Here is a 117,184-nt window from a genome sequence, read left to right as displayed (position 1 = left end):
TGAGGACGGAGACAAACGCTTCCATGGTTACATTCAGGATCTCCAGTGTGATTACTGCGCTTTGTGTGGGTTTTCTCTCTCCCACTGAAATACAACAACAATTCAGGGGGAACTGCCACACATGGTGAGCTGGAGACCCTCTCATAAAGGCTCCGTTGACTAATCTATAGGCTTACTCGGGCCATAAGTAATCTTGGCACACTTTGAGTTGCGCACATGTGCTGATACTGTTAAATAAACGAGTGGTGCCTGTAGCCTCATTGTGCTGCTGCTGCTGCTGCTGCTTCTTTGCGTATTTTACGCATATGTCCAGGCTCCATAATTTACACCAGTTGATGGGGTGGGGTTTTTCTGTCCTTGAATAATTAAATACGTCCACCTTATCTCTAATTGATTTGACATGATGTCATCTTGGTGCGTCCCTTGCAAATCTCTTTTGTTGCCTCCTCTGTGGTGCCTCAGCAGAGGAAAATCCTTTTTCTCACTGGGGAGGAAGGGAGGGAGCTGCTTCTGTATCCATTCAGCACTTACACCTGCTCCTCCTCAGCGCCAGCCTTCACTCTTCACTGTTTCTGAAATGTATCTTTGTATGAATGGATAAATTATTCAATCAGTTGAAGAATTACAGTCATCCCTCTTTGTTTGCAAAGAAGCAGCAAAACTTGCCATGAAACGCTCACAATTTTCTTTCCTCAATCCTTCAATCTCTGTTTCCATCATCACAAACCCACATGTCACGGTCAGTCCGTTTTTGTAGATTTGGACCCTCTAAGATCCTCACTTGCTCAGAGCCCAGGCCCTTTGTTTGTCAGTGTTTATGTCATCGCCTGGCAGGGGTCAGCCCCCAGTCGCCTGTGTGTGAGGGTCTGAATGTGATTCACTGGGCGGAAACTGTTTTACTGCCTGCCTCTCTCCCCTTCTGTCTCACCCCCCCTAATGGCTACACAGTACAAAAGGGGACAGTGCCATAAACAGAGCTTGTTCACTGATGAAAGGTGCTGAAGTGTTGCACATTGCAGACGGGATGAGATTGATGTTTCCCCGGGATGAGAGGACTTGCATTCTGCGTGTGTGGGGATAGAGGGAAATAGTAGACGAGGACATAGCCCTCTACACACTTCACCGCCCTGCAACAGGCTGTGCCCACCTCTGTGCGCGGAGCGTCACTGTTGGGGGCAAGAGTTGTAACTTATGTCTTTATCTGTGGAATGAAGGACATTTGTAAAGTTGAAATAGACCTTTGCATGGCTTGATAGCTATTCTCTCTACATAAAGATATCCTCTTTGTGATCCACAGTAGTTCCATATTTGCCTCTTAGACATATCTGCACTAGTTACATTGAAACACAAGCCTTTTGCTCGTTTTATTGCATGTGGTCTGCATCTTACCACGTTCATGTTTTTTTATAGAGCACATTTTATTACGAGGAAACTAAACACAAAAGGTTGTAGTTGTCTTCTCCTCAGTGAGTGTTCTGCATTTGCGTTTTTCATGATGTAGGAAGAGAAAAACAGCACAACTGCCTAATACGTCTCTTATTAGTTATGGTCTGGTTTTCATTTCCACACCTTGAGAGGATAAAATGTTGCGCCTACTTCCCCACTTCTCTTTCAAATTACCATTTGCCTCACAAGTAGCACACAGTAGAGCAATTCATAATCCTTTGGTGCAAGACAGCCCAGATGCAGACCACAAACTTGCCTCTTTGGCACAATATTTGGAATTGACTGGACTCACTGAAAGCTTATTTGAGTTTATGAACCATAGGTGTTAATATTTTTTGAACATCAATCCGAATTCAAATTCCAAAGACATTTTTTAGAGCAATAGATTCTTAGCCGTGCATTTGTGCAAACACAGCTGAGGAGCAGAGGGGTTTCCCCATACTTTTTAAATTCACTACAATATTATTGGGGAAAAAATAAGCATGAGGCAAACTTGAACACAGACCAAAAATGTTTGCACATGTAGTCATGAGTTTTTGGTCCTTTTTGGTTTTAAGCTGTTTTCCATGGCTGTACATTGAAACTGTTTTCTATTAGATTAATTTTCTGAGATTTAGAGATTTGAAGAGTTTGAAGCCTTCTCTTTCAGTGTTGTGTGTGTCATTTCAGTGTATTGCTTCTCGATTATGTGATATTTGGCCAATGTGGGGAAAAAAGGCATTGCTGTGGGCAGACAGTATAATTAAGGCTCTCAACTTCACGAGGAGACATTGACGAGACTGGGAGCGTGCCATAGGGTCAAAGAAGAAAATACAAATACAGGAAAATGACTAACAGCAACACGAGATAAAATAAAGTGATGTACCACTAATAGAATTTAAAATGATGATGTTTTTAGTTTTGCTAATTTCTAATGACTATTCACTATCTTTCCAGTGCCAAATAATCTAATGATACAGGACCTATGGTCGTGTATGCACATCATTCTGTTGTTGAATGGGATGATCATGTCTGATGCCGCCATGTCTGCAACCCTGGTGAAGTTGATTTTAGATTTAGTGAATGGACAAATTCAAGTCATAAAGAACTCTCTCATAATGTTCTCTGGGATTTGAATACTTTGTTTTCAGAAATCATTTGACAGTTCATGCTTACGCACAGGAGACAGTATCATGTTTTAGTAGTTGTTGTCCTTGGAGCAGAGGGACAGGAAAGTGGTGGGCCGACAGCAGTGGCCAACAATCCTGAGGTCTCTTTAGTGGGCCTGACCAACCGCATATTGTTCCCGGTGAGAGGATTCTTGTACGGTTGCTGCAGTGAACCCTCGGCCATGACCTCGCTGTCAACTCTCATAATCACACACTCATACATACACACACACACACACACACACACACACACACACGTACACATACGCACACTTATTGTTATATCTCACGCTCTGCAGAGGCAATGAGGAGCCCTCCTACATCTGCACAGCATCTCCAATGGAGTAATAAACTTGAACTCTGACCTCTTGTGATGCCAGAAAAGCCAGTGGCCTCAGATAGGTCAGCCGTAGAGCCTCTCCAACCAACTGTACTCTACTGGTTCATCTACTACATCCAACAATAATAAAGTATTTTCAATTAAAACACTGCATAAAAAATAGTAAAGTTAATATGTAATATTTCTGTAATATGCTCATTATATTCTATGGCGATAGCATTTAAATCCGGTTAAACTAAATCAGCTATGTTTCATATCAAACTGCAAACTGCATGAAAAATCTGTGCAGGAGGCACACAGAGCAACATCCTTTTCTCAGATATCAAAACATAAAGAAAAGTAAAAGAACTTTCAGGAATACTGTTTCCTCTGGTTCACATTAGCTTGGCTAGACTCTGTACAAATTAAATTAAGTTTCAAGGACTGTTTAAAGCATGAATTTTTTTTTTTTTTTAGTTGAATGGCTTATTATCCCCATAAACCCCCATAAACCTGCTCCACAGCCTAATTTGATAAATGAACACACTCTCTGGTTGTTTTTCACCGACCCCGTTGCTTAAATGCACAGACCCCTACATGGGTCCCTCTGTCTGGACATAAATCCTTGAGTTTTACCCCGTGCCTGGATGTTTTTGAGGGAGCCACGTGGAACACATCCCATAGTGCCCCCTGCTTCTTGTCTTAATTTAGACAGGTTGAGTGGGTCATGCTGGAAGGACATCATGGCTATCCATCCCTATACCCTTCCTTCTTTGTTAGTACTCCCTTTGCCTCTCACTAGGTTCTTTGTGTGTATATGTGTGTGAGAGAGATAGAATGAGAAAGAGTGGGAGAGAAAAAAAAAGTGTCAGGGTGCCTATTTAAAACATAAACCTGGTGATGTAGGTCACCAACCCCCTCTACCCTGTCCTTTAAACCAGCCCGGCTTTCTTTCTTTTCATGTCTTTCTCTGTTTATCGCTCACTTCCCTCATTGTACTGTAGTTGGTCATGGCAGAAGAATTCCTCAAGGAGGTGGGGGTGGTTGATCCGAGCATGGCTGAGATGTGGCAGGGTGTGTTTATTGTTGTAAAAAGATGTATTCATCCACTTTCTCTTGATGCCTACGTAGACTCATCTATATCTTTTTGAGCAAAACATCTCAAGAGATTAGGATCACTTGGTAGGAAATAGGAAACACATCCTGCAACTTTGTGTGAAACCCCGCAGAAGAGAAATGTTTTACATTGGATCGAAATGTCAATTAATGTAAGATACCTTTGAGTTTGATCAGTGTCTTTTTGTAAAGCATGCAACAGGAGCCACACATGTACGCTAACAATGTGTACACACCTATAACTGCTCAATCGAACATTCACTGTTCCGTAACAAACAGTTGTGTGAATGGCTGGTTCTGAATCGGTCAGACAACAAACTAGATGACCAGCTTGATGTTAGCAATGAGCAGCTTTTTAAATAGTTCTTGTTATATTTTTCTCTATGATAATCAGGATCTGGTGACCACTCTTGTTCAGGGATTTGCTTCCTCCTCAATCCCGCCATCTGGCCCTTAGTTTTCCAGTGCTGTAAAGGCCTGAAAGAAGGGCTCTCCCACACCTACTGTACCAAGGATGTGTGTGCCATGCGTGTCCTTGTTTAGGAGTGATAGAGTAGAGCTGAGAGAAAAGGAGAGAGTCTGAATAGGATGGTTTGGATTCTGTTGGAGAGGAGGCTGGCATGCCAAAAAGTGGGAGAAACAAAAGAATAGAGAACTGTGGCAATGTTAGAAATGCACACAAAACATAAAAAGGAGCATGAGTGAACAAAAGCCTGCTCCTTAAAATTGTGTGCTGGTCAGTGAATCGTAAAGTCCCACTTCGTCTCCAATGAAAATACTCCCCCGTTCTGGGTTGTCTCTCTGTTTTGGGAACTCTTTTGAAATGCAATTAGCATTTCATCCAGGCCCAACCAGTTACATGCAATGAAGTAATACCCTTTCTCATTTGGCCCTTTGGTCTACAAGGCTGTGGAGAGCACAACCTTGTTTAATCCCCTGAAAGTGCTTTTCTGTCTGCCTCCATCACTGTGTGTCATACAAACTAATCAGTCAGCCAATGCTCAAACTGGAAGACGCTCTAAATTGCTCATGCACTGGTTCCTACTCAATTGGAACCACTTTCCTTTTTCTATATTCCTTCTTTCCCACTAGTTCGAAGAAAAAAACTCTTGTTTTTAGTTAGGGATGCGAGATGCCATTGGCTCAACTTAAGAGCAGCCGACCACGGCTGTGTGGACAATACCTCTCTCTCTGTTTCTTTTTTCACAGTAAAATGCACACTTGATTGGCAGCCTCTTGCCCCTGAAGGAGAAATGCCTGGTCTGAAAAGTATCGTCTGACAATAGCTGGAAGGCTGACCTCATGCTTTTTTTTTTCTTTAGAGAGGTATTCATTCAAGTGTTTTCTAGTTCCCCTTATGTGGAATGGCATAATTTGGCTGCAACTCAGTTCACTGCCATCCTCATTTCCCAAAAATCTTTCTCCAACTTCTTGTTGGACTAATGGTAGGTTTTCTGTTTTTCCCCTCAGAATAAACAGAATTCTGTTTTTCGGCTAGAGCTCTCCAAAATAAGCCCAGTGAGTAACACAGAGTTTTTGTCAGATTTAATGATGTATGTTTTAGCTCTACTCGCTTATTAAGTTTCTTAATTTCTTCTCCTCAACTTCTCTGTATGGCGAGAACATTCACTGATCTAAAAATACCAGAGGCAGAAACTACATGTGAAGTGCAATTATGGGCTTATGTGAGTTGACCGGGTATGGCAGCCGCGGCTACGTCGGGCTGAGAATGGACGGTGGGTGGTTTCTGAGGTAGGGCTCGACTCACATTCGGCTGGTGGCATTGCTTAGCGTGGAGTGCAGCTCAAACAGAAAACAATCCAATAAACAGAGCAAAGGAGGCACTGTGGTTTTGGGCCAAACACATAGCCTGAGATAAATATAAACTGAGCTAATACAGCAGCCATTCTGTGAAGTGAAAAACATTTTTGTTTATATGTATTTAATGACACAATAGTATTATTATTAGATTTCATTTTATTGGATTTTTTTTTTTAAATTATCAAGGGCTTTTAGAAATTCCTTGCAATATATTTTGAGCGAACTCTGCCCCTGCCTGCTCAGATTGGACATTTTTCATATTTTGTCTGACCTCTGAATAATAACCCGGCCATCCAACCACAGGGCACTTCCATTTTCCAGTGTGTTTGCAACCCTATAGGATTGGCTTAGCAGTGATCCCTTACATTCTACATAAATACAGACTGATGTACTTGAAGGCTCATTATCACCCCTTTCTGTATGCCTTTCTGCCTACCACACCATCTGTCTGTGCGTGTGTTGCTGTGTACTTATCTGTTTCTCTGTCAGTTTGCGTGGTCGCTTTTTAGTGTGAATCTGTACTGAGGAGACACACAAACATTCCAGGAACACTGTTATATTAGTTGATGTTAATGACAGAGCAGTTTCTGTCTGTGGCCAGACTGACTCCAGATCACCGACCAGAGCTGTAAGATTGATGAATGAGATCCCACTGCGGGCCTCCCAGTGTCAGACAACTGGAGATCACGTTCTGTACTGCCAGATATAACCACATGCTCTTTACCAAGGGCGTCTCAGGACCAGGGAAGCCTCAGGGCAGGGATGCCGCATGGGAAAGCCCTTGATTAAAACTCTATAGACTGTTATCCCACTCACCCTCTAAAGAAAGAAAGAGTATTGCTTTCCACTTTTAAAGCTTCCAGTACTGAGTATTCTCATTGAAACGACTCTCCCAGTGGCAAAACAGGATGACAGATATTGTATTTAATAAGACAAAGAATTGAGATACAGTATATTTCCTAGTTAAAGAGAAAATTTGACCCACTCAATGTCAAACCTGACACATTTGTGATAACGTTAACTGACGTCGACTACCCAATCACCTGACTCACCGCTAGCCGGCACATGGCACGTTCAATTCCGTGAATCCTGCAGTGTCACGCTTACTACCATCCTCCGACTGTGAAGTCTCAGGCCTGCAGTGAATAATTGATGCTAAAGATTACGGCACAGAGGCCACTGTCAGGAGAAACCCTAGAGGCATCAGCAGCATGCACTGACCCCAGGAGCAGCCCTGCAACCAGACACCTCCTCAGCACCTCTGACAGGGATATCCAATAGATCAGTGAGTGAGTGAGCGAGTGCGTATGTATGTGTGAGCGTGTGTGTGGCGTGTCTGCACGGGATCCAATGTAACAGTTTGTGTGAACCAGGCTGCGAACACCAGTAGACTGCTTTAAGAAAGACTGACAGGTGATGAGGTCAAACCACCACAACCAGCCATGATATTATCACTGTGACTGCCCGTGGTGCTTATCACGTTTGAACCTGCTGAGAACGCGGTCTGGTGGTGAGCTATCTATCACAGAGATACAGGAAAACCAGTTTGTCTCCCAAAAAGTGATAAGGTTCGCGGCAGCACAGCAGCAGATATAAAAGGAGTGAGTAATTGCAAGTGGATACTGCTGGGATACTCTACATGTACCATACGTGCGTTTGCATGTGTGTATGTGTGTGTGTTGCCTATGCATTGTTGCCTTTACCTTTGATCTGAGCTTAGCTGGCGAAATGAATGGACTTAAAGACACAGTTTTAGCTCAATGCCCAGCGCTTAGAAATTTTCCTGGCACGCACAAAGTCTGCTTGTGCAAGAGAACCATAATTCTAAATGACTCTGCATACTGAAAAGAAGAGAGAAGTTGGCTGGAAGTATTATGTACCGGACAAAAACAGTTCTGGTGAAAGCAGGTTCAAGGTCAAGACTTAACTAGATAATAATCCGATTTAAACTATAGCCTTAGGAATTTGCACCTTATTGTTTGTGAAGAATGATTCAGGATTGTTCCAGACCAAAGGTTAATTTTCCTTTGAGCTTGATGACTGATTAAAGAGAAGATTTGACAATGCATTATTGTTTTGTTGTGGATGACTGTAATGATGTGCATCACATTAGCCAATACAGTGGGTAATACGTATTTATTGGCTTCTTTGTAAAATAAAGTAAGGCAATATAAAAGAAGAGTCAGCTGACTGAGGTTGGAATCACAGAATAAGTCAATAAAAGCAGTTTTGGATGTTCAGAATGTGAGGACTCTTCAGTTGTGGTGTTGTCTGTGGCTTGTTAGGGCGCCAGGTCCCAGAGTACTGGCCCCAGCCATCATTTTCTGTTCCCTTGGCCCAGGATATTTGTGATGGACAGTGTGTTTTCATGCATTTCAGAGCTCTCCAGTGTCCTGGCCTGTCACCCAGCTGTCTAGCTGAGCATTGAGACCTTGCACTTTGGATGTATATGCTGAATGTGTATGTGTGTGTGTGTGTGTGTATGTGTGTGAGTGTGTACGCACGCGCACAAATGCGACTGTGTCTTTGCACCTCTCGACATGGACTCTGACTCCCAGCCTTATCAATGTCAGAGGTCTGCGCCAGGCACTCCATGCCGCCTTTTGCTGTGACAGACAGATCCTTGGTCTCCCTGTAACCCCTGGGGTCAGGGTTGGCACAATGCATGATGCCAGCACAAAAACTTGCCTTGCCTCTTATAAAACAGACCTGTGCCATCCACACAGCATCTGCTTTGTATGAAACCCTTTGAAGGAAGTGCAGCATCTGGGTCAATGGATGCGAAAGGGACCACCCCTCTGTTATGGAGTAGGGGGTTAGGAGGTTAGAGGGTTGGATACTTGCTACCATCCATCTAAAAGATTGTGGTTTAGGTCTAAGTGAAGTTAGGGAATCATTTGAAAGTTAGGGAGTGAGGTTTTGGAGCACAAAGATTTTCTGAAGAAATAGCCTGAGAGAAGTGAGAGTTTTTGTTCTGAAAACTTGAAGCAGGGATGACAATGAGAGACTGAGATTAAATGACAAAAATGTTCTATTCTACATGATAAAATTGTGATGATTTTTAAGAAAGTTTGCATGCTGTGGTGAATAAAGTATTGCCATGAACATAATCGTCCAATATAACTCAATTATGCAGGCAAGTGAATATACATGCAGGTGTTCAGACCACATGTACCCTCAGGTGCACTATTACCCATTAGTGTCGACTAGACACTAGTGTAGTCTAATACTGTGTACGGCAGTGACAGTGAGATGGTGCGAGAAAGAGGCTTTATAGCTTTTCACTCAAGCTCTCAGTCAGTGATTCAGGAAGTTCCCAACCCCAGGAGAGGGAGCAGGGCGAATAACAGGATTTATTCAACCTTGGCCCCACATTGTCCAGCGACACACTCACCTCTCTTCTCCCTTAGTCTCACCCTCTGTTCCGCACTGTCCAGCCCTGCTACCCACCAGCTCTAAATCCTTTTTTGATGGATTTCCCAGCAATCTCTCTGGCATTTGTGTGACACATGCACACACACACGCACACACACACACACACACACACACACACACACACACACACACACACACACACACACATACATACACACGAGCCCCTTGACATAACACAAACTCTCACACAAACGCATATGATGTCTGTCTGTCACACACATCCATCAGATCTGCATCAACTGACTCTGACTATATCTGTCAACCAATGACTTCTAATGCTGATACAGTGTCTTATTCTCCTCTCTAAGATGTCAAACTGATTGATGGATGGTTGCTATTTAAACACTCGCCAATACTGAGAATAACTCAGATTGATATAACAGTAATGGAACATATGAAAAATGGGATATTTTCAATGTCCAACTTTCCTAAATGATTTCTGCGAATGAAAACAGAACCAAACAGCATGACTTCATCCACCGTAGCTGCTGATGTTCTTTTTCAACCTTGTAATTAAGAGCAAATATTTTTTTAAAAGACCTTACGTGTTCATAGTCTTGGCAAGGCTCTGTGGTGCAGCTCATGAATGGGATGGGTAAAAGGCAGCTGGGAGGGAAAGGAAGGACAGAGTGGCCACAATTTAACTTTAAGCTGGCTCCACCCCGCTTGTCATGCTGTGTTGTTTTGTTGTGCTAACCATGACAACTGTCTCAGCCGCTCCATCCAGTTTTAGGATTATTCTGGGTGAGAGAGCTGAGCAGGATGGAGGAGAGGAGAGGTGAAGACAGCAGAAGAGACAAGTAGAGAGGATAAGAGAAGTGGAGGACAGAGAGGTCTAGAGGAGACAAATTGTGAGAAAAAGTGAGGATGATTGGAGGAAGCAGGAGAGCAGAAAAGGTCATCAGAGAGAGAAGAAGAGAGAGAGAGACAGTGTTGGCAGTGCAGAATTGCACAGAAGACGGTCTGAAGCTGAATGCTGAAATACTGAAAGTACTTTGATTGATCACATTTATTCTGGTATAACACTAAATTCATGTGGTAAAGAAGAATAAACTCAACAACAACTGCTTTAGCAGTTATGACAACATGAGGACAACAGCCGTTGGAATTACGGAATAATGTTATGAATCACTTAGACCACAATGACCCGTGAGCCTGCCAGCCAGCGTGGCTGCACATTTTCAAAAGTCAGGCCTTCTGAACATCTGGCTACTAAATGTTGTCTGTGGATTATATTAGTTTTAATCTATAACTAACTGTATGTATTTTTATTTAAATATCAGCATCCAGTAATGTAAAGAATATGGGACATGAAATGAAATTGGAAGGAGCATACCCACCATGTCTACTCATAGACCAACTTTATGATTGTTTTGATGTGTTGTAATCTTTAGTCTTGATACTGTATCACAAAGGTCTCTTTTATGTGAGTTCTTCTGTGTAGACTGAATTATTTTTTCTGCAAAGTCAATTGATTTTCCTGGAGGTGAGGAGCAGTAGTTATAGAGTATTTGAACAGATCTCTAAAACTCTAAATCTGGAGTGCATTTATGTGTGCACCGAATTAACTAGAAATCAACTTTCTGTAGCTTTGTTAGGAAGGAAGTGCAGCATCTGGGTCAATGGATGCGAAAGGGACCACCCCTCTGTTATGGAGTAGGGGGTTAGGGAGTTAGAAGGTTGGATACTTGCTACTATCCATCTAAAAGATTGTGGTGTAAGTGAAGCAGAAAGATTTACTGAAGAAATAGCCTGAGAGAAGTGAGAGCTTTTGTTCTGAAAACTTGAAACAGGGATCTCTAAAACTCTGAATCTGGAGTGCATTTATGTGTGCACCCAATTAACTAGAAATTAACTTTCTGTAGCTTTGTTAGGATCAAAGTGAATTTGTAAAACTCCTCAAGTCATAATCATATTGACCACTGCTTTATTTTAATATGTGTATTTTGTCTATCTTTCCTTCATCATTTTTTAATATTTCCTCCATATGCTCCCGCCTTTTCGTAGGAATGCTCCCTGTCCTCCTGCTAGCTGGGTTGATTCTGGCTCTGTCCATCCCTGGCACTACGTCTGAGTCAGCCACACTGCGGTTCCTGGGGCAGACTCACTTTGTTGTCAACGAGAGCAGCACAGCTGTGGTCCGGCTGGTTGTGGAGAGAGTGGGAGACCCGGTCAATGTGACGGCTTTGGTTCTGGTAGGTCATCATTGATAATATATTGTCTTGTCATCAGTTCTCATCAACCTTTCAATTCACCCACAATATTATGTCTGTATCCAAAAGGAGCCACCCAGCACCATGATACATCACATACTACATCATGTAATGTTCAGTGGAGGGGAGAATCATGGATCTTTTTTCTGTGGCAAACAGTGGCAGAGACATCGAACACCTAGTGTATCCAAATAAACTGTCTTGGAAATCAGATTGTGGCTTTATGTCCTCCACATAGGGGCCAGTGTCAGCTGCTCACAGTTGGTGTCTGGAAAGGCGAGCTGGCCATGCGGTAGAAGTGTGGTTTGGGGGGTTTCCTATGCTTCTTGATATCTTTACCATACTTTTTCTTACAACAGCTATTATACCTGGGCCGCCTCGTGAGTTAATGAAATACTGTAATATCAGTGTTCCTCACAGGAAATGAATGGGCATAGACAGAAGTGCATGGAAAATCAAGATCAAGCAGATAAAGGCACCCGTTGAAAAGGAAAGAAAGAGACAGGAGCACAATAAATTTTCTGGTGGAAAGAGCTGAAACAGGCAAAAACATCAAGCCAGAGTTATCCCATTGACTTTGTTGTCTAAGAAACAAATCATGTGCCTGCAACACCCTGGATTCAAACTCATCTTCGGTGCATTGTGCCAAGTTGTCTCCATCTCTTTTGTGCCTTTCCAGTTTCACTCCATTTTACACGTTCAAATAAATGCAGACAGTATCTCAAACAAGCAGGAAATATACAAAGAAGCAGGCATCTTACTTTAGTGAAATGTTTAGTTTCATACAATTTTATGTTCGCTTATTTCTCCCAGCTAGAAGGAGTCGACACAGGGGACTTTGAAGCCATTAATGCTGCAGCCTTTCTGCTGTCCACTGAGTCCAGTAAGACTATCTTCATTGCTGTGAAAGATGATGACTTGCCTGAAGCCGATGAGACATTCACCTTCAACCTTAAACTACAGGTAAAGACCCATTGTTTCTGTGTTTATATGTGTGCATGTATGTGTGCCAAATATCTGTTTGTGGATTCATGATGACTCCCTCTTCCTCCCTCTTTCCTCTCTGGAGCTGCAAATTTTTTCCACAAAGTCCCACTGTTCTACTTCTGCCCCTGACCATCTTAAACCCTAACCCCAGCAACTAAGGAATAGGGAGTGGGGGCGTCACATAGTGAGCCCTGGGAGGCTCTGAGCTGCAGGGCCTTTGATGTGTGTGCTCCGTAGGACTTTTCCACAACTGGCGTGGGTGGGGCCAAATGTTGTGAGGTTCCCCATTAAAAGACACCTTTGTGAAAAGAAACTAACTCTGACAGCCACTGGCTCACCACACATTAGATTAAAGTAATTCTCTCATTCACTGTTCCCATTGACTTCAATGGGCATGTCCGTTCTGTGGATTTCAATTCTCTATATGTTGTGTGGTTCGCCATTGCAACTGACACGCTATAATAGATGAAAGCTCAGTCTGTTACAATGAAGGGATGTATTGGAAAGTGCAGTAACATCTTTTCATGCATTTTGAAACTTTTTTGCTGACAACCAAACGCATCAAATCATCAGTGAAACTTGCAAAAATGGATAGATGATTTGCAATGATTGCTTTGTTAGCATGTTATGTTTTTACTATAGTGCATAGTCTCGCATTGGACATAAATATTTTTAAGTTTGAAAATGATCTTTAATTGGTACACACTGTAAATCCTTGTCAAAAGAATTACCATCACAGCCCAGGATGCTTTACACCTAGAGACTATCTCCATGGTTTCATATAACCTTTAGCTGTCAAGTGTGATTGATGAGCTAGGGGGGTCTGGTCTTGCTGTCTGCCTGTATTATCCCGCACTAAAAGACCTAAGACAAAGGTCATTGTGAATCACTGATTGTATATATTTACAAAACAGAAACAAGTCTGAAAAGCTGTCAGCAAGACTTACTTTCTTCACAATACTTTCAATCAGATTCTGCATTTTTGTGACATCTGGTTAAAATCCAGTTGCACAATCCCGTATTTAGCGTGCTACGAGAGTGAAAGACCACATGAGGCCCACTTAGCCCTTCTGTTTACACTACAGCCGAGACAAAGCTTTTGGCCAAATGCTACCCTATCAGTTTACTGCAGGAGTGTCTGGAGGATAAATGTACACTACAAAGGGTGGCATCCAGGGGTGTCATAGATCAAGCACAAGTAAAAATAAAGGGTTGATCAGGGTACATCTATCATTTATGACAGCTGAATCTGTAAAATCTGTTTCAATAGAATATATTGTACCAGCTTTGTAAGAAGTGAGTATGACAAGACTTGTTATATAGCACTAGTGTAGAATTGTGGTGGACCAGAGCAGGTGCAGGAACACTGTGCAGGAACAGAAAGCAGATACGGACAGTTTATTGTAGCATATTATGTAGTGCTACGTGTGTGTAACAAAGCTGTTTTTAATTAGCTAATTTGTGTGTGTGAATCACTGTATTGCTGAGTATGTTTATGTAGTTCAGCAGACATGTGCATGTGTGTTTTCAGACTCCTGGCCTGGCCAGTGGCTTGGCTTTGTGAAAGCGTGTGGATTCTGTGTCTGTGAGCTGACCGCTACAAGAGCTCAGTAGCGGAAAGAAAGCTCTGTTACAGCTGCGAAAAAGCCCTGTTTGAATAGAGGGATGAATGCAAGAGGCCTAAGCACTTTCTTGTTTCTCCTTTGCTTGCTCTCATTTTAACCTGCACACACACACACACACACACACACACACACACACACACACACACACACACACACATATACAGTGGCTTTGCTATAGACTTTACCGTGCTCTGTCAGGATTCACATAGTCGATTAGATAGAACACTGTTGTATGTTACAAAGGGATTTTGGCAGTTTTGGTGGAAGCCTGTGCACTTGAGCTCAGACATGGTGGTTGTCAGCAGAGTTGGTCCATTAGATGCTTGTGAAAACATTGGTACGCTCACTAATGGAAACCTTGGAAAGTTACACCAAATAACAAGGCTGTGGTCTTTCTCTTTAACAGGGTTCAGAAAAAGGAAAACCCTCCTCACACAGATCACAGGTTGTTAAAAACTCAGTGTAAGCCCTGTGGAGTTGCTGTGTGATTTTAATCACACTGAGACGTTAAGTTTGTTAGGTCTTAGTGCCGATTCACCGAGCAAAGCACAAGTCCCGAAGAGGTATCCCACTGTGAGCTAACCTGACATATCAACTGGGCTGAGACCAGTACTTCCTGTCTTTGTGCGTTCTCACCAGGGCCTCTCAGTGGGAGCACAAGAATGAAGTGAAGACAGTGAATAAGGCAGGCGTTCTGCTTTTTCACATGAGCACGAGTGTCGGGGGAGGTTAAGATGTGTTGAGATACATACTGTATATTTAGTGTGGTTTTATCTAACTATTTTAGTTCTTTCCACTTTCCAGAGTTCCTCTAATGGCGTGACACTGGGGACACCAAACAAGGCAACCATCACCATCCTGTCCAATGACAATGCCTTTGGAATCATTGCCTTCAACTCAGTAAGAAACCCCTCCTTGTCTTCATTCGTTCAGTCATTTTGATTAATCCATTTCAGCCTATCACTTCAAATTTCTCGCTATGATTAATTCAGTATACATCACTTTATTAAAGTTAGTCAAGTTAGTATCATTATGTAAGTACCACGATTATCACCACAGCTCACAGTTTTATTTGCAGGCACAATAAGAAAGAAAGGACAATCAGTCAGGCCAAACTAGATGGAAACTGAAGCTATGAGGATTTGTTCTTTAATTTATGCAGATTATTTTGAGTATAAGAGGCCGACAGAATCAATCAAAGTAATTGTAACTTTTTAGAAAACCTGCCAGGACTCTTCTCTTGACCCTTTATTAAAGAGTATAAGTTGTGCTGAATTTATTTATAAAAGTTAGGTGGCCATACCAAACTGCACTTGCAATATGAACATCCATTTGCTTTTGTGACCATACTTATGAAAATGGAGCCCAGTGATGTTAATAAATTGTAGGACAAAGGAAGGATTTTCAGGTGGAGTAATTTGGACCCACTATTGCAGAGAGGAGCTCAGTCATGCCGGTATCGTGGTTGTGGGAGAAGTGACCATCTAGTGGTCGTGGGTTTCCAGGGGCAATCAAAACTACAACACTCCCTGGATTAACTTATCAGTGGGAGTTTATAGTGTTTCCATGGTAGCTGTGGTATGTTGGGAACTGTTTGTCCTACCACCCCCAGATGGTCTCATATGCAGGATAATGATTTGGCCTACTTAGAATCAATAAAGGGCTCCTGGCCTCAGGGAAGGTGTTTATGTTAGTTGTGTTTTTATGTACTAAATTAATAACTGTAGCATTTTTTTGCTTTCCTTCCTTCCTTCAGATCACTTGTACTGCCCGTTTCAAAAGTGACATTTTGCTTTGTTTCTTAATTTTGTTGATTCTAATTAGAAGAGACTGTATTAAAGCTGATTAAACTGAACTGACTGGGGTTCTGTTTGTGTGTTCTGTCTCTCTCACCCTCTTCATCTCAGACTGAAGAGATCGTAGTTGATGAACCCCGAAGAAGGAACCATTATGTGCCTTTCACCCTAATTAGAGAGAAGGGAACATATGGGACTGTGACTGTGAATTTTGAGGTGAGAGGGCAATGTACATAAAACCAACATAACACTGACACTGTACTTAGTGTACTGTTGAATGTTTATCACACCGGCTAAAAATAGAGGTTGCAGAATTTAGATCTAAATTGGAACATGTAATTATATGATTATGTGCAGTTTCATGGTAGATAATTCCGTTATTTTATTGCAGTATCTAAATGATTAATGAAAGTCCACATACAGTACAGTACATGTGTGTGCCTTCACTGTAACTCCTCCTGTTCAGATCTCTGAAGGTCCCAACCCTGCCATTGAGGATCTCAGTCCAGACAGAGGGAACATAACCATCCCTGTGGGACAGGCTGTAGTGCACTTCAGTATCCTCATCAAGGATGACCAGGTATTGAACAGTACATCACTGTACATTTAAACCACCCATATGTCACATACTGACCACACTCCACAGACTTTGCTAGTTTGATTATTTGGCTGACAAAAGTTGGAAGGATGATATATTTGGGAAATGCGTAAAAAGATGATTAAAATTAAAGATCATAAATCGAGAGTATATGTATGTGAGTGTGCTTCTCTTTCCCTGTTGACCAGATCCCAGAGGATGATGAGGTGTTTTCAGTCAGGCTAACGGGTGTGGCAGGAGGAGCCCTCCTCAGGCCCAACGCCAGCAGTGTCCAGCTGAGAATCCGGCGTAATGACAGCCCACTGCGGTTCTCTCACTCTATCATGGCAGTACCAGAATCTGCTGGAGTCATTGCCCTCAATGTGACCCGAGGTCGACTGACTGAAGATGGGCCACTCTTCAGCTCTGTTGACACCGAGGTTCTTTTCTAAGAATTGGGCAAAATTACTTTAATTATATACATACAGTACAGCAAGCATAAGACAAATTTATATAAAACACTGGGCAATACTGTCTTTAGGTTTCTGTAGATTACATGGTGGTGAGTGGTGAAGGACTGGGCAGCGCCACACCAGCTGTGGATTTCCTCGACCTGCAGCCGGTCAGAACAGTTACATTCCCTCCATTTGTCTACAAGATGAGCCTGCTGTTCAACATCATTGACGACATCGAGCCAGAAATTGCAGAATCCTTCCATCTGGTCCTGCTGGAAGAGACCATCCAAGGAGATGCTGTGCTAGTATCCCCTAATGCTGTGCTGGTGACCATCGAACCCAATGATAAGCCTTACGGTGTCCTGTCAATCAGCAGCAGTGCAGTCATTCAGCCAATCAGCATCAATGAAGATCTGACACAGAGGTGGATAATTTATGAATAATTATGAAACTGTGATGACATGTGATACAGTATATACAAGTGAATGGGAACAATAACTTCTTTAACAGCTATTATGATCAGCATAAACTATCCAAATGTAACTGCAAAAGTGTCCATGATTATCACTCCCACAGATTTGATGGCATCATTATTGTGAGAAATGGAGGCAGCTATGGTGCCGTGTCCGCCAACTGGTCCATCAGTAGAAACTCCAGTGATGGCTCCCAGGTGTCAGATGACTTGGGGCCTGAGGCGGGTACAGTGAGATTTGCTGCCAGTCAGGTGACCGCTGTGATTCCAATAAACATTGTGGCAGATGATCAACCTGAAGAGGCAGAGGCCTTCGTCCTCAAACTGCTGCCAAATACTGTAACTGGAAATGCAGAGGTCGACGAACCTATGGAGGTTAGTTTATAAGAGATCTTTTGTAAACCAGTATTCATTTATTTATTTACTCATTCATTTATTTATTTAGTTATAGTTGCTCTCTGTTGCTATAATGGTTTTTGACAGAGAGAAAAAAGGCTGCACTTGTCAGGGAACATATCCTCCAGATGTTGTGCGTCTGTTATGCATGTGTGTGTGTTTGTGTGTGTCCTACTGTAGGCTACAGTGGCAAACTTGGCACATTCTGCAAAAGTCAACCTCTCAGTGTGTCACTTTGCTCTGTGGGTGTTCCCTTAATGTGGTTGAATCAAAACAAAGCGGAAACAGCAGGCACACTCTGTGTGTGGTGTCTGTGTGTTTTTTTTTTAGAAAGCATGGGGGATAGCGTGGTTATAGCTTCCATCTTTGTCCAAGCCTCTTGGCTATGTGTGAAAGAAGTGGGCAGACCTAAGTCTTGTTTATGTTCAAGGCATGAGATGAGACGCAAACAAACTCTGCTTTGGTCACATACAAACACACACGCCAGAACAACATCTCAGGTTGGGTCTGTTTGCCATCTGTGCAGAGTGAGCGAGCTGACTGAGCAGAAATTCTAAGCAAGAAAGAAATTAAGAAATTAATAAACACCTTTACCAGTAGGAAAAAGGTAATCAATGTTAATTAGCATTAATTTTTCAAAAGCAATATGACACACACAAAAAAAGCATACACTTTACACTGAGCTGTAAATCAGCTGTTGCGAACGTGCCAGGCAAAGCATCAGACAAGTGTAGGTTTCAGGGAAATGAATGGCTCTCAGTTAAAATGCTCATGAAAACTACTCTAGCAGTCTTAGCAGAGTTAATTAAAGAGGATGCCTCTCTAAAGTTAGCTCAGGGCTCTGTTTTACTACTTTCAGTCTCACTTGTTTTCTTTCCTCTCTCTGTTCCTCACCTCTCCTTTCTTCTTCTTATGACCCAAGATACACTCTTAGTAAAGCAAAAACAGGATACACATCAAAGCCGTCCAAAGTAATTGATGGTAAATCTGGGCTTCATTGCAATTACCCGCTCACATCTTGAAGATCAGTCAGCTCCCTTCTCAAAGCACAGGAGACTGTGCACGGCCCAGAGGCGCTCCCTCATTGACAGTGTAGTTATGGCTCAGGTGTCAAACTTGTGAAATCATCATTCTCTTCCAAAGCAAAGTGTATATTACTAATTGTACTCAAATTAATGATTGGCCTATTATAATGTTAATCATCATTAACTTCAATCCAAACATTTTATTGGTGAAGCAGAATTATAGAAAACTCTACCTGTGAGGTACTATTTGCGTTAATAAAGTACAGTAAGAGGCTATAGTTAGTCAACATAAATATAACCTTTCCTAGTCCTAGTTTTGTGTTTCCTATAAGATACCAAAAATGTGTTTTTGGAAACATACTCTCCCTCCGCTCTTTCCCCAGATGGTGTTCTACATCCAGGACAGTGATGACGTCTATGGGCTTTTTCGGTTTGACCCTGCAAAAGAGCAAAGCATCCAGAGCCAACCCGAGGGCCGTTTCCTCTCACTAAATCTCCTGCGAGATGGTGGTACACTAGGTGATGTGTCTGTGACCCTCACCGCCCTCTACATTCCTGCAGGTCCAGTAGACCCCGGACGGGCCCATGACCAGGTTCTGAATGTTAGCAGATCCGTTAACGTGGTGTTTACCCGAGAGCGGATGGTCCACGTCATACTGCCAATCAGGAATGATGCCTTTCTGCAGAATGGCGCTCATTTCTTAATACAGGTAAAAAGACTGGAAACATGAATTTTTTTTCCCCACTTTTCATGACTTTTCATTATGATTTTTTACATTGTAATTCAGACAACATTTTGCTTGCATGTCTAAAAAAATGTGTTCTTTCTGTTTGTGTTTGCACTTCTGGCCAAATCAGTGCCATCCAAAGTTTAAGTGCCTCATTTGCATGTGTGAATGGTTTGACAGTGGCACTCAAATCTGGCATGTTGCTATGGGATTTGCCCAGCTCTCCAAACTAACATCTCCTTGCCATTAAAGCAAGCAGAAAAGTACAAGAAAGCCTTCTTCAGAAATAAGCAGATGGCAAAGGAAGAGATTACATGCTTTATTTGTCATTGCTTCCTCTCATAAATATCTATCACCTAGTTCACCTGTGTGAGCCTTCTGTTAACTGAGTTGTGTCTTCTACTTCCCCCAGTTGAATACATTGGAACTGGTTGATATCAACCCCCCAATTCCTTCAAACAGCCCACGGTTTGGGGGACCTCTAAACCTGACCTTAACTATCACCCCTGACATTGCTAACGGGGAAATCGGCTTTACAAGTAACGCCACAGTGGTGGTTTATGAACCAGAGGATAGCAATACCAGCACGGTAAGATATGACCCCTGTTTTTAGCAGTAGTACATACAAATAGTGTCAGATCTGTGTTGCTTGTCTCTGTCGACATGCAGAGTTCAGTATTATGTCAAACAACATATAACCTTAGTGAGAAAAGGGATTTCATGGAAATTATAAAACAACTCTGTTAAGGCCTTGAGTATTCTGACGGCTTTTAATGTACCGTGATTTGTGTTAACATCATACTGTCATCATTCAGCTGTCATAAACCCAGTAAAGTTCTAGATTAAACACTACTGTTAAGGAAAAGGAGAGGTTTCCTATTTTTGCCACTGTAACTGATACATGTTTCTAATCACTGACTTTCAAGCCACTATGCTGCTAGTCAGCAAACTCCCCTTGTCCTTGATGAATCTAATTTGTCTTTAGAAAGTGAGTATTCACTGTATGCATATGTATAAGAGTTTAATCCTAATGACGTTTGGTGCAGGTGAGCCTCCCTCTGCGGCGTGACGGGACAGACGGTCAGGCCGAAGTGTTCTGGAGTCTTCGGCCAATCGGAGCCAGTCGTGAGGATGTAACAGCTAATGACCTGAAGCCTCAAAATGGCTCTGTTGTCTTCCTCTCTGGGCAGAGTGACGCCTCCATCAACCTCACTGTCATGGCTGACAATATCCCAGAAGTAAACGAGACCTTACTGCTCACTCTGGATAGGTAGGGTGATCAAACTCCAGCAAAAGTCACAGTTTACCAACATAATAAGTGCTGATTTTGTTAATTATAAGCAAGACATATTTGTCCACCATTATGTTCTGCCCATGATATAGTGTAATACAATAACTTTTCAGGGTTCACAGTGTGAAACTGATATTATGCAATGTTTTAGAGCCAACTTGTACTTCAGGCAAGTCCAGTGAGATTTGAAAGGCTGAGTGGGTACGATCTCATCCCATCTCTACTTTGGTTTTCTGGAGATATGTGGGGGGTGGGTTCATCTGTTAGTCTTATGTTCTGATGAGAACGGCATCTCCCTCTCCCTCCCACTCCTTCCCTGCAGGGTGGAGACTGCACGCTTTATAGTGTACTTCGGGTAAGTGGAGAGTGGGGTGAACCTGAACCTTTTGTATGGTGTGAATCAGGACTTTGTTTTTCAGAGAAGGGCCTACTTCAGGATTTCTCGGGTCTTTGGTTGATGTGGAGATGAGGGGGATTGGGATGGGGTGGGGGATTCTCTGATGGTGTGAAAAAAGAGAATCAAAAGAGGGTGGGTGTTGGGAGTAAATAGAGAATCTTTCTGTGTTTTGCTCTAATTTAACCAGGCTTAATTGTGTAGACTTTTAAAGATGTCAGTGTTTGTATGCATGCAGTGTCTTGGCTGTGACTGTTTGTACGGAGTGCTTCATTCTGTCATGTCTTTGTCTCTAATTTACCCGTCATGTGATGTGTGCTTGGCTCCAGTTTTCTCAGCTTACACACACATACACACACCCCTGCGGAGCAATAAAGATGCAGGCACGCTGTTGATTGACATAGTTATTAAAAGTGGTCTAAACAGCAGGAGTGCAAGATATGGAGTCAATTTTGAGTGAGCATCACACAATGCAAGGAATGCATTAAGAAATTTAATTAAATGTTGATCTGTTTTGCTTTATATTATACAAAAGCAAAAGTCTAAGAAACGTCCATCATCAGTTGTCATCTACTGCACATCTACTGAAGGTGACATTTATCTGTCTTGGGTGCTTACACCAAAAGCATCTCAACAATCCCTCTTTAAGGAGGGGCTGATGGTACATATTTTGCAAAACAAAATCTCATACACTATTTTAGTTTTAGTTTTATGCTATGTTTCAGTCATGGTCACTCGCTGTCATGATCTAATACCGTGTATGTGTTTATTTGTGCGTGTGTGTATATGTCTCAGGAGTAATGTTGAGAATCAGATCCTGAAAGCTGGCTTCACCAGCAGAGAGATTGTCATTATGGAGAACGATGATCCTGGGGGAGTCTTTGAGTTCTCCCCATTGTCCAGAGGTCCATGGGTCATTAATGTAAGTCAGAGTTTGAAACTGAAAATTAGTTTATGTAGTTTAAGTATTTAACCAGCTACAATGCAACGGAATAATCATATACATATAACCCCAAATATTGTTATTTTCTCTGCTGTCTCTCTGCTAACATGACATTTAAACATTTTAAACTTAGGAGGGTGAGGCTGTGGAGCTACATGTGGTCAGAGCCCAGGGACAGCTGTTGAAACAGCTGGTACGATATGCTGTGATGCCTTCAGGCAACACTGAATTCTATGGCGCTACGGGCATCCTGGAATTTAAGCCAGGGGAGAGAGAGGTGGTGGTGGCACTAGTGGCAAGGCCTGATGGCGTGCCTGAGGTAAGAACATTGTCAATGCAATGCTGACCTTTTGTGGTTAAATAATATCAATTTACCTTACTACAAAATAAAATGCTTCTGGTTTTTTAGTATAATATAATGATATTATAATGAAGCAAGTTATCTATCATTTGATTCAGGAATTTTACAAGTGTATTTTGTTATATAGCAGACCATCAAGATCATTCTTTAAACCAGTTTTTGCTACATGAAAACTGTGTGTGTGTGTGTGTGTGTGTGTGTGTGTGTGTGTGTGTGTGTGTGTGTGTGTGTGTGTGTGTGTGTGTGTGTGTGTGTGTGTGTGCTCTTGCGCATATGTGTGTGCATACAGCTGGATGAGACTTTTTCTGTGGTACTTAGTAGCCACAGCACTCCACCCAGCCGCCTAGGCAACCACAGGGAGGTCAACATCACAGTGCGGAAGAATGATGACCCCTTTGGGGTCATTGAGTTCATCCAATCAGGACTGACCATGGCCATCAATGAGAGCAAAGGGAACGAGATGCACAATGGTACTTTGAAGTAGGAGTCTGATACTTTTCCATGTCATGTGGTATCACATGGAACTAATTGGAATTAATTACAGAACATTAGTATGCATGTATGATGAGCTGCTTTTTGATAAAAGTTTGTATTGTATTTGATAGTTAATTAAAACATGAACAGGGAGTTTTCTGTATCATGTTTGTGTAATGCATAAGTATTTATATGTGAGCTATACAACTAAAAATAAAGTTTAGCTGAAAGAGCCTAGAAAATGGATTGTGATTGTGTTCAATGCCAAAATGGTAGTTTCTACTTGAGGCAAAGTGCATACACAAGAGAAAGGTTCATACCATAGAGTCAATGACTTTAAGGAAGGTGCAGTATCTAAATAGATCATCTCTTATCTATCTGATTCTCTTTCAGCTGTGTACCCTGTAGTGAGGAACAGGGGTCACTTCGGAGAGGTGTCTGTTTCATGGGTCCTGGAGCCGGCTTTGTCCGGAGATGTCAGCCCCCTTCAGGGAAACATCACCTTCGAGGAGGGGGGGTACTTGAAAAACCTCACTCTGTTCTCTGTACCTGATGAGGTAAACATAACAACTCAATTCTGACTTTGTATCACATTGTTATTTTAACTGCATGCATCCAAATCTTTTTTCTTGTTTGAATTTTAATTTATTTTTTATTTAAGATCCCAGAGGACATGGAGAATTTTACCATCACACTATTAAATGCTACAGGTGGAGCAAGACTGGGAAACCTACTCAATGCCAGTTTACATATTAATAAGAATGATGACCCCATTTACTTCTCTGGTAAGGATTTCTCTATATATGAAGGATCGTCTGAAAGACTGCAATAATATATTATAATATAATATATTATAATATATTATATAATATTACTATATTATAGCTACAGCCATTCACTTGTCTTCCCTTTCTCTTCCCATCTCACCCCTCAACTCAGAACCTGTTGTCGTGCGGCTTCAGGAAGGGGGTGTGGCCAACTTCACCGTTCTGAGGGCAGGGCGGGCAGACTTTGTTGCCACAGTGATGTACCGAGTGGAATACGGTGACGCATCACCAGGTGACCTCACCGTGCTGAGTAATGACACGTTGCTTGTGTATGACGTGGGTGAATGGATGAAGAACATCTTTGTGGCCGTGGAGGATGACAACACACCAGAGACTGATGAACCCTTCCACATTGTTCTCTACAACGCTACCGGTGAGTATGGGCTTCTTTTTAAACAAGTGGTTAGCACAGGAGTGTACTGTATTATAAGGATATCTTCTGTGAATCAGAGTTTATATCAGGTCCTGTAGTGGATGTGTTTCAACTAAAACAGCTGAAAGTCAGTTGCTTTTCTCATTTTCGCAACAGAGGATCCAAGCGAACACACCTCATCTCAAAATAACATCAACCCCTTCTCCCCTGTTTAACCTCTCTCGTCTTAATGCCAGTTGTATATGCACAGAGAGGAGTAGCTGGGTTATTTAGTATTATCTGTGGTAACACTGAATGCTCTCCTAATCCCAGCATTGTGTGTCAAGGATGGGAATGAAAGGCCTCTGGGCCCCAACAGGACCTTAATTACCAGACTCCAGACTTTCTAAGACACAAAGACCGGCCACTCCACCGGCCTCTCTCTGTTAACTGATTGACGTGGAGTAGAGTCGAGTAAGGGTTAGCCTCTGGTTTATGCCAGGGGATTGTCCTTTATATAGTGATTGTGTTAAAAGTCAATAACCCTCATGTTAGGAGTCAGTCAAGCGAATACTAGGATCCTGACACTATTTACCTTGCCTGTGTAATTATGAGCACACTTGCATGGTTATTACAGTGTACTTGAAGTCTGGCAGCTTAATGTATGTGCTTGTAAGAGGTTATTGTAGTTGTAGGGATGCTATTTCAGCCAAACAGTCCCTTGTAGTTGTTATTTACTCCATATTTTCTATAAGTTTTAAAATATAATGGTTGTTGTTTACTGGGGCTCTGTCCTCATCTTTGTCTGCTTTAACTCCTTTGCTGAGAGAAGCTTTATCATGAATAAGAAACCCTTTCCTTCTGGGCTTGGTTGCCATAGTTATGGTGTGCTATGTCAACGAGACAGCCTCATTTAGCATTACAATAACAATATGGTCAGTGCAATCCATGTCAGTCCTATCCGTCTGTCTATCTATCTATCTATCTGTCTATCTGTCTATCTATATATCTATCTATCTATCTATCTATCTATCTATCTATCTATCTATGTAACTTCATAACATGCTTGCCTTCACAGGTGATGCTGTTGTGTATGGGGCCCACACAGCTACTGTGGTGATCGAGGCCAATGATGATGCCAATGGGATTTTTTCCCTGGAACCCATAGAGAAACCTGTTGAAGAGGGCAAGACCAACAATTTTTAGTAAGGAACGGGCCCTCAAGTCATGTTTCTTTTGTGCAAAAATTCTAAAATAGTTATATATTGGTGCTCTTTGTGCTGATTTACAGTTTATTTGAAGAATTTTTCAAATTTAAAGTTTTTTTCAAGATCTATGCATGGACCATGCATACCCTAATTTTATTTTTCTAAAATGTCAAAACTTGACATTTTAGAGATATAAAGTTTTCACCTGTATTCTTTTAGTGAAATTATTACTCTTTTCTTTCCCCAGTGTCCTGCGTGCCAGGGGCCATTTTGGTAATGTTACAGTCTTCTGGCAGCTGTTTGCCAATGACTCAGTGACTCCTCTGGAGGAAAACCAGGAGTTTACCAACACATCTGGCTCCATCACCTTCACTACAGGGGATGAGACCAAGCCTATTGTCCTGGAGGCCATCTCGGATAAGCTTCCAGAGTTCAATGAGTTCTTCATCCTCAGGCTGGTTAATATCTCAGGTGAGTTCAAGATAAAAGTGATAAATTTGTCAGGCACTGAGATTAAATTTACCATGAAATATAATTTGATCAGTTTAGACTCGCAATATGTACATTCCAGATCCCAGATTCCAGAGACGGATGAATGTCATTTATGATTTTGTTTTGAAAACTCTTCAGCTCTTGCCTGTAATTTCTTTAAGGTGGTTACCCGGGGGAAGGTGGACGACTGGCAGAGACTTCGCTGAATGCCTCGGTTTTCATCCCTTTCAATGACGACCCATTTGGCGTCTTTGCCATCGCTGACAGCAACCTGGACCAAGAAGTAGCCGAAGATGTACTCTCAGTCGATGATATGGCTGATGTCACTTCCTTCACCATCCTCCGACAGCAGGGTACTTTTGGTGACGTGCGGGTTGCCTGGGAGATTGTTTCTGGCCGCTTCCCAGAGGGCCTTCCTCTGATGGATGACCTGCTTCTTCTAGCTTCCTTCCCAGATGAGGTTGAGCTCAGGCCTCATGCCAGGAGACACCACTCAGCCACAGACACGTGGTTTTTCTCTGGGCTCCAAGAAGCTTATGGGACCATCTTGCCTGAAGATGGGCCTGCTGCTGTCAGCAACTTCACCTTTTCTGCTTGGCTAGTGCCCAGACCAGACACAGATGGCTTCATCGTCTCCAAAGGAAACAGGAACGGAACTTTGTATTATGGAGTGAAGGTCCACACCAATGAGTCTCATGTCACAGTGATGCTGTACTATACAGTAATAGGATCAAACAATACTCAGGTGGCCCGGGCCAGTGCTGAGAAGTTTGTAGAGGATAATACATGGTTACATGTCATCATTACTGTTGATGATGGGATTATTGAGTTCTTCTTGGACGGGACCCCTATTCCTGGTGGGCTGAAGAGCATCAAAGGAGAGGGCATCAGTGATGGTAAGTTTCTCACTTAGACCTTTATTAAACATAGCATAGTGAAAAAAGGGAGGTTGTTGATCATATAAAGTGTCCATCATAGTGTCTGTGTGTTAGCAAAGGCCAAAGCCTACTCAGGGCAAATTGTGACTTCATAATAAGTTCAGACTTTTAGTTTTTCTGCTGTCACAGCACCATGATCAGTGTCAAAGAGGCACAAACACCATGCTCAAGTCCGTTTAATGATGATGTCAGTGACAGCGCATGTGTGAGTTTGTGCATCTGCTTGTGTGCGTGTTTATGTGTGAATGTGTAACTGTCTGAGAAGGGGGCTTCAAAGCTCCTTTCTTGTTTACATATGGAAGGACAACTGGACTAAACTTCTTGCACACATATGAATGCATGCACATCCTCACACACACACACACACACACACACACACACACACACACACACACACATACACATACTAATGCACATTCACACAGACACACATGCCCCTGCCTCAGTCGCCTCCTCATTGTTCAGAACTAGTGGGACTCTGCAATGCTTGAGTGACCACTTAGCCTCGGCACTGCTGGATATTGCTACTGCTAAAGGGAATCAGTCGGCATCCTCTTTTCTTCTTTTTCTCTCTGATTAGTGGAGACAATAGTGGGTGCCTGTATTGGACCAAATGCTCCCAGAGAGGAAATATCCTGATGGCTCTTTGGCTAACTTCAATCACAGTAGACATGTAGACATATACATAATCATCAATCATGTCATGTGTTATTATCTGTTACTAGTAACTCCACCCAACAATGGCTTGCTTTGTGTCAGGGCTTTATGCGTGCTCATTGGGGCAAATTTCCTGCATTTGTCCAATTTAGTTTAAGACGAAGGTGAAGCATTACACAAGAGAGGTGTAAGCTTATTTACATTTACGTTTACATTTACACATTTGGCAGATGCTTTTATCCAAAGTGACTTACAAGTGAAGGACATCAGTAAGCTTCAGTGTAGTAAGAAACCTTAGCGTATAAATTAGTAATGAGAAAGGACTGGACCTACGCACTTGGTGGCCTTAATCAAGACTCTGTTTGTGATCGCAGTACACTCCACCCATAGCAACCAAATTAGTTCCAGCATTAACAATAATATGATCATACAACCCTCTTCTCACCAAATCTCAAGCCAACTTCAAGACTCATGGACAAATGTGAAATTAATTAATTAATAATTCATTAAATCACATTTTATTTGTGTAATTTTAAGGGAAAAAAAGCAATACATGGGATGCCAGGATGTCAGGAACCATCTCTTTCTCATTTTCTGTGAACTCTCTACTGCTCACCTGCTAATAAAGGCACAAAATGCAAAAAAAAATGTTAAATATTAAATACTGTATATCTGTGTGTGTGTGTTTGCTTGTGTTTTATTGTGAGTCCTCCAGGAAAATCAACCAAATGCAAAAACAAAAATAACTAAAAAATGACGTTATTGTAATCAGCTTGTTGTCCACTCTGCCATATCATATCATGCACATTCTTCTTCAGACAATAATTGTTTTCTTTGTATACTTGATTTCTGCCCCAGGACCTGCATCACTGTTTATTGGGTCCGATCCTGAGGGTGAACAGCGCTACACAGGCCTTCTCCAGGATGTTCGCTTATACCATGCTAAGCTGAACCGCGGCCACATCCACGAGCTTCACACCCAGCCTGCTAAGACAGACCTGCGTAACATCTCAGGTTACCTACGGTACCGGCAAGAAGAGAGGCAGAAGTCGTTTGTGGTGGAGGTCAGGGATGATAATGAGGAAGAGGGTGAGGAGGTGTTCTATCTACAGTTGGTGGCAGTGCACGGTGGAGCCCGCCTCCCCCTTCCCAGACCCACAGCCATTTTGCGAGTCATGAAGAGTGACAATGCCAATGGGCTTTTTGGATTCACCGGCGCCTGCATACCTGATGTAAGTTTAGCCAGTGGCATATATTGGACCATATTTGCTGCTAAGTATTTCTATAAGCACCTCACAAACACTGCAGTTATAACAGTAACATAAATATAAACCAGACTGTCAATCAACAATAAATTATGTATCCTCTGAATAAGTCTGACTCTACATAACAACTATTGTCATCATTCAGTTGTTTCATAGAAACACATGTAACGTAAACCCATTGGTTTGTCAGTCCCTGTCCTGCTGCATATTTCATCAGTCTTCATGCCTGGCTGCAGGGAGAGCATGCTCTCTGTTTTTAGTTGGATTGGATGTGTGGGCTCGCATGTTGGCCCCTCTCAGGTAGAGCGACAGCTGGCAAGGCTGCAGCAGGTCTGCCAGTCAGGGCATTCCTGTAGAAGTGGATCAGGAGTTCCAGCACTGGAAATGGGAGATCTTGTTCCTTGCATCTCTCAGCGCAACAGGTGGCAGGGCTGGGGATGACATTCCATCAGAACTAGAGAATCTTCTTTATATCCTAGACCCCCATGGGGATAACAGGACATAGAGGCATGAGGGGTATAAGGTGCTCTCTCTCTAAATCACATTATTACTGTGCTGGAATTAGACTGGGCCATTAACATAGTTGAGAAGAGTAGCTCATTTACGCATAACAAACTGCAGTAAGTCACTAAAGTTCGATTGCCCTCAGTGTTGATCAGTTCCTCCAGTTGTTCTGAATTACAGTAACTGACATTTTTATTCCCTTGTCCCTTGTCCTCATAGACTGCAGAAGAGGGCTCCACTATCTCTTGTGTGATTGAGCGTATGCGGGGATCTCTGGACCACGTTTATGTCAACTACACCGTTAACCAACTGGAAAGCTTGAACAGTGAGACACCAGCCCATCAGGATTTTGTTAATGCCACTGGAGCTGTGCTTTTCATGCCCGGACAGCGCTCTGAGGTGTGTGCACTGTGTATATGTGTGAGAGTGACTCAGTGGTTGGACCTGTATTAAGGTGCCCTTTGTGAGCTGGGAAAAGCCCCTCTGAGTTTATCCAGGCTGGAATAGAGCGCAGTCACTCAGTGAGTAAAAACAAGTGTGATGTCACTCTTGAAATAGAGATTTTACCTGGTTAAATAAAGGGTATCATAATAATTATAATTATGTACATAGTGTCCACTGTATTTACACATTGACATATTGATTTCAAATGCAAACAGTATGATCAGTTTAACAGAAGTGTTTTACAGTCACCCAATTGCAATGTTTCTTGATAACCAGCCCCACCTAGTGGTTGGTTGTCTGTGAATTTACTGATGACTCAACAAGTGTCAGCTGATGATTGAGATTAGACTTTCTGCCTGTAGCACACAACATAGACAGAGTCTGAAATATAGACTATTGTTTTGATGGTACAGTCTGGCGTAAAAAATAAAACTAATGCACATCTGTATGCACATCTTTCTGTTAGGTACTGAACCTGTTGGTGTTGGATGATAACCTCCCAGAGCTGGCAGAGTCCTTTCAGATCACGCTGGTGTCTGCAGAGTCCGGTGACGGGAAGCCAGGCTCAACCCCAACCAGTGGTGCCAGCATTGACCCAAATAACTCTGTTAATACTGTCACCATCACAGCCAGTGACCATCCCTATGGTATTCACTCACATGCCCATAAACCAGTGCTGTTGTTCTTTCAGTGTTGCTATTTAAGTGATCCGTATTATGTAAGATTACGTAAGATTATGTTGTTTTTAGTGGCTTATTGCGTCAGCTAAAATTAAGTACAATTCTCTCTCTCCTTCTCCCTCTTATGTGCGTTATTCTTCCGCCACTCCTCGTCCTCTTACTTCAATCATACCCGTCCTCTCCTTGTCATTACATTCTCCCTTATTTCCTTTCTTCTAACCGTCACTATAACACAAAAACACACACACACCCTTCCCTGATGCAGGCCTGCTGCAGTTTCAGCCCAGCCCTCCAGGGGAGGGGTTGATTTCTCCAGCGTTAGAACCTGCCCACATCACCGTTAACGAGGAAGATGGACAAATCCGCCTGCCGGTGGCCAGGGCCCAAGGCCTTTTGGGAAGGGTCATGGTAGGATACAGGACAACCCCCTTCACAGCATCAAGCCCTGAAGACTACGAGGTTAGTTTTCACTGAAGTCTGCATACACACTGATAATGTACCAATAAACTAATAAACAGATTAAAAGAATACATTTTGCCTCCTTTCCTCTTTTCTCTATATTCATCGGCAGGACTCAGATGGCATGCTGGACTTTCTTCCAGGGGAGAGGTTAAAGTTCATCACTGTGACCATCATAGACAATCCTGTCCCTGAGCTGGACAAGATGTTTAGAGTGGAGCTCTTCAATGCTGATGGAGGAGGTGAGAAATTTGAGCCCAGTCAAACTGAGATTCTGAAGATTCTTTTTTCATCAGTTTTTTTAATTCAGTATATTTATATTAGAAACCTGTCTTTACCTATCTTAATTAGAGCGGAACTGACCCTGTATTCTGCCCTACTGTTTTTTTTGTGTTCCTGTGTGCTGTGTTCCTGTGTGCTTACCCATACATACCTACCTAACTGCGTAACTACCTGCCTGCCCTCCTTCCCATTTGTCCTTCAATCTCTACTCCTCTGGTGTGATTCTATCCCGGTGTGACTCTTGTTTGATCCTCATGTGTGATCCATCAGTGGATCAGTTTCTGCGTAGTGAAGGAAGTGGTAGTGGGGAGAGTGACTCTGACTTCCTCCTTCCATCCTATCACCATCATGGTAAGTATCCCCCTCCTTTACTCCCCAAACTGCTTCTTATCTCCAATCCTTCAACCCCTCACCGACATAATTTCTCACTCCCTAAAATTGCATATCTCAAAGTCAAGTTCTATTAAGGATCAAGTGACATGTTGCGGGCAATAGTTCGATCGGATTTTTGATATCTTCTCTTCATTTTATATCCCCAAAAATTGCAAGTATAATTTTTGGGCTAGTTGGATAGAACTGTCAAAATGATTTGACCCATATAAAGCTGGGAAGCTCTCCTATAAAACCTATATTACTGAACTTCTTCTTCTTCAGATATGAATTTCTTAGACATAGTACACAAAAAAATCATCCTTAACACTTGATCAGTTAGTAACTCGGTCTTTAGTGCAAATAACCAAGCACACATCTGGAGGTGTGTGGGTGTGCATGCATGTAGTGTTTAATTGTGTGTGGTATTTACATTGTACTATGACCCCTGTGAGAAGCACCCAAGGAGAGGGATGTGGGAAAAGCAAATAGCTTTTCACAAGCAGTGGGGTTGACATCAAGTGTCACAGACCCCAGTGTTTTGTTTGGGCTGCTGTCACTTATTATGAAATAACCTCCACACCCTGTTTGAAGCTGCCATTTCAGTCTTGGCCTTAACATCACTTTATTTAGGTGTAAGAAGGTGTGTATTATTATTGGGCTAATCCTATCAAAGTGAATGATTTAACAATGATTGCCACATTTCCATTCCCTCCTCTCTCAGTTTGGGTATTTCTGATTTTCGTCAAAGTGAAACTCTTAAAAATGCAACTAAATACAACTCACTAAAAAGTAACATATGTGGTATCTTGTGTGCAGCCAGCTTGGGAGTTGCATCCCGCATCACGGTGACCATCGCTGCTTCAGATGATGCCCACGGAGTTTTTCACTTTAGTCCTGAATCACTGTCTGTTAATGGGACAGAACCTGAGGATGGACGCAGCTCTGTGGTCCTGCAGGTCAGTGTGAAACACAGTTTAAAAATGAAGTCACGCCCATTGGAGGTGCAAAGAGATAGATATTTATTTGTGTTTGCATTAGCAAGTCAAGATTATCATATTGCTCTTAGAAAAGTGTATGACCAAGTATTGTTCATCATCATGCTATTTTGTTTTGGTCTCTCCCAGGTGGATCGGTCCTTCGGTGACCTCTCAAATGTAACAGTGTACTGGGAGGCCGATCCCAGCTCTGAGGAGGAGCTCCTCAGCAGTTTTGGGAACATCACGTTTGGTGTCGGTCAGACTTCAAAGAACATAATTATCAGTGTGGCTCAGGATGAGATCCCTGAGTTGGACAAGAGTTTCACAGTGTCCTTGGTTAATGTTTCACACGGTCGTCTTGGTGTGCAGACATCTGCTACTCTGACTGTGCTCGCCAGCGACGATCCTTATGGTGTTTTTGTATTCGCTAATGTGACAAGGTTTGTCCGACTTCCTGAAAGTGACTCAACTGTCTCCCTCACCATCCTGCGACAGAGAGGCCTGATGGGTCAGGTGTGTCCCACTGTAGAGGAGTTAGAAACTTAGTTATAATGATATAAATAACCCATAATGACAGAGGCCCACATGTAGTAGCTGTGACAAATTAAATGATATTTTCCTATTTTCATTTCTCCAGGTGCGAGTCACATATGAGACACTAAATGAAGTAGATCCAGAGCCGTACAGGACACCTGGGGTTGGCCGCGCCACTGAAGGGCGGGATTTCGTCTCCCTCCGAGATTCTGTTGTTTTCTTGGCCAATCAGAGTGAAGCAAACATCACCCTCCATGTACTGGATGATGAGGATCCAGAGAGAGATGAAGCAGTGTTTGTGAAGTTGATCAGTGTTCAACTCATCAAAGGAGAGCAGGAGAGGCTCAGTAAGACACTGACAGTGGGAGATTTTACCTGCAACGTAATTTAAGATATAATGATACTTCAACCATACTACAATAAACTGATGACATATCCCTTGACTGTTCCTTCCAGTTTCCAATTCCCCCTCTCTGGGCCCCAAGGCTGACACTGTAGCCCAGGTGATCGTGGAGGCCAGCGACGATGCCTTTGGAATCCTTCAGCTGTCGGCTTCTGCTGTCAGTGTAGCTGAGCACTACGTTGGACCCATTATAAATGTGACACGTGTAGGGGGGATCTTTGCTGATGTATCCGTCAAGTTCAGAGCAGTGCCTTTGACCGCCAGAGTCAGTAAGTGTTGGCCATGGAGTACAGATTTGAATATTTATTTTGAACAGATTTGTGTGTGAGCATGCAGGCCATGTCCATATGCATGTGTATAATCCTATAGGTGAAGACTACAGTGTAGCTTCCAGTGATGTGGTCCTCTTAGAGGGGGAGTCCAGTAAATCCGTACCCGTCTATGTCATCAATGATGTGGTCCCTGAGCTGGAGGAGACTTTTCTCATCGAGCTGATCAACCAGACCACTGGAGGAGCTCTCCTTGGGGAGCTCACACGTGCCATCATCACCATACTGCCTTCTGATGACCCTTTTGGTGCCTTTGGTTAGTAGGCGTTATCCAGGATATATTTCAGTCGTTTCTTCTTATTTTTTCCTATTTCTCATTGGTAAGCAAGTTCTTCTCTTGATTTTATTTCTACCTAGTCTTCCAGGCCGTTCCAGTTACCATAGAGGAACCAGGATCTAACTCCATTGAGGTCACGTTGCCAATAGTGCGTAATGCTGGTTCTATTGGCACAGTGGTTGTCCAATGGCTGGCCACTGTCAACGGTAAACTAGCAGTGGGGGACATCAGACCCACATCAGGAGAGACGAGATTTGCTCCTGGAGAGACCATGAAGATGCTCCGAGTTGAGATTTTAGCTGACGATGTACCTGAAGTCACTGAGGTAAAAAGCTGACAGTGAAAATGCCAACGTGAATTATGTAAAAGTATACTCGTTTGAAATATGTTACATAATATTATTACACTCTGTCTTTTAAAGATTATTAAGGTGGAGCTTACTGCTGCCAGTAATGGAGGAAACCTCGGAGCCGATACATCTGTTGACATAATAGTTCCTGCCAATGACAACCCATATGGGACAGTCTACTTTGAACATTCTGTTTATCGGATTCAGGAGCCACTGGAGGGAGTTTATAGAGCCAACATTAGTGTTCGCAGGAGGTACTTTTAATTACTGTTTTTATCTGGAATAATGGTTTTATTTAATTTTTTTTGTGTGTTCCTACTCACATTAAGCGCCCTTTTCCTGTCCACTGTCTTTTCTATCGTCCCCATTTCCTTTTTTCCAGAGGCGGTCACTTTGGCGGCTTGGAGATCGTGTACAGCACCTCTGAGATTGACGTTGTTGGCATGGCTCAGGCCGATGGCCAGGACCTGCTGATGTACTATGACCTCCCAAAACCAGGCGTTCCATCCGCTACCCCCATTAGGACAGTTAACATCACGGGTCAGAGAGATCCCCTGGCCGCGTGTGCTGCTGCGTGTCTGAGAGAGCAGGCCTGCCAGGCCTTCTCTCTGTCATCAGGGGTGGCCCCACCATCCTGCACTTGGGTGACTTCGGGGGCTGACCAGCTGACCTCTAAATCTCAGGTTTTGACTTACTTGAAAAACGTCACTTCAGCTGCTGTCCTGTTCAGTGCGCAGGCTGTGGCAGGGAGTGATTACACCCCTGTGACAGCTCGAAGTGCCTTCATGGAAGATGGGTTAGGTGTCGCCAACCTCACAGTCCCAATCTTGACTGATAAATTCCCTGAAATGGATGAGAGCTTCTCCATACAGATCTTAAAGGTAAAACCCAATCGTATGTATTTTGTGCTGTGTTTATTTATGGGTTTACATGCATCAGAGTTCATGGCAAACTGATAAATACAAATAATATGTTTTACCATGTGTTGTTTGAAGGTAGAGCTGATTAATCAGACTGTGGCACAGAAGGACCTGCCCTCCATTGGCCAGCCAGACAAAGCTATGGTGACGATAGGGATGAATGGAGATGCGTTTGGCGTGTTTTTGATATACAGCCTCAGTCCCAATGCCACTAATGAGGGGCTCCATCTAGAGGTTCGTGAAGAGCCCATGGTAGTGGTGCCCCTGGTTATAGAGAGGAGAGGGGGAAATCTGGGCACTGTCTCTGTGGAGTGGAGGTTTGTTGGAGGAAAGGCCACACCAGATGCTGACTTCACTGGGACTGGAGGGAATCTGGTCTTTGATGGTATGTGGATCACTCACTGATAATAGCATGTATCTGTATAATTCTCTATCAAGAATAATGTAAAAACCAACATTTCCTCCAAATGAAATATTTGGACAACATGCTATCTAACAGCCATCATTAGTCCATGGTATCTTGGGGTTCTTGCCATGACATTTTAAGGTGTTTGCTTTCATATGTCTAAGAGTGGGGAGAATTAAAAGATCACTTGCACATCACTAATACTGCATCTACTTTATCCTTTCTGCCTACAGGGGATCTGAAGAAGACAATAGAGATAGTAATCAGAGATGATATTGAGCCAGAGGACAACGAGAGCCTCATGATTGGTCTAGTTAACACAGAGGGAGGAAGTCGAATCCTGCCCAGCTCTGACACTGTAACCATAGTGATACTGGCTAACGATAATGTGGCTGGGATAGTAGGATTCCATCCAGCCTCACGTTCTGTCATCGCCAGAGAGGGTGGGTAACTATTTTTGGAAATTCCGTGTATATTATGTATCATCCAGGATATGTTTCAGTCTTTTCAGTCTGGTTTTAAGCACATCATTACTTTACACTCCAAACCCTTTCCACTTGCTAGAAACGTGTCCTAATTATGTATGGGTGAAAGACGTAAGGGATTGCACTCATGGTAATAGCAGCATGCAGCAGCAACAGGTGGGCCCTGTGGTTGTCTGTCATTATCTTGAAATTCTGTATGCATGAGCAGATGAAGTCTCCCTGAGTAGAATCCATACAATTAGAGACCTTGACTTCCCTCTACTGGCAAATACAGTATGAGTGAGGCAGTTCACACTAGAAGTCCATAAATGTATCCATCTTTACAAAGTTATATTTGAACTCAGATAATGGTTATCTGCAGATTCAGATTGGTTAAATGTAAATTTCAGACTGATTTAAATCTTAGTTAGGGCCTATGCACCATAACATCATCATCTGATTCCATCACTGCATTGAATCTACTCAGTATTTCATGTTACAGGTGAGAGGCTGTCCTTATTAGTGTTGAGAACGGCTCCAGGTCTTGGTAATGTCACAGTGGACTGGACTGTACAAGGGCCTCTTGTACACCGGACCTTCACCCAAACCTCAGGGACACTTTTCTTTACTGAGGTAAATACTAACTAGAGATCACTGAACAGTTAATTGTGGGATCATAATTAAACACATTCTTTGCACAGTATGGCGATGGAGACTTCTATCTATGTGGGTGGTTGAAGGTGTCAGCCAGAAGGACTTATAAAATGAACTAAAAAAGATTCAATTTAAATGTTACAGCTGTAATTTGGTATCTCCACCAGTAATTATATATTTTGGGTGTGTCTCCTACAGAGAGAACTAAATGACACCATAGTCCTGGAACTTCTTGATGATGCCACACCAGAGGACAAAGATGAATACAAAGTTTCCTTGTCCAGTATACAAACATTTGGTAATGCATCTCTCTCTCTCTTAGTATCTTTGTCGCTGAGCATGAAATACTTCAAAATAACTGTGGTCAGAGTTCTTACACAGGTTAACATTCCCTTGACTTCCACACAGGTGTTGAGGCAACGGGCCACGCTGCCCTGGATGTTCAGGGCAGGGAGGCAGTGCTTACTGTGGACACCAGCGATGAGCCCTATGGGCTGCTGACCATTGCCCCATCATCCCTTAGGGTGACCACAGAGGAGCGGGACCGAACCATAAACATCTATGTCAACAGAGAGTTTGGAGCCTCAGGTCAGTGGGCCAAGTATTAACACAAAAACATGTACTACATTAACCTGTTCCCTGTTGATTTATTCATTCCTTTTGTTAAGAGCTAAACACTATTTTGATTCATTTGTTAAGCATATATACATTGTAATTGTTCTTTACATTGTAACTGATAAATGTTTTTGTACAGGAGCAGTGAATATCACCTATGAGGTTATAAGAGGTTCTCTACAAGACCTGTCCCAGGTAGAGGGTGCTCTCGCTGATCCGGGTCAAGACTTCATCTCTGGTACTGGATCTGTAATCCTTCAAGATGGACAGACTTCGGTTGGCATCCCTGTCACCATACTAGAGGTAAAGACCATGACCATCAAACTTGATACCTAAGAAGATTGGTTTTTAACACACCATAGTGGCATGATCCATCCTTTCACTGTGCTTCATTCTTTTAGTTTTTTTACTTCTTTCTGGTTGCGATAAGTATCCGCATCACATGTGGAGCTGCGATGTATTGTATTGTTGCTTGGATGTGGAATTTATAGCTTTTCTTCTTCTTCTTCTTTCTCCCTTTGTTTTATCAGGACGATATTCCAGAGTTGCAGGAGTTCTTCCTGGTCAACATAACATCGGCAGTACTCATCACAACCCTTGCCACAGTTCCCCAGCTAGGTACGGACCAATTTAGCAGCTTAGAGCCTATCTGCACTACAGTCGTTACTGAATATCTATTATCATCTTTGGCTGGCATTGACAGTTGTGCCATTACAGTGTCTAATTACACGTAAAATTCTTAGCTGCTTTCTGCCATTGTGTCTCTCTGTTTGTTTTGCTATTTCTGATATATTTTTTTGCATTTCTTATAGTTTGTTACTGATATTATACTGAAATGATGAAATCACTTTCTTTCTTTTCTTTCTGCAATTTCTCACCTTTTGCTTTGTTTGATGAGTAGAGGTTGTGTATTGCACGTTGCCAGGTAAAATACCATCCATATGTTTACATCTTTATATATCTTTGCCTGAATTAACCTGTATGCTACATCAAACTACAACATTGTAGTTGACTGTCAAAATGCACCATGGAAGAGCTTGTTAGTTACTGCTTCTGCTTTTACATAACCCAAACCACTGGGCAATTTATGAATGAGTAACTTTAGAAAGTGATGAGTGGACAGAATACTACAGGCAGAGCAGCACTTGGAGGATCCCAGAATACTATCGGCCTTCTGCCTGGAGACACACAGTAAACACACGGCTGCTCTTTTGGCAGCACTCATTATGTGGCTTGGATGGTGAGATTGATGCTTTCCATGATTGAGGAAGCCTGGGGATTTGATGGGAGCAGAGTAGCACTGTGTGGTGAAGAGAGAGAAAGCCAAACTAAACCCAAAGCTGGACTCCCAGTGTCTTGGCCATAGAGTCAATGGAAGAGGACTATTCAGGGGGTAATAAATCAGTCCAACCAAAAGACTTGGCTGCTTAGCCTCCCAAGCCACTTACAGTAGACGCTTCTTAGCTGTAATCCCTCGCTCAAATGTACCATGACGGAAGTTAGATCCTCTACTGTTTCCTCTTGCACAGCTTGCTGTTGGTGCTCGCGCTGTAGTCACAGCCCTGAAGTCAGTGCTGATGCTGATACTAAGCTTTTTACAACAGTATTTGTGAACAGCTGACAGTCTAAAGCTCATCATATGTTTCCTCTCTGTATGTTGTCCTTTACCCAGACACCCAGGGTTTGGTGGCAGAGGTTGGCATTGCTGCTAATGATGGAATTAGAGGAGTCATTGAATGGACAAACACCATGTAAGAAAAACATCCACAAATAATACATTTCGTATGCTGATTTGCACATGCTCTACTTTAAAAGCCTTTCTTACCCAAATATGTTCCCCTTTCCAGGTTTGAAGTGAACGAAACAATCGGGACGCTGAGTCTAGTGGCCTACAGGAACAAGGGGTCGTACGGAAATGTCTCTCTCTTCTTCTATGCTCAGAATCTGGAAGCTCAACAGGGACTGGACTACAATATGAGTGAAACGGTAAGCTATTACACAAAATTCATTGACCCACACATACATACTTAAATAGCATATCATATGATATTTGTAGCAGCATGAATATTCATAAGGGCTAAATCAAGAGCAGCTGGACTTGCTTTAGATTCTTGAAGACATTTCACCTGTCTTCTAAAAGGTTGAGCCAAAATGTTTTCAAGAATCTAAAGCAAATCCAGCTGCCCTCAACATAGCCCCCCTGCATATACTATGAGTTGAAAAACTTCTTAGACATGTAGCAGCATCAAGTTTTAAAACTGAAAACCCCTCCGTCTACCCAGATACTCCATTTTGTTGACGGCGAAAGGCACAAGTTCGTAGAAGTGCAGATCGTCGATGACGCCATTCCAGAGGGAGCTGAGAGATTTCAGCTCATCCTGTCCGAGCCTTCCCCTGGCCTGGAGCTGGGCACCAATACCACAGGTAGACACAAGGGCAGAATAGAATACATTAGAGTTTCTGAAATTTCTGATTCAAACAGCACAACACAGTGGAACATAAGCTCCCAATGTATATTCAGTTAAAATCTACAATACAAAAGATGCAATTCATGGTCGAGACTTGGTAGATATTTGAGTTAAGAGGGTTAGGAGTTTGATAAATTAACAATATATGAGATAAAAAGAGGTCTTATGCCATGGTCATAGACCATACTTGTTTCTGATTGGCTAGCAGGTTGCATAGGACTTGTAGGAGAAGCCTATATCGGGATATATGCTCCAACCATTAATTAAACTGACCACAAACAAGACTTTAACACAACCAACTTTATTTTATATAAGATATGACCCCAAGAATTAGGTAATTTACATTAAATGACATTGTTAACATTAAAATCAGTACAAAGGTAATTCAACAGTACACAACAGGATGACCTTGTATATGAAAACAACAGACACAGCAGAAGCCTCCACACACAAAGAAATGAGGCATCATACACAAAGACAGTCAATTGTTTATTACACTTATCTCTTTATTTTGGGTCATGTCAATTAAAGAAACCGAAGCACCATACTACACTGAAGACAATGTAATATGTTGGTAGAGGCCACAAGAATTTTAGTGCTGTGACCTGACAATCCACAGCACCATTCATTTTATGAAATTATTGTTATGTTCATAAGAATTAATAGGTGATTTATTCTCATCCACTCATACTGTACATAACTCTGATTTTATCCTCCTAAACTACATCTTTCTGTTTTCTTGTAGCAACTGTGAATATCCTGGCCAGTGATGATGGACATGGAGTAATTTCCTTTAACACGAGTGAGCATTTCTTGTTGAGAGAGCCCACATCTGTGTCAGGGTTGAGTGAGAGTGTGGCCACCCTGTATGTGGTGCGGAACCCAGAGGAAGGCACATTTGGCACCGTAACTGTTCAGTTTACCATCACTGACTCCAACGGCAGCCTAGCAGAGGGCGATTTGATGCCAGCACATGGGTTTGTGGTACTGGAGGATGGAGTCAGATTTAAGGTGAGGAAAAACGAAACTAAAAAGCATTTAAACACAATCATTAAATTGTTGCACATTTGTAGTCAGTATTTATTTATTTTGAATATTAATTTTAAAAGGTTTTTGTGTTTGAAACAGCATATACGTTGTGATTTATCAGCAGTCGTTTAGTTTCATCAGTTTTGTTTCAGCTGCTGGAGATCTGGGCAGTACTGGATGCTGAGCCTGAAGTGAATGAAACCTTCACGGTGACCCTGTCCAACCCAACAGGAGGTGCACGGCTGGGTGACCAGCTCCAAACTCCCATCACTGTCCTAGAGAACTTGGCTCCTTCTGGCTTGTTCCGCATCGGACCTACACTCAACAGGTCTCATTACAAAAAGATCTGACACTTCGAATGTCATAAACACTTGCATTTAATGCCATTTATATGTGTTGGTGTGAAAATATGTACGAATCCACAAACATACATACAAAAACATGTTTATGTCGTCTTATATCTTGTGTATTTTCTGTACAGAACTAACACAGAAGTGGTTGCTGATGAAGGTGGCAGAACAGTCTTCCTCGCTGTGTCTCGCAGTAATGGTCTAGAGTCAGCTGTCAGTGTGGAATGGGAGACGCAGCCGGACACAGCTGTTGCCTCTGGTGAGACCAATAAATGTTTTAATTAAAAGTCATTCCCACCCCCTGAATGCTCATAAACTCCCCTCTTTTCTTCTGTTGTTCATTTAATCCCTCTTTCCTTCCAATGAGCAATGCAATTACGATTTTTTTTTTTCCGTAATTCTTCTAGAGGGTCACCTCTCAGCGATGGGTGTTTACCAGAGCTTTGAGGACAACCCCACCTCAGCTTGGTGCTCCCTTCCCGAAGAGCTTTCCTTCCTGGCTATGAGGCTGGATAGGAGGCCCATTGTTGGATCCTCCCACACCTTGGCCACGCTGTATCGCTGGCAGGGTGTATTCGTGTCACTAGAGGTAGGGCAACAACAGCATTGTCCCTCAACCAGCACATGATATCCCAGTAAATTGCACTGTTAGCATTAAAAGTTAACATTAAAATCTCCATGTCTTTTGGTCATTACAGTCTGTTAGGATTGAGGACCCAAGCTCTTGTGTTGGGTTTGCAGTGAATGGTTCTACCTACATTGGCATTACACATAGTGGCCCACCCTTCTCACCTGCTGCCAACCTCAGCATCTTCAAACTGCAGAAGGACCTCAATGTCACATTGGTATGTATAAAAACAATCTTGGTACAACATTATTATCACATTTTTGTTCATTTCTTTAACACTGTGGCATTGTCTTATATTATTTTCACCTGACTTGAGGAAATCTGATTTCTTTAGGAACAAACCTTAGGTGTTGAAGCTCTGGATGTGAAACACTTCTCCACTGAAGGCAGAGATTATTTAATAGTATCAAGCCAGGTGAGGCTGACCCTTACACTGCGCAGATCTTTAATTGATTTCAGTTATGTCAAGATAAAAATAAACAGGAATCCTCATTTGAGGAATTTTGAAAAATACTTTTTTGACTGAACTCAAGTTTTGTTACTCTGTTTGTTCCATGCTACAGATTTTCGTCTGGAGTGGAGGCTCCTTCACCCTCCTCCAAACTCTTGACTTCGAACAGAACATCCTCAGTGTGACCCCATTCACTCGTGCAGCTGTTTCCTACCTGGTCGTGTGCATAGACAGACAGACAGTCAGTTGTCTCCTGCTTCAATGGACCAGTGGAAGGTTTCAGAATCCACAGCCTCTCCCTCTCGCCGGCAGGGCCAGTCAGGTTGAGACAATCAACACAAGAGCAGAGGACACTCTCCTGTTGGTTGCTATTGAAGGTGACCAGTCTTGACATCACAGTAACATTAATGAATGCTATTATGTTTATTTTACACATTTGAATAACTACTGTCAATCTCTCTGGAAATAATTGAGCTGATGTGTCAAGCTAAATTTTTAAATTAAAAAGTTTTAGCTTATTTTTCTGTGGTACAAAGATTACTTATTTAGAAATGGCCTTGAATGAGAGTCAGGTGCACTTCAAACTAGTCCATGGTCTGCTAGTCTACAGTATGCTAAGAGGATGGTTGTGTTTTAACAATGAGATTGTATTCTCAGTGTACTCTCTAGAGAATTGTGCAGTGGTTAGATGTTAGTTAGGATAATGTAAATAAATCAATGATAATTTAGAAGGCACATAGAAACTACGTGTCTGTTACAGACAAAACAGCCTTGTTCTGTTGTCTAACCAAAGAGGACAAAATTCACCATGTAGACCGGATCATATATTTATACCATGCTCTGTGTATTTTGATGAGACATAATCCCTCTGAGTCTGCAAAAGTGGTGAGTTTTCTTGGTTCAGACCTGTTGTGGGTTTATGGGAAAGGCTTCAGTGTGGAGCGGAGCAGAGCCACAGAGGGACTCAGAGGTTGTAATTTGTCAGTCTTGGGTGTGTCTGTCAGACCAGTCCTTACTTTACATAAACATGCTATTCTAGCGTGAAAGAAGTTAAGTCTGTGTGTGTTTTTGTGTGCGTATCCTTCTTCAGGTCTCTCTCCATCGTGCGAGGTGTTACAGTGGAGGTCAGGGCAGCCTTCACCACAGCTGTATCAGTCCATCCCTCACCCAGGCCTAACCTCTATTCACCCATTCACCGCTCCATCTGGAATCAGTAAGCACAAATGTCAACAGCTTTGTTTGTAAAGATTGTTAGTTGTATCCAGTTGTGTTTTTCAGCTGTACTATTAAAATCAGCTGAGCAGACACAGTGTTAAAATCAATGAAATCTCTTTTCTTCCTCTTAGCTTATGCTCTGCTAGCTGGAAGAAATGGCTCATCACTCTACTCCTGGAGGTCTGATGTTAACCTATTTGCCATGACCCTGAGGGCCCCTCCAGCCATTAGCTTCCTGTCTCTGATCGTACCATCGCTCAACACCACCAAGACCCTTTTGGCTTCCACTGAGGAGAATAGCTCCACTGTTTATGAATTTGCTTCTGTCTCCAATCAGTCTGATTTCATACCAAGGTACCAAAATTATTTCAGTCATGGCAGGCTGGTTGTTGTTCTGAGAGCAAATCCTACTCAAGAAGAAATACGACACAATGAAAATTAAATCATTCAGGTTGTGTTTGTCATCATTTCCTCACATTCAGTTTTGGGGAGTTGCAGTTTGCACCAGGTGACAGCGAGCTGGAGATAGCAGTAAACATTATCGATGACGACATCCCCGAGGTGCAGGAGTATTTCCATGTCAGCCTGAAGAATCCGAAGGGCGGGGCCGAGATTGGATTTGGTGGTCAGGTGACTGTAATTGTCCCAACCAATGATGATGCCCATGGAGTCATCGGCTTTGCTCAAGTAAGCAGACAAACATTTTGATATTAGACAGCACATTTACGTTGCACATTTGTCATCATGTTAAGAGGTCATCATGTTACAGCCACTGTGTCAAGCCTCAGGTTACTTAAACCATATTTTGAATAATTTCAGGGATTTTTAAGTATCACTAAAAGCTATTTTAATATAGAAATATTTTGTCATTAACTCTTTGCAGAATTCTTTATCTATGGAGGTGGAGGAGTTGGAGCAAAATAATCAAATTTCTCTCATTGTGGAGAGGAGAAGAGGGACTTTTGGCAGACTGACAGTTCACTGGGCTGCCAGTGGTAGTCTGGCAGACATTTACCCCACTTCAGGAGTGGTGAGTAAACCTTGGCCTCATCTCACACATAAGACATATGCATTAATAACGCTTTTGAAAACGAAACGCTTACCAAAATAAGCAATGGCAGAATTATTATGTATCATCACAAATTTGAAATCAATTTGAAATGTTATTTTCCCTCATAGGTAACGTTCTCAGAGGAGCAGTCGGTGGCCATCATCTCATTGGCTGTAATAGCGGATGGTGTCCCAGAGCTGAGAGAGAACGTCACTGTCACCCTCATGGATGTCACCACTGTGGGGCTGCAGGACCAACAACAGGCTGCAGTCATTGATAAGCAGCGAGCACAAGCTCTACTCATCATCCTGCCAAATGGCTCTCCCTATGGGGTGATTGGATGGCATTTGGACTCCCAGTTTACACTAACACAAGAACCACAGAGTAAGAATTTCTCTGGAATTAAATGAATTAGTATGAGTTAATTACCTTTTTTTTTTTTTTGGATGAGGGTTCTTAAGGAGCTATTACAGTAATCGCACATTGATATTTACTGTAAAGTAGATCTGCCATGATTTCCAGGATGTGAAGTAATTTGGGATTTGACTTAATCTGTGTATTGGAGGCTGGCCCAAAAGAGAAGTCTGAGCTGTAGAGTAGCATACTCACACATTTTCCTTCAAATCTTCTTTCTCTATATTCACTTGCATGCATTTTTTTTTTGTGTGTTTTTGTTTTTTGAACACTTATGTAAACTCCTGTTTCTCCCAACCCACAGGGGCTCCAGTCAATGTGACTCTCTCCATAGTAAGGGAGCAGGGCTCTTCAGGTGAGGTGGCAATCCATTACGAGACCAGGCCAGCTCTGTACCAGCCCCCATCCAACCAAGCCACCGCAGGAAAGGACTATACTGCCAAAGATGACACCATCATCATGATTAATGGTGCTACTGTGGCCCTCGTCACTGTCACAATCCTACCGGTAAGGGTGGACTGATGGTTAATGGAGAAGCTTATTAAAATTACTGGAGAAAAGAAAAATATGTTTGGAATATAATTGATTTTTAGCTATTTTAGACCATACAAACTTGAAATGCATCAATATATCAAACTCCACTCTGAGATAGGCAATATTAGTGTTTTTTTTGGATAATCTCAGCCACAGCTTTACTCTTCCTGTCATGCATTTTGCACAACCCACACTCATGTCCATTCAGACTGGTTATGAAGATGACATGCGTTTTCTTGTCATCAAGTTAAAACATGCTAACCAGCCCTGTTACCGTCAGAAGACTAACCTTTAAATGGCTTGTGTAGTCCATCGACAAAGGGATAAATCCATTTCTTTCCTTCCTTTCTCCTCCTGGTCCATTCAAACAGAAATAACCATTAACCTTCCAAAAACTATCCCATAACTATCCCTTCCTTCGTCATTCTTTCTCAGCCTCCCAGATAAATTTGTTGGCTTGTGATGACCTTAACGTGATTGTATAACTCTTGTAACGTTGCATACCTCTGGCTTACTTCGAAACTGCTGTTTGCACATTTAACCACAGTTTTAAGCACCAAATTAATCTAGAGACACATCTTGAAAGTGTTTCTAAGATAGACAGAAAACATTTGTTCATATACACTATTTAATGTCTATGTCCGTATGTGTTTTCTAAGGATGACATTCCAGAGATGGCAGAGAGTTTCCTCGTAAATATCACCAGTGTGGAGCTAGTTAGTGGGTCAGTTGGAGCAGGACAGCCCAGTGTGAAGAGGCTCGGTATGGAAGTAGCAGAGGTCACCATCCAGGAGAACGATGACCCTCGAGGGATTCTGCAGTTCAGTGTCTCTGAGGTGAGCACAGGTTCATCTCTGTGACTAGGACTTGGACGTGAACATGACAGAGATGCAACTTCTCAACTGACACAATAGTGACACACTTTTAGACGTTTAACTGCTGCTAAAATTCTATCTAAATTAGTAAGTAAGTAAGTCAATCTTTATTTATCCGGCAATTATCAAAACAAAAGTTACAAAGTGGTCATTTGTGCTGATTATACATTGCTTCTGAATATCATGTCCAGGATATCCCTGGAAGTGTGCTGGCATATGAAATACCACCACCAGACGACATCGTCTATCTGTCAGTGGTGCGACTTGCTGGCACAACTGGAAGACTGGTCATCTACTGGGAGGCTCAGCCAGTCACTGCTGATATTAATGATTTCAGCCCCACATCTGGAAACATCACCTTTCAAGATGGGCAGGTAAATGGATTGATTGTCCTGGTTTGAAATGAACCTGCCCTAAATATCACATCAAGGCGTTAAGTAAAGCTGTCCACAGGTTACTGCTCAGTATTTGCAAGGTATTAGCTTGTGTTTCCTCATCCTTTTTTTTTAGAGAGAAGCCAGAATTGCCATCACCATCTCGGATGATGATGAAGTGGAGCCTTTGGAGACATTTAGAGTGAATTTGCTGCTTGTGATTGGTGGTGCTCGACTTGGAGAAGTGACCTCTGTAACTATCAGTATTCCAGCCAACGACTCACCTCTTGGACGATTTGGATTTCAGGAACCGGAGGTGAATCTGAAATGCCCTCTATTATCATAATAATAATTATCATAATAAGGATTTTCTACTTTCTACTAAACATGTCACATGGGAAAAATACAAGGTTTTTCCGTGTTTCAATATCATTTAAAAAAGGGTAGAATTCACTCTCACTGTCAACACTGACAGCACTGTTAGAAGCATGACATTTCATACTTGACAAAGGTTGTGACCAAAACGTTGTGTCTCCAATAAATTCACTGCTGATAATGTGCTGAGATTCATCCCTTTTTCCCTCATATCATTTCACTTTACTACACACCTGTCAACCAGGTGTGCCGTAGACAACACTTTGACTGTCAGAAGTAATCATATTACTTAATCCCCTCTAAGGTTACTGTCAGTGAGCCAGAGTTTGTGGATGACCCCGCCGCTGTGGCAACACTAGCAGTAGTGCGTAGTGCAGGAGGTGAGGGAGCAGTGACATTGGTGTGGCAGCTGGAAGAACAGGCCACAGATGACCTCTCACCTTTAAATGGAACTCTTGTCTTCACTGAGGTACAGTATGATACAGATATTTATTTGCCATTATTTTTATTGAATGGTTTAGTCAGCTTATAATAATAATATTGAGCAATAATCACTCTTTAACTTTTTATCTTCATGCACTGTACATTGCAAGTTTCTTCATGAAGCCTGCTACACTTTTCATGCTTTACAGAATGAGTCTATGAAGACATTTGTGATTAGAGCCCTAACTGACACTCTCCTGGAAGGAGATGAACATTTCACTGTCCGGCTTTTTCCTGCTGAGAGTGGTGCTGTCATCGACCCCTTAAATGGTTAGCATTTATTAAAAAAAATGAAATAGCCAGTGCATTCATTCATTGAGGAAATGTCCAATTATAATCCGCTCTTATCTGAGCTACCTTCTCTGGTCTGTTATGTGCTATGCAGACATGGTCACCATCACTGTTAGGGCAGACAAGGCTGCCCTTGGGATTATTGGAATAGCAGAGTCCTCCAGGAACATCCTCATTGGAGAACCTCAGGGAGATTACAATGGCAGTGCTGTGGTCAGGTGAGATACTGTAAACATCATACTGTATGACTACCCTGAGACAACAAATAGGTGCTTTAATTTTCCCTGCTTCTATTTACTATTTCAAATATTTGTCTGTTTTTGTGCGTATTCCCCAGCCTTGTGCGAGGGCCAGGTGTGTTTGGAGAGGTCCAGGTGTATTGGAATATAACTCCAGCTGCGGTTTCAGAGTTCGAAGCGATCTCTGGCACTGTGACTATGAGAGACAGACAGTCTGTTGCCACCATTATTCTTAAGGTACTATTTAATGTAGATTTTAGAGTCGATCAAAATGAAATGAAATGAGCATATTGCCTGTATCTGTGCACTGCAGAATGCTCATACACAGACCATACTGCATCACAGTGATGGCTTTCGGTGTGCTTTCTATAAAATTCTCCATGTTATATCTGTTATGATTTCAGGTCCTGGATGATGAACTTCCTGAAGAGCGCCGTGAGTACCAGCTTACACTGACCTCTGCTACGTCAGGACTGGAAATAAGCCCCCAAGCCAGACATGCCAGAGTTATTATGGCAGCCAGCGACAACCCCTATGGCCTTTACTCTTTCACCCAGCACCAGCTCAGGGCAACAGAGGAGGAGGGAATGGTGAGGTCATGAAAATGAGACTGATACATATATAAATCTGCTATATGACGTAGGCATATTAACATATTAGCGGTTGTTGTCATCTCTTTTCCTTTGCTCAGGTGAATGTGACAGTTAATCGCTCCTTAGGCAGTTTGGGCGCTGTATGGGTGACCTATCAGACCTCAGGTGACACAGCGGTCAGTGGGGTGGACTTTGCTCCAGCCTCAGGACGACTACTCTTTACCCCAGGCCAAACCTCACAACAAGTCACACTGCATATTCAGGATGACAGTCTTCCAGAGGGGCCTGAGATGTTCTTCCTCAACATCACTGAAGTGGAGTTAGTCAATGTCAGGTGGAGTAGAATACTAACTTTGTTGGGTGGGGGATAGCTTTGTTGTAATTCATTATATAGTCACCGCAAAGCTTTAATCTAGTGAAAATACCATGTTGATGTGACTGGTTGAGGTTTCCTATCAGTGACATTTCATTTTGTGTCTCCCTCTGGTGGTCAGTGCTGTGGACTACGCAGGGACAGAGTCAGGTCTGCAGATGGACCAGCCTCCAGCTATAGGCAACATCTCCTCTCTTGTTGTGGTCATACTGAAGAATGACAATGTTGAGGGTATCCTGGAGTTCAGACAGGACTATGTCAGCACTACAGGTAAGAGTCAAAACAAACACAAATAGAACTCAACTGTCATAAAAAAAATACATTTTAAAATAGTACATTTTCTTCTGGCTTTCTGTCTTTCAGTGGAGGAGGATGTGGGCACTGTGTTGATCCCAGTGGTGAGAAGAATGGGCTCATATGGACCAGTCTCTGCTCAGTTCATATCTAGAGGCTTGAGTGCCACCCTTGACCTCGACTACATCCTGTATAACGGCTCGGTGATGTTTGTCCATGGCCAGAATACCAGCTACATTAATCTGACTATTATAGATGACCTTGACAGGTGAGAGAAGAAATTGAACATAACCAAAAGAAATGTCTTACTTAGCACACACATATTTTCTGTACATCAATGCATCTTAACTTGAAAAGACATTAAGCACTGAGTTAAACTTTATAGAAAATAATGTCACGAATCAGAAACTTAGCAGGTCACACTGCTCAATAGCTCACACCTTAAAAAAAAAAAAAAAAAACTTTTCAAGGCCATGATCAGTGAAGATGTTATTTAATTCCAACTTCACACTGAAATTGTCTCCCCCAGTGAATACGCTGAGATATTTGAGGTCTTGCTGATTGGAGCAACAGGGGGAGCAGTTCTAGGCTCTCAGCGCGTTGCCAGGGTTACCATCGCCAAGAGTGACTCTCGAAGTGGGGTGGTCCGCTTCCTCAATGAGAGTCTAATCACCCTGGTCAACCCTAACTCCACTCTCAAACTCAATCTTGTGTTGGAGAGAGCAGGAGGCCTCGTGGGCAATGCAACGGTATGAGGAACAATATCATTTGCACTCAAGTCCTGCTTTTTTTTTTCTTTTTTTTTTCTTTTGTTTTTCTTCATGGATGTCAACTAAATCAAAATGGTTTCAACTTTTGACAGGTTGCTTGGGTCATCCGTGGCCCTAACAGCAGAGAGATCCTTTCTCCAGTCAATACAGACATCAGAGAGCCTGTGAATGGGTCCTTCCTCTTCATGGACGGAGAGGAGGGTACACAAACCATAGAGCTGCGGATTCTCCCCCATGGAGAGGTGGAGGTGGAAGAGACATTTATTATAGAGCTCAGCATTATATCTGGAGAGGTGGATGTTGACCCTCAGGCTGGTTCCATAACACTGAAGGTAGTTCATTGTATCATGAGATCAAGGTTAATTTCCCCATTATGAATCAGTTAAGATTGTTGAACAAGGATTATTGCAATTTCCAAAGCGCTTTTTTCTGAGGGAAATCTAACGGGATGCACGCCTCAGCACCCTCCTCACCGTACTCTCCTAATGTGTTTTTGTCTCCCAGATAGAGAAGTTTGGTGACCCCAATGGTATAGTCCAGTTTACTGCGGATGCTCTTCGAGACCGTGTCTACAATGAATCCACAGAAGCAGAAGGCCCACTCAACATTTCGTTGTTGATTACACGGAGAGAGGGTGTCATGGGGAATATCACAGTAAGTTTACATCAATATGCATTTATTATTTATCAATCATGTCCAGCATCAGTGCTTGAACTAGCTGAATGTAATTCTTTGTTGCCACTGTTTAAGTGTAAACACATCCATATTTTCACCTCAGGTGCACTGGCAGATACAGAGTGACTCAGACATAGCAGGTGACTTCCTAGCTGTGGCTGGTTCAGTGATTATTCTGGAAGGCCAGAGGGAGGCGGAAATCATCCTCAGCCTGATGCCTGATGCAGTTCCAGAGCTGGAGGAGCTCTACGCTGTTCGACTCACAGCTGTGGAGGGCGGAGCTACTCTGGATGCCAACCCAAACCTAATCACAACCCACATCAGGTGTGTCCCATTGAAGTCAATAACATACAATGTATTAACTTCCTGGTAAAAATTCAAAGATCGAATTAACATGAAATTAATCTTGTTCTCTCACCCTTAGGGTGCGTGCTAATGATGAGCCCCACGGTGTGTTTTTCCTGAATCCTGAGCAGCAATCTATAGTGGTAGTGGGGTCAGGGTCGGAGCTAACCAGGGCTCTGGTTATGAATGTGACACGACTTGCTGGGCTGTTTGGCAACGCTAGTGTGGGCTATAGGATCAGTGGAGGGATAGATGAAGTGATGGACATCGAGGAGATACTTGGAGGACAAGCTCAAGGGAGGCTGTTCTTGGGAGAGGGACAGACCTTCAGTACTATCACTGTGCCCATCAGCAGCCAGGTAAGGAAGAGAATGCTTATTGACACTGGTACAGAGACATTCAGTAAATCAATACTTCTGTGAATGATTACAGAAGAACCTTCTTAAGATTCCATTGTTTATATTGTTTTCAAACGCTCATTTGCTTTCACTTTATTTTCCTGCTTTTCTTTCTGTAGGTGTTTTTGTCAGTGGGTGAAAGCTTCAGAGCAGAGCTCACTAATGTTAGACTTGTCAGTCCCATCCTTGGCCCTTTGCCTCACCTCCTTCATGACGTCAGTGTTGCTACGGTCACTGTGCCTGAGGAAGCTGCCAGCTCAGAGGTGAGTTGTGGTTGCGTGGTTTTTCTTTTTTTTTTCTTTTTTGGTAATATGATTTATCTGTGAGCATATGAACATACTGCACCATATTCCCCTAATATCTCTCTCCACAGACTTAGATATAATTTAAAACATAAAACTGAGTTAGTGCTGAATCCTTGACTGCTCTGTCAACTGTGCAGCTGTTTCTTGTCGAGCCTTTTGAATGGTTCATGTAACACACACGTGTAGGTGGCCGCTAACAATGACGTTTACATGACTGACCTTGTGTAAGCGCTACGAAAAGACACTTGATAACAATTAACTTTTTCTCAGTGAGTTACAGAATATTCTACTATAGTATATATGTTGGCAACAGAGTAACACCCATGACCTGTCTTCTCTCATTTATGTTGTGCAGGTTGGCTTTGCCTCCTTGGCACTGCAGGTTTCAAGTGTTGAAACAGGGGCATGTGAAGCAAAAATCACACGAACAGGGCTGTTTGGGGACATCAGAGTGCAGTGGAAAGCCGGGTATCCGTCAGGACAAGCTTTGCCTGGCTTCAGAACTGGAGCTATCACCCCAAGCTCAGGTAATACAGTCAGAGAGTCAGTGAATCAGACTCACTTGCGCTACTTTCTTACTTGTTGTTTTTATTTGAACATTTAATAATTGAGTACATGATATTACCATATTTGATATGCTTCCCTTTCTGTTTGATCAATAATTAATACAACTTATTTATCTTTTAATGGCACCGCACCAATGTGAACTTTCATCTCTCTCTCATGATAAATTGATTACTGACTCTTTCTGTATTACCAACCCTTGTAATATGGCCAAACAGACTAACAACAGCCTGCTCTTCTGACTGTTGCTCCTTCCTTATATTTAGGCTCACTGACCCTGGCCCATGGAGAGAGGACTAAAGCCATATCTCTTACAGCTATTGCTGATGCATTGGAGCCAGCTTCCTATGCTATACACCTCACTGCTGCCAGCTCCAGCACTGCTGCAACCGGTGCTGTCAAGCTCAGGTAAATGTTTCACTGTGGTCGAATTTGTGGTAGAATCAACACATGGAAATTTGGAATACTACTCCTTTGGTAATATCTTTGATTAGTGATGTCATCAACCATTCCAGTTTTTCTGTTACCTTTTAAGTAGTTATGTTCAATATTTGCATATTTGTCCACATCAAGTGTAGCCTCATTCTTTCGTCTGTTTCCCTGCACAGGTCAGGCTTCGCCGTAGCAGAAGTGGAGCCACTGGGGGTCTACCAGTTTGCCCCCGATTCCCGCCAGATAGTTATCGCAGAGGACATCCAGACGATAACACTTTATGTTCAGAGACTCTACGGTTCTCGTAGCAATACCACCCATGTGTCCTATAAAACAATAGCACACAGCGCAGCAGCAGGAGAGGACTTCCTTGCAGTGCCAGATGGCCGTTTGGTCTTTGAATCATCGCGCCAAACCAACACCTCATTCCATCTTTCAATACTTGACGACTCCCTTTCAGAGCCAGATGAGTACTTTCATGTCAACCTAACAGATGTTCAAGTCGTTCGTCCAGACTTAGCCTGGGCAGAGGCCTCTCCTCGCCTCAACCCTCAGCACAGCGTGGCCACTGTCACCATCCTGGCTAGTGACGTGACTGGTGGAGTTTTGAGCATTGGACCTGAACTGGTCCAAGTACCGGAGGACAGGGATGATGAGACCCAGCAGGAGCGGAGGGTGGTTCTGAGGGTGCGCAGGTCTGACAGTGTGGCAGGGGATGTGAAGGTTCGGGTCCAAGCATATGGAGGTGTGTGTTTGCTTTGTTGCACGGCTTTACTCCTCCATTGCAGTATGATATATTTCGTAATTTGCTTTGATGTTTATAATAGCACTTTAACTGATGTTGCTGTGTGATTTTAACCAGATGGAAGTACAGCACCTCTTCCCTTCACTCTGGAACCTGTTGGGACCCTTGCAAAGGAGCAACAGGACTTCCACTTGGAGTCCACTATAGTGTCCCTGCAGGCTGGTCAGAATGAGACGGAGGTTATCCTCCTCATCCTGGATGACTCAGAGCCCGAGGGACAGGAAGTATTCTTCATCTACCTCACTGATCCAGAGGGAGGAGCACAAATCACAGACCGTCCAGACCGGGGCTTTGGAGCTTTTGCCAAGATCACCATCCTTGGTAAAGTATACTGTTTCACTCACCCTGTGTTCTAGCAAATGAGAATGATACAATATATTTATTTATTGGTATGTATTCTGGACTCTGTCTTCTTCCATTTATAGCACCAGATTAATCCTAAATGTATCTTTTGATCTAATCAAATACACCTGCAGACATGTGTTTGTTGTCTCAATGACTGATTCAGCATTCTTCACTAATGCCATTTGATTTGCATTAGGTTACTACTACATTAGTTTCCATCTGATATTTTAGGCCTCATGGCAATACCTCTCATATAATCACTGCAGTGGGCAGATGTTTTGATTATTCTACATATAGGACTGATTACAAAATAAATGATTATGTGATTGTGATGATATAGGGAGATTCATTTGTATTGTCCATTTCTTTTTTTCCTCTCTTTCTGTTTTGGTATCTTCATTATTTATCCTTCCCTCTGTCCATACCAGGGAGTGACTTCCACAATGGTATTATAGGATTTAGTTTTAATTCTTTGATGGGCCAAGCACTGGATGAGGATTCAGAGAACAGAACTGCTGTCCTCTACCTGCAGAGACAAGAAAACAGGTGATAAAACAACACCTTTTTTTTAGGTTAATGAAAAATTGTACCGTGGGAAAGGCTCAGTATTTGTCTGCCACCTAGATGTTTTATTGTTTGTAACTATTTACTATGCTCTTTCTCCCTCTTTTCAGAGCCTTTGAGGATTTGCAGGTTTTCTGGAGAGCTACCTTTAGCAAGGCAATTCAAACTCTTGTCAGCAACGGAGTAAACCTAACCAGACAGCTGGTGCAGACTTCAGGAACTACACTGTGTAGGAGAGGAGCCATTATATGTGATCTCACTCTGGAGGTCCAGGATGATGAGGTAAGAGAGAGGCAGGAGCCTCTGGTGAAAGCAGAGCAATGATATGTTGGTATCCTGCTGACCTTGAAACGCACCCAGTCCTACAGTATGAGATCGAAGAAGAAAATAATGGATTTCTTTATGTGTGTAATCATAAAAAAAAATCCTCTGGTGCACAAAATAAAACAACTGCTCGTCTGTGTTGCCATAGGAACCAGAGTATCAGACGTGGTTCTTGGTGGAGATTTATCAGGTTGGTGCTGGAGCTACCATTAATGAGACCACACGTTTTGCCAACATCACCTTGGCAGAAAGCGACAACCCACAAGGCGTGGTGTACTTTGCTGTGGGACATAGACTGCCCATCGCCACCCCGATGACCACAAGGCTCAGTCTTCAGATCCACAGACAAGCAAGCACAGCCTCAGCCATGTCTGTACAATATCGCACACTGGTAAGTAACAAAGACATATGTAGTAATAAGTGGCACACACAGGCATTCATATGAATACAATTCGGCACAAGTACTTACAGTGACATATGCACTGAAGCGCATATGGTGCACATATCTTGAAATAGTTATTGTAATTGCTTGAACTGGTGTTTACCCACTATTTCATTTATTTTAATGAAACACGGGTAGAACCAATTTTTTTTCCACATTTTGTTTTGTCAAATTTAGCTTTATAGGTGTAAATCGTAAATAGGAAATCTCATTTCAGTCTAGGCTAATATAATTCAAACCATTTATTAACTAAAATAACATTTTTCCCCAATCACTGAAAGCATGTTTATCTGTCTGTCTGACCTGATTAACCTGATTTACAGGTGCACAAGATTGGAATGTACTGTGCAATGGTCATAATTCTTTCTTTAATTTTTTCCTTATTAAGTAGTCTTGAAAAATTAGAAGTTCTTCTGCAGGAGCATGATGATTCTGACCATTTATGTTTACTTTTTCTCAATTGGTATACTTCCTGAGAGCAATTTAGAGTAAAATTGCATCATAGATGAGGTATATTGCAATGCAATAATGCTAGATGAATACATGCATATTTTAAAATGGAGGATAAAGAGTAGATATTTTACATTTCATGTAATTCAGTCCATCCTCCACTTGTACTGTCTGTATGTACATTTTAAGAAAAGTCATGGTTTATTGATGCTGAAGTTCAAAAAGACCAAGGTTTCCTCCTCTCCTCGCCTTTTTAAATCTCCTTGCTACCCTTATTTTCTTTTACGGATCATGATTAGAGATCTCTTGAGTACACCCAGCACAGGGGCTTTATATCCACTGCCTCTCAGACTTTTTGATATTGGAGATCAAAGTGAGGGAAGGTCTAGTGCACACAACAAAAATCAAAAACCTCCCAGGGCCAGGTCATCTGCTTTCATCTCTCAGAGCTAGAGCATGTAGAGTGACTGCATAATAAAACTGTGTACTGCCATTATTATTATTATTATTATTATTATTATTAAAAGCCCTCTCCTCTTTGTCCCATTTCTCCTATTTGTTTTACATCATGCTTTCAACCCAACTGTCACAACATGGTCAACTTCACTCATTTACATGGACACTGTACATCAAACGGAGATGTACCTTCAATAGATCTGAAGTATAATTGTTTTTATTGACTGTTCTCAGGTATTAAGCATATAGTAATACGTTATGTCACTTTTTTTCATTTGTGTGTTTTGCAACATAATGCTGGTTACAATATTTCCGTTCTTATTTTTATGACTCCTCATCTTGCCTATTTAATTACGGTAATTCAATTTAAGTCATTTTCACCACAAAACATATCTGTATTTTGTCTCTAGGAGCTTCTTCGGGAAGAGGCATCGGGTCTGTCTATAATCCGGCCTGCTAAAGCAGGGATGGACTTTCCTAAACAGGAGGGTCGTATAACCTTCGATGTGGGGCGCCATAACACGTCACTGGAGATTTACCTAACACCTGACCTGGCCTCTTTCTTGCCCACACCAAAGCGCTTCCAGGTGGAGCTTTATAATGCTACAGGGGGCGCCAGAGTGCACCCTCAGTTTGGGTTGGCTAATGTGACTCTGGTGTCAAATGCAGCAAGTGAAGCTGTGTGGGTCTTACTTGAACAATTACATCAGCCCCTTGACCCAACTATATTGAATCAGGTGCTGCAAGGACTGATCAACAAGGTCACTACACCTCTCAACCGTGAGCAGATGACCGCCGTGCTCGAAGCTCTGGGGAAGGTAAGAGGGTTAGAGGGAAGATGAAAGACAAAAAAAAAATTTCATGTAAAAAGTAGCAGATAAAACAGTGTGATATGGTACCAATGTCATGATATGAAACAAGATCTAGGATTAATGAATACGTCTTATTTAGTTGAGTTTTAATTTTTCCAATTGTTTTACTGATGATTTTCTTCTGAAAACACAAGTCATTTTCTCCAAATTTTCGCTCTCTTGCCATATATGGTTTAAAAAAAAGTTTGATGTTATGACCATTTCCTAGAGCTTGCAAATAGCAGATTACTGATTCGGATTAGATTTTTCAAAATTATGGCATAATGAGTCAGTGATGAATGAAACATTTGCTTCTGTGTGACTTTCTTTTTTCACCACTCGAGGCTTGTGAGTCACTGAAGTAGTTGGTGTCAGACAGAGCTCTGTTAAAGGGCATACATCACCTCCACTGCACTACTCTTGACAGATCTGAGGATTAGTTTGTCATTTGAAAAGGTTTCAGTTGTCACTCTACATGAGCACTGTCATTACTACGCTGCTCCGATGTTTGAGTCTACATATTACGCTTGCTCAGCCTCCAGACAAGTGGAAACACCATTGTAATTTAATGTTTGTGGGAGACAGAGGACAGAGAAATGAGTATGAGAATATGTGGAAGTATAGAGAGAGAGAGAGAGAGAGAGAGAGAAGATGTAGGGGAGGAGACGCTGCAGAAAAAGAAAACGACATAAAAGCTGTATAACACTGAGGCCTAAAGAAAGTGACAGAGCCAAGAAAATACAAATACAGATCAGATGTACTGTACATGAGTGACAGACACATGCACACAATACCAGAGGTTCTCGATGCTTCTGTCACTCTCTCTCACCCCGTCTTTCTCCTGAGCCAGGTGCTTGCAGAGGCAGAGAGGGCTCCTTTACAGGAAAGCAGCCGCAATTTGACCTATGACCTACTGTGCGCTTTGGCCAATCCCAGTAGAGGCGACACCCGAGGCCTTAGCCACCTTGCGGAGGTGGCTGAGCGATTTGCTTTCTCCCTCCTCACGCGCAGCCAATGCGAGATGTGAGTGTCAATATCCCTCTGTGAAGTTGTAATCTGTTAATGTTGAGCATTTCGTGCTCTTTCGTGGATAAACACTACCTTACAATGTATGTTCACTTCAAAACAACAATGAATTTCCTTTTGAATATTACTAACAAGGTTTTCATGCTCAGTATTAAATGTTTTTCTTTGTGTGATTTCTCCAGAAGGGGTACCATCCTGGAAACATGTCCACATATGACCATCTCTGCCTTCCAGTGGTACCCGACGCAAATCAATGGACACAAATTCAGGGGCCGTAATGCAGATTTCTTCCAGCTCCCAGATAGACTGTTGGCAGTACCTGCAGCCTTGACTCCTGACTGTGGCAACCTCAGCCAGATTCAGCTAACCGAGTTTAGAACTGAACACTGGTTTCTCAGCAATGATACAGCGACTGCTGTCAATGGGAAGGTAGGGAAGCTTATATAGTTTTGGTTCATTTACTATAAAGAGCAAAGGAGGTTAATCGAATAACTTTTTTTCAGTGATGGGAAAATATTTCATTAAAAACCTGCAGGTGGCAGTATTGCTCCAACAGACACTCACCATTAATTTTTTAGTTCACTCCACAGCTGAACTCTCTTCTTCTGTTGTGTGTATAAGGTATTCTCAGCCAGCCTCCAGGACAGAGGGTCACGACCCCTAGAAGATGGGAATGAGGTGGTGTATCGTATCCACAGCCCAGGGCAGCAAGTTAAACCAGGCAGGTCTGTGTGCCTTCTCTGGAACCAAACCACGGCAAGGTAATTCACTGCAGACACACCTATTTAGGGCCATGCTCAGTCCCTCTAGATATAAGCCAAACAAAGCTTGTTGACAGTTCAAATATATATAAACCCTCAACATTTCTATTCTTGATGATGCAACCTCCAGTGCTGATAAAGGTTGTCTCTGTTATTTGTAATTATTTGTCTCCGTCACTGGACATCTGTATTTATAACTATTTGAATATGTTCTAAAGCTGTAACCCCCTGCTCACCTCTGTCTGTCCTCCTCGCACTTATTATGTGAGTGAGACCAGTTGGCTGAGGAAAGGGCAGAAGTCCAAGTTCAGCCTCTCAATAAGGCCTCTCTGTATCCATGGGGGAAGTCACATCTTTCTGTTTAATATCCGCACATTCAGTCTGCTACAGTCTGAGTCCTCCCACTCGGAGGCGGTTTGTAGGACATTCTTGGGGCATGGAATGGGACTTGGCTGGAACACACTGTTACATGTTAAGAATTGGCAGGTTTGGTTTGGCCCGAACAGCTACCATAAATCCCAGAAAACAAAAATGAGGGAACTGATATGGAGAGAGAACAAAAGGTGAAGAGAGAAGCAAAGTCACTGAAAAGGAAAGGTCAATATTGCAGTATGACTTTATTGACGTGAATGGAAGGCTAAAATGAAAATGTGAAAGGATGGTTTTTTGCTTTTCAAAAACTGCTCAATCAATACGCATTTGTTAGCGGTGCTACAAACTGTAGCACAAAATATGATTTTAATGTTCTTGTTTGTCACACAACATCTTTGAGGGGTAAATATGACCACAGATAACAATAATGTAATTAAAAGATTTTGCTGAGCAAAAGGCTTATTGCCTTTCCCTGTTATCGGCCTTTGCTGTGTTATATTCTGTTGTACTGATAGTGTCGTAACCTTCTGTCCTTTTTCTCTCTCCTCTTTCTGCTTCATCCTCTCCTCTCCTCTCCTCGCCCCTCTAGCTGGTCATCAGATGGTCAGTACTGCAGGGTTGTGAAAGAGAGTGGGAACTATGTGGAATGTGCCTGCTCCCACTTGTCTATCTACACAGCCTACGCAGAGTTTGCCACTCTTGCATCCTACAACGAGGCCTTCTATGCCTCAGGATTTATCTGCATCTCAGGTACAAAACACACCACTCTCACCTCTCTTCTCTTCTACACTCGTCTTCACTTGTTTTCCTGTGTTTTTTCTGTCTGCCCACTGCCTGCCTGCCTTTCCCTTTGGTGCAATCCATCCTCAGATCTTATGTTCTCCTCCTACATTGTTATTAATAGCCACTGTTGATTCATTTAAATCATTTTTTAATTGACCATTAATATTGGTTTCAAATTTTCCACTCCCCCCTCTGCAGGCTTTGGGTTGGCCATTATATCCCATGTGCTGTGCTCTCGCTTCCCCATGTTTGCTGCCAAACTGCTCACTCACATGATGGTGAGCTGCCTTGGAACCCAGGTAATGCATTTCTGCTAAGATCCTTTTGTGAAGTACTTCAGTACTTTACCATACAAGCCACAGTGAGCACTAAGACCCACAAATCAATGCTTATGAATGCTGAGACCTTCACTCCCTACACGATCTGCATTAGTTTCTGTGGCATTTTCATTCTCTATATGGCCTCAAATGCAGATGGATAGGGAACCTTTGGAAATGATTATAGCCATTCATCTTTTGTGCTCTATGGATCAGTTGCTCACACACATTAACACAGGTTTAATGTGTGTAGTGCAACACACACTTTCACTTTCATGACATAGAAATACTGACAGAAGCAGAAGAAAACACACATACATGTACATCTTTATATTTAAATATTTTTAACGTATACCGAGAGTACACACACACATATATATGTGTATATATATATATATATATATATATATATATATGCTGGCCCAGTCCATCTTACTGGCCAGTAGACATGTCACTGGTATTTTCTTGGAAATGTGCAGAGACGTGAACACACATCACTGAATGTCATTGGTTGCGTAGTTTGCGGGCCGGCGCGTCCTGACAACGCAACCATGCCCCCCGCACCCTCACCCATTAAAAACGCAAGCTGTCACATAAGCAATGAGCGAGATAGATACGTGGCTGCACGTTAGTCTCTCAGCTTGTCCCCACCGTGTGTGTGTGTGTGCATGTGTGCACGTGTGTGCGTGAGTGAGTGCGGGACTGGTAATTTTCCACTGGTCCCCCCTCTCTTTGGTTGACAAACACGAGCCCCTACTAAAGCAGACTGACGTTGCGGGCGAAACACCTCGGACTCGACCTGTTTATGGCCCAGGCAGAGCCCCTGAACCTTAAAGGGTTTTGGATGGAAAATTCCGTCCTGTTCTGTTTCCTTGTTGATACTATACTGCATGTTAAGGCCTTCTTCCTTGGATGTGCACGTGTCTGAGATTGTGCCGTAGTTTATAAAATACATGCGCGTGTCTTTGGCCTTCTAGTCAAGGCCAGTTGATGAAGGCCTGGTTGAATTCCACACTGACAAACTGAAGGCCTAACCGACTGTGCACTCTGGTATTAATATGTACCCTCTAAGTGGTCATCTGTTGGGAACATTTTGGAGGTAATGATGGGCTCAAGATGCAGGATGTGCTAAATTAAAATAGACTGTTTGACGTCATTGTCTTCACTTAACTATGCACCTTATCTTATCCGAGATGGCTGGCTAGAAACAGAAAAAAAACATAACTTCCTTTTTTGTATAAACTTCTTGCAGCAGATATATTTCTGGAGTCTGTTTGTCCACAGCCTCTTCTTTCTAAAAGCTTTGTTTGTGTCCAAAACCTGCTTAAATTTTGGGGGCCTTATTTTCATAATCCTGGTAGATGATGTCAATGCAGCAATCAAGTTAACTATTCAGTGACTTCCCCTTTAAAACATGTATGCTTATGGTGAGAGGTGCAGTCGACTTGAGGCTGAAACGTGACAAATTACCACAGCAAGGTCCATTAAGTAGCTGTTCTGTCAGATATTTTACCATTCAGTGCCATGTTTGGTCCCTCTGGAAATCACCTGCCTTCCATGTAGAATTCTTATTTTTTTTCGCCAAATTGTTAGTTAAACACATTAATAAATTTAATTAATGGTGGCGCACCAAACATACAATATATACTAGTGTCTGTCTGCCTCTATTAAATTGAAGGAAAGCTGAGACACTTAGATCAAATGGATTTAGATGCTTTTGGTTAAGGTATACGTATTTTTTATGCACTTGGAGATCTAATATATCTGCATTTCAGACTGAGTCTTACAGACATTCATTTGCCTTGCAAGCTCATTCTCCCTAACCACAAAACCAACAGTTGTGTGTTGAAAGACGTTCAGAGTCGGTAACGATCCATCTTAATCTACATCTATGTAAAACTGAGGCTGTAACTGCAAACCTAAATAGCAAACAATCAATGGTTGTGAAAAGGATTAGCGTTAACGCTCTGTATCGAGAAGGTAAAGGATCCTGCGTCTTTGATGGAAGAGATGTGATTAGTGACAGAAATGTCTCCTGAACTTGTGGGTCTCAGCCTTGCTCATGCCTCGCCATGGATTTGAACTGTCAGGCCCAGCTCCAACCACTTCTGACAGAGAGGGCTCTCCATCTGTGGTGGCTGAGCTGTAATTAGTCATTGACGCTGCCCTTAGTGGGGAGAAAATTAAAGCTGCCAGTTTGATTTATTTCTCTCTGCAACAGCTACAGTCTGCTAGAAAGAACTAGTATAATATCCCACACCTCTGCGAGAGTCTGAGAGTTGAGAGCATGTGAAAGAGAGGGAGAAGGTGGATGCTGATGGTTCAATTGATGACAGTTTTTAATTGTCTTACTATCTCAGTATGTCTGGCTGTCATCCTTGTGAGCTGTCTAGTTTCTACAGATGCCACAGACAACAAAAACCAAACCGTCAAAAAAGAAGAAGTGAGCCGGCAGGATAGACCATTTGGTAGACTTAGACCATTTAGTCTGTCTATGACCTTGTTCTGTATGAAGCTCTAACTCTTATGACACCCTCAGATTTGTTTCTCTTTTCTAAGAATTAATTACAAGCTACAGTAACAATAGCTCTATTGTCACAAAGGGCACACAATTCACCTTCAGTGTCCACAAGCAGCTGATTTAGGCAGTATAATTTAAAAAATGAAAATCCATTCCATGTGCACTGACTGCTGTGTCAGTTGGTGGGGCCGCCAAACACACAACAAGCGAACAGTTCCATCACAACCTTTTCCCAAACTAATGATGTCAATGTGATTTGTCACTTTCTACAGCTCAGGAGAAAGCAGAAAATGTACAACAGCTAATGTCGCATATTACCAGACCTGTGTGTCCAAATGTCTATTTGTTTTTTTAATCTTAATCTGAGTCTTGTTAAAGCGTCAGACACATTGGAACTGATCAGTGTTGATATCAAGTCACCCACAGGGCGACGAGATTGGCCATTAACAGTGATCGAGTCATCAGACCTACTGAGAGAAAAAGATGATTTGTCACATCCACTGCCTCTTCTTTCTCACGCTGAACGATTGTTGTTGTTATTGTGTGTGTGTGTGTGTGTGTGTGGTTGTTTTAATGCATCATGTCAATTCCCTACAAAGATAGCCGTACAAACCTCTGTGTGCGTGTGTGTGTGTGTTTTTGTCACATCAGAGGTTGTGCGGTGACAGTCTCTGGCTCTGGCCAGCAGTTTTTCCTCGCCTCAGCAAGACAACTGAAGATTGTCTGTGTAGAGTGGAAATTTACCCAGTGCATATGTGCCGTGTAAGTGGACCTCACCTGGTTGTACATGTTGTATGTTAGCATGCATTGGATTTAGTGTGTGTCGTTTTGTCAGGTCTCATCACACAAGCTGCAATGAAGCCCACTTATTTTGGACAATTAATAAAATTCAAAGAATAACGAATTAACTAACATGAAGGCAGGGAGTATGTAAATCCATATGTGCAAATGTTCATGCAAATTTTGATGAGTTATCCATTATTGTCATCCACATTGCACTAATATTTTTTTGTGTACTATTTCTAAGAACATCTTTGTTCACTGATTGTGTCCCTACCAGTTAATATTTTTTTACCTCCATGTGACATTTGTCTTATATTTATGAAACAATGTCAGTCCATCAAAATTGAACATATTAAGGTTTCTCAAATGTACCATGCTTTATTCCTCTTTTTTTCCAATTACATTGCGGTCATCAGGGTGAAGAAACTTAGACACTGAAATTAGTTTCAACGGAACAAAAACACAGAATCTGTTCACTACTTTTGATTTGGACCACAGTGTGCACCCATGTGTTAGTATTCATGTGGTTTTGCTGTATCTCTGGCAGACATATCACTGCTGTCATAAATCTACATAAATTTTACCGCACACCAATCCATGACAGTAGAGACAGCAAGGTCACAAAATTAATAGATTAATATTTTTGAGTACAGGCCTCCTTTCAAACACAACTAGATGGCTGATGGTTTCATTCCTCTTTTTATTTGAACCTCCTGTCTTTCCTTTTCTTATCTTTCAGCTCCTTAGGTACATGAATCTAAGTCGTCCGATTTAGATTCATTACTTTCCCACTAATTTCAGAAAAAGTAGTGGGTGTTTGGCTTAAGCCATGGCCAAAGAGAATCCCAAAAGAGAATGACATAATATTTCTGAGCAGATCGTGACATGGGGAAAGGAAGTGTCAAAGAAGTCATAGTCCACTGTAGCACTGTATGCCAGTACCTGTTGAGTCACCAAACAAGTTTACAACGTCGACATTTTGAGACAATCACAGGCACTCCAGTCAATTTAGACTTGTTATTTCTATTGAAAGTCACTAAAGATAATACTTAAATATAACACAGCCCAGTGGTATTTGGTACATGTGGTTGACAGAAATCACATTTCTTATAAAATGCTTCAGCTGATGTTTGTTTGTGTGTGTGTGCTTGAGCACATGTATCTATGTGCCGATGTGGGAAAGGAAAATCTAATCTCCATCTCTATTGCAAACAAAACACAATTTAATTTCTCAACCACTGTGATTAAACAGCCCTCCACATCCCAGACAGCCGTTCCCACACAAGTGCTTATGCCAGTGGTCCCAGTACTCTATTCCAGTATCTGGGAAGTGTTTAGGTGACTCTTAGGTCTGATTATTAAGGATTTCCTGTTAGCTCCGGGACCGGTCCCAGCATTCAGAAGTCTGCTCTTCAAACCACAAACACACACACCATACACCCATGTCACATCCTGAAGGGGAGGGGGGAGGCATGCATGCAGTTTCTCAGCTCTCCAGGAAAGGGAGTGTATGAATTGCGTAATCCAAACCCTTACCGTGTCCTTTTCTGTAAAATGTTAGATCAACACAAGTGTTTATAAATGAGGTGAGTAACTCAGCTTTTCCCGAGGAAGTTTACCAGTTCCCATCATGACCAATCAGTCATTACATAAATAAACAGACAGTCTGACGTCTGAGAATATATCCTATTGTTTTCTAGGCTTATCCTCACAAAAGTCTGGAAAAAAATGAGAATGTGAAAGAAGGGAAAGAATGAGGGGAAAGCGTTTACTTTCTCATTCTCCCATCTACCGTCAGCCAATACATACATATATTTTTCTCAGGTATTTCAAGTGAAAGGTCCCCAATGCTTTAGCAAAACATGTTTTTTACTCTCAAGTCATTTTTGCTTGCAGTTAAACAGCAAGACACAGCATGTCCTTGATAAGATGTTGCAATTGCAATGCTAAGCGCTTTACTGTCCGTCAGCGCAAGCTAACGGCAGGCAAGTGATGGAAGGGTAAAGTATCAGCAGCCAGGCCCTGTGTTACTGTGTGTGTGTGTGTGGGGGTGTGTGTGGGGGTGGGTGGGGAGAACAGGACAGTAGAGAGGTGAAGATGGCCTCTTGGGAGACTCAGATTACACTCTCCTGGCTGGTCCAACACCTTGTGCCTAGTGTCGTCCTGACTCGTCTCCTCTTCATCTCATCTGTCTCTGTTTGAGTCAGCAGCATCTTAATTCAAAACAATTCACTTTTCATTGTGACCTTGTCTCCTTTGCCTGATTCTGAAAAATGAGGCTAAACTATTTAAACTAAGAACTCAATTTTTTTGCTCTTTTGTGTCTTCATTTTGCTGTTTAAATTTCTTGTCTCATTCTGACCCTCTGGCTTTTTCCTTCTCCTCTCATCCAACCCTTATTTCACAAAATGATGAGTAATGTCCTTGCTTCTATTATCTGTCCCCTTTATCATTCTGGCTGCTGCTGGTTTTAGCTTGGAGCTGTGATATTATGAGGAAAAGACTCACTGTCTCACTGTGTCTGTCCCTCTCCTTCTCCATCTCTGTGTAAGTGGCTAGGCACATCCTGTGTGACTCATCATTTTGACCAATGACAATATTTTCACATGTGTTGTTATTCACTAAACTGGTTATAGACTTCCTTTCAGAGACTCACCAACCACTGGGATGTCTGCCAGGATCATTTTCATCAAAGTGTAATAACATCATCAACAATGCAGAGACTGGTAGTCCTTTAGAGTACCCTGTGGAGTTTTCTTGTAAACACAGTTATGTTTACAATCAGTGTTTCTCACAAGAACACATTTTGTCTGTTGTTGGGGCCTATCAAATGTATTGAACACATTTGTTTCCCTATAAACATCTTTGAATATTTTGAAACCTCATTGTTTAGATCAATGAGTTTTTTTCTTAGCAGTCGGCCCAACCATGAGCTGCAGATGTGTAGTGCTTGCAGTAGTTGGTTTGAATACCATTTAGAGTAAATAGGCCTTTTGGTTTAACAGCAAGCAATCAGTTTCTTTTGGCAGACATGGTCAGCAATCTGCACTTGCTTCTGAATGTGTTTGAGATTTTGCACTGACCTCAAAAACAATGAGATTTCATGTGCAATGTTTTCTTCGTCTTCATCATGGTCGGCTTTTGTGCAGGCTGGGTGAAGCAAAGAGCAGGGAGAGGGATACTACACTGAGTCTTTAACTCAAACCTGTCTGTAGCACACAGCCTACTGTTTGATCACGTTATCCTATGTTGTACTAATATCAACTTCACACAGTGGTTGTACATGATTAAACCATCAAATCTGCAGCACGGAATTAAAAGCTCAGCTAATGTCATAACCTTTTTAAAATGTATTAACCTTGTCTTTGTCATGTAGACTTTGTCCACGGATCATATGGACTTTCTCTCTTCACTTCTGTAATGTTCTCAAGCACTTTCCTGACACACTGTGTATTATCTTCTACCGTATGTACAATTATTCATGAATCAGTCTAGTTATCTACCAGGGTGGTCACACATAGTCTTATCTGGATTACATCATGGGATAGCCAGCAGGATAAAACACAGACACACACAGACACACACACACACACACACACACACACACACACACACACACACCACACACACACACACACACACACACACACACACACACACACACACACACACACACACACAGAGTCTACTGCGAATGCAAGTCTGCCTTCTCAGTCCAGTGCAGGTTTCCCAGGGAAATTAATGACCAATAATACGAAGCAGCTTACATTCAGTCTTTAACTCACTTTGTGTAGCTGCTTAGATGTGTAGTATTTGTAGTACTCATGAGATGCATTTCCTTCAGTTTTGCATAGGTTGCAAGCAGCTATGTTTGTGTGTCCATGGCCACTTATCTTCAACAACTGATATGTTAAGTGAAATGTAAGTTGAATTAATGGTAGGGGTTTTCTAACCATCCGGAGCAGACTCTGACCTTTCTGGACTCTGGAAGTTACACTATCATTTTTGCCAAATGTGTGTTGTCCTAACAGCTGGTGACCTCAGATACAATTCCATACACTTTCATTTATTTCCAGAAAAAAAACACAGTACACAGCAACAGGAGGCCACATCACATTAGCTCCTTCCTTGTCAGGTAGCTGTGAGACATGAAACAGTGAAGAGAAAATCCTATAATGTGTTGTTTCAGTTATACGCACCTTTAGACAGTATAACAAGTCGCTGTGTAAAGTTAATGAATACAGATTCACACAAACATGGACATTCAGCTGCAATATGTAGTAAGTTACTTAATTTGATAAAAGTTCATTTATTTTTCACATGCTCTGTCTTAATTAAGAAAAGCTATATCCAACAGACATCACCTATTACTTCCCTTAAGCTGTAACACTTTAACCTCCCACTCATTACCTGCTTCAACAGATAAAACCACTTGTGGGAAGTCAGATCAAGGGTTTGTTTAATTTTGTCAGTTGCTGGCTTCCCTATAATCTGATTTTATTATATATCATATATTACTTATATCATACCTTGAAAATTTAGAGCCAAGGTGTAATATATGTTCTAGTATAAAGAAATCTGTTTAAAATGTAACAACAGTCATTGTTGTCTGCTTAGTACTTTCTGAACTCTCCATGCAGAAGCAGGCACCTTTTACCTGATTCTGTGGAGTCATCCAGTTTGTCATGGAGGACTTTATCAAAAGGCCGCTGACATTGTGAATGATAAACAAAGTGGGAGCCCACAGTTGTCAAAGTCCCTGCTCTATTTTTGGAGTTTGACAGCTTGTCTTGGCAGACCTTTGTGTGCAGAGTGGCATGAACCTTGGAGGTTTAGAGAAGTGAAAACAGAGTTTACCCTGAAACTGTTGAGGTCGGTGGTGTTGCCATTCTACCTTGTTGTTTGCACTGTTTTTCTAGGTTGGGTTCAACAGGATGTGTCCCAGTTGTTGTAATATATGACACACATATTGGCATTAAAGCTATCTGTACTGAGCTAAATTTGACAATTGATATTTACATTTATATGTAATAATTCATTATTAATTCTCCGTTGAAGCTGTTCTTTTCTTGTGCTTGGCAAACTACAGCCACAAGCATGATAGAGAGAGAGAGAGGCATTATTAGAGTAAGTTCTGTGATGCTAGGCTTGAAATAGAAAATAAGAGTCGCCCCACTTCCTCAAAGAATCAGGAAACGTTGAATGGAGGAAGGAAATGGTGAATGGCGTAATCAAATAAATCTGTATCTATAATAAGGTCTTTTGTTCGTGGCTTATCTGAGAATTGTAATCAGTCCATCTTGTCAGTTTGTTTTTAGCTTTGCTTGAATCTTAAATCTCAGTGTTTTCCTGTGTGTGCAGTGCATTTTTTTAATAAATGGATTTTAATTTGACGACAACAGCAGGTGTGCTGCTGGTTGTGATTGCATTAGCTCACAAACAAAATATATTTTAAGCAACAAAAGCATCAAACACATGACGGACATACATAGATAAACACATACATGCACACATTCCAGCACATTAATGCCCCCACACACACATACACACACACACTCACACACTTCAATGCAAAGACAAATGTTCACAATATTGTCAAAGAGCATTGGCATCACTGGATGGCACAGTTATGAAACACATGCATATGCTTGCATAAATGAATGCACACACATACATAAGCATACACAGATGGCCGGATGGGCACATACCCACTCATGTAACCCACTCCAGCCTGGACACACACACAAACACTTATCCAGTAACACAACAACACAACGCCCCAGCCCTCAGCTATTGATCACTTTGAACTGTAGGGGTCACTGCAGCTCCACAGCCAGAGCCAAGTTCAACAGCAGATGTGAATGAAGTACCTGATCAATGACTCCCATGAGCTCTACTTCTTTTTATGACAAGACTGTTTTGGAGTATATTCAAGAGCAGCCTCTACAGCAGTTTAATCTAAGCAGGTACAAAATTGCAAACCGGTTTACAGATAAATTACAACTATAGGACTGAGCCAGTCTTCTAAGCATTGCTCTAATTTAGTCTAACTTTGGTATGGTAGCTGAAGAGTGCCAACTGAGACATTATACAGTGCATGGTAGTACAGCTGTGTCTCTGATTAAGTCGAAATTAGACTGTGAGGTACCAATGGGCGGTGTATAGTGGGTGTTTGGGCAGGAACAGCATGAATGGAGCATACAATATTTCACTTCATCAGTCTTCACATATTGATTGGCTTTGCAGCCACTCATTGACAGACACTAAGAGCTGCTGCAGGTCAGCCAGTTTGCACAGAAGGAATCTCTCCTGGATCGATGACCTGCTGCTTTAGTGGGTCAGTGTAGGTTTCTGCAGGTTTTCTGATCAACGTGATTAGACATGCACTCATACGCCTGATGATTAGTTGAAGCATGAAAGTACTACTTATCTGGAAGTGATGCAACACATCCCCATAAAGAGACCTGTGTGTGCAAGTAGCCTAATTGTTTGTAATCTTAACTGTGATGTAACTCACATGGCACCGTTATAATCATATCAGCATAGCTGTGCAGATGTTAGAAAGACATGTTGCATATTGTACAGACCACCTCCCACCTTTCCTCTCTGATTCAGAATCGATCACACATGAAAGTGGAAAGATGGCCTTATAATCTTTTAAGTTGTGTGCATCTCACTCAGACTGAAATGCATTGGAAGCTATGAAACAAAGATACTTTCAGAGCAACATCTGTGAATATAGCTGAACAGTGTTCACGTTTTCATGATTTTCTTTCTCTGTGGCATTTCATCTATTGACCCAGAATAGCATGAAGCAACTGTGGTCAAACCACGGCAGTAGACTGTACAATTCTGTTTGTGGATTGGTGCACACCCACATCATGTATGCACTGCACATACTGAAGCACATATGCAGTGTGTGTGTATGTGTGTGAGCTCCAGTATGTGAGTCTTGTGGTAGAGTAAAGTAGACCCATTGAGTGTGTGTGTTTAGGGAGCTGACCTTGCGCAGCTGGTTACAGTGTTTTTATAGCTGTGTGTATGCACATGAATCCATGTGCGTGTGGGTCGTGCCTTGCAGCCCAAAGAGTTTTCTGTCTGGTCTCCAGACTGGTTCACACCAGATGTTGAGGAAGGAAATTCAAGAGGCTTCTTGAAAGTAGCCCCATTGTGATCGAAAGCAGCTGCGGGTTCCCAGCAGCAGACACTCTTTGACTGAAGTGTGAATGGGGTAAAAGAGTGGAGGCCTGCTGGAATGCAGCTAAATGTGCTTCATGTGGGTGGTACTGCTGAGATTGTCTGTATGGAGGAGGCAGCACGACCACTGGCCTCTGTATGAGTGTAGTATGAGCACTGTAGGAGATGCAGCAACAGCAAAAATAACATTTGGAGTAGAATATATCTACATGTACTAGGAACTGATTATGATGAGCCATACTACCATTATATTTAGTCTGCAAAAGAATCTACAACACTGCACAGACAACATGAAATAATTTGAGAAAACTCTTATAAATAATCATAATTTAAGATGCATTAGAAAATATACATCGGTTTGGCTTCTTTGAGAATATGATATAACAGAAAATACATGTAGTACAGAGCTTTGTACAAAAATCTTGACATGTTCTGACTACACAAAACAAGCCTGGGTGTTCCTTGGTTTCTGTATTCCCTAGACTAAAAACAATGACCTTAATGATACTGTAAACTTGTCAAGAATGTTTGAGCTTGTTTTAGCTGCCTCATACACTTCAAAGTACTGGCAGTCCCCTATTGCTGTGTCACACAGGATCACATTGACACTCCTGCAGGCTTTCAGCTTGTCGTTTACTCTGGGAATATATCAGTCATTCCCAGAATGTGTGGCAAAGGCTTTTGATATCATGCCTCCCTGTTTCACACAAGCACATACACACACTTTTACTGTATTGCAGTAATGTGTGTGCTCACGTAAGCGTCGAGGTTGTTTGGATGTGAAACACACCAAAGGGGGGTGGATGTTTATTTGCAAACAGCTGGCTCAGCAAGTAAGCTCCAGCCCGAGGTTCAACCCAAAACACCTGTGAACTTTACTTTACTAAACACTTGAGATAGCTGCTCATTATCACGAATGCAGAGTATGTTGGTCAAGTATCCAGTCGGGCTCAACATGTCAAAAATATAGTAACAGAGGCTCTTGTAAAAGCTAAAGACTTAGATGCTGCCCTCAAAATGTGACACCAGGCACTTTCAATTTTTTTAATTTTAAGATTGCATGCCATGTGCACTGGGCTCATATGTTTTTGTCTCTTATTCTTATTTTAACAACCTCACACATCTTGTCAGCAAATGTTCCCTTTACTTATCTCGCCTTCCCCAAACACACTGGCCCACTAACCCAGCTATCAGCCATCCCCATGTGACCTGTTTCTTGCAACTGGCTGTCCCGTGTGCTTCAGCACATAAACAACACACACGTATAACGTGAGGGGCTGCAGCACGTGACGAGACTGGTGATGCCTGCACATACTCAATAGTGTAAGGCAAGAAAAAATGGCGTTGAATGGCGCTGAAACTAATACTGTTACCGGTGACATTACCCAATATAAAGCAGGCATAAGTGTAAATGTATTATATGATTCTATATATTTTAGCTCCCTGCTAGAATAGTCTGAATTTCTCAGCTGTGGATGAGGAGAGGTGTGATTGATAGTGATGAGAGGACTGAAGCGGCTTGATGGAAAGGCATTGCTTCAGTGAGAAAATGATGTCAGGAGTAAGGGTGGAATGAGTCTTATATTTCTCTTTCCCCCTTCTTTTGCTTTATCTCTTTCTGAACAAAGGCATAAGAGGAAACACCCAGGGTGCAGGCTGAGGCTGGAACCAGCTAGATCAGACCGGTAGCTGTTAGAGAGAAGGGGGAGGTGAAGGAGAAGGGAGGAGGAGGAGGAGGAGGAGGAGGAGGAGGGGGCAATGAGATGAAGGGCGGTAGAAGGAAAAGATGGGATGAGGGAGGCTGGAGAAGGGGAGAGGTGGAGGTTAAGTGTTTTGGACACAAGTCTAGATGGATAGTCTGGCAGGCAGACAGCTAATGCCCCATTCCCTCAGTGATGTAATGCATCAGGCAGATACTATTTTTAGCCTCACTGGTACACTAGCTACCTTAGCGTCAGCACACAGGGCTATCGATCAGCAGCAAAACGAACTGTTTATCATGTTTCCACTGTGCCATTTGTTGTTGCGGCGTTTCTCTGATCTCCTTTGTTGAGCCTTGTAAGTAAATGACAATGTGTTATTTGTTGGAACTTTATTTTGTTTTGTAACGTACCGTAATTTGATTTCTCCTTTGATAATCCATCCTCTTAATATTTCTGTTTTCTTTCTTTGTCATCTTGATAAGGCTGTTTGGCATTAAGGGCTAGTTTGCTGTCAGCCTCTGTATCATTTAGCACTGCTGTGCCAAGGTTGGGAAACCGGCATTTTGTTTCTTTCAGACCTGCTTATCATATCAAAGTGAGGTTAAATCTTTTCTCTGGATAAGTAGAATCACTACAAAGGCAGCAAGAGATCCAGAACAAAAACAACAACTCTGAGCAGACAGTCTCCGGGGTGCTTCAGGGCCATAAAACAAAGGGGAGCTCTGTGATTGGACACTTAGGCAAGGAGATGGACCAATAGTTCAGGCTTAAGGTCTTGGGCCTGGTGACAAGGCCACATTCTCTTGGAGAGGAGCTGCTTTGTTTTCAACTTTTTATATTTATTCTGAAAGGCCTCTTCATGGCCTCTGTTTCCTGCAGTCATCTTTCCCTATCTCCCTTTCTACATATCTTGTTCCAACTTTCTCTCTCTCTCTCTCTCTCTCTCTCTCTCTCTCTCTCTCTCTCTCTCTCTCATTTGCTCTCTGGCAATTTCCTGGGTGCTGTCAACAAAATCACACACGAGTGAGACAGCATCTTGATATGTAATCTTTACACAATGAGGTAATAAATTAACAGCATTCAGGCATTATGTATGTGAGCTTTGGTGGTTCTTGTTTTACCAGACTCGAGAGCACGCAAGCACGCTCATAACACACACTTTAGAGTCCTGCAGCACCTCCCCGCCTCTGCTTTGAATAAGTCTGTAGCCTGAGGGTCTAGACAGGTTGACTCCTAGATTCTTACACAAAAGAGAAGGAGGCCTGGGGACAAAGGATAGAGGAGTAGATATTGCTCTGATAAGCCCCACATCCCCACCTGTCACCTCCCCACCCTACTAACCTAACCCTGTAGCAGGTCATCAGTGCTAAAGTGCTTATATGTACCTGTCTTACTTTCACAATGAACCGAACAATGAACAAAGTTGTAACCATGACCTCCATAGCTACTTAGCTATCTCAGCTAATAGGCCTCTACCAAGGCTATATCCATATCAATCCCATGAAGCCCTGTAACATGTCTGACTTTACATTTCTTTCAAAACCCCAGAGCTTGACCTTAACACAGATTTCTCTCTTAACTGTCTAGTCTCTTCAATAAGGCCCAAGCCGCAGGTGTAGGAACTACACCAGAAAGAACCAATGGATATAGTTTGGGTTTGATTTGTCCAAGGATGCTGCTTCATCCTTACAGCTGATGATATCATGAGAGGTGGTTACCAAATAGTTCTGTCACAGTTAATAAGTTCATGGAGTTTGCATGTCAGAGCTGATAATGTATACAGCCACTGACACCTGCCCTGAAGGATCAGTCTGCTCTGGCATATAACCTGATTGACTCCCCACCTCCCTCTCTTCCATTTTATCCTAAAGTTTGTGCTGTGTTTTTTTGTGACATTTAGCTGTCCTAGTGTGAGACATTCTGTTTGACCAAAGTGTAATTAGCTCCAGGGAGGGGAGTAATTTCCTTAACTCTGTCACACCCTATTTCTGACACCTTCACTTCATTTCAAAATAGAGATAGTATTTATTGGTGTAGTTTCATAATCACATTCCAGTTTATGCCAGGCTCAGATAACAGGAAGTCTAGGCTGAGTTCTGCTCCAGGGACTTATCTGGTATTGAATAGTTAACAGCTAAAATCTGATCACTCACAAGGAACCTCCCCACTGATGCTAGTTCAGTGGGAATGTTAAGTGATTTTTTTTTTAAAAGTGTTTGTGGAGTTTCTAATCCCAACTGTACACAATTTATAAAAAACTTTTTTTAGCCAGACACAGCTAGATTAACATAAGCTTTACTGCCTTGGTGCACACTATATAAAGTAATAAACAACCCAGAGGAGGATCATTTCCCTGTGTTTATTTTAAGGCTTGTTTCTATCCTCCCATGTAAATTGTCTCCCATGACAGTCTGGCTGTTTCTAGACAGATAAAACGACCCTTCACTACACACTGTCCCAGAGATTTGAACTGCAGCTTGATCCAATCTGCACAATGTGTTTGAGTATGTGTGTTCATATATTTGTTCTTCTAACCTCTCCAACATCATATAAAAGAAAGCAAATCATGTAAGAACCCTTCCCAAGCAGTTGAATTACTTTTGGTTTTATTTACAGTTTTATGCCCTGCCCTTCTATTTAAACCATTTGACATGAAGTGTGATATATTAACCAGACAGCGGTGACAATCAAGTAATATGTAATAGACATAAAAGCAATAAAAAAGGCAGGTCAGGGTCCAGAGTGTGTTTACCTGTCTATGTGACTGCTTTTTTGAGGGCCTTTTGAAAAGACAGATGGCGACCAGACTGGCTCTAATCAAATAAAATCTTCATGGAATTCACCCTGTTACATATTTACTCACCCAACTTGGTTCACCGTACGAGTTTACCTGGTTTCTTTCCTAAGCCAGGTCATTCCTAGCTTAGGGCAATCGAGGACAGAGACACACAGACTGCACATCTGGGGGGCAGCCACCTGTTAGAGAGTCTATTCACACCACTGCACACAAGCACCCCTCTAAGCCCTTTGCCCTCCTTTCCTCACAAAGCCATTTCTCTCTACCTGTTATGTCATCATTTCACCACAGGTCAGTAGTTTCAGTGCTTCAGTTGTTATCCCTGTGGCTATTAGTGTTTGTCACGAAAGGCTAGATGTGTTGGCACATTGCTGTGCCATGTTAGTATTTCAGTACTGACAGTATTGTTGTGCTGTAGTTACAGCACAACTGAATTTAAATCAACCCAAATAATCAAGGGAGATGAGCTGAGCCAAAGTGATTGGCAGTAAGTGTGACTAGCCCCTAACGCTCCAACTGAAAAGTTATCCGTCTCCAGTTCCATGTGTGCTTTGGGTGCACACAGCCACAAAAATACCTAAAGTGCGCTGCCACCCTCTTGTTGCATGCCACACTTGACTGTGCCCTATGCTTGATTTCACAAAATTAGAGCCTTTTGTGTTAAACAAACATGCGTGTGTGTACTGCATGTTTACTTATGGGTATGTGTCTAGCATCCTACAGTTTATTTAGCGTCTCCCGCTCAGTAGTTTCCCCATTGTTTTGCTTTCGAGAAGATAGATGGTGTGTCACACTGTGCCTTTGGCCAAATGAGGCTGACGCTCTGCCAAAAACACACAAGCGCGCCGCATAATCTTTGTTCCCATAAGCTACCTGAACAGCTTCTCCACTCAGGCACAATTCCAGGCAGTTCAGGCATGAATTTCCTTCCTGTGCCATCCCTCCCACTCACACCCTACAGGGCTTGGAGCACGGATGGGAAAGTGACTCATGATTCTTATGTTTTTTACAAAGGCCCTGACTTTTCCCCTTAGTCAACAGGAGGATGCAGACAGGGTTAGTAAGAGCTGGAAAACCCAAGAATGGTTATTTAAGGTTTTCCTGATGGGTTTTTGAAAATTTCCTGATGGGTTTTCTTACATTTCAAAATGTAAGAAAATAGGACAAAGAAAAAACACTTCAACAGAACGTCTTGTAGAAAAAACCTTTGAGTATCGACTACATTGATCATCACCCCAGTCAACAGGCAGGATTTAGAACGGCATGTCACTTAATATCATTATTTATTAGGCGTAACCTCAGCACAAAACCAGTCAAACTAATAGAAGCTGTGTGTGTGTGTGTGTGTGTGTGTGTGTGTGTGTGTGTGTGTGTGTGTGTGTGTGTGTGTGTGTGTGTGTGAGAGATGTAAACCGTGCCTATTTATCTAGTTACTATAGCGACTCTTCTGCTAAGCAAATTAGCTGAACCCATAGGGTGGTATCAGAAGTATACATTAGCTTCAGAACCATGTGTTTTGTTAACTCAAACGACTGTAACAGAGCTAAAGAGACACTGTTAAGATGCTGCTTAAGAAAAGCCACAAAATATATAATAAGTAGTTTGACAGAAACTTTCCTTTTTACCTGAAGCTGTGACTGCCACTGTATGTCCCTGACTGCTGAGTGTAATGAATATAATGTAAGTAACATTTGACACCAAGTTATCACTCTCCCCCACATCCCTCGGCTCCTGCACACTTCCATTCACCCTCTTTCTGGTCCATGGCACTGGCAGCATGCCGACAAGCTGCAGGTTATGTAACAAACGCCCAGCTGCATTGGCACCGTACTCTGTCAGTGCCAGAGGTTAATGAAGCTCTCTGATGGACAGCGGAGCAGCAGTATTTTCTGCTGCCCTCATGGGTTTTCCACGCAGTCGTGCTTCCAATGTCACAAATTGAATTTTGGCCCTGGTGCCTTCCCGCCTACTAAACTCTCTCCCAGTATCTCTCTCTCTCTCTCTCTCTCTCTCTCTCTCTCTCTGTCTCTCTCTCTCTCTCTCTCTCACACTCACTCACTCACTCTCTCTCGCTCTCTCTCTCACACACACACACACACACACACACACTTACTCACCACAAGCTGTTTTCTGCTGCGATTCTGCAATGCTCTTCCATTATTTGGTGAAATGCAGCACTCAGACATTTGTACAAATGTGTGTGCGCGGGATGACACACGAAAACATATTTGTCAGTGTTGTTTATGTTGTTGTTTTTTTTATTATTTTTGCTCCCACCAGCATAGTTTGCTGCATGGTGATGTAACAGGTCTGCAGGATAGGATGTCTCTCTTTTGGAGGGGGGGGGGGGCTATTTGAATCCTGCTGTCTGTTTTAAAAATGTATAGACTATAAAACATGCAATATATTGCCTCATGCGCAACATGCCCTTCTGACACTGCAAAGAGTACTGCACCTGCATGTGTTCGAGTGTGCCAGGTTGTCATACAAAACATTACCATGTTCTCTGAAAAGAGCAAATTGTGAACATACATTAACTGCCATAAACAGCTTGCTGCTGCTGCTGCTGCTTCCAGTGTGAAAGGCTCATTTACACACAATGGTAACGACTTCTAAATTTGTCTTTTTATTTGTTTTTCTACAGATCTGTTTCCTGGTGTCAGCTTTCCGTGGCCGAATGTTTTCAGAGGACAGTTGTGCTACTCTGGCACTCTTCTCTCACTATTTCCACCTGAGTCAGTTCTTTTGGATGCTCATACAGGTAATACCAGGTGAACCAACAACACTAGATACACTTGAGTCTTAGCTATAACTAAAAAACTTTGGCTCCTTACGGCATTAAACCTGAATATTTGGACACAGACAATATTATTGTTACCCTTACTACAGGCACACCAGCTATGCAACGAAATTTAGTGCATCTCCGTAGTGGCACAAACGTTTAGGATAAAAACATAAGATAAGACAAAACAAACACACTCAATAAATAGTATAAATAGCATACACATGAATTATAAAAACAGGTGTGAACAATCAAATTTTGATAGATGATTCTTTCTTTGGTTAGCATGAGCAGTGATATTGCTCTGTTTCTGCTCATTTTCCTGGAAAAAGATATGAGGAGACCGTTTAACTGCTTCACTGTTATCACTGTGTAAAGCTGTGTCTGTGCAGTCTGCAAACCTCAACAATGAAGTCCGTTCAGTAGGCCTTTAATCACACAATGGGCCACAGTGTTGAACAGTAACACAAGAAGGTAAATAAAGTCAGTCTGTTGGTCAAAGATAAAGTGTGCAGTGGATTGAGTGTTTTATGATCGTATTGTTTTTCCAGTTAGTTTGTCACTATAGTTTGTTGCAGTTAACAACAAAGGTATTTCTTGGAGAGGAATCCCTCTTTTTCATATCAAATATATTCCTTATATTTCTTCTCAAGGGCACTTGTAAGTAAAATCTCCTCTCCTCCTCCTGCTCGTTTTCCTCATGACTTGGCATAAACAGGGTTCTTAGTCTTTCCTTCGTTCCTTACGTGAAGCATGTGTTTTTTACGTAATAAGTAATGGAACTTCATTCCTTTACCACGTGGGCTTAAGCAAGTTTTCATTAGGGGGCGAGATGAAGGTACCACAATGCCGCATGACATGATCTTTGACCTTAGACTGGTACCACTTAGTAACACCTCACCATAGCAGCCCCTAACCCCTCCTTCTTGACCATCTGGCCTCTATTTCATTTTGCTCTCTCTTTTGTGTCGTAACTGCCAAGAACAAAGCGGCTCAGGCAAAGTCCTGACTTCAAGATACTAAGGCTTGATTCACCCTGGCAGCCACAGTCTAACGGACATCAAAAACTGAACTTTTCTTTACTCCTTAAACACCAAAATATTAGACTTGCTTTATCCGTTCTCTCTTAACATAACTATAAACATACATTAGATCTATGTCACACAAAAAAGCTAAAGAAAAGAGCATGATTTTTAGCTGGCAGTGTAAATCTTGCTTAAGCCCATTTTAATCCTTCAGAGAGACTATAGATGACTTCTGACCTGCTGAGAGAGTACAGGAATGTGGTGAACATAGGCCAGAGTACTTTATCATCCCCTCTAGAGAGGACCACAGCCTCAGGGATAGACCTTTTACCTCAGTTGATCCTCCTCTTCGTAATCCCGCCCTGTAGAACCATTAACTTTTTCTAACTGAAACAATTGATTGTTCCTCTTGTTTATTTGTTTAGGATTTTTAAAACTAAAAAGAACTATTTCAGTTTGGTTAAACAGATTTGATATAGGTTAGGAAACTAACTGAAATTGACTGGGTGGTGTCTGACTGTGTTATGAAAACTGTAGTGAAAGCTCAGGCCTAAATAATAATCACATTTTGAGGTGGGAAACATGATCCATTGTTGTGATAACTAAAAATCTCTTAAAGCTGTTATTCTGTGTCCAACAATGAGCCAGATAATAAGAATGTGTGCGTCATTCATGGTGGGGTAAAAACATGTTCCACCACAAAAACATGGGCTACATATTCAGCCGTTATGGACTGTCCTAGACCAGTATCCCCAGGAGAACTGTCCCGAATTGAACTTTGTCATTTCCCTCTTGTGTAAGTCTCTCGCTGTTTCCATCACTCTTACATCTTTTACACTGTGTGACGTTTGTTAGTGAACATAATCTTTGTTTATGTAGTGGATATAATCTCTCCTGGCACATACGTTATTATTTGTGGAGAATTATAAGATTAGCCTTTTGAATAAGCTAATGGAGACTGACCACTATAGGGTTATAATGGGACCAAGCAGCGCTGTACATGCTGAATGTATATATGTTTTTTGGGGGGTTTTTTGCAGATTGTTTATAGATGACCTCTGAGATATAAAAGGGATAAAGGCTCAGGCCAAAGGCCAAAGTATGGTAGTAGAGCTGATATGATCTAGTGGAGGAAACATAAACTATGATTCACCTCAGAAGGAGTTCAAATAGGAGTCATTCTTAACACTAAGGGTGTAACGATTCTGAAAACCAAGATCAAAACCACAATACAAACATCCACGACTGTGTATCATGATAACGGCCCACCAACGCAAACCCGCTGCTACAGCTGCAGGTGCAGTGTGTTGAGCTCTCATTATGTTACTAATGTAAAAAAAACTTATAATAAAATTATTTCTTTTTACAATTAACACTGTAAAATGTAAATCACAAAATTAGTTTTCTATTTAGAATAAGGGCAAGCTGTATATTTTGTAGATATTGCACTTTATCTTTTTTCCTACTATGTGTGTCATGTGATATTTTGGTCCAATCATGATGGAGTGATCGTATCTGTGGTAAAGGTTGGTAAAGGTGCCCCCAGGCACATTCAAGTCAGCAGCGTGGTAACATTTTGCCCCCCCCACCCCCCCCACCCCCACCTCTCCCCCCCAAAAAAAAAAAAAAATTAAAATTAAAAAATAATAATAATGGTTTGAAAAATGGTATGAACCAAATCCTGGACTCATTACACTTCATGCCAAAAAAAACCTCTAGTCATTTCGTCATTTCTGTATTGTCAGCAGCTATAGTAGCTGAAAATGAAAATATTGGTGCCACTCTGTCCTCACCAATGTCTCAGTATTGACCCGTGTGATGTCTCACCGCTCACACCCCCCCCCCTATCAGGTAGCTGCTTTCAGCCAAGTGGATGATACGAGTGGGCGCCAGCAACCCATCTCAGTCCATGAAGAAGACTTAAATCAATAACTGCAGCGTGTGTGGGTGGGTGTGTGTATGTGAGGATGTGCATGTCCAATAGTTGGTCAGGGAACTATGCGCTGACATAATGCCAGAAAACAGCCAATAATTTAATCACTTTCCAGACCAGCTTTTTCTTGACTGCAGAGGCTCGCAGAGGCAATCTCAGTTTATTGAGAAGCTGCATAATATTACATAACAATACTGTACAGCTCTTACCCAGGAAAGTCTTACTAAAGCCTTGGCTGCACAGCGTTCTTCTACCATGTTTCACTGTTCCAGTTAGCCAGACAAACAAACTGCCAGGCTTTGTAGTTCGTGTTTTACCAGTAGACATATTTCATTATGATAGTGGATGAGGCTAGTCAGTCAACCAGACATGTGGTCAAACACACAGGTGGTGGTTTTTCCAACAGCACTACTGTTAAAGGGTCTTTTCACCCAAATCACAAAAAACACTGAACCTTCAATTGTATCCACCAGTTTATTTACATTTCTGCTCCTTCACTCCACTCCTTTCTGGGCCTGGATAAATAAAACAGAACTATCCTCATGTTTAGATATCATCAGATGTAAGAAAATATTGAAATTTTTTTTTTTCTTTTTTTTTGTAATTTGGTTGAGCCGGCCGTTTAAACAATTACTTTCCTGATAAGGCAAAAGCATAACCAATCATCAAGCCATAGAGTCAGCAAGCTTATCGATCTGTATTCCTGCGTTATTCTCAGGCCGCAGTATCAACGGTCAGCGAGACATGCAGCCATTGCAGCGGCAACAGTTCAGAACAGAGTTACCCATAATTCATTTACTGTATCTCTGTGGCTCCAGCCTGCTCACAGCCAAGGAAAGGCAGTTCTTGACTGACATCACGCTATTGTCTTAAGGCAGTGTAGTCAAGCTGTTACACAACTGGAGTGCAGTTTTGTGCATATGTGTGTGTCTGTTTGTGTGTATTCTTGTGTGCTTTTGCATCGGTGTTTGTTGTTTCAGTGGTTATGGTTATGGGATGGACAGAGGTTATCAGAGGGTTCAGCATCTCTTAACTCCCTGTCATTAGTTGCATCACCATGTCCTCTTTGCAAATGTCCCGCTTAAGTGTTTGCAGACAGATGGACAGTAACAAACATTATCAGCTGCTGCTCATCATAGCTGTTGAGCTGTTGCATAAATGCATGTTACTCTGAGCAAAACAATGGACTTTAACTTTAACCCCAGCCTGCATTGGAAAATGGAGAGCTACTCCGTTTTGCCCTTGAGCTTATCTTTAAAACTTAATTTAAAATTAAACGTTGCCTCTCACCACCAGTGTAGCAGTTTAAAACTGAAGATACTGTATGACATTGTTTGCTGAGGTCCTCACACAGGGATAAGACATTGTCTCTGTGTCATAACCAGCAGGTCTTCTGAAAAGCCACTTATGTAACAATGCAGGGCTTAGTGCATCACATGGATGAGTCTATCAAAGCCTGCTAGATTACAAATATAGCTGTTGTGGGTGCGATAAAAGTGTGGTTGTATGACACATGAAAAAAATCAATCAAGTCCAAACACTGCCTTTCCTCACCACATTACTGGGCTGCTATAGGTTTGAGAGAAATATTAAAACTCATAAAGGTGTTACATGCGCTGGCACATGTCTGTGCCACATATCTTCACAGTCCTGTACACATGTTGTTTTCTCAAACTATGTCCCCAGGCAGTGAACTTCTGGCAAGTGCTGGTGATGAATGACGAGCACACTGAGCGCCGATACCTGCTCTACTTCCTGTTGGGCTGGGGACTTCCTGCTTTGGTCATCGTTGTCCTGGTCATCGTCTTGCTTGGTGGTTTTGGATGGACCATACACACTGTGTACGGACTGGTACAAGGAGATGTGTGAGTGGACATTGCAAAACACATAAACACACACAAGCGGTCTGGATAACTGATGAAAGGCAGGTGGAATAGACACTAATGCAATCTGTTTTCATAAGAGGACTTATATTTCTGAAAGTGGTTTGTGTCAGCTATGGTGACTACAGTTACTTTTTTAGGTTTCGCTAAATTCCACTTCAGTCGAGAGCAAACAAAAAAAAAAAAAGCTGAGCCAGTGACATCATATGAGGAGGTATCTTGCCCAATCAGAATAAGGGAATGAGTTTCAGTGTTTACATATGTCTCCCCACAGAAAGTCTTTACCTTGGAGGTGGTGGCTTTCACACAGCAGGGTGCCCAGAGGAAGGGAGAAACTTTAAATTACCCATATACTGTATGGCTTTGTGTGTGTTTGTGCTAAAAATAACCGACTGCCATCTTTGTATAGTGTACCTTAATCCTAGAGCCCAACAGATGAGGTCACTTTGTGAAAACCTGCACAATGGTTTTCTAGTCAGGCGTGTGTGTCTATGTCTTTCTTTCGTATGTCTGCTATTCGTGTGTGAAGTGTGCATGACGGGCGAAGTCCAACACCAATGAAGCTGGAACCCTTAAATCACATCTAAAATTAGCCAGTGGTCCGAGGTGTGGCTGTTATCCTTGGGATCGAGGGTGTGCATGTGTTTCCTGTGGGTGGGTGTGTGTGAGACAGTGAGCGTACACATGAGAGATTTAAGGACACAGAGGAGTATTCAGTTTCCCAGGAAGCGTACCTTCCTCTTTGAGGGTATGAGGCAGCCTTTGAATTCATTCCTCCCTCTCTCTCTCTCTCTCTCTCTCTCTCTCTCTCTCTCTCTCTCTCTCTCTCTCTCTCTCTCCTCATCAATCAGTGTAAACAGGTAGCCACTTGTTTTCTCACCACTCAAGTTGTCTCAGTTTATCTGCTGCCTGTGTACAAACAGGTGTCATGCTCAGACCTTGCATCAGTAGGTGGTTTTTTGTAGCTGTATGCATTTTGTCATATATATTCAAACAGCTGTTGTTGTTAACTGTCAATGAAAGACCTTTTATTGGTACTTGCCGCAAAATAGATAGGTAATTGAGTATGGAGAGATGAGTGCATAATAGGGAGGGGAACTATTTAATCACACAACTGGTCTCCACTTTTTGCCCTGTTTTTGTCATGATTGGACAAAGCAGAAACTCTGACCATAAAACGAGGACGCAATTAAATTTTGATATTAAAGATGAAACAAAACTTAAACTTAACAGACAAAATTCTGAAATAAATGTTCATTGTTATTTTGGTACATTTAAGTATTTTTGTAAAATATAGATATAAAAGGATTTTACAATAATACATACTCCAAGATTCAGTACGTATTGTGGCTGCTCACTTAAGCCTCAAATTTATTGATTTTGTGTTAATTATTTAAAATAGAATGTAGTCCTCATTCACTTACTACATCATCTATGCACAACTGATCAACAGAGGTGATCATAACAATTTCAATTACAATAACTTTAAATTGGATTTGAATTTGGATTTGAACAAAATTTATATACCGTTCTTATTTGAATTGATAAACTATGTTACCTGGACACAATGATTCATGGTTAGTTTGGCTACGTTACAGCCAGGCTATAAAGTTGCTCAAGTAATTTCCTGAGGAGGCTGGACATCCCACAGAAGCTGTTGTATAGTCTTCACCTGTGCAAATGTAAATCTATAAGTCGAATGTCCTGCGACCACATTATGTAAGCTAGAAGCTACCACAGGAGCATGTATCTTTCCTTAAGACAAATTTGATTTATATCATTATCTTTATATTATCTTTATATTAGGTGTTCCCTGAAACAGGCCCATGTGCTTTAGTGACCCACCGCCTCACTCTGTGGTATGTATAAAAAAGAAAATCCCAGCAGTGTTTCTATGAAAACCACCCATAAAAGGCATTGCTCACTTTGTTTCTTCTCTCTCAAACCATGAATTTAGTGAAATGGGCCCCTGGGTAATGTTTTCTCCATCCACTACAAGAATCCCTGGGATTCCACTTTCTTGTGAGACTTTCAGTACATTAGGATCTCATCCCGTCACAAGGCCACAGCAGTATAAATATCCATATTCCAGTGTGTTTACACTCTCATCGTCTGGCTGTCTTGCTGGGACATGCTGGTGATGCAATACTTTATTTGGCATACTTCATGTTATGTTATGGCTAGCATAGTTCCAATTATTTCTCTGCCATTACTCAAGCCCGCAGTGAAGTCCTATCTGTGTTTCTTACGCTGCCACCAAACAAGGGGGCGAGCTTGTTTTGTGAAAGCCATATGAGTGTTTTGATAGTTGTTTGGCAGTTACAGTTTATTTAAGGATGTTGATTTTCCCAGAGAACAATATTTCACCCAGTTTTCTTTAATAAAAGCAAAACATGTCTGATTGGAAAGAAACTCCAGAGATTTCCCAGGAGAAAAACAGAGAGATAGAGATAGTAAAATACTCACTCACACTAAAAGAGAGATAATAGAAAGAGAAATAACTTGATCTTAATTGGAAACAAAAGGTAGCTCTAATGAAGAATTCCCCTTTTTTAAGGAATAACCTTTTGATGTTTTATTATGTGTATTAAGCCTGAAATTCAGCTTGTCCTCAAAGAAACTTTTTTTTTCAGCAGTTGAACTCAGATTACCCACTCCACACTCATCTCCTTTTCAAAGCAGGAGACAAATATATCATGTTGTTTGTTCATTGAAATGCTCTTTCATCCTTTAAATAGAAAAATGCTTTTAAGCGTCTTTGGCCTTAGATGTTATCCAGCTCTAGCTCCAGGGTGACCTGGTTAAGAACATGCGTATTTTGCCGCCGAAGGCAAAAGCTGCTGTTGAGCAATAATGCTGTGAGTCTTAGGCAGGATCAGAGATCTCACTGGGCAGCTCGTGTTTGTGAAACCTGAAGAAACAAAGTCTTAACTGGAGTAAATATAGTGCAATACACAGATCTAATCTAGGTTTCCGTTTCCCAGAGCTCACCTTTGTGGCATCATGTGAGGAAGCTGAGCTGGACAAACTCTTTGCTTAATGCTTTTTAGCATGACTTTGCCTTCTCTCACTCTCTCACCTTCCTCTTCTTTTCTCAGACATTCTGCTTTTTCAAAAAAAAAAAACTGTGAGGCAACACTAAACACTCATACTTCTGTCCGCTCTTCCTCTAGGTGTTTTATCCCGAACATCTACGCAGCTCTGTGCACGGCCGTGCTGGTGCCTCTCATCTGTCTGGTAGCTGTGCTGGTCGTGTTCATTCATGCTTACCAGGTTACTCAGCAGTGGAAGGCCTACGATGACATTTATCGCGGACGCACCAACAGCACAGGTACCCAACACACCTGCAAATATGTGAACAAGTACACAAACGCACACACGCATGAATTTGAAAATGTGCACAGCAAAGGGGGCAAAGCAGTGTGTGCACACAAAAAAGATAAGAACTGAACATTGTTTGCATGTACAATCTCAGTATCATTCACTCCATATCTCTGCGGTATGCTCGCATACAAATACCACAGAAACAAGTAACCTGCTGCCAGGATGCCCTTAGTAACTAGACTGCATCCACCCCTATTTGTGGCTAAAAGTTTCAGCCCCTATGTCGCTCCGTTTACATGCTCTGTCTGTGTCTGCTGTGTGTAGCCAAGGATTCATGTCACAGACACTCAACAGGAACAAAATGTTTTCAATACCTGACCTTTTATGAAAGAAATTATGCTGACAGCCTCACTTTTCTTCACCCATTTCACTTGTGTGTGACTTTGTGGAACGATTTTCAGAATTTTAAAGCACCATTTAGATGTTGTTAGGAATAACGATAGTAATGTGTTTTAAAACAGGCTGGTGCCCAAAACCTTTCTACCATACTTTATGTGTTTCAGTTACATATTTAAAGTCATTTAAAGCACTAAATACACTCAATGCAGTATAGTGAGATCTGTGTCAACAACCTCAAACTTGTGTAACATTTTTGTTTGCAGAGAAATAACCATGACAGAGTTACGGTCAGTATGAATCAGGAGCATTTATTCAGTGCAGTCGGTCATTTCGCCCACACATGAAGATCCTAGCCAACCACTTTAGTCCCTCGGTATCATGGCTGTAATCAGTGGCCATTGGTGAGACTCAGCAGGATTTAGCTTGTTTTGCTCAGTCAAGGCCCTCCGATGACAAAGCAAAGCCTGAATTAGTGCCAGTCCTGGTGAGCAGTTTGCCCTACACACTGTGTGCGGCCTCTGAAGCAGTGTGAGAAATCAAAACAGCATTTTGCTGAGCTGCAGGTAGGTGTGCGTTTTTAGCAGGAGAGCGATACTTTCTCATTCACAAACCAGGCTGAGGTTAAAGGTCAGCCTATAGGATTTTTTATTTCTAGCAGGAGACTAAGAATATGTCTGCTGTATTTTAAATGAGAAGAGAGAGGAAGCAGTCAGCACAGCAAGCAAGGTTTCAGTTCCCTCTAAATTTCTTATTTACACAGAGTGAGAGAGACAGAGAGAGAGTGAGTGAGAGAGCGAGTGAGAGAGCGAGGAAGTAAGGGAAACACACAGCGCACACTATTCAAACCAGCAGTGTAAAGTCCTGACTGACTGTTTGTGGCACAAGCACAGAGGACAGCAGCTGCACTGTGAAAATGAATAAATTCAAAAGCACACACTTGGACAGCAACACTCTTCATCAAAGTTCATGCAGTGGTGTGTCAGTGTTGGCTGCACCTTTTAGTTGTTATTTGTACACACAATGACACACTACAACCACCTATACACATGCACATGAACTGTATATAAGCATTAACACAACTTGCACACAAAAAATATGGACTGCATTTAGTTTTTGTTTTGTTTTGTTTATCTTTATTGTTACTTTTGGCAGAGTGCACAACTCAATATATTAGTATTGACTTCGTCTCAATATGTTCAAGGTCCAAGGAGTTCAAAGGGAGAATAAAACAATGTGAGGGATATTGTATAGTTGGAAACACAGGCCATGCCCCTGCACACTGCCTGCTTATCTACAGTTTGCCAAAGTTGGCTTGAAAGCAAAAGATGCTGCTACAACAGCGCTGAGCAGTTTCAGACCTGCAATATGCAGTGGTAAGACATCCTCTGATGATAAAAAAAAAGAATTTGATTAGCTTTGATTTGTTCATCAGATGTGTTTTTGATAGGTTTGATAACTATCTTATATTCCTATTATGCATCTAGTAATGTGAACTCTATGTCCATTCAAGATTAGCACAGAACCTGTGCGAAAGCTGATGCCATTTGGACCATGAATGTTTAGGTCACCAGCATTTTCAAATTCCCTACTGCAGCAAACAACTGATCAGTGTGTGTGTGTGTGTGTGTGTGTGTGTGTGTGTGTGTGTGTGTGTGTGTGTGTGTGTGTGTGTGTGTGTGTGTGAGATTGTGTGTGTGTGTGATTGTGAGAGGTGAGATATAGCAGGACTTCTGACGTCAATGAACTCTAGTAAGCGTGCCAGCATGTGCCTGCACGTTCGTCCCGGCCTGCAGACCTGTACCTCAGCAAAGATTGGAAGTGACTGATAAAAACAAAAACTAAACTTACAACAGCGCCCATTCAAAACACATCAGTAAGGCCTTATCACAGTCCCCACTGAACCCACAAGGTGTGTTTGTAAGACATGGTGTTCTTTTGAAACAGAAGAATTTCGATTTTCAACAGAGCAGAGTTGAATGAATAACTACTATTGTTCTATTTTTATGGCTCCAAGTGTTTCCTGACTGCACTTTGATCATTGATTGGCCAGGAATGTGAAAATGAACAAATAAAAAGTGATAATGTTTGATTGCAGAGAGCTATATTATGTGCTTTTGGGTTTTTGAAGCTGTGCAACCACTTAATTCTGATGCCAGCCGTGTGTTTATATTTTGCTCTCACAGCCTTGTTATCAGTAGCCTTGAAATACAAACTCCTTTGTAGATGTTGTTCACGATGGAGTCATTTTCTCATACATGGTTTTACCAGATATATTTCTCAAGGCTACAGTGAGCACATCTCAAAGAATTCAACTTGAAATATCTGGTTGAGAGAATTTTATTGTTTTGGTTTTGCTTTTAGCAATAATTAGTTCCCATTGTAAATAATTACTGGCTATAACTAAATAAAAATATGAAGAGTGTTACCTCAGATTAATGTAAACTCTAAAAGAGAAAAGCCTGAAACTACTGCTGTGGTCTAATGGCAACAACTTTTAGAGTCTAATAACAATAACTGCTACCTGCTTTAACTAAGCAGTAATAACTAATATTAGCTGCAATTAGTCTTAAATGAATATTCTTTTCAATTAAACAATATACAATAACATAGCTTGTACCATGCCTATATGTTCACACTTAGTTCACACACATTGCTCGTGCGTGGGGTGTTTCTGCGGACTCAACACACACTTATTACAGCTTGTTGTTATTGCAGCTGCTGACCTCTCTTTGACAGTAATGTCTGCACCGTCTTGAGTTTCTGTCCTGGTGTTTTTGTTGAACTCATGCTCTCCTCTCAGTTTGTCTTCTCACACCAGGAACCCTGCTCTGATCAAATGTAAACTGGAGCCGGTCGGCCTGTGGAGAAAAGTAGCTCCCTCGTGTTCATCACTTAGCATTTCTCCAGCGGAGACCTGAGACCCTCTCGTGTGTTTTTGCTTACATATGCATTCACGCATGTCCATAACCATACAAACATATGTACACATGCAGTCACTGAAAATGCTTGTCTACTCTGTTTATTTCTGCTTCTTTGCAGAGGTATCAAGCCAAACATTCAGTCAGCATTTCGCAGTCAGTTTTCATTTGGCTCTGGGAACCTGCTCTTACTGTGGGAGCTCTGCCTTGTCCACACGCTGGAATGTGCTTACATGGTTGGAAAAATCAAACCAGGGAGGGAGGAGATGGAGACAGATGTGTGAGATAGAAGGGACATAGAGAGAGAGAGAGAGAGGGAGAGAGGGAGATGTAAGACGTTGGTTTTGAGACAGAATGTCCCCAGTGGGCTTAAAGCACAACAAGACTAAGTGTGAAATAATGATACTGAAGCAACAGGAAACAAACTATGAATAAAACCTTACAGGAAATAAGTCTCAAAGCAAAAGGGGAAGGCATGCAAAGGAAGAATATGAGAAGGAAACATTGCTCAGAAAGTATAATAGGGTTGCACCAGAGGAAAATTGCAGTGAGATAAGAAGCAGAACCTGAGTGGAACTGGCAGGGTGGTAGAAGTGGCACCTAAGTGAGGACTTTTTGTGCAAACTTGAGCCCCGTGTTTTGTGTTTCCATCCTACTTGTGAAGTGAACTGTACAGTCCGTCCTACATAACTTTAACCAGTGGACTAAAATGAGAGCGACTCAGCAGTGTCATTTTGAATTTGTACATTTTCCCTTTGGACTCGAAAGTCAGTGTAAAACCATCATTTTGAAGATGTTGCCTGAAATCCATTTGTAATGTAATATATTAGATTCATCTCATTGTGCGCTCTTTTGTATGGTCAGTTTGATAAAGTGTGCTCCATATAGTCATGGTAGATATGAGGACACGGAGCATGAATAAAGCTTATCAATGGCACATCATGTTCTCAGCCACACAAAGAAACACGCTGCTGCAAATTCCAGCCACCTTACCAACCCAGCCATCCACTCCCCAACACACACATACACACATAGAATTACAGAAGTACACAGAGCATCACAGAAAAAGTCCGTGCCCAATGACATCTCTTGCTTAAATGCATGGCTAGAGTGAATCACTTAATTAATGTAGCTACAGAGATGCAGTAACACACAGTTAAGTGTGGATACGAGCTTTTTCAGCTCTGAACTCTCACACCCCAGTTTTCAATCCTTCTTCTTCCTTTACCTTTAAATTTGCTCCTATCACTGCTAATATACTCCCATTTAATTAAGGCCTTATTTCATTACCTTAGTATTTAGCAATCAAAAAGATATATGGGACTGTAAGTTAATGGTAATGGCTGAAAATGTCCATACAGCACAGCCACCTTGGGTGTGTTTGGTGTTCAAATTCGAGCGGTGCAGTACACCTGTGATCACTGTGACTGACACACCAACTGTGATGCATCTTACTAAAAAACTGAACAAGTTTACTCATCAAGTGGAGACACATTTTTAATTTCCCATAAAACCCTCTTCTTTATAAGTACCAGACCAGATGTTTAAAAAAAACAAACAAAAGAAAAACAGTATTTTGTCCTTTTCAGCAGCTGCTACCATCATAGTAACCTTCATTTTTCCCTCCTGCAGAAAACTAGCTCGATAGTAATGAGCTGGTTTATTTATCAGGCCTCTCTCTTTCTCTGTCTCTCTCTCTCTGTTGTGATGAGTCACTCTGACACTTGACTTGTCTACTCCTGATTGGCAGTGCTCATTTTGTTTGTCTTCTAATTAGCTGTTCTAATAATAGGAGAGGGAATGATTTTTCAAGCTGAGAGGAACACCATGAGCTGATATAGATGAGGTCCAAGGATACGTCAGTGCCCTTAATTCAGTCTCCAAATCAGTGAGAGAACACTCACATCGTGAATTATGAATAGTACAAGAGGCAGTGGTTATAAAGAATACGAATCTATCTGTACTTACTCTTATAGACAAAGTCTGAGGCACCTTGTTTGCCTCCGCTTGTGTAGTGTGACATACTGTAAGCCTGAGAGCAGTGCCCTGACAAAAAGTGGGTTACCAGTGACGCCAGTTGCCACAGTAGAGCTCAGTTTAGAGACACGTGCAGAAAGATCTCCTGGTAGACTCATCTTATCTTAGAAACACCTGACACAGTGCAAATACAGAAGATATGCTTGAACGTTTCTCTGCATGCTGTGTACAGTGTGGTGTGTGTTTACTGTATACAGCATGCAGGGGAGACAGTGTGCATTTTAGCATGAGGCCACATGTTTGTAATTGTTGGATTGCTTCCATGTGAGAGTATGTTTTCAGGGCCGTATTTACTAAAGGGTATGCTAATTACAAACTTCTTTAGACGACATGAGTCACAGCGATAGTCCCACTCTCTATACTGAGAGGGGTGAGGTGAGCCAAGGTCCAGGCTTGCTACAATGTTTGTCAATTGGAATGGCATGACTGTTTTTATTTGTTAAAGCATTGCAAATATCAATATTAGTATTGGTATACTAAAGAACATTACTAGGCAATATATGATTTATTTTATTCTCATTCTTAAACACTTGGAAGCTTGAAATTATCAAACAAGATTTAAACAAAATCAAAGTTGTCCACCAGGCTATTTGTTCAAAAGCCTGTTTGGCTTCAGGTTAATTACCCAGCAGCCATATTTTTCCTTTTGCGAGAGCGTCTAAATTTTGATAATCAGCTCCATCATGCACCCTACCAATGTCACCTCTTAGAATATACAGCATGTATAAATGAGGCTAAACATGCTAACACACCAGTTGTCTCCGCCATTTGCACATCCAAAATGATTGTGCACACAGGGTCTTGGATTAGTATCAGCACATCTTATGCATTTGCGGCACCACAAACGTTCAATAGATGAGTGGCGAAAATGGGAGCACTCCCCCAAGGGGACACTCTGCATGCTTGCTTACTGGCTACATATATATGAGAGTGTGGAGCAGAGGTCTTCTCAGCCAACCTTTTATGTCTGTTCTCCAGCTGTGTACAGCTGGGACTTAAAAATCAGGGTCCACGTGAGTCCACATGCACAGCACACGGGTTCATGATGACTGTCGGAGCAGAAAAGATGCCGTGCACCAATGGTGAATTGGAGATGCAAGAACTGGGTCATTAAACAGCTGCTGATGCTCGCTCATGGTTCTCACATCCCCTCCGTCTCTTCTTACTTCCCCACTGTTGGAGGTTATCAGCCCCGGCCTCAGAAACATTAGCAACAAATGAGGATTACACTATGCTGTATATATCCTGGAGAATCTAAATCCAGATGATGATGCAACAACATCTGGTGTCAAGCATAATGTGTTCTGCACTCATTTAAGTCAAGTACCATATTGCTCATGTCAAACTCTTAGTATGTTCAAAGTAATAAGTGTTTGTGTGTGTGTACATGCACATTCATACATTGTAAAATACATTGGGTATGATAAGTGTTTACTCATCTAAGATCCTATAAGGTTTGTTATACAGTAACCTTCATTTAGTTGTTGATATTCTCTCTTGTGCTGAGATTGTTTTTTCATCTTCTTCTGTTCTCTTGTGCTCCAGAGGTGCCGCTTGTCCTCTTCCTGTTCCTGCTCGTCTCTCTGGTCTGGTTGTGGGCGGGACTCCATATGGGCTACAGGCACCTGTGGATGCTCATCCTCTACGTCATCTTCAACTGCCTGCTGGTGAGCTCATATGCTTATTTGTTTGTATACTTACTTACAGTACGTGTTACACACAATACAATCATTTAATCAAATACACATAGCAACAGCATCTGTTTATTATCTTCCTCCTTAATCTCATCATTACTGCTGTCATCATTTCCACACGAGCTATCAACATGAATTTTAGTTGTCATCTTTGTTAATGTTCCCTGAGTTATGAAGTGAAGCTAATCTATGGAAAGTTTCGATTTGCACTCTCAAGCTTGAAATGAGTTAAATTTTCTTTTTTTTTTTCCAGCTTTGACTTGAGTTGACATCATCGCATCATCTCCTCTTGTATTATACAGCTCCCAATAACATTCCCAAATCTCCAAATTACCTCCCAGTAAAATGTTGCTGTTTTAAAACTCAACTGTGAACTGTGCACAGTAAGCCAGAAGAAAACATGGGGATTTGAGGGTGCTATGGGGCGCAATAATAATATCAGGATGTGTACTTTTGGATTAACATAGATTTATTCTTTGGTGTGGTAGTTGGTCAATGTGTTTGCATTTCACAGATTGTAATATTAGAGGGCTTTCTGGAAGTTACCACAAAAGCAAAAGTGATTATTTAGGCTGATAGACTGGTATCTGTGTGTGTAGAGGATTGTGTGTTCTTGCTCTTATATCCCAGTGGGGACTTTAACCTGAATGTACTCCAACCAATAGGGAGTCGTGTGTGTGTGTGTGTGTGTGTGTGTGTGTGTGTGTCTAAGAGTGAGGGAGTGATGAAGGCTAGTTCATCCCACTTTGAAGCCCAGCTCTGATGTGTAGGAGCCTCAGGAGTGGAGAGAGAGGCAGGGTCATCACTGTGTCACATCTCACTGAGGCGTCTCACTGCCATCTCTCTCTCTCTCTGTCTCTCTCCACTTTCCATTAATGTTTTGTCTTTTTGTTGTCTCTATTTGTCCTTCTCTCAATTTGCTGCTCCCTCTCTTTATTCTGACTGTGCTCCAAGTATCAATGGAGATAAAGAGCGGACGATAATGAGGCACAAGATAACTCTATCACCAAATATCCTCCTTACAGCTCGAAACCCACAGATATTTACACAGGTGTCTAACTCCAGAGTTACATAACAATCATCAATGATTATAGGTTGAACCCAGCTAATACTTCTGCTTTTGGTATTTGATACTGAATTATTTATGAGGATTTCTCTAAAGCCAAATGTGTAATACAACTTACGCAGCCTTCACAGACAAATGAAATTCAGTTGTACTGTAATAAACAAAATATATATTATATATATATATATATATATTATATTTAGTTTAGTCTTATATAAACTTGAAAATATGAGGCACATATCAGCATTTTTTTTGTTAAGATTATTTTTGTTAGTGATTACAGATGGCTGAAAATTCATTGCAGTGTTGTCTGGGAGAAGTTCCCTAAACTAGCTCCATGCCAGTAGTTTATCATCAGGAGCTACAGTGTTGGATTTCAAAAGTTGGTGTCCATTTCACTTAGTATTTTATAAAGTAAACTTCCAGGCAGCAGAGTTGTAGTTTTCTGGAAATGTCTTGCATCTTTTGAGACTTTAATAATGTCCTCTTTGCAAAGATATCCAGGAAGCTCTGCCAACCCCTTTCTCTTTGGTGCAATAGATTCTTGTCTTTCTTGTGTAGTCTATAAATGTTTGTGGTCTCTTCTGTCATCCTCTGAGAGGCACCATCTGCCTGTAAAGTGTGCCATAAGAGGTCTGTGGTAACCCGTGGTGATATGTGGCATTCACATGCCAAAGACAACAGCACTGCACCAAAGTAAACTTCTCTTGTTGGTACAGTGACCAATGACCAGAAGTGATGTCAACACCAGCAGTTGATGTCGCATTTAGCACTTGTTTATGAGCTGAGCTTTGTCCCGCCCTTTGACATCATGTGGTCAGTTTCTTTAGCAGACGAGCAGTATGATGATGTTCTTTAAGGGTCACTTTGAATTGATTACATTAATATGTTTGTTAATTAGAGCATTTTAATATTGATTACACTTCTCGGTTTATGTCGGGAAAATGAATGGCCAGTACCATGTTGCATTCCCAAATCCTTCTAGACACCAATTTAATTTTTGTTTTGTCTAAAAATCCGGCCTTAATCCCGTGGGAACACTTTAAAGATTAAAGTCCTTTGTGCCTTCTGTAGTGACCTCAATGTGTTCCTGTCTTTGATTTAGGCCCCCTAAGGCCTTCCAGTCCTCCACATCCAGTCCTCCTATGTCTGCCCTCACACTAATAACAGAAACACACAGGCATACATACACACACACACACACACACACACACACACACACACACACACACACACACACACACACACACACACACACACACACGATCACATATACAACACCAGTCTATTCCTGCTGGCTCTGTGGCAATCAGCTACATTTCTACTGAGAGAGGGCAAATACAACATAAAAGGACTTTATGCCAGCCTAATAGATTGCCCCCTATTGCATCCCTTTTGCCCTTGGCTTCAGGCAGGACACACTCTGGTGACAAGTTGACCCTTGCAGCTAACTTCTCAAACTCAGCTTTCTCTAAGAGAAAAAAAAAGATCTATGAAAATTGATTTTCAATCCTGGTTTCTACATTGCAACCCTCAAAACTCAGACTAAAGCGGCAGCCTCTGGGGTTTGGTCTGGGTCTGCAGTAGGCATAAGGAAGGACTCATCAGAGTGGAACAGACAGATAAAGAGCCCCAAAGCACATCCAAGGACATTGATTAGCAGGAAACAAATGCGTCTGACCTAGTTTTCACAAAGCATTGCTAAGGAAATGGACTCTGTGTTGATGGAGATGCTGTTGCCATGTACCAAGCATGGTTGCAATTAGATTTGTGTGTTTGTGTGTTTGTGTGTTTGTGTGTGTGTGTGTGTGTGTGTGTGTGTGTGTGTGTGTGTGTGTGTGTGTGTGCGCGTGTGCGTGTGTGCGTGTGTGTACGCAAGTTTTATGGGGCAAACTTAATTTATTTAGCTGTGAAGGAGAAAAGAGTTGCAGTAAGAGGGCTGACATTGTGTGTTATTGTGGGACTTCCATTAGGGACTGACTGAAAGTTTAATGAAAGCAAATGGGATCCTGATAACAGGGACTGGAAATGTACTTCTCATCAAACAATCTGCACACCTTGAACAGCAATTAGATTGTCATTATTCATAACAGACTGTCAAAGACTTATGAAAGAAGTTCATTTCTGTGTTAATGTGTTCTGGTGCTTATGCAAGAAGTTATAATTAAAGGGCTGTTTACAGAATGCTTTGAAAAACTGTTTCACAAGAAGACCATTAACAAATTTACCATCAGTAGATCTCCTCAGATCAGATTTCATTAGTCATGCACTAGCTTGATAACTAGACTGAGTTGTAATTTTATTTTCACTTCATTATTTGAATCTCTGCGCTCAAAGTGGAAAAATTTTAAATGAGCAGAATAAGTTAATAAACCTTTCACTTAGATATTGTACTGGCTAAGATGCCACATGACCACCTGTTTCTCAACATTATTATTCCACCAGCTGCTAATGTAGACAATGCTTTTTTTATCCTTTAATCAGGTCTTTAGTGTCATCATTTTCCATTTTGTTCCATTGCCTTGAGGTTGGAAGTCGTTGTACTGTCGGTCTGTGCTGCAAAGTATGGTAAAGCAGTTGTTATTGTTTCTTTCATGGTGTGAATTTTCCATTAGGAGAATTTTCCATGTTTCCCTTGGTGTTGTTGTTGATGTGGTTGTGTGGCACACCTCCCAACAGCTGATTACTGAATGCCATTAAACAGATGCAGATGTTACAGCTGTGCACAACTGTGTTTGTGTTGCAGAGCAGAGATTTCTCTTTAGTTTTCTTTGTAGAAAGCAACTTTTCGTCTCGCGCAGGACATTCGATCGAACCAGACTGTCAAAATAATCGTATTTGCAGCGAAAATTAGAAAAATAAGACTTTTTAATCCACAGACCTCTCTTTTTTCTTCTATCCTTCCTTCCATCCTTCGTTTCTATTGTTACTCAGGATCCACATCTGTGCCACATCAGGCTGAATTAGAATACAATAATCAAATCACCACAGCACCACCCCTCATTATCTCCTCTGGCTGCGGCCCCTCTGCCAGTAAGCCTTACCTCATTGTATCGTCACCGTCAGAAACATCCACAGCCGTGAAGCAGCACCATGCTCCATTACGATTCAATTCCACCCCCGCTTCCTCATTCAACCTTTGTTGTCGCCTATAAATAGGACACAGGATATCTGTGTGTTATTATTGAAACGAAGACCCAGGCCGACGCGTGTCTACACACACGCAGGCAGCTGTGTGAAGCCTGCGAAGAATCACGATTTAGGGGAAATAGATCTGTTGTTTTAACGAGCACAGAAAATTGTTCACATCACTTTTCACAGTTAGGACTGAAGGGAATATTGCATTAATTATCCAGTCTAAATCTGTCCTGAACAACAATATTGTCACTCTCACATGAGTCACTTAAGAAAACTTTGTAGGCTTTTATTTCTTTTGAATTAACTCTACTTTTTAATCTCTGTAGATACAATTTTTTTTCTCACTTTCCCCCCCAAATGTTTCTTTCCACTTCTCTTTGCTTTCTCTTGATCCAAGCTTTGGCCTCCCACCGACCCACCGCCTTCCCTGTCCTTCCTGCTCTCCTTAGGGCTGTGCTTTCCATCTCTAAAGACGTGGCCTCTCCAGTGATCAGGGAACACTTACATAACAGGCCTTATGGTTGTAAAGCCTGTTCCTCAGGCTGCACAGTCTGCTAATGATATGTGCTAATCACCCACAACACCGCTGTGATGGATAGCAAAATACACACCCAGACGTGAACACACACCTGGCTGCTTTTGTTTAATGTTCCCGGTGATCACACAAAGAAAAGTTCATTTCGTTCTTTGACTTCATACACAGACAATTCAAATTCAAAAACAGTGCAATCACTCTACATTAATCTCACGCTTGTCCAGGAAGGCACATGAATGCACGAACCCATGTACATAGATGTACAGCACTTGACAGTTTGTGCAAGTCACTATTTGAGAGATATCAGGCTATAAAACACAGCTAATGACCTGTGAGGTGTTTCATGTTCCATTTTATCTATTTACAACATGTTTCTCCTTACAAGCTGGATGTTCCAGTTTTACAATGCACCCATAAACACACAGTTTCCATTGACGGTTCTCGTTGTCTTTTCTCGTAATGTTGATTGTAACCATCAGCACTGTTTAAATCCTTTTTCTATTGCAATATCCCTTGGGTGCAAAGGTAATGATGATTACTTTGCTATACAGGAACATGCTGGGCAAGTTTGCTGTTCTTTGCTAATTGGCCGATCTGCTGTTTCTTGTTGGCTCTGTCACACATAAACCCCGACGCCTGTGGGTTGGTAACATGCAGCTTTATAGTTTAAATATGCAGCAAAACTTTATGTCACATAGAGAGCTTTGAGGTTTGGGACAGTTTGGGAAGTTCTTACCCACTGCCACTCGTTGAAAACGTAGCACTTTGCTCATCAGACAGATTTAGCATTGTCAAAAACAAGCCAAATGAGAAAATCTAGCTTTACTGATGTAAGAATTTGCATATCAGAGGATCATGCATTTCTCCTAAGATATCAATTGCTCTCTTAACCATGTTTAGAGATATGTGCTTTACTGACCGAAATGGCGTCCAGGTACTTACTTTCTTGCCCATTTCTTGTCACCACCGAACCGCAGTCCTTTTTATATTTCTAAATGTGTTTCTGTGTGTGCATCGTTGGCTGTGCGTTTGCATGCACCTGTATGCAAACACATTCATGCACCACTCTTGTGCATTCCATCTCTGTCTGCGGCTGCCGTCATCACCCGGTGATGAGTGTTGTGAAATGCGGGATGGCCCTGTGGTATTTGACACCCTGGCGTTTTGGGGAAATTCGCAGCCCGGTGCTGTGGACCAGGAGGATTTGGTAATGACAAGGAAGTGGAGGAAGCAGAAATACCTGGGTGCCAATGATGTCATGGCCCAATGATGAAGTAATTATCCATTAATCATGCTGGAAGAGATGCTGTTAGTATGATTGATGTGAAAATGCTTTAACTATTAGTGCAATAACAATGCATTGCTTTATAATAATGCATCCTGGGTACAGTATTATTTGATATTACACAATTTATGCTTATGTTTTACATTTTGAAACTATGTACTCTTTCAGTTCTTGGATCCGAGGCATTACAAGCAACCACAAAATCTACCAGCGTCAGAGACTTTGACAGACGTAATTGATGTCTGGAACATTTCGGCTTGAGACTGATCTAGACATGATACTGAGGAGCTCTGTAGAAGATAAAGGAACAGAGGCGTGGAGAAGGTAGAACTTATTTCTTAATGCTGATTTTCCCCTCTTTCTCTACAGGGATTGTATGTGTTTGCAGTGTACTTCGTCATGCACAACCAGCTGTGTTGGCCAACCAAAGCCAGTTACACAGTGGAGATGAGTGGCCACGACTCTCCAGACTCCACATACCAGGGAGGGGGACCCGCCACTGTCGGGGGCGACATCAGCAAATCAACTCAGAATCTCATTAGCGCCATGGAGGAGGTGACACACAGATACCCACATGCACAGAACTTAGTGCGCTATCAGAGACACAGATACACTTGTATAATCAAAGATAGACATGTTGTGCATATTAGATTATATGGATTTGCAGTATTTTTACCCATATTATCTGGCAATAATACTTTGCACGTATATATTAGTTGCACTCCATTTTCTACTGTCAACTATATCCCCTCTGAAGTATAAAGGACATTTGTGGGGTTTTTTTATAGTATGAGTCTTGTGACTTTGCATTATATACTGTACATGGCCATCAGTTCTATCCGTTATGAAAACATTGTCCTCACGAAGGTTTCTACTGAGATGCCGCAGCAACCTGGAAGTGGCTTCCTAGTTGAACTTCAGCGTACTACCATAGTCGCATCCATATGCAGTTTTTCTATGCTGTGAGGACATTTGACTTTCGATGTCACCTCTAATAGTGGCTTGGATAATGGGGCTGGGTGTGATCCTTGCTCCTGTATCCCCAGATCTCAGCAACTTTGTTAATAAAATGGTATCACAACTTATATGAGTGATGGCCAAAACTATAAAAACAGGGCCTGATTTGTAAAAAGAAATGGGATTTTTCTTTAAATTCAAAATTGTAGTCTTTCTCTACCTTCCCTCACTGTGTTCCACCTTCTCACCTTCTCTCTTAGTCAAATGTTTTTCCCATGCCCTCATTCCCATGGCTCTGTTTGCCCATTCCTGGTTCCTCCTTCACACATTTCTCACATCAGCTGAGCTTGACTCCACAGAGAACATTCATACTCACTCTCTCATTCAGACACTCACACCCATTTGTCCTCTCTGCCTCAAACTGATTCTCATTGTATAACATCTGTGTAAAATTGTGTGTGTGTGTGTGTGTGTGTGGGTGTGTGTGTGTGTGTGTGTGTGTGTAAACGGTTTTCATAACTTCCACTAACTCCCACATCAACTCCTCTTGTGACTTTTCTGTCAGATCGGCACATCACATGCAAACACACACATGCACCACCTCTGTAGTAACTCAGTCTCCTCATCAGCTCTGTCCCTGGAGAATGCCCTATAAGGACTGAGCTGCTGAGAGGGAGAGAAAAAAGGAGAAAAAAAAAAGGGGGGCAGGTTTAACTTCATTACTCCTGGGAGCTCCCCCCTCCCTCTTTCTTTCTCGATCCCTCTCTACACGTAGGAATCCAGTAATCTTGTTTTATTCATGAGAGCACACTCCTGTCTCTCTGAGATTCGGCTACAGCCCAATAAGAAAAAATATCAGCGCAGATAGAGAGCACTAAGACTGGTGATCTAAGTGTTAGATGAGCGATGATTTGTGGAGTGGATCGGCTGAAAGGAAATTGGAGTGGAATTGGAATAGGGATTTTGATTTTTTAATTTGAGAGTTGAAAACATATTGAAAGGTTTGAGTCATCCACTCACGGCCTCCTGTCAAAGTGGATGTGACTGATCTGAGGTGCCTGGTGGTGCTTAATTCACCTCACCGGGACGCTCTGTACCGGTTACAGCCTAGCAAGCCTCAAACACACCCAGACACACACACATTTATGCATGTGCATGAATACAGCAGGCATTCATAATAAATGAGCACAGTGGAAAACAAGAATTGATAATGTATTCATCTGATTCTTGTGGAAAGGAATATGAGTGATACACACATGCAGTGATCTGCTTTTGTTGTAAGACAAATCGCTTTAGTCAATTTCCTCTTTTCATTTCACTCTCTGCCATCTTTTCTTTTCTTACTTTCTTTTCTTTTTCTTTTCTGCCCCATCACTCCTGTCTTTTGCTGTATGGATGCATCAGTTTCACCCCCACCACCAATTAAAAACAAAATAAAAACAAAAATTTCTCATCCATTTAACTGTACTGGCAGCGTAATTTTTATGAATATGGGCTGATTCAGTATGAAACCCTAAACCCTCTGACCTCACTCTCACCCCATGAACCTGCTGTGACCCTGTGGGTTGGCCTTAACCCTTCGGGGTGCCTGAAAAAAACATGCACCCTGCCTGACCCTAACTCATCACAGACTCGATTACGTGGCTGACAGACGCAGCCATCCTCTGAATTAAGTGTTTACGTATGTGTGTGTGTGTGTGTGTGTGTGTGTGTGTGTGTGTGTGTGTGTGTGTGTGTGTGTGTGTGTGTGTGTGTGTGTGAGTGACTGTGTAGACGATGTGAATGGTCGACCTGACTTTACTCTGTGTTCGCGTGAATTTTATCTTTTTGGGCTTTGAACTAATCTTTATCAACAACACATGAAGACAGTCTTATGTGTACTACGTGTAGCTTATGAACTACAAGTACATAAATTTACTCTCTATATAAAATGTCTTACATGATCATAACTGGCTGCAAGGCATTTTATAAAATTATCTTGAAAAGTGCTATATAAATAAATTATAGTACTTTGCTGGTATGAAGGGAAACATTTACATCTCACAAATACTTTAAAATCAAACAGGCCAACAGCAACTATAATACATGCATATTGTATTTGAACTGTGTGCATGTTGATGTGTGCTGACGCAAATGACTGTATGCCGTGTGTCTGTGTGTGTCAGGTGTCAGCAGACTGGGAGCGAGCGTCTCTGCGGCCCAGCAGTCAACCCAGCAGTGTGTTTAAACCCAGTCCAGTGATGGGAACGTACACCACCGAGGGAGGTTTCATCAACACCAACCTGGTGACCGCAGACGAGGATTCACAGGAGTTTGACGACCTCATATTTGCCTTAAAAACTGGTGAGGATTCAAACCAACACAGAGATGAACTGTGCCTTCACACATTCATACTGTTTGTTTCCTGTAGCACAATAAGTTTTTCTTACATTGTATCATTCTCTGTTTGACAAATGAGTTTACTTTTTAAGGACAAAGAAATACCATTATTGACCTCAAACAGGTTCAAAACTTTCTCCTTTCACCAGCTGTTGTTTCCCCTAAAAATTGCAGTGATTAATACCTGCAGGAATTTCACGTCACATTTATAAATGAATACTGGTTTTATTTTATTGATCTAATTAACCTACATTTAAGCAGAAGAGGTTCTGTTGAGGTTTAAAGGAGACTTGGTCCAGACAGGCAGCAGTGCAAACAATAAAGTTTGCAGCAGTAAAAGTAAGTGGCAGGAACACAATATAATATTGAAGTTCCCCTTGTGTATCAACAGTCTTATCACAAAATTAGAAGTGTTTCCAGGTTTCCACTTCACCTCTGGGAAATGGTTAAACACTATGACGGCCTAACAATTTCCATTCTGGCCCTTTAATTTTGTATATAAAGGTATTTATCAGGATTAATTTGTGAACAGTCAGTCAGGAACTTTACTTGAGTCAAACTCTCACTGAAAACATAAAAACATCCTGTGAGTCCTCTGTCCAGTACTTTTCCATGAAATATAAAAATAAAGGCACTGTGGACTGTAAAAAAAAAAAAAAAAAAAAAAAGGTCACCACACAACCGCACAATGTGGTGGCCGCAACAGGCTTCTAAAATAAAACCTTTTCAACCAGGGTTGGTACATGTGGCCAAAAATAGCAATGTTAAAAGTTAGGCTGAATAACAACAGAGGGACAGAAATGATTTTTTTTTTTTTAAAAACATTTGCTTTTGCCAGAATATATGTGTGAGTGTATTGGATTATTTCATAGTGTACATATCTACAATATCTGTATCATCTATTAGCATCGGCCCTGCTTAGTCATTCTGCTGCTGACCTTAAATTTCTCTGCTGCCATGGAAACCATTCTTTCTCCATTGCCATCAATGTTTAATGAGCTGAGGGCCCAAACTGCTCACTGATATATCACCAACACACACACACACACACACATACAGTCCTCTCCTTACTCTTTCAAATCACTGAGTAATTGCTTCACAGTGTCTGAATGAGAATCAGACCCAGCTGGACAACAGCCAACATGAGTCTCAGTACACCGGGACACTCCTCTGCTACTGATGTGAGAGAAGTCCACTGGAGTCAATTTCACACACCTGAAAAATCACCAGCCTGGTGAAGTGAAGGTCTTCCACTGCAGACAGAGCGGAGCTGTCTCACCCGTACTGTTAATACAATAAGCTGAGCACAACAAATACTTTAAGACTGAATAGATGCTTTCGTAAATCTAATTTGAGAATCTACTTTAGTATCTAAATCTTTTCTGCTGCTCTTCCTATCCTATTACATGCAGTGCGAAATGTGAGGCTTATTTGCCAGCAAATCAAGTGAATATTGTCCCTTCAACAAGTATAAACGTTTGACACGTTGAGGATGAGGAGCAAGCTGTGAATGAGTTATGTTGGCGTAGATGTAATTTAAAATGAGCAATAATCACTTTTAGTGTCAAATCACTGAACTGAGATACCAGCGAAGTTATGTAGCAGCACCAAGTGATGTTGTAATGAATATTTTTATTTAATGTATGTGATTGCTCTTGTTCTACTTTCAGCTACTGTATAGAAGATGGAGGTAAACACAATATGTTTTAAAGCAGCAGGGATCTTGAATTTGGACTTATTTATAGACATTACATTTGTAATCACACAATTCTTTGGGAAACGCAGGTGAAGACATCACGAACATCGTTACTGGGAAAAAAGTTTGGACAGTTTGTCCTAAGGAAATTTAAATCATCAAGTTGCTTTACAATAGAAAAGTTGAAATCTTTCTCTGCCTATTTCTCATTCCTGGATGTGATTGTTCTTCGGTTATTCTTTGGTAATAGTAACTGTTACTCTCCACCAGTTCTCCTGCTGATGAACAGCTAACCATGTGAGTTTTAAGTATATCACAGTCAGCTTTAGTCCCATATCTTGGAAAGAGCAAGAGTCTGGTCTTCCAAACGGTGGTCACTCTGGGAGAGATAAGAGATAGGTAGTTAAGATAGACAGACCAGCCTGATAAGACCCTGAAGTTAATCGGACTGAGTCAGGTCACATTGAATTTCCCGGTTAATCTCTTGGGATTCTGGAGAGGAGAAATGACTTTCAAGGAAAATAAATGAATCATTAACAGTTATTGAGCGACGCCAGGCGTCCGATGGCTTTGAGCCCATTAAAGCTACAGTCCTGAGGTTTGGTTTGACTTTGCAAAGAAGGTTGCCCTGTCTGGGACACAGCAGACATTAATGTTTGAAACCCACATCAAACTTCACTTTGTTGGAGCTTCACAGAAACTATTCAGTTACCTCAGTGCAGCACAGGCCTCTAGGGAGAATCACAGGAGACCTGCTAGCGTGCAGAAAAATAACACTTGCAACCATGGAGATAACCAAATTAAAAGTCCTTCCCAACAGGTGTGAGTACAAGAGACTTACAGGTGTTAATAAAGGTGGATTAGGCTAAGAGGGTAGTGTTACACTGAGTAGAAAACTTGGACAGACATAACCTCTTACCCTCTTATTGATTGTGCGGTGAAAAGGTCAACCAGACCCAGAGGTGTGTATTTGTACGTGTGTGTGTCACTCTACCTTCTCACTCTCTAAGTAAATTGACAGTTGTAGCAGTGGGACATTTGTCTCTGAGCTAATCTTTTTTTGTCTCTGTGCCGCCTCGGCGCTGCAGTGAACAAGCTATGGATTTTATTGGTCCTCTCGTCTGCGGACTCAGCAGTATGGAGTTATAATTCATATTATTCAGTGTAGCAAAGAGAAAAGTTTGCAAGATCTAATCAAGTCAAAGCAGTTGGCTCCTCACAGGTCTCTGGCATGGCCTCAGGAAAATATAATTGTCCAGCAGACACTTGATCTTTGCTGTGTGGAGAATAGAACTTAAAAAGTTAGATTTTCATAACAACAATGTGCTGATAAACTTGAGTTACAATCATCTGTATTTTTCAATTAAAACTCGACCAGTGTCAAGGACATTTCACACAACACATTCCCGGTGACCTCTGACCTTCTCTTTGTACATATGTGTCACACTGAATTTATAACTTGGTTTAATCTCAACCAGTCAGTCAGCAGTAAAGATAATTCGCTAATCAGAATTACATAACCTTCTGACAGGGGTCAGTAACTAGCGCTGTAATGACAGTCTTCGCACTTCATTTGGCAGTGAACCATTAACACACACACTCACACACACAGGCACACATGTACTGTCAGCATATGTGCTCTAAGTCTAGTCTGACTGATGGCTGAACATTAACATGTTGGTTTTACTGTTAAAGAACAGCTCAGTGTCTGAGGGAGCCGTGACATACCTGACTGCATGAAGGATCATGTAGGAATCATACATCACCTTATATCACCTTATTCTAAAGGTCACAGTTTAATGCATAAAGCAAAGAATTCAATCTTGGACATTTAATATATACATATATACATATGTATATATATATATATTGAATCGCATGAACAAATCTGGATCTGGATTGTGGAGAAATCCTTGCAACACTTGCTAGATCGATACCAAAAGTCAGCTCTTGTTTCTCGGTCCATTGCCAAACTTTCCACTACAAAAACATTCAACTCTTGAAATATCCTGCAAGCAAACAAACGCTGAAAAAGTCAGTAACTTTCCTGTTGAGGTAACTATACTGTACAGTAGTTTTTTCTTGTTGCAGTTGATAGCACACATGCCGTGGGGACAGTTGCGTTAAATCTATAGTAGAATTTCTTGCTTTAAGAACACACACAGCAAGGTGCTGACATGTATGAGCTTCAGTATAAATCCATCAGCATTAAAACATGTAACATCTCTAAAACATATCTAGTATACCGAGACAAATAAATATTGGTGAATAAAGCATGGTGTGCTAGAGAAAAGTTGTGTGATATGTTTTAATCCAGATCAAATCTATAGTAGCCCAACTGTTTATAGATATAAGAATGCAATTTCGATTACTTACTATATATCATAACTAACCTGTTTTGCCATGTTTGACTGCCATTTCCAGTCTTACCTCAGTGTGTCAGTCTGCTCCATTTCCAGCTCGTTACATGACTGATCAGATAAAGTACATTACGCTGTCTGATAACCCAGAGATTATGACATATAGACTCAATTACATAATAAAATGTTGGCAGATAAGCCTCACTGGAAATGATGAGTCCAGCTGTTGAGTTGGGGGATATGTAATATATGAAGACCTCAAAGCTCAAAAAAAAATATATGCACATATTTTCATATGTACATATCCCTTTAAATAAATAAATACACAGAAACTAACCATGTTTTTGGATTGAATCGTAATGTAACTTTTTGTGTCTGTTTTAGGGACCGGCCTTAATGTCAGCGATAACGATTCCATCCCAGGAAGCCACGACGGAGGGAGTGTAACCAACTCCCAAATAGTTGAGCTCAGACGAATCCCCATCGCAGACACACACCTCTAACCTTTTCACCTCATACAGATCCCATGTTCTCTATTCTTCATATCAGAGAGAAAAATTACAACACAGTATTTTTATATTATAAAATGCTTTTGCACTAAAACAGTTTTTTAATAGAAAATTTTCATATAGACGTTTGATACTGTATGTGATTTTTATTGTATATCTGTTTGTATCTGTTACATATACATATATATGTATGTATGTATGTATAATCCTATACATAATTGTTTCACTAAATTAATTTTTTTTAAGTCCTTGATGGAGTTGTTTTCTGAATGTATATTTTGATGTTTTTTTTTTGTAGAAACCTAGCAAATGAGATAGCCAGATGTGCCCCTTTTAGCACAACCTCTGCTGCTGAGGATGGAGATTGTGTAACATTGTTAATAAATAGTTTACCATATATTTTACATTTGGATATGCTGATTACATTTTTACTGCTCATAACCTGTCAAAGAGGCAGTTTACTACTGGAGTGGCGTAGGGGGTGTTATATCTCTGATGATTATGTAAGTGGGTCTCTATGGGGTCAAGGGTCACATCCAAGGATGGTTTGTGTGAATCATCACTGGAATTTCACAACCTGGTTCTACAGCGAGGAGAGGTCTGCTCTGCTGGTGTCTGCAGAGAGCAATGAATGAGAGATGAGAGTCTGAACATAATATGATGTAAGCAGTGGAGAGAATATTCAAAATTCTGTAAAAGTTAAATTTTATTAGCTCTTCAGTCATATTTGAATCCATTTCAGTTCAAAGCATATACGTATTTTTAAAGCAACGGTTCGTTTTTGATCTGCTCCGTGAAAGACTCAGCGGGTGCGAACATATGAACAAATATTCCCCTTTCAACTCTGACAGCAGCTTTGAACCTCTTGGAATCCAACGTCTACTTGACCCTTGCACCGACCGTTAACCTCTGGCCTCCGTCGACTCGACTTCTGAACTTGGTTAGTGGCTGCACAAGAGGCTGTTACTTTTTCTGCTTAAGTAAGAATGCGTGGTTTGCAAGAGGAAACAAGGAGAAGACATCAAACAGAGGCAGAGGAGGCTGAAGAATCATCTAGCAATCTAGTTGTCACCAGCAACACAGCACCTTGCTCATTACAGTGACCCTCCCAGGTTCATGGTGGATGGTTGAGGTTATGATCCCAGCAGATAATGAGGGAGCAGCAGCAGCAGGAGATGAGTGTGCTACTTGAAGATATTTTAACACTAAGGAACTGGTTAGAAAGTGTTGTCTTGGATGAACCTCCCTCCCACTGGCTAATGGTTTCATTCTCCTTCCTGCAGTCAAATTGAGGGGAAACTGCAGAGGGAAGAAAGAATGAATTCCCCTTTTCTTTTTTTGCGCACTGAGTTAGTTTTGTTTTTATTTAGGAATGATTCAGAGCCAGTGTTTCCTTGTTCTTAAATTTATAAGAACATATTGATCCTGCTATCCCAGCTCGATATAGTGGGAGAGAAGGTATGGCTGGAGGCGCAGAACTTTTCATTTTCCTTTGTTTTCATTTTTTTGTCCTCCACAGTGGCACTTTTCAACCTCTAAGGGAAAAGCAGTGAGAAAACTTTGTCCACAATGGAGGGACACCTCTACCCTGAAAAATAAATGAAATCACATCTCAGAACACGTGTGCGCGCCTTCTCTGTCTCCTGTGAGATGATTACATCACTTTGACCCGTCCTTTAAACGTCAGTAGGAGTCTTTCCTCTGGGATTTGAAAGGAAAACGTTGCTGTAATGAGCAAAGAAGTCATTACTCCACTTAACAAGATAACACTCCACCATTTAATGGCAGTAGTTTCTCGGTTTGTTTTCTCCTGCTGCAAATGAGCTTGTAATAGTGCAGTAAGAACTTTTGATTGTCATCTAGCACTTCCAAGGGGCCTGTTTCATTGTTTACCTCCTTCTAAGAAAAGCAGTTAAGACACAAGCAATTAATTTTCATGCATTATAGCAACCTGCCATCATGGCAACATTACAGCTGTGACGTATTTCCATTATGCATCCATTAGAGTGTACTGCATTGCCTGTAGACTGCATTATGTCATCGCTGTTTATGAGATATGGCGCAAACCAACATCAGTAATTTTGGAAGCTACAAGAGGACAAGGAAAATGGATGTTCTGCAGAAAAGAAACATTCCCTGACCTTTAGTCACATGTGCTGATGAACGTCTAAACTAACAGCTGCATAAAAACTGCTGACGTCTAGTTATCCCAGTGGACATGACATATTTTACTGCATATGTTAGTTATGTAATTAACCACAGTGTACACAGTCCTACCACAATCTTATCTTGGAGGATAAGTGTTTGGGCTTATGACCCCTGAGAAACTTGGGGCCTGTTTCACAAAGGCGATTTGTGAACACTGCAGATTGCAAATGGTGCGACATTGTCACAAATGACTGTTGCTCACAAATTGCAGATACATTCGCGTGCTCTATAGGACTCTCACACGCTCATACATGGGTCACTAGTATGGCATCTGTTTCGATTAGTGTCAATGGGAAGAAAATGATGATCGTGTTTCACATCCGAATCTTTCTTGTTACAGTTAGCTCAGCACAGTGACAGGAAACAGGGGGGGAAGATCTCACCTGGCTCTGTCCTGAGATAACAGAATCCACCTCCCAGCACCTCTACGGCTCTCTAACACTTTATATCTTGATTGTTTAATCACAATCACACAAAAACTGCAGCTCAAGGATTATGTGCCAGATTCATATTGGTGCTTTTGGCTGAACAGCAATGATCTTGTGATATGAATTAATTGTCAAACTGCTATTTTCAAGGTCAAGAATGAATCTTCACTCAAAGATTTAATATGCATGTAAACAATGTATAATGTGCTCTATTGTGGGACTGGTTCTTCAGGAAGTGCAGGAACTTTTGATTTGGTTTATGCTAGTTCTTTGCAGAGTCTCAGATGAGATGAGCAGAGCTTTAGTAAAAAAAAGTGTTCAAATTATCTAAATCATCTCTCTATCCTTTGGGGGGAAAGCAATTAATCCGCCACAGCAAGCAGCTTGATCTCCCAACCCGCCAGCCTTGGTCCCAGAGACACCAGACTGCAGGCAAACATGTTTATGTTGAAGTCCTTGGTCTCCTCTCGACTGTGTGCCCTCTCTGTCTGTCTGTGCCCAGGGAGAACGACAGAGATAAGACAGCCGACAACCAGGCAACAGCTGATTCACAGTTCAGCTCACAGCCTGTCTGAATGGATGCTCAGATGATGACTCGGCACATCTCGCTCTCAGTGAATCACCACGTCCTCCACGCACAGTTGTCTGACAAAATAAAGGAGGGGAAACTGGATGATGAAAAGAGCACATATTCCCATCAGTTGTGTCCTATTTTAGGAGCTATCAGTCATATCTCTCTTTTAACACCTTCCTTGGCCTTGTTAGTAAAGTTGTGACTGGGGTTTTTTGAAAAGAAAAAAAGATTTTGTTTTTCACAAAAGAGATGAAGTTACACCACCCAACAATAAGAAATGGTATTGTGTTATTATTATTTATAGACTTTGACATTCAACTTATTATGACAACAACGATCTCCATGGATTACATCATTCTTTAAACTCAATAGAAAGGGTATGAATTTCTGAAATGTGATAATGCCACCTTTTGACTGTTTTCTCTTGGTCTTTTCTCTACCACATAATAAATGTAAGAAAACCCCTCTTTAATTCTTCAGGCTCTGAGTAAGTGCACAGTTTAGGTGAATACAAACTAGTCAGACCTCTTCAATGGAACATGCAACACCTTGTCTCAGACTAACAATAGAGTGACCCAGTTCCACACACACAGGAGAGGTGAGGCTGAGGCGAGAGGTGAGTCTTCCACAGCCAGACAGTGAGTGAGAATTGCTGTGACGAGACGGCAAAGGAATAACAGATGCACAAAATTAACATGTTGACCTACTTAACGTGCCTGAGTTTCTGTTTTCACTTCCTTAAAATGATTTGTGCTGTACACAATCCAGCCCTCCTGTGGAGAAATTCAAGAAGGTTATGGCAGCACATGCACATCTTGTGCCTTGAAAGTCTAAGCCTGTATCTAAACATCCCACATTAGAAACATCTTGGCAGTTTAGGTGTAATTTGAAGGGTATAGAAGCAGATTTTTGTGGTTTAACTCACCATATAGATTAATATCAGGCATTGGAAATAAGATTAAATTAAGACGTTTTAATGTGTCAGATGTAGTGTAACACAATGCCATGCATACATACCCTACTTTAACTTACAGATAACATAACTCATAACTTTCCAATCTTTCCATACTAATGGCATGTAGGAGACTCAACCCAAACCCTTTCACCCCTCTGTATCCCACAGAGACCGCTGAGCAAGCACTGCTGTCTAAATTCATGACCTCAGAATTCAGACGAGTTCAAGTACGGATGATTTGCGCTGCTAGTAAGCATTTGTGAGTCTCTGTATTACGCACATCATACTGCTTGTACTCCCACTACATTCCCCATGTTCCTGTCAGCCTTCCCTGAAACACACGACAGAGCAAAAACAAAAAATAAAAGAAAGGAAGGTAGGACACCGAGTCAGCAGAAGCTTCATTCATGTATGCAAAGTGAGGGGAGAGGACAAAGTGACTCATAGAAAGCTGAAAGTAAACATGTTAAAATGAGTGTGCTTTTGTGCGTGAGTTTGCACATGTTAAAGTAAGTCAGTAAGAAAACTTTATTTATAAAGCACCTTTCAAAACCAGGGTTACAAGGTGTTGTAAAGTGGAAACAAGAAAAGTGCATAGTTAAGAAAATGGGCGATAACATCCATCCATCCATCCATCCATCCATCCATCAGCTATACCGTTTATCCGTATAGTGTCATGGGGGGACTGCAGCATATCACAGCTGACATTGGGCAAGGGCGGGGAACACCCTGGAGAGGTTGCAGTAGATAACAATATAAAGAAAATAATGGAAACAATAAAAGTTACACGGATGTACACATTATTGCATTACGATATTAAATTCGTACAGGTGAGTTTTTAACAACTTCTTAAAGCTTCTAACTGAGTCAGAATTTTCGAAGACAGTTCCAGAGGGCGGGGGTCACAACTGGAAAAGCATGATCACCTTTGGTTTTAAGCCGAGATCTTGGGATAGCCAGCAGACCTCAGTGGTCTCATCATGGTCAACACAGTTATTTGGAAATATAAAGTGGGGCCAGCCCATGTAGTGCTTTATACGTAATTAAATGAATTTTAAAGTCAGTCTACAGCAGCGTTTTGGACCAACTGGAACCAGGACACAGAAGAGGGATTAAGTGTGGTCCTAATGAACTAAACGCAGCTTTAAAAAGAGAGGTTGGAACAATGTCAAGGGAACTAGATGAGGGGCGCACTTGGAAGACGATGGCTGTGAGTTCTCTCAGTGAAATTGAGCTAAATTGGCTCAATAAGGAAATGCGGGCCAGGCAGTCAACCTCAGGGGGACAGGAAGGCAATATTTTAGATCTTATATCAGTGACCTTGTCCACAAAAAATGATAAAAACAATTCACAGTCATTATTTGAAAGGACCAGAAGGGGGTAGGGATTTGGGGGTTCAGCAAACTATCAGTAGCGCTAAACAAAGCTCTGGGATATTTTTTTTGCAGTCGATTAAATTAGAAAATAAGTCATTCTCGCCTCTTTCACTTTACTTTTAAAAAATGAGAGTAGTTTCTTCATAGAGTGAACCTCCAACCTAGTGTGTTTCCAGCTATGCACAACCTTTCTCCACTCTCTTTTAAGACAGCGTATGTCATCGTTCATCCAAGGGGATGAGTTAAAAGTTCAAATAGTTTTGTTTTTAAATGAAGCAGCAACATCTAAGGTTTATAAACAGAGGCTTTCTTCCCACCGTTCCTGATGTCCATGGAAGGACAGAGACAATCAGCTCAGTGAGGACATGATGCAAATATGTTCCTACATCAGTGCGCGTGTGTGTGTGTGTGTGTGTGTGTGTGTGTGTGTGTGCTTGTGTGAGCACTTTATATTACCCCTCATTAAGGTGGCAAATGATGACCTTTTCTATAATAGGATCAGAGTGTGCTCCTCTTTCTACACTTAGACCATCTTGCCGTCCACCGTCGGTTACATTGCACTCATCACTGCTACAGTGATGTGTCTGACATCACCAACAAGTGCCGGAGGGTATCCGGTGGCTTCAGCAGTGCCAGTGGTGTCACACTGCTTGAAAACTTTGAGTATGTGTTTATTCTTGGGTGATTAGATGAAGACTTTGGCCTTCTACAGCCTAATATGGAGGTATGGAAGAGTCAATAACACTTTATTATGAGATACACAATACATAAGGTTTAACCAGAGGCAAAGCTTCAATGGAAGATGTCAATTTTTAAAGATAACTGATTTGTTTTTACAACTTGCCAATACAGTAACTACCCTATACAGTATATTAGGTCAAAATTGAGTTCAGACTGGAGTCCGACTTTTTCACATATATTTTGCTATATAAAAAGTTATTATGTCATGTAAATGTATATACAAAACATTTTTCATATACAAAACAATGTATTGCACTCTGGTTTAATGTCTTCACCCTTTAAAACACATATTTACATGTATGTATTGTGTATTAAATTTCAAATTATTTATTTAATACATTCATTTATAATATATCATCTAATGTTATGGTAAACTGACAGACGTCTAGCAGAAAGATACATTTAGTTCGAACTATGGTCTGTAAACGATCAAAAACAAGTTTGATTTGTTAAAAAACGAATTCAAACAGACTTAAAATGGACAAGAAGACTGAAAGAACACATTTTGTTTGTAGATATACAGTTTTCCACTTCAGTCAAGTCTTTTCAAAGGCAGGTTGTATGGGAGCATGAAGCCAACCTTTGTATCAGTTACACAATTAGCCGGCCAACCTGACAACTTCACTTTGTAGTTACCCAGCATTAATGAATTATTCAATAATCATTAATGAATGAATGATTAATCACAAGTTGTAAATCCCATATAGTCATGTAAAAGTGGAATCTATTGTCTTCTTTACATTGAAAGTTTCTGTGTAAATATAGGGAAAAGAGTGACAGATGGCGACAGCGGTGCCAATGGGCGCAATTAAAAAGAGTGTAAGGACATGAATGTGTGTAACTTGTGTCTGTTTAAGATTTAAGTCACATTTTTTTCCTGTACCGGGTCTAGTTTTGCAAGTTCTCTACAGGAAAACCACTCGGTAGGTTTTTGCTAAAGTACTTATTTATGTACACAAAGATTCGCAAACTGCACTGAAGTTGAAACCGACAAGGTCATCAAATTCTCCGCTTCTAATTTGAACAAACTCATTACCACTCTCTTTAGATTCATTCAGAGTGACTCTGTACAAGCTTAACCTAATTAAAATGGATGAGATGCACTTGAGCGGTTGGATGCCGATCGTATCTTCAGGGAGTCCAACATTCACATTTTTTTTGAAGCTGCTGACGCCCAGGTCTGATAACATGACCTTTTGACTCTTTCCGTCCACTGACTCCAAAGGTCAGGCAGATTAAAAGCAAGCCTTGTAGAGGTGTAGCTGGGAGCACTGGAGCAAACAAGATGTCTTGAGCTACAGACATAGACATCATAGATCAATGCAGCATGTTCATTGACATGAGCGGGTTATTGACTGAAGATGACAGCTGGGTGTAGCAGAGCAGTTCTGAATGAAGAATTCAACTGTAGTGAAGAAAAAAAAAAGGGAAAGAAAAGTAAGAAGGAAAAGAGGCTGAGACAGACTTTCCTTTTGGTCAGTTTCTAGATGTGTCCTTGATGCCTTTCGCTGTTTCCTCGCCATATTACAGTGTGCAAAGTGTTTTGTAGCTGCAGGCTGTAACTGCTCTATGAAATGTGATTCTGCAAAATGAAAGACAACACTGTCCGTGAAGGCCTTGCCAAAATGGCTGACCGGGGGGGGATGTAAATGTAAGGTTGTACATAGCCAACAGGAGTAGACATATCATGTCTGTAAATGGCACTCTGTCTTGTTCTCACTATGCTGTCTGGTTGGCAAGAAAACTAGATTGCCCGCTCTGTGGCATGTGTTTGCTTGTGCTTATCTCTATGTACGTTCCTGTAGGGCCATGTATTTGTTTGTGTGTACACACACATGCATCAGGCCATGCATGTGTGTGTTCTGGTTTAGACCCGTTCACAGGCATGTGAACTGCATCGCCCTCACTGCATGCCAATGCGTGAGTGTTGGTACAGTGCATATGCTTTCATGTACTTGAAAGTTGACACTGGAGCCAGCCTCCAGGTTTCCATCTATATTTTTAAGCCCTCCTGCAGCCTGGAATAGTGGTCACGTTTGAACAGATAATTTGTTTTGCTGGAAACACAGACCTCTCTGAGGTCCACAAACAGTCAGAGTCAGATATGAAACCTGTCCTCTTTTGTCCTCAGTGTTCATTTGTAAGAAAAAGGATCAAAGCTGTGTGTATCGTAATTGTGTTTTGTTTGCTTGTCATAAGCAGCACTGTGCTCGAGTGCAAATCAGGTCTAAAGCACTGGTCTCTGCAAGCTGTGCTGTATCCACCACCACCACCACACCCATTTGTGCTTGAGTGCACACGTGTGTGCTCAAAGTTAGTGACTGTGTGTGCACAAAAGGGACTGTGTGCATGGTTTGTGTCTATGCAGTGAAGTAGATTACGAGCAGAGCCTTGATAAAGTATTTCAGAGTCGCCAGCTATCTGTGGCGACGAGTGAAGTCAGTTATAAACTCTCTCTAACTGCTCCCTCTCTCCCTCTCTGGAGGGCATTGTTCAGCAGGCCGAGACCAGTTCTTGGTTATCACCCACGGGTTGCTTTTGCTGACAGCTTAATACATGTGATGGAGAGGTAGCAGCTCTCCTATCATCTTCTAGCTATTTATTGTGACCACAGCATTCACAAACATGACCACCACCACCACCACCACCACCACCACCACCACCATCATCATCATCATCATCATCATCATCATCATCATCATCATCATCATCATCATCACCAATATCAGCAGCAGCATTATAACTATAATCAATTCCATCTTTATTATTACTATCAAACAGAGGAGGAATTCTTACAAAGACTACACACAATACACCTGTTACCAACCGCCTCAGACACTACATTTCATTTTAGTTCCGTTCTGTTTGCATCAGGTAAAAGTAAATCAGATTAAAAAACCTTGTTATTCAAATGAGTAAATGTTGTTTGTCTGAAGTGGGAGAGGACTTTCTGACTTAAGTAGTAAGGATGCACTCTATAAATACCACAATCTAAGCACAGTAAGAGGAAATGTGAGCCATCGTGCGGCCAGATATCACTTACAGCACTTCTTTTAGCATCTACAAGCGCGCCTAACAGATAACATGCCACCGGGAAAGCACAACAGCTAAGCAAAAGAGGAAGGAAGTGGTGACAAAGTTGCTGTATTGGAGCGATACAGAGGGAAAGCAGTGGTGACCTCAGCGGAGGGACGTGCAACCTTTCCAAAGGAAGTGACACATCAGAGAGAGAAAGTCATCATGTCACACTGGTTCCTCTGTGTGTGTTCAGCCAGACCCAGCTGGTTTGATCCAGCAGTTCGTCTGCACCAACAGCAGCAGCAGCAGCAACAACATCATCGCATGAGGCAGAGTAACCGGCCCGATCAGGCTCTGACTGCACACAAGAACAATATCGGTTATTGTTGTGTGTCCGTGATGAAATGTCAAAAGCAAGGCAGTCAGGGCAGGACCTGGGGGTTGGTGGTGGTGAGGAAGCTGACTGACCAACCCAGAACAATGGAGTTACTGTGATGAGTTTAAAAAAAAA

General features: G+C 41.7%; 1 protein-coding gene across 1 annotated transcript; it reads left to right on the top strand.

Moving 5' to 3' along the window:
* Positions 1–11,294: 11,294 nt before the first annotated feature.
* Positions 11,295–107,493, top strand: adgrv1 (adhesion G protein-coupled receptor V1). The gene is made up of 94 exons (XM_022753992.1): positions 11,295–11,480; positions 12,312–12,461; positions 14,915–15,010; positions 16,018–16,122; positions 16,373–16,486; positions 16,693–16,923; positions 17,025–17,362; positions 17,515–17,785; positions 19,215–19,541; positions 19,972–20,148; positions 20,606–20,829; positions 22,040–22,166; positions 22,321–22,506; positions 22,838–23,018; positions 23,416–23,579; positions 23,684–23,807; positions 23,962–24,222; positions 25,280–25,406; positions 25,657–25,880; positions 26,063–26,797; positions 28,355–28,728; positions 29,485–29,664; positions 30,176–30,356; positions 30,655–30,852; positions 30,968–31,090; positions 31,401–31,485; positions 32,323–32,458; positions 32,627–32,992; positions 33,117–33,360; positions 33,470–33,685; positions 33,786–34,001; positions 34,103–34,347; positions 34,444–34,625; positions 34,754–35,252; positions 35,367–35,676; positions 35,931–36,140; positions 36,664–36,794; positions 37,014–37,113; positions 37,224–37,403; positions 37,570–37,733; positions 37,961–38,048; positions 39,103–39,181; positions 39,278–39,416; positions 39,713–39,854; positions 40,644–40,909; positions 41,080–41,255; positions 41,409–41,536; positions 41,685–41,866; positions 41,976–42,122; positions 42,240–42,320; positions 42,469–42,733; positions 43,447–43,569; positions 43,703–43,925; positions 44,054–44,258; positions 44,455–44,601; positions 44,751–45,006; positions 45,341–45,543; positions 46,230–46,406; positions 46,637–46,819; positions 46,956–47,135; positions 47,499–47,663; positions 47,827–47,947; positions 48,063–48,186; positions 48,306–48,444; positions 48,612–48,797; positions 48,899–49,134; positions 49,295–49,443; positions 49,537–49,735; positions 49,997–50,216; positions 50,330–50,569; positions 50,742–50,891; positions 51,016–51,236; positions 51,337–51,616; positions 51,775–51,918; positions 52,316–52,487; positions 52,791–52,932; positions 53,133–53,705; positions 53,826–54,082; positions 54,535–54,652; positions 54,781–54,952; positions 55,143–55,385; positions 56,753–57,160; positions 58,044–58,216; positions 58,402–58,648; positions 58,841–58,980; positions 59,942–60,102; positions 60,334–60,434; positions 78,098–78,214; positions 82,880–83,058; positions 86,250–86,407; positions 93,300–93,421; positions 99,842–100,027; positions 102,595–102,772; positions 107,249–107,493. Exons 1-94 carry the CDS (start codon positions 11,295–11,297, stop codon positions 107,365–107,367), a joined length of 18,618 nt encoding a protein of 6,205 aa, XP_022609713.1. The 3' UTR covers positions 107,368–107,493.
* The last annotated feature ends 9,691 nt before the right edge of the window (positions 107,494–117,184 follow it).

The sequence above is a fragment of the Seriola dumerili genome, unplaced genomic scaffold (assembly GCF_002260705.1).
Source record: "Seriola dumerili isolate Sdu_G_001 unplaced genomic scaffold, Sdu_1.0 BDQW01000017.1, whole genome shotgun sequence".
NCBI lineage: Eukaryota > Metazoa > Chordata > Actinopteri > Carangiformes > Carangidae > Seriola > Seriola dumerili.
Note: the sequence above shows the minus strand (reverse complement) of the source record. Positions and strands in the feature narration are given on the sequence as shown.

What these genes read in the sequence shown, in the direction of transcription:
- adgrv1 (XM_022753992.1), top strand. Translation starts at nt 11,295, where the DNA reads ATGCTCCCTGTCCTCCTGCTAGCTGGGTTGATTCTGGCTCTGTCCATC. An exon ending in GAATCATTGCCTTCAACTCA is followed by an intron (nt 15,011 to 16,017) that starts GTAAGAAACCCC and finishes TCTTCATCTCAG; the next exon opens with ACTGAAGAGATCGTAGTTGA. An exon ending in TGTCATCGACCCCTTAAATG is followed by an intron (nt 47,948 to 48,062) that starts GTTAGCATTTAT and finishes TGTGCTATGCAG; the next exon opens with ACATGGTCACCATCACTGTT.